General features: G+C 25.7%; 6 protein-coding genes and 1 non-coding gene across 14 annotated transcripts in view; 3 read left to right on the forward strand and 4 right to left on the reverse strand.

Annotated features, from left to right (window-relative positions):
• LOC126907592 (early endosome antigen 1) overlaps positions 1-9,340 on the reverse strand; it is a 31,762-nt gene extending 22,422 nt beyond the window's left edge. The window contains exons 1-2 of one of the 4 annotated variants that reach the window (XM_050688976.1): positions 9,199-9,340; positions 3,594-3,806 (exon numbers count right to left, since the gene is read on the reverse strand). In XM_050688976.1, the coding sequence (XP_050544933.1) occupies positions 3,594-3,788 (195 nt within the window). In that variant the 5' untranslated portion in view covers positions 3,789-3,806; positions 9,199-9,340. Of the gene's footprint in view, positions 1-802; positions 914-3,549; positions 3,807-5,568; positions 5,589-9,198 lie in introns of those variants that run through there. The other 3 variants (XM_050688977.1, XM_050688980.1, XM_050688981.1) reach the window with 3 other exon arrangements.
• A 9,919-nt stretch (positions 9,341-19,259) lies between these two features.
• On the forward strand, positions 19,260-23,409 carry LOC126907600 (alpha-ketoglutarate-dependent taurine dioxygenase-like). Its single transcript, XM_050688992.1, has 5 exons — positions 19,260-19,564; positions 20,404-20,598; positions 20,745-20,986; positions 21,054-21,209; positions 23,205-23,409. The coding sequence occupies exons 1-5, from the start codon at positions 19,492-19,494 to the stop codon at positions 23,346-23,348; spliced, it is 810 nt and encodes a 269-aa protein (XP_050544949.1). The 5' UTR covers positions 19,260-19,491; the 3' UTR covers positions 23,349-23,409.
• Positions 23,410-25,354: 1,945 nt separating this feature from the next.
• LOC126907594 (cytoplasmic polyadenylation element-binding protein 2) lies at positions 25,355-85,800 on the forward strand. Its single transcript, XM_050688983.1, has 10 exons — positions 25,355-26,011; positions 31,355-31,852; positions 45,818-45,932; positions 67,379-67,423; positions 79,924-80,118; positions 80,177-80,289; positions 80,407-80,617; positions 80,796-80,977; positions 81,070-81,180; positions 81,286-85,800. The coding sequence occupies exons 1-10, from the start codon at positions 25,598-25,600 to the stop codon at positions 81,400-81,402; spliced, it is 2,001 nt and encodes a 666-aa protein (XP_050544940.1). The 5' UTR covers positions 25,355-25,597; the 3' UTR covers positions 81,403-85,800.
• Positions 85,801-89,258: 3,458 nt separating this feature from the next.
• On the reverse strand, positions 89,259-89,330 carry Trnac-gca (transfer RNA cysteine (anticodon GCA)). The gene has a single exon. It is a non-coding gene; the product is annotated as a tRNA-Cys (tRNA).
• A 1,086-nt stretch (positions 89,331-90,416) lies between these two features.
• LOC126907591 (nuclear pore complex protein Nup155) lies at positions 90,417-103,743 on the reverse strand. Of its 3 annotated transcripts, XM_050688974.1 has the most exons (26): positions 103,522-103,739; positions 103,244-103,437; positions 103,030-103,155; positions 102,868-102,967; positions 102,631-102,800; positions 100,935-101,083; positions 99,268-99,551; positions 98,940-99,184; positions 98,618-98,874; positions 98,336-98,509; positions 98,137-98,248; positions 97,646-97,809; positions 97,269-97,544; positions 97,104-97,198; positions 96,511-96,607; positions 96,366-96,443; positions 95,906-96,105; positions 95,686-95,836; positions 95,230-95,489; positions 92,896-93,043; positions 92,743-92,829; positions 92,329-92,449; positions 92,155-92,265; positions 91,002-91,122; positions 90,799-90,921; positions 90,417-90,739 (listed from the first exon to the last, which is right to left on the reverse strand). In XM_050688974.1, the coding sequence occupies exons 2-26, from the start codon at positions 103,404-103,406 to the stop codon at positions 90,604-90,606; spliced, it is 3,948 nt and encodes a 1,315-aa protein (XP_050544931.1). In that variant the 5' UTR covers positions 103,407-103,437; positions 103,522-103,739; the 3' UTR covers positions 90,417-90,603. The 3 variants fall into 3 exon arrangements, with proteins under 3 accessions (XP_050544931.1, XP_050544930.1, XP_050544932.1); XM_050688973.1 differs by having other exon boundaries at positions 103,244-103,739; XM_050688975.1 differs by lacking the exons at positions 90,417-90,739; positions 90,799-90,921; positions 91,002-91,122 and adding an exon at positions 91,773-91,961 and having other exon boundaries at positions 103,244-103,743.
• Positions 103,744-104,106: 363 nt separating this feature from the next.
• LOC126907602 (box C/D snoRNA protein 1) lies at positions 104,107-107,758 on the forward strand. Its single transcript, XM_050688997.1, has 6 exons — positions 104,107-104,407; positions 106,184-106,365; positions 106,739-106,818; positions 106,952-107,124; positions 107,190-107,336; positions 107,532-107,758. The coding sequence occupies exons 1-6, from the start codon at positions 104,391-104,393 to the stop codon at positions 107,725-107,727; spliced, it is 795 nt and encodes a 264-aa protein (XP_050544954.1). The 5' UTR covers positions 104,107-104,390; the 3' UTR covers positions 107,728-107,758.
• A 2,336-nt stretch (positions 107,759-110,094) lies between these two features.
• On the reverse strand, positions 110,095-121,504 carry LOC126907601 (KH domain-containing, RNA-binding, signal transduction-associated protein 3-like). 3 transcript variants are annotated; one of them, XM_050688993.1, is made up of 8 exons: positions 121,398-121,504; positions 119,968-120,073; positions 118,689-118,801; positions 118,055-118,171; positions 114,786-114,932; positions 114,363-114,585; positions 111,110-111,263; positions 110,095-110,833 (listed from the first exon to the last, which is right to left on the reverse strand). In XM_050688993.1, exons 2-8 carry the CDS (start codon positions 120,011-120,013, stop codon positions 110,824-110,826), a joined length of 810 nt encoding a protein of 269 aa, XP_050544950.1. In that variant the 5' UTR covers positions 120,014-120,073; positions 121,398-121,504; the 3' UTR covers positions 110,095-110,823. The 3 variants fall into 3 exon arrangements, with proteins under 3 accessions (XP_050544950.1, XP_050544951.1, XP_050544952.1); XM_050688994.1 differs by lacking the exon at positions 121,398-121,504 and adding an exon at positions 121,149-121,256; XM_050688995.1 differs by lacking the exon at positions 114,786-114,932.
• Between the last annotated feature and the right edge of the window lie 7,250 nt (positions 121,505-128,754).

The raw sequence follows: 128,754 nt of genomic DNA on the forward strand, positions 1-128,754 counted from the left end.
AACTCGAATATTACATTCCGTTGTTTTAACACGCTCCGTTTAATCATTTAGTTTGAGGCGCTAATTTTTAAGAAAAAATAACCGTCGTATGTAACCCATCGGTACCAATTTTGAGCTAGAAAAATTAACTATTGTACATTTTTCAAAGAGTTATAATTCTCAATTAATCGTTGGAACTAAAGCTTGAATCGTGAAACGAAAATCATCCATACAAAAGCGAATTAAAAAAAACAATAGCTAAACTTCGATGTATTAGACAGATGTATTGTTTTTTTCAATCTGTAACTTTAAATCACAATGACTATCTATTGAAACAAATTTATTTACATAAGACAATAAATAATTGGGAATCCAGCCAAACACGAAGTCCACACTTTTTATTATCAACCGGTTCAAGTTATTAGAATTTAACTATTGGCAATAACACATAAGTACAGCGTTCATTCCAAGAATATAAATATCAACCCTAATCAACAATGATTTAGCCTTCTGTCTATAGGTGCAGTATACCATTCACACGATGTATAACATGTATCTGGTGAGTCATCAAAAAGCATCCCAACAACAATAAATCGAGATCCGTGATTTACTACAAGATGTGGAGTGTATATATAGTGGTCTTAGATAATCTTAAGTCTTTCAGTCCTCTTATGTTTAAAGACTGTGGTATTCGGAGTCTATTAAAAAAAAAAAATAAGTCTGATGGGCATTTGAATTATGTATACACTGAAAGAACGTAGGTAGACTATTAAGGCGTTTTGTTATACATTCATCACATTAGATTTGAAAACAATTAATTTACTAGACTTCTTTCGCGATTATTTAGTATTTTGGGTGTTCTCTTCAACTTTCCATTTCCAAATGTATAAGTTGCAATGTGTGACACGTAGACCAGTTTTTGACAAATCTCCTTTAACGGTGTCTACTAGTTAATTGTTTGAAAGTGATTATTTTTCTATTTTTTTTTTCACGCTCTACAAGAGAAATCAAATAAGCTGAATCACAATATATTAAGGTATAATGAAAATGGTATCTTTTAAACTCAACCAAAGTTTTTAACATAATAGGACATATTAAGATCAAAATTAAACTCAAATTATTTTAAAAGCAAAACTTTAAATCTTATAAATACTTTTTTATACAAAAAAGATGTTATAAAAATCGCAAGCTAATCCTGTAACATCATACTTAATAGCATGATGATACCACAGAATAAAAAAGATTATTAATAACATTCTATCAAATTTGTTATTTATATTGTTAATGAATTAATCAGACAATTTTATTCAAGTTTTCATTTTGTTTAATAATTTTTTGTTCAATTAAAATTTAATTTAAGTAATGTTTTTTTTTATTTATATGAATTCTGTTATATTTAATTATAATTTATTATCAATAAAATATTACTTTTTAAAATAAAAATGAATAAGTAATTAGATGTTTTATATTTTTACTTGACTAAGGTACTTTAAATTATTATTCAGATTCTGGTTGTGTTATTGACAGATATATAGAAACTTTGCTTTGTTATTTGTAAAAAAATTATTTGGTGTTAAAATTTAAAGTAATTGAAGAGAGCAATGACGATGAATTCTATGTTTGTCAATGTTTAAAATCATATTTTTATTAAAATATTGTGTTAATTAATGTCAGAGAAAAAGTAGAAATATACTTATTTTTATCTATACATTTTTGATTTGTAAAGTTTTTCTCCGCTAACTAAATTGATGTGTAAAATATTTATTTTGTTATTTAAACTAAACAATGTTTGATTAACTCGGATGTTTTAAATATGTCAATCCTGGTTTTTCATTAGTTGGCAGCACAAATTAGTTAACACGGTTCAAGTCATTTGAGTTTGAAATTATTTTTATGATGTTGAAACTATTTAAGGTTAAAGGTCTAAAGATAAAATATATCTTTTATATCTATTAATAAGTTACAATAAAAGAAATAAATAGTTGCTTGATAACCTTAAAATAAATTTCAAGTAAATTCTTCGACTCAAAAAATGTATCTAAGTAAATCACTTTAAGGGTGAATATATATTACCTTCATAAAATTAAAGTTATTAATTTTTCTAGAAGACGGAAAAAACTCGGAACAAAATTATTTTTACATCATAACACTTAAATTGTTTCATATAAAACAATTTAACCAAAGAAAATTAAGATACACTCTGAACGAGTTGTGTCCTCATGAAATAAGTTTAATTCAACGTTCGTTTAGAACTAGCTAAACACAATATGCGAGAAGCGTCTGATGCCAGCACGTTACACGATATTATGATTTATGAGGTTATTGTCTTTATATCATCTTGCATAACACAGCATAGTTCCCCAACACAATTCGTGTACGTTTTAAATTGCCTTGGCTATTTTAATACAAAAGAAAACTGCCGAGTGTTTGATACTTTCGATTGCAAAATTGACAAACAATATGTGTAAAAAAACTCGACTGTGATTCGTGTATCATACTAATTACAATTATTAATATAAACACAAGGGAAAAAAATCTAATTTTTAGATCAAGTATATTTAAAGTTGTTTCTTGTTCTACAGAGTACTCAGTTGTAAATCAAACAACAATCTGGGTATTGGAACCGGAAGTAAACGGAATTACGCGCACATGTCTACACATTACTGTAAGATATCTCATGATAGATCTCTCTATGTGTGTGTTTTAATAAAACCAGTCGCCATTCTACGATTTGCAACCGGTCAATAGCCACCGTCACTACTCCTCTTGTTACACCCAATTGTATGCTATAAAACGGCAATTGGTTACAGAGTAAAATTGAACATTTTAAGACGATAATCATATGTTTAAACAAAGTCTTTTTTTTTCTTTTTATTTAAATTAAATACTGATTTTTTCTTGGCAATATTTGTTTAATACGCGTTCTTTAACATTTAATTAAGAATAAAAAATCGATAAAATTGCCAAATTAAAACTATACTATAATGTTCATTGCGCAGTTAGATATAATTAGTAGAATATTAAATTTAACAATTAATTTTCATATGCTCGTAAACTTTAATCTGTCATGCTTTCCTTCGATTATAAGAGAGTGAACAATACCGTTGAGATTTGATTGAGAAATTTCAAATTACTATAGTCTTCTACGACTTTATCGTCGACATAAACTTCAGAGCGAAATAAAATAGTTTTTACAGTGATTTGTTTTTTTTTACAATTACTATACAACACTTACAGTAATAGCTATTATTGGTAGAGGATATAAATTTAATTAATATCCGCTACTTAACCGAAAAAGTCTTTGATAAAATCTCGAATTTATTGATATGAAGCCTTTAATTAATAACACTATAATTTGAAAAAGAAGCTAAAAAGAGAAAATTCTTAACCAATAATGAGAAATTATAACTTTCAGACATTTTTGATACAACTTAACACGAAGATAACTAAAAACACCAATCGTAGCATACATATATTTGTATAAAAGAACACTTTTGATTTCATAAAATTGGTAAATGGTTAGCTGTAAATTTATAAATGAAATTATTGTTAAGTGTATAGTAAGTTTACCTTATCTAATATAATTGTTTTAGTCTAAAGTATTATCTACTCACATTGTTCCTATTGATTCCGTGAATCTTTTGTACTCCGCTGTTTTTTGTCTTAACGGTACAAATTACTTTGATGGCCGTCGACGGTGTCCTAGTCACTATACCTACAACCCCAATGCCGTTTTTGACATTTTGATTGCCAGTGAACTTCATTTTGAGTTCAGCGACTTTTCCAGTTTTTCGAATGTCTTGCCGCATCCTGTTTAACTAATACATCTAAAAAATTAAAAACGTACAATTACGTTGAATATGACAATTTACGAGTGTTACTGTATACACTATTGTGTACAAGTACCCAATTACAACATAAAACAGTTTATTGAACCAGAAAAATGTACAGGTCTTTAACCGGAAATGCTCAAATAATATTAAATATAATTATTTATTAAATTTTGTTTTTTTCATAAATGTCGTGCCTAATTTGATTATAGGTAATAAACTGTGCGTATATGAATTGCAGGCACAGACGCGTTGTCTCGCGTTTGGGATATATAATTTAAAAATGATTAGTGAACCATGAAGAATACACGTTTTATTTAGTCGTTCAAAAAAAAAAAGCACGAAATCCTTCGGGCTCTGTGAAGTGCATAAAATATCAGTCGACTAAAATGGTCAAGTCGCAAAGATTCATATGAACCACTTGTACCGTTTAAGTACTGGTTTTATTCCAGCGACGCTATTGTTCATAGGTTCATTTGCAATGTTCAGTAAAGTAAGCATGGCCTCAATGTACAATAACAACGAAATTTTATTTGAATGTTTACTTATTTATCCGATTAACATAAGGTAATTCTTTATAAAATAAAGAGCTCAAGTAGTGAAAACACTCCTTATAAATAATATAATAAAAAATTGATTGAATAAAACAATAGTGAAGGTCGTTTTATTTTCTAGACACGCCTAAATCAAGCTAATATAAATTGTTTCACTTAATGCACAAAAGTTTTAAATAAGTTATCCTTACTTATTTTACAATGGTAAAAATGATTAGTACTACTGTGGTTTGTATATTTATTTTATCAAATATGCCTTTAAGGGTATGAAATTACTATTATTATCCCATATAATATGTCTTAACTCGTATAGTATATACATTTTTTAAATAGTTATTTAATAATTTAGAAAATATCATTAGTGATAATCCGACATTTGTATTACGTGTCGGAAGCAACGATCAACATAATACAATAACTGTAAAAATAGAAAGTGTTATGCTAGATCTAAATATGCAATTAAAATAATGAGTCAATGAGAAATTATTATTATGGCAATTGCATCAGGAACATTTTCAGTTATTCATACGTATTTTGAATTATATCCAAAGTAACGATATTTTTACACATTTTACGGCCTCTCGGAAAAAAACTGTACAATTCGTGTAATAGAGTAGAACAAAAAATACAAAAATTTAAGATTGAACAGTAATAGTAAATTTTAATAAATTATTCATAATTGGCTACATATTTGATCCCTCATCAGTTGTTCGTATTACCGTAATTTTTATAGTGAAATAATTAACCCATTTAATGCAACTTATTTTCCACTTAAATTACATGCAAAACCTATTCTTTTGGTAAAAATAACTGTTTCGGTCCAATTAAAAACATTTTAACATTTTCAAAGTATATCTTTTGTACTTTTATAAGCATTACGCCAAAAGTACATTGAAACATTAATTTTTTTTTCACATTTATTAGGAAAATTGATCATTTTTCTGTACTACTACAATTCGATAAGAAATTTACCACTTTATTTGTTCCAATCAATATTTTCAATGAACTTTAATATTAAAATATTAAGCGATAGGCTTTACCAAACAGTAGAGTGATTTATTTGTATTGGCTAACCACGTAATGTCCATTTCAAATAATAATTTAGTCAAATAGTCAGTTCGTCGTGTTTCATGTTTAGAAAACATAAATTCTAATGCCGATAAAGAACAGTGTGTGTGGTTTAAATTGATAAATATGTATCTTACTTAACGACTTTAGAAACGGCTCATGCAGTTTAATCGGCTTGGTCGGAGACGAGAGACATGGCCGCGAAGACATTAAGAATTGATAACTGCGACGGCGGTAGGTGAGTGTTTAATGTGTAATACGTACGTGTAGATTGTGTGCCACCACTGTCGACGAAGCTGATGATACTTGCGCGCCCGGTTACTATTATCATTACATTATTTTTTTATTACCGCAAGCCGTCCTTGTAGTCGTTTTCATAGTGTTAAATTGACCGTGTAATAGATGATCAACGGCCATGTAGAGGAAGAAGAAAACTGCTCGATGACATTAATGGTTATTTTAGAGTCCAAAATAAAATAGTCATTATAACTATATTTTTTTACTGAACCCATCAGATTTCATTCGTAAACAAAAATATTGCGCCAGGTCATAAAACGTATCGGGGCATTAACATTCTTTGGAGGTTTTTTGAATCTCTTGAGCCCTCTTGTCGATTACATTTCATTTTCGTCATCGTAAACTCCCGCGTAGGCAAAATAGAACAATGCAGTTAACTGTCTGATGTTCTTAATAACCACCACTGTTAAACTCATTCGGCCCTTATGTTCACGTAGTTTTAAATTTTACACAAGCTCAACTGATTATAAAACTTTATTTTGCGATTTAGGTATGTACATTAATTGCTTTAATCGGTAAAGAAAGCGAGTATAAGTAGATAACAGTGTCATTAAATTTAATAAAACTATCTTCTATTCTCCCTAAATATGAGGACAAACATGAAAAATTGATTATTTGTATAAAATAGGCCAAATTCAATACGATAAACATTAAATAGTCAAATAAACAAAAAATAAGAATTTATCAATACTAAAATGTATTGTTAATGATTAATCACAAAATTATTTTTCAGATTTAATTAACATTTAATACTCCATTTCTTATAATTTTTAGTCTCAAATAAAATATCACTATTCAAATTTTGTTCTTGTATATTTTTGAACCCTATTTCTAAGTATATACTATAAGCTATATTTTATGTATCTTCTTAATCCCAAATACTCGGGATCGGGACATTTCTGTAGATATTTTTTTAATTAAGTTAGACGTTAAAAATGAATAATACACATTAATTTTCAACTAACTAGTAAGGTTGTGTTTTTTTCATAATTCTTCAATTTATTTTTTTTTACAAACAATTGTAATCAAATGTAATTTTAACTACCTAACTAAATCTAAAAATAAGATATTAAACTTACCCTTTATCATGTTTTGTATTAATAAAAAAAATATTTAAAACCTAATAACTAACATGTGTTAAAATGAATCATTTATCAAGGAATCAAGATGAAAAAAATAGAATAAGAATAAATATGATTTTTATTAAACATCAAAACTATTACTAACACTAATCAAAGAAATTGTAATTTATAGTATACAATATGACGGTTCTGTAAAAAAAAACACGAGAAAAAGCTTAATTAATGAAAGTCTTGTAAATTTCTTATTACAAACCCTTCCTTGCTTTTTTAAATGCTGGGAATATACTTATGTATCTTTAATTTATAAACTTTTCCGTGATTTGCTATTTTAATTAAAGTTTTATATTAATATATATTTGAAAAATTATATTTTAGCTTGTGAAATTAATATAATAATCACAATATAACCTATTAAAATCAATATTAGAAATAATGGAAATACCCATTTTTGGTTTAATAACTTAATTATATCATTATGTATTGTAAGATTATATATTTTATATAAGATATTATAAAACAACTATTGGTTTTTTTTTAATTGAATAAAATTAATTCTTTCTAACCACATGGAACAATGACCAACTTATCCCAAAATTTCATAAAAACTATCGAATTTCCAACACATTTGTATACACTAAAAAAAGAAAAGTTGCTTAACAACTACTTTTTGCATTAAAATATACTAAAAATTGATACATTTTAAGGCAAAAAATATTTTAAGCAATTAGTAATTTAAATTGTCAATTATTATTCTTAGATGAATTATCTTTTTATTATATCGATAGATGATAAAGTGAAACTAAACTGTTTTTTCCCTTAAAATGACTTGAATCTAGAATAGAAAGGTTGATATAAAGTTAACGTGATGTATTTTAAATGTTAGATCAATTTTTTTTTACATCTTTCTTTTAAAGTTAAGTCGCATGCGTGTGTTGGCCATTTAAACACGAGCCAGATTTTGTTTGTATTATTCTATTTTTGTTAAGTGGACTAATACATTATTACATGTTTGTATATATTAAAATGAACCACATTCTACATAGTATAACTTTAACTTGTGTATATTGAAATTAAGAAAATATTACCTTATATCATATGAAAAACTCGTAATTATTTAATTTTAAAAACACATTATTTATATATGCAATTATATTTTTTATTTTAATGACATACTCATCTAATGGTATATTATTTAATGCAATTGATAAATTTTCTAGACAAACTTGCAGAATTATTTCATATAGTTTATATTCAGTTAAAATTGTATTAAAAAAAAAACTCATCCCAATAAGGTTACGGTATAGTTGGATCAAGTACAAATAAAATTTGACAGTGTTAACATCTCTATTATGAGGAATGTATTAAATTTCACAGTAATTTCTATAATTGTAATTTTAACAATAATCGTTTGCTGTTTTATTTTTATTTATATTATAGTACACTTAAACAACTTTAATTTTATATAGGTTAAATAAGGCAAATATTCCAGAACATTTTCAAAAATTAAGTTGAAAACCATTTTTTACATGCTTAGGTGGTCTTTTCAACCCCTCCTGTATATAGGGTCATTATTAAATTTTTATAAAAATCATACCAAAAAAAAGTTTATTAGCTTTAATATACTCTAGTTAAATTTCGTTTTAAAATGGGTTTGAAACTTCTTATTTTAATAAAATATCCTTAAAACGAAAAATACACTTTATAAAAAAAATGTATTAAATATCGTTTTGGTTGAATTGTAAGTAATTTCAAATTAGTGGACAATTAAAAAAATATTCACATTTAATAATAACAGTGTATAATATTAATTATTGACTATAACTTTATTGTAGTTCCATATTTTTTTTATGATTTAGTTTTTACTATGAATCATAAAATAACTTTTGACCCTAGAGGCCTTAAACAGTGTATTATTTAATATAATGCAAATTGATAAACACATTTTTGCCTGTTTATTATGCCATGCTGTTTTTCTAATTCACTATAAAAATTAGTTATTTGATTTGCTTTTAGAGCATACAAAACTGCCTAAATACTTTTATAGAGATACAGAAAAAAGTATTTTGGTTTGTAATACCGATAAAATTTTATGACCAAAATCAATAATATTTAAATTAAAAGACATATTTCCAATTTATTATTTTTAATTAAGTTATAAAGTACTTCATTAGCTTTACTTGATCATTTTCTATAATAACTCTAATAAAAAAGTTTTAGTAAAATAAAGTTAACATATTTTTATGCATAAAATTATATTGTGTCATACTTTTATTATGAATCAAGTTGTATTCGTAACACATTTTGATTTTAATTTATAAAACATATAGGGTAAAGTAATATTAAAAATTAGTTATGAATAATTAAAATTAAAAAAAATCCGCATTTTACCTGTATGTTATGATGTTTTTTACTTATTATTTACGTATAGCAGGTGGGTCAATATTTTTGATGGAAAATATTCGCGGACACCGCGACGGCACTACTACAGACTATCGTCTGGAAGCAATGAGGCATTAGTATGCTACTGATTAGTGAAAACAACAGTTGATGTATTCAGTGTCTCGATGAGCGCACTGTATTTTTCTTTATTATTTTTAACACAACATCTCTAACAAACGCTGGATTTAAATACTATCTATTTAGATGTTTATTTCCAATGGTAGCTTTAGGCTTTTAATGCCCCACGCAAACATTATTTTGACGACCAGTAAAAAATATGTAACCTTTTTTTTTTTAATTGGCGGATAAAAGAAATATTTTTAACTTAAATTAAGATACAGCCGTTGGCGTTGATAATTTTTAACTTTCCATACTCTGAAACGGATGGTAAGTCCATCATTGAAAACAGGAACGGCGACTCCAATTACTGAGCTGATCTCTCGCATAGAAAACACTCATCTGAGACCGAACTTTGAACCCATGGTAATGCGCATTAGTGCACTATTATCATTCAAATAAATGCTGATGTGATAATATAATAATCTTGCCAGCAATTAAAAGTCTAATCTTAGACTAGTAATCCATAAAAATAATATAAATGGATTCTAATGTAATATTTCTTCTTATTTAAGTCGTGCATACAACAATCAAATTAACTTAGTAACAGCATTTCAGAAATCCACAATTGAGTTCACTTGCCATTGAGAAGTGAAAAATTCTCATCAAAGAAAAGAGAACTTACTTATTCTTTTTACAAAATTTGAAGTATTGCGGATTTTAAGATAAGGAATATTATAGCGTGGACCACATTATGTAGTCAAGGTTTATGATTAATCATTAGCTACATTTACGATAGTAATTGTATTTTAAATAATACATATTTTAAACTTTATTTAAAATTGGATAATATTATCCCTATGGACTTCTAGATAAAAAATTATAAATTATTTTGTGATTGATAAGAAAAATATTTTTTTACGAAAATGAATAAAAGTAATATTTATTTTAAAGAATTAATAATTTCATAAACAAAAAATAATATAATTTGAAGACGAGGTTAGGGGGCAGTTGCCTCACAACATCCTCTCCCTTTAACATAAATACGCTACTAACATTAATATTAGCCGCTAGTATGTATTATCGAATAAAGTTTGATGAAAAAGTGCAAATAGTATTTTTTTAATTAAAGATTTATATTTTAATTGGATTTATTAAGTGAGTTATGGAAAAAATCTCACTAGGTTCAATTAGCTTAATTAGGATTTAATCTAATAGGACTTAAACAAGGCAACTAGAAATGAATCTTATTATTTGATATATAAAAACTAAGCAAGTTTTCCAGTATGAATTAATAAATGTTGTGAAAATGTTAATTGGTATAGGGGGACGCTTTAAAAAAAAAAAATTCTGGGGATCTTTTTATCTTCACCCAATATTTTTCAAATCACCCCTATCTAAATTATGCCGAAATCATTCGTGTATAATAATACAATAAGTAATATATATTTTACTTATTCATAAATGTAATTTAATAAGCATAAATAACTTTTTCTCAATAGTTTTATCTCGAGTTATTATTTTACTTAAGCAAATGATCTAGTTGAAAATTCATTATACTTTTTTGTTATCAACGATGAAACTTTGGTGCTCATTTCAAGAAAAATGTGAAAACCCATAGCTATTAATACTCGTGAAAAAATATTTCACGCAATTTTTAGAAGTGACTTTTCCAATTTATTAGTATTTAATATTATTTAGCATTTATTAGCCAACCAATAAATACCACATTTGTAAATTACTATTATTTGTAAATAATTAAAGTATAACTGAATAATATTTTTTAATTTTAATGTCAAAATTATAAAATAAAAATAAAAAATAAAACAATGAAACAATATAAAATAAAAAATTACACTAATATCCATTTATATATAAAAAACGTGAAAAAATCAATTCATTTTATTCATTAACACGTTATTTACATGATTTATTTTTACTTAAATTTAACTTCATTAAGCTCTAAAGTAAAATTAAAAGAAAAAACAAATTTTATAATAATTGAGTATATTTTTTTATAGTTGCGCTTTTTTCGGTTATTATTTATGTAAAAACAAAACAATAATATTGTTCGAACACAACCAACCATGTGCCGCGCTCTACCTGTTAAATGCCTATACTATACCATATCTATATATACTAATACCATAAGGTTAATTTACTCGTCTCGTTTGTTAACCCTTTCTCCATCTATAAATGTTAGGTTAAGTAAAAATATCATTAATCATCAAAAAGTGTCTAAGAGATCAATTCATTTTTCATCTAAGATTTTAGACAAATATTAAGTTAATTTAAGTTTAACTGCTTTATGATTTGTAAACCTCATCACTTTTAGTATAAATATAAAAAGTATTTTTATAAAAAAAAGGCGAACTAAAAATAATATATAAAACTGTTTATTTTAATTATCATAATATTATAATATTGTATTTTTTTTTAATTTTACCTTGCGTACAGGTAAAGGTGGATTATTTTATCATACTATAATATAGTATTATCATACTTTTATTTTTATCTATAAGTATTTGCATTTTATGGATAAAAATAGGTCTTATAATATGATTAAAAACTCACATCGTCTAAATTTTTTCATCCTGAATGTTTAAAATAGATGATCTAATTTATTCACTATTTTTCTTAAATTTTTTCTTGTTTCTGGACAGGGTTATCACGATGACCCTATTAATCTAAATATAACATTAATTTTTTATGGTTTCTTTCAGAACATGAATTTTTTTTAATTTATCAATTATGAAGAATTTTTTATGTTCAGTCCTTACTTATACCTCATAAAAGTGTCATTTTTATATTATATAAAATCAGTATATTTAATTTATTCGCTTACTTATTGCATAATGATTAATTAAAAACACAACTAGTTAACAACATTTTGGACTAATATTTCAGAAAACATTAACGTTATTATTCATATGTAGATGGAAGATTGACGCCGAAAACAGTCTAGTGATAAAAACTGCAATTCCCGCACTACACCTCTTTACAGTACTTTAAAAATTTATCTGCTTCTAAAATACTGGTTCAACAATTAACTGTTTTCCTAATGAAATCATTATCTAATGGATAAATTTGATTATGAATCAATAATTAAATTCTTTAATCGCATAGCACACTACCAAACGCTTTTCTCCATTTTTACCACTCGCACTTAATTCTGTGTCTTACATCCTCGTCAATACCACCGCTCTTTTGCAATTACTTGCAAAATAAATACAATATTGGGATAATAAATTTGATTTCTTACATATATTTCTTGATTCAATAGCTATTAATTACTATTAATAATGACTTTTTAAAATCTTCCCTGAAAACTTTAAGGGATGTCGACTTTATTTTTCAAATGGTAACAAACATATTTAACTAGCTTATAATATATATATACCAGTGGTAGTAATAATCTATTTCGATAGNATGGAAGATTGACGCCGAAAACAGTCTAGTGATAAAAACTGCAATTCCCGCACTACACCTCTTTACAGTACTTTAAAAATTTATCTGCTTCTAAAATACTGCTTCAACAATTAACTGTTTTCCTAATGAAATCATTATCTAATGGATAAATTTGATTATGAATCAATAATTAAATTCTTTAATCGCATAGCACACTACCAAACGCTTTTCTCCATTTTTACCACTCGCACTTAATTCTGTGTCTTACATCCTCGTCAATACCACCGCTCTTTTGCAATTACTTGCAAAATAAATACAATATTGGGATAATAAATTTGATTTCTTACATATATTTCTTGATTCAATAGCTATTAATTACTATTAATAATGACTTTTTAAAATCTTCCCTGAAAACTTTAAGGGATGTCGACTTTATTTTTCAAATGGTAACAAACATATTTAACTAGCTTATAATATATATATACCAGTGGTAGTAATAATCTATTTCGATAGCAACTATATATTATTGTTAACTTTTATTTAGATAACCAACAAGGAAAATTGTTTTTGATAACTACCACGATAAATAATTTATGGGCTATTATAGCAGACTATTAACGCCACAGTAGAAGCAATAATACCGACTACACTACCACTGGCATAATAATACCAAAATAATGATGAATTTTTACTTGACATCTAAATCTTTAAATAATGTGTAAATCACAAACGGTTGAACGGGAAAAGAAATTGTAAAAACAATGTCGTTTGTAGATTTTTTTTCTATAACATTAGTTAAGACTAGGGGTTCCTATTTAACATAATTATAAATATGGATATTCTTCCCTTAAGGACGAAAAAAAAATTATTTAACTACAAATTATTATAGAGTTTTTTGAATTAAATTATACTAGCTACGATGCGAAACTGAGAAGGTATTTATTTTACTACGATGTGTTTTTTTTCTATTACCACTTTTTCTCAGCTCTCATCGAACTGATTTCTTTCAACGATACGTAAAAGATCACAAATCGTATCTAGTCAAAAACATTACCCTCAAAAATTGAAAAAAATTCCCTCGTTCTCCATAAATGGGAAAATTTTCTAAAAATTACAATTTTAAAAATCGCTAATTTTCGACGTTTTTCAATTTTTTTTAAATAGAATTGTCATAACATTTTGAAAAATGAATGAACAGAAACAATATTTTTAATAGATAAATTAGGTATTTAACTATCATTTGGTATATTTTTTAAATCTGACCCTTCACCTGCCCACAGGGGAGGATTTAAAAGATAATTTTTTCGCAAGAAATTTTGATACTGTATCGGGAAAAATTACACTTTTATATATATCATAAATTTAAGCTTATGTAATATACTTTAATATGAATAAAAAAAATTTCGAACATTTGTTTGTCTTCATTGTGAAAATGGCTACCGTATTCAAAAATATGCTATTTTTGTATTATAATCCTCGATTTTATTAATAATTAGTAATAATATCAAAACTTAAATGCGATAGAAAATTTTCAGATTTGAAAACAGTGCGAAAAATTGATTTATATTATAATTCAAAATAGCTACTGAGATTAAGCAAAATGAAAATTTTAATTAACAATAAGTATTATACTTTAGTACACAAAAAAATTTGGAAAAGCTACAATATTTCCTATTCCTCAGTAATCTACTTAGAGTATCCTACTCTAACATGTGTAAATAATCCGTGTAAAGAAATCAATTCGGTGAGAGCTGAGAAAAAGTGGTAACAGATACAAAAAAAAAAAACACATCATAGTATAATTAATACCTTCTCAGCTTCGCATCAAAGCTAAAAAAAGCAAGATCATATCATTCATTTTAATTATTACTGGCTTCATTTCATCAAATCAAATCATAATGCTTTAACTGTTTTGAATTTATTATGCGATTAAACTAAAGTACATATTTTTGACTCTACCAATTTATTGTATATTTTACTTCGATTAAATCAAGTAGTAAGATCAACAGCTAAGTAAAAAAGCAATGTGAAAACTCGTCATTTTGCCACTGAATTAAGTGTACAAAACATAGTAGTTTCAAGTATGATGTGTTTATTTTTGATTTTATTCTTTTTTTTTTGAAATCTAACTCTTTATCTGCCTATAGGAGTAATTAAAATAGTTACTTTTACATAAAAAATATACTTTTTCTAATTAACTTTTGTAATTTTTTTGGAAATACCGAACCCCAATCTTAAAATTTATGTTAAATTAAAGTTTATTTTTTAAACAACTTGTTTTTTAGAAATTAAACAAGTTAAACAAAAAATATCATTTTGCAAACAATTACCGTTGTCCGTGTTGTTATAATTTTTTTTTTAATATATTTAAACTTATCTTTTAGGTAACTTTTGGGTATATTTACATAATAACATACGTCTAGCACGATAATGAGACGTTTCACTGCTACGGATTTCAGGTGTTTGCTGGTGCGGAGGGTTACGGTTAGTATGACTTGGTGACCCGCTCATTCTTCATTTGTCATGACGATGCGTCAGGATTCGCTATAGTCTCTGCCGTGACTGGTCTCGACAGATCGTTTGTTTATGAGCTTGGACATGGATAATGCGGGACGAGATCCCTGATGGTTACTCAAATAAGCACCATCCTACATGTCACAACAAACTTATGCAGCGGTGTAGGTGGACGTAAACGATGGCGGACGCAATGACAGATGTGAATATAAAACCGGCAACGACGTCGGATGGTGGCAGTAATGGACGACATTCGGCACAAACAGTGATGACCAGTGAACCAAGACTGCGGCGACATTAGACGTTGGTGGCACGAACAGGTGACGGCAGCAATGGTCAACAAATTGCTTAGCGATGGCAACAACTCGGCTGGACAGATACAGAATACTGAAGACGTCGTCTTTAGTATTCTGTTCAATGAATATACAAAAGCGTGTTGAATAGTTGAATGAATTAATTTCTACTTAATGCTCAGTATATTTTATGTTCACATGAGTATGCTCATAGTGATAGAATGAATTACTTTTTTTTATTTTCTTCTGTTTAGTGGGTGTTGACCAAACGGCTGTTTAATTTTCTAGAGAACACGACGGTAACATTATACTCCATTACATGATAAATTAAAATTTTAATTTCATGACTGCAATAATAAAATTAAGAAAGTTAACTTTCCTTCTTTTTCCAATAAATCTATACAACTAACTGCTTTATAACTTTTTATTACTTCCCCATCAAAATTAATAAATAATAAATTATTAAATATAAATTTTGTACTACATTTAATTGTTATAACAGGTACTTATTTATATATTATACTGATCAATCATAAAACTGTAATCAAGATAAAATTTAGGAAAAAAATATTTAATAAAAAAAAACAAATTATTGTAATGGAATGTAGTCAATAACAAATATATTAAAATTTTCAAAAGTAGCAATATAATTACATTACTTTTATTTTTTGAGGACCATTATTTTCCAAGTAGGGACATTTACCCCAGTTGACACTTCACAATATATAGTTAGGGACCCATAACAATTGCAATATATAGTTTTTGTAAATTTGTAACTTTTTTTTTAAATGTCATTTATAATCTTAATCTTTTTATTTGTAAATTAAATCAAATATTATTAAAAATAACCATTTTACAGTTGACTAAATTCTAAAAAAAATTATGATATGTAGAATATATAAATCAAATTCATTTGAACAATATGATAATGTAAATATGCAGGTGTAACTATAATGACGTAGTGAACTACGAAAATTTATTGTCTCTAGGTATATAAAACTATTAAAATTATTTTATGGGGAAACATTTAAATTAATTATATTATTTAATTTATACAAATTTTTCAAATTAAATTTAAGAACTTTAATTTTAATTTAATATTTCGTATTTTTATTTTTTATAAATAGACCAACCAATTATGATAAATTGATTAGTAAACTTTATGTCGTGAAATTTATAGAATTGGTTGAATTCCCTTAAAAAATGTTCAATAAAATTTAATTTACATTATACATGTCTTACACTTGTTTGATAAAAATTACATACATTTTGACGCTTAATAAGTTAGTAAATTGTTGGCATATAAACAAATTATAAATGCCTCAATACTAATACGGTGTTTTTAGGTATGAATAACATAATTAATAATGAAAATAATTTAGTGTTCTAATTTATTTTATTATCCTATGATTTTTGTTTTAATATAAAATGACATGAATCTTGGACTAACTGTTTTCACTATAACTATAATTCAATACAATATCATCTAAGTAGATTGTAAAAATAAAAAAACCTAGCACAGTGGGGTCGCGACACAGTGGTGTCGTAGCATAGCTGGATCAAGTATAATGATATCTGACAGTGATTAAAATCACTATCATAATAAACGCTTCGATGCAAATCTTTAGATAGTGTTTAATTTAAAAAAAATGGTGGATTATTCCAAAAGCTACATGATCTGCTATTTCATTATTGATATCCTGATTAAGATAAAGTATGACGAATGAAAGAGGGATATAAATATTATTTCTCATAAAAAAATTGTATTTACCCATACATTTTTCAATAAGTTATAGCATTATAAAGTTAAAAATGTAATAAAGGCAAAAAAAAATTCATTAGCGATGTTTTAAAGTTTATACAATGCTATAACATTTAAATTATATTGACTTAAAAAGCCTTAAACTTGACTTTTACGAGTTACAAACTAACCCGTTCACAATATTTATGAGATAAAAAAGTTCAATAGGGAACTTCAAGAAGAACTGGGCTTAACACTAGTCACTAGTTATATAAAAGGTCAAAGAATACATTGGTTGTTTCATATTATGAAGAGCGAGGACAAAAACTACTAGAGCAGTTATGGAATGAAAATATTGCTATTTAAAAAAATAAAGTTGATACCTCTTTTAAGCCTAGTAAGTAGAAACATAGTTTCGTCATACGAAATGTCGGGTTCGATCATCAGGGTGCCAACGAGATTTTTTTTGTTGAAAAATATGTTATTAAAAGATGATTATAAAAAGGCGTTCTTATCCGATAAATCAAGAAATACATGTAAGTAAAAAAAATTAAAATTTTATCTTCTCATATTGCATATCTTTGGCGAGTAATCAAAAGGTAAATGATAAAATGATCACCATGTTTAACTTATTAAAATATTGAAATAATACATATTATATAAATAAGATACTAATTATATTAGAGATAATTTGTTACAATCGAGATGTTTAAATTTATAATTTTTTTACAACTTGTAGATATAATGTGTCTGATTTTCATATTTGTAACCCTTTTATCTGTTGTATTATTTAAAAAATTAATATTTAACATTATTTCTAAATCCTTAATATACATAATTAATTAAATAGTATAATAATTAATTTTTTAGTTAAAAAATTACGTTATCTTACTTTTGTACAATATTACATTATTATTAATATTAGTAAAAGTAGTATTTTAATATGAAAAATTGGTGGTTAATTTATTTGCCGTGCAATACATACTACAAGACAAATTTTTTCAAAAATCATAAAGAAAACAAACTGATATTGCAAGTTATTTGAATTAAATTAAATATAATTTTTATGGAATACATAATATAGAGTAATATATTTAATATTTTAATACCATACAATGGTATGTTTTTTTAGTGCCTGATAATAATAAATATCAAATTTATTTGAGGAAGAAAGCCATACATATTTAATGGAGTCTATATAGAATTTATATTTGAACACAAATATTCGAATCTTGTGAATTATTTGAATAAACTTAAAAAACATTGATAAACTTAAAGATTGTATAGAAGCTAAACAATTTGGGAATAACAACCGTCTCGTATATTAATAAATTTAAAAAAAATCGTTAAAACTATTTAATAAAAATTAAATATAATGGGTAACTATAGTAACACAAAAAAATAACTATTATTACATGTTTGACGAAGGAGGTACTTGAATTAACTAAAAAATCTTATTCTTCGAATCCTTTTTTGGTGGATGATGTAATTAATTACACAAAAAATTGATATTGAACCAGTTATACGTAATTTAATTTTTACTCTAATTAGATTTATTAACGAGTTATATCTTGGTTGATAAATTACTACAGTGTAGCAGATCATACAATAGTAATGTATTACAATATATTTAATGTTAATAAGAAAATAAAATTTAGACGAATTTAATTTAAAAAAGTTTATTAGAATACTTGGCTAAATCAGTGCCCCTTAGAATAGAATATATACAACGCAACGTATATACGGTGATGTCACGTTGAGTTTATTGTTGGTTGTATATTTTGCCCTTTGGCCTATGAAGCACATTCATTTTTTAAGAGCATACTTCTTATTCATTTTATTATGTTTCTAAATATGACATTGTAGAAAATTATACAAGACTAAGAAATTTTTATCACCTGTATTATTTACAATTTTTAAATCTTACATTAATTTGATAAGCAAAAAAAAAGGATATCATTTCATTTTTAAAACATTATCTTATCTGTGATATAATTTCATTCCTGTTAAGTATTTTCCTGATTTGTATAGCCTTCCTTTACCATCTATAACCTTTTTAAGATTAATAACTTGAATAATACGTGTTAGGTATTTCCTACTATAGTTTTAATTTAAAAAATGGTTATTAACCGTTTTCTTACTAATATTGAAAAACAATAAAATGTCAGTAACATTAAAAGGTCAAATACTAATATTTTAGTAATAAGAAAATATTGTAGCAGCTTCTCAATGGATATAACTGTAAAAAAATTAGGATGTGAAGTTCGTGGTATAGATTTGAAATTTGAAAACAGGTCAGAAAGTAAGTGATATTTATATAATTCCTTAGCTCCATTAAAATCATAGGCTAGACGATTTTTTATATATTATTTTATATAAGATGATTTATGTGTATAATATAATATTTAAGTTTTAACTAGTAAATAACTAATAGTGTAAATTTATTTATTTTATTTAACTTTTTATGAAATTATAAATAAAATTCATAAATATTTTATCAATTTTTTACTTACAGTAATTTTAACTATTTAATGAAATACTTATTAAAATTATTTTACATATTATTAATACAAGTTTTACATCTACCGTATTTTGTATAAAATTATTATTGGTTAATTTTAGTTGTATGATATTTTTACATAAAAAATAAGATTTACTTGAAACTTCCTAGAAATAAATTAATTTTTTATAGTTCGTATTATCTTGGATATCATTTGCAGTATATAGGGTATAAATTTGTGTACTTTAATTTCTGTAATATTATTTTTAAAACCTTGAAATGTAAATTTTTGTGTAAATTATAATGTATATTCTGTTTTTAATATCTGATCTACCGAAATAGTCGATCGCAATATTTGTATTTATTAAGACAATCAAAATAAAATATATATATTTATGTGTTTTTTTAATTTTCAATACCGAAATCATGCCTATTTTAGTGAAAGGTTAAATTGAATTCTTTGATTTATTACTCAATATTTTAACTTTTATACTTCATTTTTAGTACAATTCATTAAATAATAAAATTTTTTACTCTTTTATTATTTAATAGCTAGAAAAGTTTTATTAAAGAATTGGATAAATAAATGTCCAATATCTTAATTTATTCTCATTTCCTAAAGTGATTAATTTTTTGTTTAGTTATTGATCAAATAAAACAAGAAGTTTTGAAACACAGAATATTGATTTTTAAAGATCAAGGTAATATCAGTGGCGAAAGGCATGTAGAAATAAGTAAATGGTTCGGTGAATTAGAGTCTACATTTTACAAGCATCCTAGGTCTCCCCATCCAGATGTATTTAGGGTATCTAATGACAGAAGTGAAGGATGTACAGGTATAATATTTTTTATGATTTATTAAAAAAAAACCCTATGAAATTCATAAGCATAATTATAAGGTTGTGTCATACATTTTATAGAAGACAAATTAATCAATTAAAAAATAATAGATAAAATAGCATTTTTGTTGTTATTTTTTTAGGTGTTGGTCGCTCAGGTTGGCACATAGATGGAACATTTCAGCCAGCCCCATTTGCTTATTCTTTATATCACATGGAATCTGTTCCTAAAGAAGGGGCAACTTTATTTGTTCCTTTAACTGAATTAATTGAAAGTTTAGATAAAAAAACTTATGAATTGTGGAATCAGGTTTGGATGATAAGTGATCGTATATCAGGATGTGTACATCCTTTAATTTATAAACACCCTCAATCTAGAAAAAGTGTAAGTTTTATTTAATAATATTTTCTTTTTTAACAAATGAAATATATACTGTAATTTTTTTTTGTAGGTATTATGTTTCCATTTAGGAATGACAACTGGTTTCATTTGGAATTACAATCAGCCATCAGAAAGAAATGTCACTGAAAAAGAATGTCAGAAGTTATTTAATTCTATATATAATAGTATTAATCAAGAAAATGGCAAATTTATTTATACTCATAAGGTATTTATTAAAAATTACTAATAACACAGCACAATAGTGATTTTGCTGTATACAACATTTAGATGATTTCTATATTTAATTTTAATGCTGATTCGGAATATGGCTACAGATTTTTTCTGATACATTATTTTTTTTTTATTATTAATAATTAAAATTAATTAGTTTGTTTGTAGTATAAGTTATCAGAAAATTTTTCTTTTTTTAATTATATATTATATTAAAGAATATTTAATTTTAAATAATTTATAATGCTTATAGACTGTACGTAATATTATAAAATAGGCTAAATTTTCTAAAAATTGTATGATTTTTGGATTAAATCTCTAAAACTCTTAGAAATCAAGATTTTTAATAGTTATTTTTTCATGTTAAAGTACATTATATTAGCTTTACATTGATGTATGCATAAAGAAAAAATTGTTGGAAGGTTTTTTTTTTTAATGGTATAGTACACCTAAGAAACTTAAAGTTTAAGTAGTTTTGAAAAATGTAGATATCCCAATAGATTCACAATAATCCATTCAGTTTTGAAAATATTGTTTCAATACAAAGTGTAAACTAAAAATATCAACATAAACGGTTTTTAACAATTGTAATTTTTTGTGATACTTCAAAGTAGTATATAATTAAAGATAAAAACAAATAAAATTTGATTAGACAACCATAATAAATAAGTCTTTTTATAATATGAATTAAAAAATAAATTTAAATACTCAAAATATTTTAAAATTAAAAAAGTAAAGGACAACCTTATGCAATTTTATTTATATCTTAAGTATGGTCATTTTTGTGGGGAAATACAAAGGGTCCGGATTTCTCCATTATTTTTTTAAAATAAACATATATATATACATTTATACATATAAATTTAACCATCTATATATGTATATTAGACTTCTCCTGATGTAATGTTCTATATATGGTACTGCCAATAAAGTATTTATTCATTTTGTCTAAAAACACAAAATGATAGCGATTTTGCTGTATACACTATTTAGGGCAACTCTATATGAAATTTTAACGCTTCCAAATGTTCGGAGTATTATCAATGAAATTTTCACAATAATCCTTCAGTCTTTGAAAAGTTATTTCAATATAAAGAGACTACCAATAAAAATATCAAAATTGACTGTTTTATTCCAAAAATTCTAATTTTTTCGCAATATTCTCTTTATTACAGAGATTGTAGACTATTATGGCACTGATAGTTCTAAATACTTATATTTTGTAATCTTTAGTCGAATTATTTGAATATTATTGTGCAAAATTGGTCTAGTATGAAGTAGATTAGTTTGAAATACAGACAATAAAATAAAATAATAATAATATAATTCTGTTTCGTATCAAAGCTAAAACTATAAAATAATTTTTTTAACTTTTCTAATATAATGTGATATGATGCAAAATTTTCTATCAAGATTAAGTGTTTTTATAAATCACGAAATTTGAGTTTGATAAGTATTTTTCAGAAAAGCTGACTTTCCACTGTAACTTTTTTTGGGTAAATATCAAATTATGATTTAATTTATGAAAAAATGTTCAACCTATTAATAATTGTATCTATAGATAAAATTGTTTTCATTTAGATTTAAGACTCTATTTAATTAATTTTTTTTACTCTAAAAAATTTTAAAAATATAGATGATATTATCATTTTGATTTTAATATATTAACTGGATGATTCTTTTAATGCTAGCCACTCAATTTGTATTAAAGTAATAAGTTTTTGGAAAAATTTAATTTTTTTTGATGCTTGTATTAAATTTTTTATTTTTATCTCATTTTATACTTTTCTGTTACTAAAAATAACTTTTTTTGAGATTAAATATTTTAGTGAAATGAAAATACAAGAATTAAAAAATAGTATGTTTAATTTCAAAAAAAATATAACATAATAATTTTGGTGTATTATAAAAGAACACTTATTTACAAACATAAATACATAATAATATGTTTAAAAAAATTTTTTGTAATTGAATTGAATTTATCTTTCAGTGGAAACCAGGCGATTTTATCATATCAGATAATTTAGCTGTTGGGCATTTTGCTCATTCTAGTACTCAATCACCCAGAAATGAAGTTGGTCTAAGAGTTTTGCACAGAACAACTGTAAAGGGATTAGTTCCACCGACAAAATAAACTAATAATTGTTATTCGTTATGTTATAATTTAATAAACTTATAAAATATTAATTTGTTAATTTGTTTGTTAATATGACTTATTACTAGAATTATATAAAAAATTAATACTCTAATTACATAATTTTTTTTAACCAAAATGTTTGAAATTTTTATACCGTAAAAACATATTTTTAAATTATTTAGCTCCCAAATTTTGGTTTTATACAGAGTGTTCAGTAAGTCAGGAAACGGGTTTGTTACAAACAATGAGAACAATAGGAACCTGTTTCCTGACTTACTGAACACTCTGTATATTCCTATGAAGAATCAGGTAATCAATTGAATTTTATATTCTTATACATTGATAATTTATAAGGTATAATTTTTTACTTTTTCAAAAAAGTGTATAATCTTATTCATTCAATAAAACATTAGTGATTAAGTTTGCCCCATTTATTAAATTTATGACATAAAATTCTCAGAGTTTTTATGTGTATATAAATGTAAATTTTATGTGTAAACAGAGAAACTAATATGGTGATATAAAAATCTAAAAATATTAGAACTTTTTGCTATTTAATATTTTTAATTAAATAATATATTTTATGCAACAGCTAATAAAATCTAATTAAAAGATTCAACCCATATAAAAATAAACACCAACCTGGATTGTTAAAAAATAAACACATAAGTATATATTTTATTTTAAAAATTAAACGATTTTATTGAATAATATTTGTAAGCTAAAATTATATCTATCATCGTTATATTTACAATAAAATCAATTAAAGTTTTAAAGGTATTTTACAATAATAATATATTTTATATAAATAATATATTTTATGCAACAGCTAATAAAATCTAATTAAAAGATTCAACCCATATAAAAATAAACACCAACCTGGATTGTTAAAAAATAAACACATAAGTATATATTTTATTTTAAAAATTAAACGATTTTATTGAATAATATTTGTAAGCTAAAATTATATCTATCATCGTTATATTTACAATAAAATCAATTAAAGTTTTAAAGGTATTTTACAATAATAATATATTTTATATAAATAATATATTTTATGCAACAGCTAATAAAATCTAATTAAAAGATTCAACCCATATAAAAATAAACACCAACCTGGATTGTTAAAAAATAAACACATAAGTATATATTTTATTTTAAAAATTAAACGATTTTATTGAATAATATTTGTAAGCTAAAATTATATCTATCATCGTTATATTTACAATAAAATCAATTAAAGTTTTAAAGGTATTTTACAATAATCAATAAAATTGGTAAGTAGCTTATCTTTGGTTAAAAATTTGTTCATCTTCATACATTGACCTTAATTAATGATAGGAATTAGACAAGGTATTTTATAAAACGCGCATTAAAAACACATTTTTTTATGTTTATAAATAATAAATTTTCAATAAAAACGCAGAGTATATATATATAAATTTATAAATTATTAAGTTATAATAAAATACTCGTTGATAATATTGTAGCTAATAATACTTAATGCAGTTAATTAATAAATATTTAAAGTTTGTACATAAGATATAATAATGCTATAAGAAGCAAAATTTTGCAGAAACTAACAAAAGAAAAGAAAAATTGTCTTGTCAATCAATTTTTAAGCTTAATATCATTCAATGATCGTTGAAGTATTTTTTATTGATAATAAAATCTTAATTTAATCCTCTATCGCTCTTGTTCAAAATGTATGTACTTTGAAATTAATAATAGTGAGTAATATTATCATATTATGATAATCTAGTAAAAAAAAAAAAATTGTTTTTATTTGGTGACGATTTCCTGATCATAGCCGTTGCCTAAACACCTACTTAAAAGAGAAACACCGTCGGCAGCGGCGCCCATAGTGGAGTGCGTCGAATCTAAAAATTGCCAATAAACATATGATTGGTGGCTTTCCGTGGGTGGTGGTGCATAGACTTAGTTGGGAGGAAAGTAGCAGAGGAGAGAAAGCTACTGACAAGCTGCTGCCGCCGCTACTATCGCGTTCCGGCTCGTGCAGTCGTGTTATCAGCGGGTGGCCAACGTGCCCGTTTGCAGCCGAGGTCTAGAATAATTTTTTTTTTAATCAAAAGAAATAGTTTGTTAAATTTTGTTTCTTATTAGTGTATTTTTTGACTGTAAATATTTCGTTTATTTATAATATTTTATACTTAATTCGGTGTGCGCGTTTTGCACTTTTCGTCGAATTTTTCATCTTATTGCGTGTAAGGCCATACTTGGATTAAATGGGGGAGTACAAATTTAGTATAAATTCTAGTTTAAGTTCAATTGAGTACCAATCTTCGGTGAATTCGTCCGGTTTGCCACCTTCTTCGTCATCAACGTCACAGTCATATTTTGTTGATGACAACCAGCAACAGGACTCTACCTTAAAACCGCAGATCTCACCATCACCAATTAATGGTGATCACCAACAGTTATCCACCAATAAGAATGTCAATAAAGAAGATTCAATATTGTCAGTTCTTGGTGGAAGTGATAAATCAAATAGTGGCCCACAAATTCAGTTACCCTCGTTTAATAATGAACCTAGTCTAAATGTGATAAATTCTTCAACCAACTCATCTACGTCCAGTTTATGGTCAACATCAGTCGATGAAAATCTTATATTGAATGCATCTGCAGCTGTTAATAACACTGTGAGTTTTTCTTAGTATTTCTATTGATTCACATAACCTCTATTTACTCAATTAAAAATATTAATATATATCTAAAAAACATTGTAATTTGTTATTCTTGATTCAAGAGATTCAATAGCTATTAAGTTGTGAATCTACTTTATGACTTTCATTAGCAATTGAACATAAAAATAATTTTTAATTTAATTATTGATTTTGAACACACTCCAGCTTTGTTACTAAACAGACTTGATAAGTATTCCAAACCACAGATCCATATATCAGTATCAAAAGTTCCTAAGAAAAGTAAATTAATTTTATATAATGTATATTTTTAAATTCCCAATAGTTACTTTATATAAATCCTATTAGTTTTAAAGTTTTATTATGAATTAAACTAATATGTTAATTAAAAGGTAAATCATAAAAAAAAGTAATTCCAAAATTTTTTATTTGTTTAATTATTTCTAAATTTATATTGTCGATTTGGTATTAATAGTTTAAAAATCTTAAAAATGTTTTTGACATCATTTTATGAATAGTATAAATAATAAATGTGATATATGTCCACCATACATTAACACCCGAAGAAACATCAATATGTGATGATGAAATATTGTAACGTTAATGTTAATATAAAAATGTAAATTTTTTTTTAATTTTAATGTGATAACCTCAATATTATTCTTTTAAATTGAATACTAAAACTGAAATATTCAGATATCTAATATAAAATATTGAACTAAAATATCTGTATAAAGTTAATCAAGTTAGATCAACAGACTAAAATCAATTCCCAATTTTTTTCTAAGCAACAAATCATGTCATGTTGTCTCTCAAGTAAGATAGTCTGTGAAGTGGGTTTAGTTACATTTACTACTGTTATATTTTAAATCTAATTATTAGAATTTATTAAATTAAAATTTTTCAATAGTGACAGAAGGTCGTTTGAAATTTGAATCTCATGAATATTACTTTACTTAAAAGCATAATTTCAAATTAAATGTTAAATATATATTTACTGGGTGATTTATTACACATTACTCTCCAAAAAATATTGTAATTTTGACAATTCTTTCTTATGTATTTTTAGTAATATATTTATAATCTATGAGTTAGACTTATCAAGTATTTGTTAAGTTCACCCTTATGACTTATAGGGTCTTAATTTTTAAACTTCAATATGTATGTATAACTAACTGATACGTTAAAAATTTATATAATTAAAAAAGTTATGATTGATGACCTTTTTAAACCATTATTTTGTAAATTTTCAATGTTTTAAAATATAAATGAAGGAGTACAGTATGGATTACAATTATTTTTTTAATTGGCATTTTTCAAACAAACTGTTCTTCCTGCTTAAATATAATATATTCTTATTTCCTAAAAAATACTTAGTAACTCAATAGTCAAAGCATATGTTACCACTATGTTAATATTATTATTTAAGATATTAAGTAATCAAAATTAAATCAGTCATCATGTATGTATTATTTTCATTCAGTTTAATCTATATTAAATTTTTATTAGGTGTTATATTTACTTTTTTCTTAAAGCAAAATCTTTAAAAATTAAAAATTTTTCTAGTTTTAAAAAAAAATTTCTAGAAATATCTCAGTAATAATCTATACTGTTTAGCTGTTAATATTTTTATATTATTGCAGATCATAATGAACTAAGCTTATTTACATCTACATATAATTATAGGTTAATATTTTACATAATTAGAACATCACATAAAACAATAAGAAATTTGGAAACGCATTAATTGTATTATTTATTTTTATAACTATTATTTTATAAAAGTATTTTTTAGAAGGAAAATTTCAAAATTATAAGTTCTTCTTTTTCCTCCCCTTATCCCAACTACTTGGGCCCACTACTCTTAAACTTTCACTTGACACAATTTTCCACATCATCTATGCATACATTAGTCGTCCTCACATTAAATTCAATAACACCACTCCAATTTTTTTTGGTTTTCCTCTAACTCTTCTTCCATCTAGTTACACTATAACTTAACTCAACCATTCCTCTCTTTCCTTTGTAAGTTCTAATACACTTATTTTAAATCCTGATAAAAACTAAAAATTTGTTTTAGGAAATCGGTGGTTTAGGTTAATCTTTAATGTATCAAAAATTTTTTCACTAATAGTGTACTTGTTATCTAGAGGTCTAAAAAGATACAGGATTAATATTGGTCTCTGCTAAAGTGTTAGATATTTAGAAATTATATTTATACTTTTTATTTTAAATTTTATGAAAATAAATTGTATTTTTTAATTTTTATTTCAAGATTAAGTAAATTAGAATAGATTATTTTGACTTTATACTCATAATTATGTAAAGGAAATTTACTTAATGATTTAATTTGATTGTTAAAGAGCATTTATTAATAAATTGCTAGTATAATAAAGATGTTGTAAAAAAAACATTAAAATAAATTGTTGCAATCAATTTATTTCTGTTATAAATAAATAAATATATATATATATTATATAATATATAACTTTCACTGGGCCAATTTTTTTTAAAAATATGTCAAAAGATCAAAAATGTTATCTAGTTGAAGAAATTACCCATAAAAATCAAACAATTATCCCTCATACCCTGTAAATGATGGAAATCCCCAAAAAATTACAATTTTTAAAATCAATGAATTTCTATATTTTTTAAACTTTTTTTTCACAAAACAATCGTGTTTAAATAGATGCTACAATTAAAATATTCAGAACTACATTCCGTATACTTATATCCTAAAATTATATTCTATAATATACTAATATTCAGAAATACTGCAGGCCTAGTTTCACCTATGATTTTGTTTACTGATGTGTTGTTGAATTTCATTTTAACGTAAATTTTTTTAGTTATTTTTATTTTATATGTAAATATTCGTATTTTACTAATTACTATTAATCTCAAAAATTAGAGGTAAAAAAAAAATCTAATAACAGATTTGAAATCAGCGCCAAAATTGGTTTAGAGAAAGTATATTTTTGTCACTGATCAAAATTCCTTATAGACCCGTTTAGACAAAATAATTTTAAATCATTTTCTTAAAATGTTTGCATCAAGCACTTTAATTTTTATTGACGTTTGCCACAGAAGTAACGAAATATATAACTAACTTTATAAGTTTTTATAATTTCTTCGTAAAATTTACAATATTAAATTGTTGAATATCAATTTCATACTAAGATTAATGACTATAACTATAAATTACTAAGTATTTATTCATATATTAAACTTTTAATCAAAAAGCTACTAATCAGTATATAATTAAGGAAATAGGAGTTGATGCTGTTTTTGGAATTCACTAGTTTCTTAAAATATACACTATGTACATATTTGCATCGAAGCGTTTTTTATGATAGTAATTATATCACTTTCTGATATTATTCATACTTGTCCTAACTATGTCACATCCTCACTGTGCCACAGTTTTTTTTTTTATTATTAAAACTGTCATAACTTTTTAAAAATAATTTTTATATGTAAACACCTTAGGTGTAATACTTTGACATTTATACATATGTTAAAATAAAGCTTATGCTACGTATTATAATTAAAAAAAAATTGTTTCGACACCTTGTCTTCTATATTTAAACTACCCCCCAACTTAGACCGAAAAAAATGTTGTACCTAATAATGGCTTATGTAAATTTTAAGTAACAAAATACAGGTGATTCTTTTAATAGCCACACTTATGTATTTGATTTCTTTTAAAATAATAATTATATTAAGAAAATTATTTTTTGGTGTTGTTTAGTTACATATATTTCTCGATTAATCAATTATAATATTTTTTTTAATTTATCCTTTATAAAAATGTCAACTTTATTTTACAATCATAAAAAACATATCTAACTAGCTTATAAAACAAACAATTATCTAATTAAGAAAATGGCTGATCGATGACAACTTTTGACTCATTTTTTCGGAAATTATTATTATTTTAAAATATAAAATGGAGGTAAAGTGTGAATTATGTTATTTTTACCAATAACCAATATTATTGCTGTGCTCTTCTTCCACTCTATATTTAAAAATGTTAACTACATGTGAATTACATTTTAAAAAATTGTTTTCGACAACTCATTTTCCTAATTAGATCACTTTCAATTTTATTTGTTAGTCCAATATGTATGTAACCATTTAAAAAAATAATTTTTCACCATTATAAAGTATATGGGAGGAATTCGAAATAATAATAATAATTAATTAATCTAGAAATATATAAAATACTTTTCTTAATATAATTGAGTGGCTAATTTTAAAAGAATCACTCTGCAATGCAGAGTCTGCATACTATAACTTTATATATTTTATTAATTTCTGTGTAAAATTTACAATACTACATTTACTTACTATAATAAGTATTTATTCGTGTATTATACTTATAAATCATAAAATTAGTAATCAGAATATAAATAAGGAAAAAGGAATTCATGTTGCTTTTGGAATAACTCAGTAACTCCTTCTAAAAATTAAACACTATTTACAAATTTGCATCGAAGCGTTTTTTATAATAGTGATTTTAAACACTATCAGATAACATCTATAATTCTTATTTATAAAAATATTAATACTAAAGGATATTTGTATGCAACCTACCGTTTGTTTTAAACTCTTCGTAAAATGAAAAATTACCATCAAAATTTCATATTCGAAAACATTTTATCTTGATAGATTTTCAATAAATTTTTAGTTGTTTTTTATTACATACAACTTAATGTCATTAAATAGTCGTGCGTATATTACAATTTTTTGACACGTAGCGACATTTTCAATCACAGAATATATTATTTTATTTTATTTTATTAAAAATGCAAAATTATATAATATTTGTAAAAAAATACAAATTTTTTTGGTGGATAAATATTAATACAGTATAATAAATTACTATAAATAATTACAACAAAAAATCAGAAGAATATGTAATGGCTCCAAAAATAAATACTTAAATAATAAAAAGTAGAATATAAGATTCAATGTATCAGTTATTCTATACTTGTTCCAACTGTATTGATTTTTTTTACGGTACTTTCTTAAATAAATAAAAGAAGGTAATGTAAAAATTTACTTTTGAAAGTCTAAATTTGTTTTTAATGAGTCATAGTGTTACAGTCGATCTTTAAAATTTGCTACTTAAGATAATTTTAATTCTGTTACAAATGCTCCATATTTCTTTTATCTCCAGTCTCCTTTATTAGTCCTTTAAATCTCTAAACTGTTCAATTTTAAACTTAGTCTGTTTTACATATAAATCTACGTTATTGTAATTATAACGTATTATATATGTTATATTAATTAATAAATTAACTTTGTACGCATTTCATTGGTTTAATTTAATTTCAGAATTTTCCAAACACTATGTATAATACTGCTATGGGACCTCATCATCAACAACAACAACAACAACATCAACAACAACAGCAACAACATCATCAACATCATAGACGCCAAGCTTCTGGTGCTACTCATAATTTCCCGCACAACTTATCCAGACAACTTCAACAATCGGCTCACCCACAAAATTTGTACATGGCGAGTAAAGGCTACTCCTGGTCCCAGTCACATCAAAATTCGTGGCTTAATTCTAGTCAAAACCAAAGCGGCATAGCCGGCTCTTCGTGGAACCGAGGCCGTTCTGTGCCTAATTTGAACCCTATGCATGCTTTATCAGGCCGCAAGCCAAACCCTAACTATAACCATCACCAACACCCGACTAACCAGACAAACTCTTCGAAGTTCCGAAGGAGCACATCTTATCCCGGTAAAGGTTTATTCAACCAAAACACAGCATCAACTTTTGATATAAACAACATTGACGAAACAGACGTAATGAACTACCAGGTAAGAAACCTAGTTTTTTTAATTATTCAAGTTTTATATTTAATCGTTTGTAACCTTAATCGAATAAGTTGACGAATTAATGGCAAATAAATCTTTATTCAATCGAATAATTAACAAATTATTGTATAAGAAGGAAAGAACAATTAGGATATCAAAATATCTGTCTTTGCCAATTTTAACGAGTACAGAAATGTTTATATGATTTCAATAATCACTGCATCACTGTCTTTTAGAAATATTAAGAAAAAAAAATTGTTGGTTTTTTGATAACAGTAGTTTTAGACTCTTCTTCCTCATTTGAGAACTATTTGATAATATCTCATTATTGTGTATCTATTAAACTAATTGATAAATCTATATTACTCAGCAAACCGTTAAATTTATAATCCCTATTCTTATTAGCTATTTCTAAATCATTAGTGTTACTTACATGAATAAGTATAAATAGTAGTGACATAAAATTATAATAAGTAGTAAATGTACACGAAGCAAATGACTACCTCATTTTGTGCCTTGGCTCTCGGTTGGCGTATAAATTTAACTAATCGTGAATTATAAATTGCACTTAATGTAAAAAAAAGTAATTGTTTTTTGTTTAATGAGCATTGAAATCATCTATGAAGAGCTGTGCTTAATTTATTAGTTCTGATCGTAGTATTTATTAATGCTCAAATAATCGATTTCTTACTAAATTATTTATATAGGTCAGAAGTAACATATGCTATTTATTACTAGCAAAAAATAAAGCTAAAGAAATATATACATTGAAAACTTTTTACTACAATTAAATATTATTGATACTAAAAGTAAATTTAAAGTTTAACAAAATCCGTACTATTCACGCAAGATAAAAATATTTATGGAAAAAATATTTTCAAAAAGTAGATAATATTTTTGTTATATAAACGCGTTGTTTCTATAACAGCTATGAAATAATTTTTAATTAGGATATTGTTTTAATTGCGTTTTGTCTTTCTTCTTATCATTGATACTACTCAAATCGTCCAAAATGTCGAAAATACCTAAGTATATACATATTTATAATAGATTTCTGTGGTTGCTTATCAAAGACCTTGGTGTTGTATATATATATATATTAGAAATTCTCACTTTATAGTTCGTACTGTATTAGTCTTATTTATGAGCTATAGTATAGTTTAATGAATTGTCATTTTTTTGTTGCACTGTTGTTTCTGTAAGCGGCTGACGCAGGCGTTAAGAAGACCCTCAACGGTCAATAAAAATAGTGGCCTGGTCGCCGACGCGCTTGGACTATGACGACGGTATTTACGACGGCGGTCGTAACAGACTCGAGAAGCTTATGTGTTACCGTCGGAACCTCCAGAGTGGTGCTCTACGTTTGGCTAGAGACTTTCGGCAAATTGCACTGGGTCAGAGTAGAGATCACGTGCAATATATTTCCTAAGAGTTCGCTGAATACAACTTCAGTTGCGCCACGTGTCACGAAATTGTTTGTGTTATGATAAAAATAAGTTTGGAGTATCGACTAGAAATTCAGCTCGTATTTCGTATTATATTCGTTTGTGACGCTGAAATTTGTATTACGTGTGCAAGTTTATTCAGCAAAGTCATTTTAATTATTTCATAGTTGATTTTGTAAATTCATATTTTACATGCCCAATGAACTTTTTAACGCGCCTGTTGTGATTAAAAAGTATTCTATGATTTTATATACCAAGTCGTTAAAAATATTAGGTGTTTTTCATATTTTCAAAAATATTTTTATACTTTTACGAGAATTTTTGTGATTTTTACGAATCACCTCACAAATGAGCTTTGTATTTAAGATTTAAAATGAAAATTATATTTATACAAAGGTAGTTTTCTATTTTATTTCTGATAAAAATATCGTATTGATTCAGTTTTTATTAAAAATTAACAGTCTTTTTAAAACGCCTGAAAAAAAAATCAAAATTTGTCAATTTTAACAATTGTATTTTTTTTTTTTTTTTTTTAGATATTTTCACTTATAAAAAAAAATTGTGTTGAAATATTTCAATTCTCGAAAATTTTCATCTAATTAAAGATATTACGTTAACAATTAAATATGATTCGGTTTCTTTCGATGTAAACTATAAAAAAACTGCACATCCTGATAAAATTAATACCTTCACTGTGACATAACGAAATTAAAAATTTGTCGATAATTCAAGCGTTCTCAAAATTTTTCTTTCTTTTTTTTTAAAGAAAAATCATTATTTATACACAGTGTAGAATGTGTAAAAATCCAAGTAGAATTATAGTGTGAGCCGAGTTGATAGTTACACAGCAAAACGATTGGCTAGGAGTAACATTTGTGTATTATATTTAACATAACAGTTAAAATTACTTCTTCTGAAAATTCTTCTTATGTTGATCTCATCTAAAAATAATTGTGAAGTTGCTCCTGTTTTCAAACGCGCACAATTCGTTGTCACTTGTACGGTGTTAAATGTTGAATCTGATTGCACTACATGCTCCTTATGACGTTTGATGATAAACCTTTTCTGAAAATTAGTGGGGAACTAGTCGAGCATCTTGAAGTTTGCTGTGCCAACTATGGAGGGATGAAATATTTCGTTTACCCGAGTTTCCCCTGACAATTGCTATTATTATACGTCTGCACGCTCTAGACACATGAACGCATTTGGCTTTCGTTCAACTAGGACAGGCCGTCGTTGAAGTAAACTACGGTCGCGTTAGAAAAACTATTGAAATGGATCTATAATTATATAAAAAGAAATTGTATTTAATTTGTGTCTAAGACACTGCCAATTTTATCTGTATTTACTGTAATATTCGCTTTAATTATAGCAACATTTTTTGAATTTGTTTAATCTTCCACAAGAGCCTTTGTTTGGTCCCTATGTCGCCATAAGTGACAATTATCTGATGTACTCTATTTGAATAAAACAAATAACTGTAACTATTAACTTCCAAAGTTTTATTGAATAAGAATTTGTTATATACAAAGTTTCAAAACTTGTCGTTATTCTTTTATATTATCCTTAGCTTACACCTGTCTTTGTAAATTTCATGGAAATGAATTATTTTATTAAAAAAAATATATATATTAATTAAAAGTTTCTTTACATATTTTCTAAACATAGAATTTAGTTAAATTTTCTACGAAAATAGTATTTCTTAAATTTAGATTGATGTGTTTTGCCCTAATGTATGAGTTTTATATTTTTTTTATCATTTCAAATATAATTTACTTGTATTATTTAATAATAAATAGCATTTTTGTTGATTAATAGCTGCATCTCATGTCATTTTCTTGAGAACTTTTTGAAATAATTAAGTGTTTTTTTAATGTTTGCATTGTTAAGCATGGTTTTACTTAAATTAAAAAACCTATTAAAATGTGTGAAACGAAAAGGAAAATAATTTCAACAATCCCTTTTATATTATCCATACCTAAATGTATAAACTAATATATTGTTATATTTAAATGATTAATTGGAGGATTAAATACTTTTTCATGTTATTTGTGTAGTATCAATCATGATGACGACATTTTACTGGTAAAGCATGCGCTGATGATAAAGGTCAACGCACGTTTCACTATAACAGAGGATTCCATAAAAATATGTCGTTCTATAAATTGGCACGATTTACTTCATTATTTTTAGCTTAAAAATTTATAAAGTTCTTTATATTAAAAACTTGTTTCAGTGTTATTTTGAACATAATATTGACTTAAATATTGGATATGATTACTTGATCAAAACACATTACACTCTACATGTTCACACTGTATTATCATAAGACCACAGTGATCTAATCGTTAATGAGAATACATTTTTTATACATTAATTTTTTCACAAAATTAAATTATGTAATGTTAAGACATTTAAAAAGAAATCAATATCAACTTAAATAATCGATTATATATTTATAATTAATAGTAATTACTTATAAAAACGGTAGCACAGTGGGGTCGCGGCATAGTGGACACATTGCATAGTAGGGTCCAGTNATTATCTATTGATTTTATGAATAGATTTATACCCTTGTAATACTACATAAAAATAAAATAAAAATAGCTTTTATATTATTTTTGAAATCAAAAGTAAACATTGACCCCAATTATAATTTCCTTAACATATTTCTTTTTGAGTATCTGATTAGTCTTATATATATATATTATATTTAACTACCTGAAGAGTTTTTTATATTTAGTTTCAATGTTGGTATTAATAAGTGTATTTGGTATCTTGGGATTTTAAAAATCATAAAAATTCGAGTGTTTGAAAAAATTTCCAAAATTAAAAAAATTTTATATATTAACTACTAAGTTACTTTATAAGTAAGAAGGCGTAAATTATGACATCTGTTTGTTCGTTACACATTTTTTTTATATGAAAATGAATATTGGCATCTCATATATAAAAGTATTTCACCTTAAAAATAATAAATATTTTATTCAGAAGTATTCCTTTTTGACTTTTGTTGCAAATATATGATTATATACACCCAAAGAAAAACCTCAATCAAAATTGAAAGAGAAATTTTATCAAGGGTTTATGATAATGTTTTATTAATACGAACAAAATAACTATTCTTATAAATAATTATTGTTCAAGACAAGAAAAAAAAATATCATATTGATAAATATATCATTGATTCAATAGTAATGATATATTTATCAAATTGAACAATGAATTTATTATATAGATCGAGGTTTTTCTCTGGGAAATAATATCACAAAATTAATTGGATACTATATATTTTAAGCATATTTTTAAAAGTACTTATTAAAAAAATAACAAATAAACGTTATTACTGTTTTAAATTATTACTAATGGAAAATATCACCACGAGTCTTATATTACTGAATTAATTAAAAAAAGATCATTGAAGTGCAAGACCTAAATTAATAAAATATTTATTTAATCAACTGTCAATGCAATAATATGTTAAATTTAGACAAGTTACGAGGATTTTTTATAGCATAAATATATTACATTTAATAATAATAAGAATTATAATGCAAACATCGTGTACAATGTATAAATTAAAAAACAGTGTAAATTTTAAATTTGAAGGCTTAATACATATTTTTATGTGCATTTTTTATACATATAAAAAAATAGAAGCATTTATAGAACGTGCAAATGCATAATAAACTATATGCAATATTGAACATATTGTAACGATTTACCAACATAATTTTTACTAAAGAAACGCCCATCATATACTTTTTCAAATCTTGACAGGTTGTGTATGAATAATTTATGTAAAAATTCATGATTATTATTTTTCATGATTACTGAAGTGCTATTTTCGACAAAGATGAAGTTTACTCAAAATTAATACTTTGGGAAGTAAAGAATGTGTTTTTTATTACACATTTAATGCAATGATAGGTTATTGTAGATAGGATATTGTCTTTAAAACAACATTATACTATCAATTTACACATTTAATTCTGATAAGTAATTTTTTAATAATATTCAATAACTAAAATAAATAATCTATTATATAATTTATTTTTATTTGTATATTAACAATCATTGCTGCATTTTTCACAATAAAATAATTTTGTAATTATTAAATAATCAGTTTATGTTATGCTCAAAAAAATGTACTACTTTGAAATTTGGTATTGAATATCCAAAATTTTTTTTTAAATTATTATGAATAATATAGTGTGCAAACTACATAATTTTGCAGTGTATGTTTTTTGAAAACTATTTAGTTTTGTATGTTTTGTTGTTGCTGAAGTATATCTAAATAATTAGATTAATCATCTTTATAATAGTCTCTCTGAATAAAAAGAATTTGTCTATAGATAATTTATGCATTTTTTATTTGTTTTTATACATATTTTATTTAATGTTTTTTACAATGTATTATTAATGTAGCATGAAAAATTTTCTGTACTTATCATCAATTTTAGAATTATTGAAAATAAAAATTCCAAATGTTATCCTTGAATTTCGTTAGTTTTGTGTCCTAATTAAACATTTAATCATATGATAGTATTGAATGAAATGTTTTGTATATACTTTACACCATGCGCTTAGTAATTTTAAATTAAATGTACTAGGTCACGTAATCCTGGAATGTTTTAAGCCTCAAACGTTAGAACTTTAATCCCGAAAGTCGAAAAAACATTTTAATTAAACGTTTTCAGTTTGAGCGTTTTTGTTTTGTCACGTTCCTGTTGCCAGCTGATACCATCCGTGTACAGGTATCTGGTTTATTACATACATTTGCGAATGTTATCTTATTATTTTTTAAATTATTACATAGATTTCAACATAAATAGAAAAAAGGGGCAAACTGATTCTTAAATCTTATATTCAGTTAAGCTATTCTGATTGATGACATTTTTATGTAAAATCGATAAAAAATAAACTAAAAATCTTGAACCTACGAATTTTGTTGGTACGAGTAAATTTAAATTTTTGTCGTGGTTCTGAAGTCCATAACAGAGTATAAAACAAAAGTGATTATCACTAATCTACCTTTCTAATCAATTCAGTTGAGTATTAATATCAGCATTAATTTTTATCAGCTAAGAATCTCAAATATAATTGGCTACATGTGATCAATTTTTATCGTATAATAATTATTGTCAGTTAAATATGCAAATTCTTCCGTAATGTATAGGTTTCATTATTATTCCATTATATTTATTATCTATACATTTTAAAATATATAATCGGATAAAAATAAATAAAATCATATTATATTTGTAATGTTTAGTATTGTATGAAACTATAATACATAACAGTTATTGTCATAATTAGCCGTTTGATATACTTAACAAATTTAATCTGTGTATGAAAATTATTAGTACTGTATTGCTACTTTTAAGTATTTATTTATAATTTCTACGCTATTTTTTTTACTCTAAAGTATTTTAATCATTAATTTTATAATAAATAAGATCAAAATACATAGCATTTATAATTTATGTTCTTTATAATGGATGTGTATATTGTCTATCTTCTAGAGACAATATGTGATAATATAGGTTGTGTAAAGTCATATTTAATTTTTCGTCATAACTACGGCTATATTATATTTTTAATAAGCCATCTTAATTTTGGTGTTTACATTGTAATGTTTTTACATTTCACTCCTATCTGTGAATCCAACTAAATGAGCAGAATATTGTCTGTGACCATAGAGTACCTATTAGGGTTTCCGGCCCTTTTCCTCTATTCACCATACAAGTATCCTTATACTCATTTTATCATGACAATCAATTTCATCCGGACTACAAATGAATTGTTACCCATAACGTTGGTATCTCTGTCACGTTGAGTATAATCCATAAGTATAATGTAAAGGTATTATTAAATAATTTACTATTTTAAAATTAGTAAATATGAGATGAATTGGAATTTTTGTAATTATTTTTAAACACGTTACTTGGACATTAAGTAAATAATTTTTGTACACATTTATAGCAATTGTTATAATGTCTTTTTCAATTAAAACTTTTATTTTCTATTCAATTATTAGCTCAAATAGTTCGATTAATTAAATCGTTCCATATAGTAGTAGGTATTTCATAATGAAAAATTGTTATTTTTGACTATGATTAAATTTTTGTTTTCTAAACTTAAAAATAAAGCGTTTTTATTTGTTCTTGACGTATTTTATGTTTGAACTGTTGTTAAATGGCTATAGATCATCGAAATAGCATTATTTTTAATGTAAGTTCTTAATAATTTTTACACAATTTTGTCTGATCTTAATGGAAGTAAAATATTTTATCTGTTAACTATTGTGAAATATTTTATTTGTAAAAAAATGTGTAATTAATTTTTTGTGTTAAATCAATCATGTATTATGATGATCCATAATTATTACGGTATGCGTTTAAAATATTTAACGGAGCACCTAAGTATACTTTTGCGGTTACCAAATGGATTCGTCTCTGCATCTCTTATGCTGTTGTCATAGTAACGTTTCGAGGGTAAATCCCCTCCACAAAATAATCAACTGGCTAAATGAAACTGTCGATTTAGGCCATTCCCTGACACGTTGACAGATTCATTATTTATGGTTTTTAGTAGATTACTCTAAAAATTATGTCATACAATAGACACAACATTTTTTTCAGACAATGATAAAAGTACACAATGTATAATGTAATCAAACCAAGTAAAATATTTTACTATAAGATCGCCAGTTAAATATTTCATAAAGATTAAATACATTTCAAGAATTTTTAGGAGATGCTCTTCTTAAATAACTAAAATATAGAAAAGAACCCTTTAGGGTAATTGATGGTAGATGTCCTTCAAACAATAATTTTCGAAATCGTGCTTCGGACGTGCGTGGGGTAGCAAAAAGGCAGAATATATTCAAAGTGGTATGATCTAAATGAACGTTTTTAACTTTTATGTTAAGGATTCAAAAATGTTGAGGTTTATTTTAGTAAAAAAAAATAAAGAAAAACCGTTGATAAGGCATTTTTATTGTAGAAATAATATAAAATCAAGTTGGATAAATAATCTACAATCGTGTTTTAATTATTGAAATAAAAAATTTTAAATTAATTTAATTACTCAAAAAATGTTTAAATAAGAAGTTAAGAGATATTTATTTAAAAGAAGTGGTTATCATTAGTTCTTAATTTTAGTATTAAAATATTGCAGTCAATTTTATTTTTAATTACCTAACTTGTTTTGATTTTTAAGTTATTTTTGATTTTTATTTTGCTTATCTATACCAAACTTATACCTACTATCAATCTCATTTATGTATCCCATATTACTTATGTAATACCTCAATGCTTAGTAAAGATATTTTTTATGTTCTATTTATGCAAGACTTAAATTTCAATCATGGCGTTATTAATAATTACCCATATATTAGCTTTATAAAAAACTGTGATTGTACTAAGACTAAAGAGATAATATGTGCAGCACAGGCGCTATTGATGTTATATAATGTAACGGGGCCAGCTATGCAACCGTCGGTACTGCGGTGCGTGTTGCCGTATTGATTTATTCATTGCAACGTTGACGGCGTTAGAAACGGTAGCGGCCCAGGCCTAGGTAATATATACATGGCCCGGTAAAAGCATCATGTGAATATGTATTGCAACCAAAATGTTCATAATGACCGTTTATATAATTGTTGTATGATGAATTTGTTACCCTATTAATAAACAAAGAACAATTAACCGATTTTAGGTATTGAACATAGAAAATTAATCAAATTATTTTTGAGGCATAACTTATTAAGCTAAAAACGACTTAATAAAATATACGCTAAAAAATGTTTTTCTTTATGAAAATCCTTAGTTTACAACTAATAAAATTTTTAATAGTACACTTTAATTACTCTAATGTATTAAAAATTCATAGTCTTATCATAAAAGGTACGATTTTCATGACAAACATATTTCTTTATATATTGATATGATTTTTGATTTTATAAATATTTATGTATTGGGAAAGAGTGAGTCTAGTTGTTACAGTCTATATATTTTCATTTGTATGAACTTTACCCCTATACTTACCTAAATTTTTATGAATTCGTTTTAATTTATAAATTATAAGCTTTTATAAAAGTATGAGTTATTCAATTAATTCATATTAAAAATTAAATTTCTAGAGCTAATAAAATGTAACAACCAACTCTACCATAGGATATGTTGTTACAGTATAGTTTTTTCTAATTTTATAAATGAAATGTAAAAATAATTTTTATTTAAAAATATTACAATTGTAACAGTTTTATAAATTATGTCCCTAGGGTTCTGTAATTTTCCAATCAAAATGAAATATATTACATTTATAACTCTAATGCAATTATCATTTTGTTGAACATTTTTTTTTAATAATTATTGCTTTAGACTACGTTTAAAGCGATTTTTTAGATTATTTATGATATATAATAAAATTGAATAATAAAGTCATTTTTTAGCTCTTTTCTTACAAAAAAAAAAAATTGATGGATATTCAAATTTAGGACAATTACTCATTATAGTGTTAATAGCATTTTTAATACATAGTGTTAGTATTATAGTAAAGTTGGGTGCAGCTTTTACTGGTGAATGTATACTCCGCCCATGTTTTATATACGATCTATGTATTAATATTCTTGTAACTCAATGAGTACTTTTCCTAAAATTGTTATCGACTCTTTAAGATTTTTTGTAATAAAAGGATTTAAAAAAGTCTATTTTAAAATTTTGGAAAAATAATACGATTTTCTTATAAGTGGTAAACAATTAAAAATATGCTTTAAATGTAGTCTAAGAAAACAACAATTATTCTTTTTTAATTTTTAACAAAATGATAATTGTATCAAAAGTTATAGCGTTATTAATTTAGTCTGAGACACTATACAGTCTCATTTAAAATTAAAATATCTCAATTGTAGCAACTACTTTTCCCTGTAATAGATAGTCCTGCTCTACACTATTACTCAAAATAAATTATAAAAAAAAACTCATAATGGAAAAATTTCACGGCAAAAATACTAAAATAAAGTCAAGTAAGTCCGCAAAAAAAGAATTTAAATGAAGCGCCAAATATCAAAAAACATTCTATAATATAGATTTAAAGTTTTTAAGAAAATTAATAAATATAGATTTATTTTTTTAAATTTCACAATATTTTAATTTTCTTATTTTATAATAAATGCGATTGGATCTTTCATTATTTATAAAGTTTAATTTTATGTGTCCTTTTTTGTACCAAAATAAAGTAAAGTATAGAATTTCAATAATATTCCTCAAGAAATTCTTTATAATAAACAAACGAATTATTTCCTTTTTATTGCTTTTAAATTACAAGCCCAGTTACAGCGATGTATCATTTTTCAACGTATCTAGTAACTTTATTTTTTATTGCTTGTTCTTTTTAAGAAGGATACACATTTATAATATGGTTATTCCACTCTAATGAATAATGTCCATTATTTGGTCCACTGATTTTCAAAAAGCAATATCATCACGTGCCATGTGCAGGCGATTTGATCATTTCGACAATTAAATTTCATTTACTTATGACCCACGTGTATCTTTATTTCCATTGCGTAAACTAAATGTTAAATGGAGACTTTATAATTAAAGATAACGTTTAAACAGAAAAATCAATAATAATTATGATTGATATATCTTAGTTGATAAGTTATAATTTATCAAATATAGTAAACACGTCCAGTTTAATTCGTTTTTAAACGATGTCGTCGCCAGCGTAACCACAGATTAAAAAATGTTTTGTAATACATTGGCAAAGTTCCCAATTCCCTACAAACACTACACTGCTCGCCTGGACATTTGTTGGCAGTATTTGAAACTTTAAATCTCTCTTGGATACCACCAAAAACGTCGTCATTTAACTGCATTCGCACATAGTACGTGTTTATAGTCTTCTGAACAATGTTTAGAGGGGTTGAGACTTTAATACCAGGAACAAGATTGACTCCTTTTACAAAAAAAAAAGGAACATCTATCGCGTTTCTAAAGTGATACATGTCAACAAAACGTTGTTTTTTAAGGTATCTGAAAAAATTCAAGATATTTTATTAATAATATTGATATTTTTAGCATTAATGATCAATTTAGATTTCGTCAACTATATGCCAATAATGAGTTAAATTAAAAACAATATAAGAATAATTTTTTTCAAATATATTAATATTAATTTAGTTATATTAATACGCGAAAACACGTATTTTAAAAAAAAAAAAAAAAAAAATTATAAAAGTATTACTATTATTTTGCTTAATCCAACGGTTTATAACTGTATTTTCTTATTGAATGTAAACATTATATTTAATATTATTGAATATTCTCTCTCATTCTGTTATATTACTAGAGTCTATTATTAATTAATTAAACTTCCTCTTGTCAACATTAATCTACCATGAAACAGATTCAGTGTAAATGTATTGTAATGATTTTATATTACGATTCATATTTATTATGTTAATTCTATTCGAGTATCATTAAATTTAGGTCAGACTTTAAGAGTATATAGCATTTGTATATTCGTCAGTGTATTAGAGTTATAAATGTTGTTGTATATTTTATGATATAAAATTTGTATTCAAATTAATATTCCCGATTTGATATCTCGTTTAATACTCTGATTGGTTGAGTAATAATGTCAGATGTGCGTTATAATCGTTGCTATACAATTATTGTGTCCTATTTGAGCATTATAAATTACAAAATAAGATTAATTTGTACCGCATAAATTTTTATTTATAATCAAATTGTTTGCTATTGTACTTAATAATACGATTGCAGCTATATATTAAAAAAATAATAATAATAATTCACTTGAGCTTTATCAATTCAAAAATTATTGTATTCTGAAAGTTGTATTCTATAGAAGTGTTTTGAAGATAAAGAAAATTGAAAAAATTATTTAGTTTTGTTCATTTCAATAAAAAATGGACTAGATAATTACTGATCTATATGAAGTTATATTAATTACTCAGAAACGTATTTTCTTTATAGGATTTACAGATATTAGTTACTTTTTGTGAATTTTTAAAAGTTTGGAATAAGAAAATATTTTGCTATTGAATATATATTCTCAAATGGCATATGTATTTCTTAACAATGATAACTTTCAATTAACATTGTATTTAATATATAAGTTAACTATTATTAACAAATTTTGAATTAGTTGAGAGACTTTCATAATTTAAAGAATCATTTTTGTAGATTTCATATTTTATAAAATAGTTTATGTATATACGAATTGTATTATATTGGATTAAGCTAAGTAAAGTGAATAAATACTGTAAAATTGAAATAAGAATAAGGTGTCTTATTTCGGTTGTCTTTTAGCACCAGTGATTTTATTTAATATTCCAAGACGCTACAAAATTTTGAAACATCATTACAAGTAGTAAAATATAAATGACAATGTTTTCAAATCAATGAACTACATTATAAACTAAATTGTTTTTATTCGTCTCGAGTTCCTCTAATATTTTACTTTTGTAAAAACAATCCTGCAACTGATATTAATAAAATGTTATATTTAATGTTCGTGAAATGTTTCATTGAAATCTTTTGTTATATTTATATAAAAATAAACGAATCTGTGAATCTGATGATATCTGTTTGTTTGTCCTTTGCACTATTCATCAAATTGCTATGAAACTGGGAAGTACACTCCCACGAATGTTTCTCGCATAGTACATGTGTTCAATGATAGTTGACAGTGCGTTGTGTAATACTCAAATGCACAATATACTAGATTTAAAAAATATAATTAAAACGACACTTAAAAATATTTTCCCGATGATAATAATCATGTTTCAATAAAAAATACACAATGCATGTTGAATTTTCTATCTTCTGAAATCACAGCAACGCACAACGGGTAAAAAATTGTTGTAATTAAAATAATTTTGATATGCCTTGATTCAGGGTTCTACTAATAACTAAATAATTAGAGTGAAATCGTCCAAAATTCAATTAGTCGGATACTTGCCAATTAAATGTAATGGTTTTTAACTTTCTAAATGGAAACGAATCCTTCTAGAAACTGAGGCAAAAAACATAGATTTAGTACTTAGTTGAAAAACTTTGTACAGGCTTTTCTGTATCAAAATTTCTGTACACTGATATAATAATAACATTGTGGAAGTTTATTCTTGGCATCGGACCACAAACTTTTCAGCTGAGACCGAAATTCAAATTTAATTAACAGACCGCAATGATACACAACTTTTATGAAATAAAAATTTCTAACAAAAAAACAATAACAATTTGTATTCATATACTGTGAGTGATGTCGTAAAAACAACAAATTATCTGTAATTTATAATTATAATATTTAATTGATATTACCATACATTATCTTAGATTGGCTGAATATAATATTGTGTTTTATGTGTGTCTTTAAAAAATATTAATTAATAACGCGTATATTTTTCTCAGATCATTAAATTTGTATAAATAATTTGTTTTATTTTATATAAATTACTCTATGTGCTAAGAACTAATGTTTTTTTTTTCAGGAACGAAACTTGACTAGTGGAAATGGCACTGGTCCTTTAGACAATATGCGAAATTTAGAACATTATTTAAATGATATAATGCGATCTGGTGCGGATAACACAGAACACCCTAAAGGTAAGTTTTCCCCATTAATTTATCTTAACAAGGTTATTGTTTGTAATTAAAAATTTTACATTAAAAATATTTAATGAAAAAAATGCATAACAAATGATAGTAAAAAAAATGTTTTCACGATCTTAAACAATTATTTACTACAAGTATCAATCAAATGACTTATTTGCGGTAAGATGTGTAACCTTATAATCAATGTTTTATTTTATGAATTTTAAAATCAATGCTACGGGTTTTAACTAAAATCGATAATAAGGCGCTAATTAAATTTTATTTTTTTAAGATATGTATATTTCTCTTTAAAAGTATAACAACGAATATTTGTTACCAGAAATTCGTAAATTATCTAACATTATCGTTGAAACCCTATTAAAGTAAATATCAAATATGTGTTGGCGTTTGTCTTTTACATTTTAAGTAAATTAAATTTTGTTTTAAAGGGTTTTCGTAAAATTTGAATTTAGCTGACGTTTTGTTAAACTGTATGAAAACCACAAATTAGTGAATATTTAAGTAAAACATATTTGTAAATAATTGAAGAATGTTTCCAGTTTAACTAGGGAAATAGTAATTTAATTAGACTTATGAAAAAAGCAAAATTTTTGTATTGATAAAAAGTAATTTGCAACTATATTTTTAATCTAAACCATTGGAATGCAAGTGTAATTATTTATATTTTATTTTTAGCAAAATTACTTGATGTGTTATTTATGTGATAAACTTGCTATGATATTTTTAGTTTATTTTTTTAACGCGAAACTAATGTTGTCAATTGCATTACTGTTGTTTCGTGTCACCGCCAGATCATCCATGTTGATGGTGTCCCACGAGACTTACACTTTCTGGTTAACGTTATTACCAACCAAATCTGATTATTATTAGTCGTTTACGCCCTAGATTGTACCGATTTATCATGAAAAATGTTGTGAACCAAGATAAAAATATTTCTTAAAAATAAAATTAGAAAAATAATTGTCTACTACTAGAACATAGCCTCTAATGTTTACCCGAAACGGCATTTTTTGTGACATTAGGTTGTTTTGTCTAAACTGTCAGTATTTTTTTCCATCTTGGAAGACATCAGTCACGAGTGATGAATTAATCCGAAGTAATATAGTCGCAGTTATTTATTTATCTTTTACAAAATAACGTAATTACAATTGAATTAGGTATTAATTACATTAAGATGTAAAATGCTGTTAAACCCCTATAAATATCGCAAATATTATTATGGGGACTAATTTGGATATTAAACTCTTCCATTGATTGAGTATTACATGTAAGGCAGCAGTTGAGTAGCTAGTCCCCCCCCCCCTTGATAGCAATATTCANAATTAGGTATTAATTACATTAAGATGTAAAATGCTGTTAAACCCCTATAAATATCGCAAATATTATTATGAGGACTAATTTGGATATTAAACTCTTCCATTGATTGAGTATTACATGTAAGGCAGCAGTTGAGTAGCTAGTCCCCCCCCCCTTGATAGCAATATTCAACTCTAAAATAAAGTAATAAGCAACAAAAAATTCCAAAATATGAAATTTTATTTATTTTTTTACTATGGCTCTTCTTATCATGAAACCTTGGCTACACTTCTGATGTAAAGCAATAGCACTTTTTTTTTTATTTTAAGTAGGTAAAAATAATTTATTTTTTTACATTTACTTTCATTTTTTCGAAAAAACATTATTCCAAATATTTTAATTAGTAGATAATAACCTTTAATAAATTCAAGTATTTAGTATCAATAATTTATTTTAAATTCAAAGTAAAAAAACATTTGGACAATTTTTTTTTTATATAAAACATACATAACATGTATAATAACATATGAACATATAATATTACCTTTGTCATCAATGATAAACTCTCATAAATTATCAAAGTAATCACATGACTATTCTGACACATGTGTTGAAATTTTAAACGTTGTAAATACTCGAACAACATAAATATTGTCTTATTCGTGATGTTCTAATTTGGGTGTAAACCAACCTTATTTAAAATATTATTTATGGCAGTAATAAATAACATTTCCTTTTTGCTTCTCGTTTAACAAAAAGTTTTTAAATTCAATTTTTTTTAGCCTATTCTATTCTCAAATTATGCTCTGTTTGTGTTCAGTTCAGTGTTTTTATACAATGCTAGTCAATTGAATAATGTTCTCCATAAAATCACGCTAGAATAATTGTAAAGAAAATTAAACGAGATCCCTAGACTTCACAATACATAAGAATCATTGCGTAACAATAAGGACAAAAAAAGTAAAAAAACTAGCTGTAGCACAAAGAATTTTTAATTGCAGATAAGAGTTGCTAGTGTTAAATTAAAAATTGAGTAAAAAGGTAACAATAGGGGTTTATTTGATTTAATGTATAAAATATTATCTCCTTAAATATTCACTTGCAAACTGAGATAGTGAATTTTTTTTATCTTCTGTGATTCGATGCTCTTTTTTATCAAATAATTTTACATATCTTCAAATGTTCTTGTTTAATGTTTGATTTTATTATTAAATTATTTTATTTTTTTCAATTACTGGTTACTTATTAATGGTTGTTCAATTTTTTAATTTTTAGTTCTCATTTTAACATTCTAATGTTTGATTATTACTTATTAAACTTATATTTTGTATAGATATCGCCGGTGGTCGCATCATAAAATATTCAAATGCTTTAATTTTAATAGTCCTTTGAACACTTGTTCAACTATTGTTAAAACTACTCTAGTTGTAGAGAAAACGTATGGTATTTTTGATGTAATAGTTTTTTAAGTTATGTCACAATTAAATGGTACAAGTGAATATTTCCACATTCAAGCACAAAAAATGTTTCGTAATTATTTTCCTTTGACCTGTCAGTAAATGGTTATTGGTATACGTTTAATATGGCAATATTTATGAACAAAAAGCAATGTTAATGTTTTATTACCATGTACGTAGTTGGTAATTTGGAAAATTCCACGTTGTAGTATCATCCAGATTTTAGTAAACTACAAAAAAAACTATCCCCCTTTTTTTTAAAAAAAAAAATTGTGAGTGTCACAAATTGTTAACTTAACTCTTGGCGGTGGTGATCTAATTTTCTTGGTTTGCTACATTTCACTGTTTTACCAGGCGTTTGTGTATAGGCAATTCTGATTCACCAGTGTGTACAAAAAATATATAGTAAACATGGTATTACACAGAAAAATGTAGTATTTACGTCAATAAACAGTGTTGAGAATATACGTTGTCAATGTTACTATTAATTTAAAAATTATTTTAGTTACTTGAACTAAATATTTGTTAGGAGAATGAGTAATTTGTCGAGTTATCATTCTGTTCCTTCTTCTATTCGGCACAATTTTCTTTGAAAAATTGACGCGAAAATCTTAGATCTAAAGAACAGGGCCATCAAAATAATCCATCTTATCACTACAGTTGGGCACTATCTCACTGCTCTGTAGAACAATAGCATAGTGTGTAAAATACCCCGTTTGTATTCTGAAAAGTAATTTTTTTCAGTGTAGCGTCATTTTATTATTTTATCTCTTATCTCTAAATTTATATCACTTAAACTTTATTTACTTAATAATTAATGTTAAAAGTAAATCATAGTGTTCACTGATGACTATTTCATTGTTTATATATAGAATAATAAAGTCAAAGTATTAAATATTTTTCAATTAAATTAGCATCAATATATCTATATAATAGATATATTGATTATATAGAGATATCAATAATATCTAACTAAACTCGTAAAATCGAAACTTAGTTTTTCATCAATATTATTAGGAATACTATTGCAATAGTTGAAATGACCACACGAATATTGTATATACATTGGTACCATAATCGTTAAACTTGGCACGTAGTGTCGGGTAGATAAAGAAAACTGACAGAATTGTATTTGAAATTACCTCTGGTACATGCAAATTATACGTTCGAGACTTGGTTTCTTCCATAAAAAAAATACAATTAAACAATTGAAAATGAGATTTGAACTGTTTTTTCAATCTTCAAGTTAATTTATTCTAAAGGCAGTAAATAAAAATTTCTTATCGTAGACCTTAGTTTATTTTTAAAGTAATAAGTTAATAATTAATCGATTATTCAAATATTTTTTTAAATACTTTCAAATTTGAGGCGATGGTTAAATTTAGGACAGTTAAATATTTATTATTTTTGTCGTATCAATTTACAGCACTAGTAAAATGTTTACTACTATTGTTACAAAACAAAAAATATTTGTTAACAAATATTAAGTTTTGTTGATTAATCCTGGTAAACCAATGCAGATTACATACATTTTTTTAGCTTTTTTGGATTAACTTGCCATCATATATTTTACCTGTGTCTCCTCTCTGTTTTTAGTTGGGTTTAAACATAATCCATTCATACCTTTTGCGCATTTAGATTTGTCTATACTATAATTATAAATTTTATGTTATTGTTTTGTATAGTTATACAAAATTTTCAGTATTATACTAAGTTTTAATATTTAGTTTAATTTATGCATTTTTTTATTAATACATTCATCCTATAATAAATTTTATCTATTTATTTATTTATTTAACATTAGTCTAATATTCAATAGTCATTCATTTACTTATTATTGTGTTATTTTATGATTAATCATCATATTTTTTATTTAATACCAAAATATTGAAGCAAAAGTTGTTAACGACCGGTCATTTCATTATTGTCTTACTTTTAAGCTAGTTAAATATATATTATTTTTATTCCTCCTCTTTTCTCTATAAAATTTCTTCAAAATTAGTTTTTTAAATGGAAATATAAATATAAATAACTATTTAATATAAAGACTGAAGGTGTAGTGGGAATTAATTTTTTTTTATTACTAGGAAATTATGAACCACCCTATTCTTTCGGCCATAGTATAAAAATTCTGATATTTTTAAAATACTAATATATAACATTATATACCAGTCATTTTGAAATAAATTATATTATGTTTTATACTTTTAAAGTTATTATGTGAGTAATACTTAAAGAAAATTCGTAAACTGTAAAATCGACATAGTTTAACCACTTATTAATACATTCTTTAATTTATATATGTAAATTTTAAAATAATTTCTCAACATTCTTAGTAGTTTATGGATTTTGATTGTGATTATAGGGTAAAATACTTTTTGTTTTATACCACTTAAATTATATTCATGTAATGATTAATGATTAAAGTAATTTTAGGAACATTGTTTAAACAAAATTTAATTTAATTAAGTAGTAAATAATTAATGGGATTTAGTTATTTTTAGAACTTTCAAATAATTGTTTTATTTATAACGCTAAGTATTAACATTTTGTACAAATTTTCTTAAGAAAAGTCACTTCATAGTTATAAATTAATTTTTTACAGCAAAATAGGAAATTGTGTAAAAGATAAAATCTGAATATTGTGATAACTAATAATCGCCGCCATACACTTGTGTATGAAACAACCTAATGAGGCCAATAAAGCTAAAATGTCTACATTATTGTAATTTCTTATACTAATAAAGACATAGTACGTTTTTACTTATTGACAATACAATATTACACTTCTCCCTACCAAGAAAATATAAAGGTTCATCCGTTTTATTTATACATTATTTTACATGAATCAACGTACTACATTACAATAACCGAAGGCGACTTTAGTTTTTTGTCTAAAGGGTACAACTTTTGTTTTAGAAGAATTGTGAATAAAAAAAATAATAAAATTTTCTTGGGTGTATTATATTACAATGAGCACTATAAGTTTTACGTGGAGACCATAGTCCCTATGTTCCTCCTAAATACGCCACTAATTATATCATTTTTTAATTAAAAGTAATATCACTATAATAAATTCATATTATTTTATTGAAGTCAATTTTTTAATTTTATCAATTACAAATTTAAGTATTATTTAATATTTTTTAAAAATAAATATAACGTTTGGCTTTAAATTTTTAGTTACATTTTAGTAACTTTTTATAATTTGTATTATTATTTTAGAAAGCATAGGTGGTACGTTTAAAGCCTTTTATTTAAAACTAATTTATTATGTGATTGGCTAAATTATGTTACAAAAGCCTATTTTTTTAAATATATTCATAGTCTAACCAAGCTAGATTAACCCCGACAAATGTATTACATTTGGGGTACTCACTGCACTAACACTCGACTCTAAAAAACTATAAATACGTGACGTTAATTACAGTGCTTAAAGCTAACAACAGTTTTAATTAACTGTAGGTAAAATATGAGAAAAGTCCCTCAAAAGGTTTTCTCATTAGCATTCATTGAAACATATTATTCTTATCGTTAGTCCCTTATAAAAGACTAATATATTAGACGGTGAAAATGTGCTAGTCAATTTAATGTTATTAAGTTAATAGAGAAACAAATGATACAAATTAGGTCACATTGATTTTAATCTGATGTTCTAGTTGTGTTGTTAAGACAGCCGAGGTAAATAGAATATGTCCGCTATTGAAATAGAAAATCCTTATGTAAAACCCATTTCAATGTATTTTACTTAAAAAAAAATTTTTTCTGTATGATTGATGCCTATTTTAGGTTCCTCATCAATCAAGTGAGATTCTTTTAGACGAATTTTCCTTGTTTTGTCACAGTATTATATTCTTTTTTTATAAAAGTATCAATACTAAGAGATATTTTTATGCACCTACCCGTTTGTTTTAAACTCTTTATGACATGAAAAATTCCATATTGGAAAACATTTTATCTTTATAGATTGTTTATTCATTTTTATGTAAATTATTTAATTATTTTTTATTACATAAAACTTAATTTTTATTAAAAATGCGAAATTATTTAATATTTGTATAAAAAAATACAAATTTTTTATAGCAGGATATTGTGTAATAAATTATAAAAAAAAATAGAAGAATAGTATAGCCCTAAAAATACTAATAAAAAAGAAGATGAATATAAGATACAATGTATCAGTAATTATACTTTTAATAATGTACAAAATATTTTTATCTTTAATTTATCTGACCTACGAATTAAATTAATCAAAGAAAACAATTTTTGGATAACATCTACTACTAATGATAAAAACAAAAACTTTAACTACTATATTGAAAACAATTTATCATGTTCATGTTATCCATATTAATTTAATGGCAAAAGATTAATGATTGTTTAGTGAATGATGAATAATATCATTATTCAACGTAAGACAAAAAATTATTGTGTACATATGTTTAAATAGCTTTACTTTATAACAGGTATAATAATCTCAATATGATCTCTTGTTTGTTATTTATCTAAAACATATAATATTCTGTACATCAAAATTTGACGCGTTATAATTTTATCATATAAATCTGTAAATTGAATTGACTTATAGCGAGTTAAGAGGGACCCATCTCGAATTTTAGTAGCTTAGTCATAATTAGTGAAAGAATAATGCTGATTTTTTTTTGCTCATCATATTTTTTTATGGTAGCTATAATTATTGTAGGTGGACCCATTTTATGGTACTGCTCCTGGGCTCATACAAGTCCTTATCCGGCACTGAGCGTAGGACTAATTTAACATAATATTTGCACTATTTTAAAGTTAATTCAGTTACTAAAAATAACTTTTAGCGAAGTTTTCAGCAGTAAGCTGAATTCATATTTTCATTGAAAACATTTATTCTTATTTTTCTGACCACTATTTGTTCGCTACACAAATCATATCATTTTACTGTAATTAGATTTCAGTAGACACTAACTCTAACAAAAGAAATCAACTACATCATAAATGTTTATAACCTAGTTAACTGTAAATTTAAAGATACAACTACAAAGTTTTAGAGTGAACAGTTTTATTGTTGTACAGATGTTCAATATATTTGAAAACACCCAATTTTTACGTTGGTTGAAATTATACTTTTATTAAATTAAGGTGCATTTTAGTTTTACCTAAAAAATAAATACAATCTTTTTGGTCTCAATAAAAATTGTTTTTGTATTCAATAATGGCTTTAAATTTTTAGTTCTTTTCAAATGATATTTTAAAATTTATTACATCATGAGATTTACTGATAATTTAATGTATAAGGGAATTTAGAATTTTGTTTATCACATTTTTTCTTAAGATATATTTATATTGTAGCTCATAGTTATAGTCTAAAATGTTTGTTATCAATTCTATATTATTTTTTCAAAAAATGCATTGAATACAATATTGTACTTTTATATAGTTATTTTTACACCATTTATTTCGGATGAAATTACTTTAACATTATTTTAAATAAGTAGGCAATTATGTAACTATTCAATTCTTACAAATGAAAATTAAACAAATGGCCTTAATTTCTAAATCATACTATTTTAGTCATATTTCAAATGCTGTCTTTATACTTATTTAAAACGTTATAGTACAAACTAATCAGCCATTATACTATTTATAGCTAAGTAAACTTTATATTATTGATGTCTCATGATTTAATATGGCCGTTTAAACAATTTTTCGTTATTTATTGGGAAAGAAACTATTAATATTAAATGCTCTCAACAATTTATATTTACACAAATAATACACATTTTATTATATTGTCTTTATATTTATGCAATTTATAAAATTAATTTTATGACTGACATGAAACTTATATATAATTGCGCTTTGGAATTTAGAGTATGATTAACTGCTTCTTGATAATTTACTAATAAACAAAAATTAATTATTAAAATTATATTATTTTTAAAATGCTAACAATACATATGAAACTATAAGTTGGGTTTTACTTGTTCAGCATAAGTTATGTGTAATTTTAGTTCATAATAAGTATATTAACCTTTCGATAGGTATTATAAGTTGTGGTATCTTATAATTTTGTAATGTTTGTTTAGGGATAATGAGTTTATCATACATTTACATTTATCGATTCATAAATTACAATAAGAAAAGTTGTTATCATTGACAGAAATTTCATTTATGTATTATCATTAACATAAACTGGCATTTTTAATTGAAATTTACATACAAATCAAATTTAATTATCAATAAAAATTATTTTTAACAATGAGTGTTAACATTTGTGTTTATTATATTTTTATTACGATTTCGTTCAATTTATGTATATTTAAATGAAGGAATAATATTATTACTATCATAATCACACATATGATTAAGCCAATTATTTTTACCTTGAAAAATTTATTTATAAAATAAACCTTAATTACAATGTAATAAGTAGGTTATGTAAATTATTATTATTAGCAAATGAAGGTAAAAATCTTTTTTTTATAGCTACGATGCGTTTGGGTTTTACTCTGTCGTATTTTATTTTTTTTCGAGATTAACTGCCGTTCCTACTTGGCCTGTTTTACTGAACAATACATCAAAATATCATTAAACGTATCTAATTAAAGCTATTAGTGCTATAATTTTAAAAAATCGACCTCAGTTTCAATAATATAGAGAAATATTCCAAAAAATTACAGTTTTTTTTATTAAAACAGTCAATAGTTTTCCCTTTGTATTGAAATAATTTTTCAAAAACTGGACAGGTTATTGTGAAATTTTTATTTTAATACTTCAAACATTTGCCTTGATCATAACATTATTTTTGTAAAATTCAATCAGCTATAGTATTGTGAGAGCTTAAAATAATGTTAACATTTTTATCTTTTAATTTTTTATAATAATTAATAATTTTTAAAATATGTGTATAAGGATAAAACAAAATAATTAAAAGTCGAAATTGTCATCGGTGGGTGGCTTCTTCATTCATTATTTCATTCTTGTTTATCTTAGCTAATACTCTTATTGTGCCGTTTGTGTATAGATTATGTATATATTAATAAAGAAAAAAAAATTTGATAATGTTTTAAAGAACCTACCTTCTTTATACTTACATCAAATTAAACCTAATATAATGCACTTTAACATGAAAAAATAACTATTAAAAATCTCGTTTTCTTGTATTTATTGAGATTTAATCCAAAATCAACTGGATATTTACATTATTCAAAACTACATAAAATTTAAGTTTTTCTGTACTATACGATTAAAAAATAAAAAAGAATTTCCAAAGAATTGTCTTTTATGAGTAATTGGCCTCTAAAATCACGTAATTTTTGGTGGGTACGATAAACAACTATAACTATTAATAATAGTTAGAATAATATTTGGATCGGAATAAAATTTCAGTTTTAATATTTAAGATTACACATTATAGCAAACTTATATTTTTTATATTTTATTATGTTATATAAGACTATGTCATTTTTTGGTAGATTAATTATTTTTTTAATAATTGTTATATTTCAAATACTAAATGATGCGTTTTATGATAGTGATTTTAATCACTCTTACCATTGAAATAAGGGTTTAAATTTCACATATAGTTTCCTTAAATAGTGTACACAGTAAAATAGCTGTTTTCTAAGGTTTTAGATATTTTTAAAAAATATTCTTATGGCATAGCTGTGTCCAGAATATTATTTTAGGAAACCAAAAAAAAAAAATATATATATATATATATATTGTTTATTTTGAAAAATTTAAGGATTTTCGTACCGCATAAATATATTTGGATTGAAATAAAATTTCATAAAGCTATATTTTAAATTTTTAATTTTTAAATATATTGCGTATAAAAATCGACTTTGAGTTTTAAATTTTATTCATATCATGTAAATTGTATATTTATATGTTTGAATAGAAGCTATATTGAAATATCAGAATTGATATTTATTATTATAATAAAACAATCATGGTAATACTTTTCTTTATTGAGGTTTTCCAATCGAATTTTATTTGTTTTTATCTTTAATTTTATATTGTTTTAAAACCATGTTAATTCAATTAAAAATTTAATTGTGTTCGTGTAAACTTGAGTTCAAAGATTTAAAATGATAAACACCTTAAATTAACTAGTCTCCAAGTATAACAATTTAATGTTATTAGTGTTTGCTTCTATCAAACTTACTTCTGTTTATAAATAATAAATTAACCAATCTATTGTTATGTCTTATTTAAATAAAGTTAGTATAACTCAGAGGCACAACCAGAAAATAATTTTGGTGAACGGAAATAGACATATTATTAATGCCTAAAAATTTTCAGCATCACTATTTGAGAAAATAAGTAATAAATAAGGTTGTCGCGACTAAATAACCTAAACATTTTTTATCATTTTAAAGGGGGTCAACCTGCTAACCACCCCCCTTATGTCATTATTGATGTGACTTCATAATAAATTTTTTTTTTTTTTTTACTCTGTCATACACTCTTTAATTTATACTTGAAATTTCTAATAAATTTTGTATAACAAATGATATATAGAGAGCAACTTGTATTTTATATAAAAATAAAGCAGACTACCCGTTTTATGGGTTGATTTTAGTGACAGTAGAGCTTAAGAAGTCTTTTCACCGAACCACATATTCAAGAAGAACATTTCACCGCACTTTGTATGATTATAAAAATCCTTATTGATCGATTTGACATTAATAGTCTGTTATTCCTAGAGAAATAGTAGTAAAGTGTTTCTTTGTATCTTTGAATTATTGTGTATTCTATTACATAAACTAATAATAAACGTACAGGCGTTAATTTTAAATAAATAAATTAAGATTATGACATTGAAAAAATTAAGTAAAAATTTGAAGACGATACTTCTAATGCCGATTTATAGACCTTGAACATCCCAATCTAAAATATCATATTTTCGTTAAAAGTATGGTATATTCAGTATGTAAATATTCCTCATTATAAAACTTATAATATTAAACGAACTTATTTAATACAATTATTATATTTTATTATTTACAAATTTAAAAGTCCATAGTTAAAGATATAAAGCTGATAGTAAAATTTTTAAGTATAACATAATAATATAAGTATATAATTATACACAGACTATTAATTAACTACGCCTTTCGCAATATCTTCAGAAATATAAAGTATAGTATAATTTTTTCTTTTTGGAAATTAGTAATAGACTATATTCACTCCCTTTACTCTCTGTTCAAATAGTATCAACTTAAGTTTTTTAAATAGAAACGTATATGTTTATCTAGCTTATAAACAAGAATCTAACTGAGAAAATTACTGGTCGATAACAACTTTTTAACTAGTATTTAAAAATATATTAACACTATTATACTATGACAGGAGGAGTAATGCTGTTCATATATGCCTAGGGATAAAAATAAACAGACCTGCGCTTCACCTCCAGTCGTTATAGTAAAGTATTAATAATTTCCAAAATTCTAGTTCATAACGACTGGTCATTTTCTTAATCAGAAAATATTTGTAGTTAATTAAACATTCCATTTAAAAAAACTTATGTTAATAGTATTTTAAGGAGATGAGAGGAAGGACAGGACCAATTTTTTTTTATTATTGAACATAAAATACTATTAACTTATAAAAAAGAAAAATTATAATAGATTTTTAATTTTTTTAAATATTGCGTGAGGAGTTTTGCTATGTATTATTTTTATTATTACTTGCTACTGTATTCATGTAATTGTTAATTAGTTACAAATTGTTATGTATCGATAATTGTTTTAAAAAGATAATTTAGTACAATGATTATATTTAGTTTGATTAATTGTGCTATAATAATCTAATTAACCTGTTATTATATGTCAATTTTTGACAGTATTTTTAAGTCGCTTTAAATGAAAGTGGTTACATTCTCAAAATGTGTAACTACTCATTGAAACGGACTACTTGAAAATTATTTATGACGTCTTATTAATAACAAATCGCTCAATATTACAATCATCAAGGTTTCTTTCACAGTATCATTTTTCATATTATAACGCACACAATTAATTCAATTGACTTGGATATTAGTCGTCAATTATTTGCTACTATTTCTTCTAGTCATCTTAAAAATTACTTGTAATATTAAAAGGTGTTTGTTGGTGTAATCCTAAAAAAATTGCATTAAAATCAAACCTGTTCTTCGTTTTGTAAGCTTAATATAATAATAACATTAGATTAGATACACTTATTTTTGGTCTCCATTTTTATAAAGCAATTATTCTGTTTTCTAAAATTCATATAGATTTTAAAGGCGGCTTTAAACAACTGCAATTATTCTATAAGTTATTTTTACATAATGGCATTTAAAATAATAAAAGGTTTGTGTCAATTTCTATGCTGAAGAGTAGTTCAATTTATGCAAATAAAACATTTATCTTAACACAAAATCAACTTTCAAACTAATAAAGTACTGTGGTACAAATATCATAGAGTAAATCCCATACCAATTGAAATGTTACATTGATGTGTTAAGCACTGAACAATAATATATTCAATCATAGATAAATTATCTTATTGGATATACAGTGAGTTTTTATTTACTGTAAATTTGAATTCGTAATATTTGAGAATGTCCTTTACATTAAATCATTTTTGAAGTTATTATACAAAAAAAAAACGTATCATTCACATAACAGAGTACATTGGTTTTTTCATTGATTATGTAAATATATATTTGTAATATTAATGAAGGCAATTTAAATTTAGACTTTTAAAAATGCATAAATTATTTATAAANCGTATCATTCACATAACAGAGTACATTGATTTTTTTATTGATTATGTAAATATATATTTGTAATATTAATGAAGGCAATTTAAATTTAGACTTTTAAAAATGCATAAATTATTTATAAATTATAATTGTACAATTTCATTTTTAAACTTATTTTGACAAAAAGTCACGTCGCATGGGTTTGTATTAGTTTATAATTCAAAATATCAGATTTGTTGAACGCTTCGATCATGACATTAAAATGTATTAATTTTGTACATTATACGCCAAGTTTTCGGTAACGATGACATCGTTCGAAACAACAACAAGTACGACCTCGAAGTAAACATAGGTGTCACTAAAAAACACGCTCGCGCTTGTTATCATTGCAACAATAATAAATTTTAATTATTTGTACTGCGATGAAAAGTACAGTGCAATATTATGGTGGTGGAAGCAATGACTAGTCCAATACTTGTACTACTAATACACAATTTCTAATGTGATGTGGCTACGTCATTTCCATTAAAAAAAAAAAAAAAAACGGTAGTGGGGTGACAGCGGTTTTTCTAATCATCGTCGACTGCACGCCGTACGCACTCGGAGCGTCCAATGTCGATTTGCATTCCGTCCGTACGCAGTCGGGTAACGTGTTTGTGTGACTTAGTGTGCGGTGTCTGCTGTCGAGTGCGCACGCGTACACGTTTTAACCTCAAAAACGTTATTAATTTATCATATATTTATTGTTAATGCTCCGACTTGGTTCAATAATATTAAGATAAATGTATAAACTTAATTCTTGAACTTATATAGATATTTTATATAAAAAAGAACTGTTTTTATACAATATTATCTTCTCCGTTCTCGGCTATCTCTCTCTTTTTTTTTTTTTATCATTATGCCGAACATATAAATTGCATTACGTTTAATTTTGTTTTCGATACCCGAATTTCGTTTATTTCGGATTAATTTGTGCTCTCCCGAAACATTCCCATGAGCATGTTCCGTGCGTCGTACCACCACGGCACCACTGCCCCACCAATCGATGGTATAATTGGTGGCGGTGCTAACCGCAATATGGTACCGGTGCCGGGTGACCTGGGGATGATTTATCCGCACGCCGCCACTTGGAACTTCAACATGTTCCACAGAGGTAATAACACCACTTTTATCATTTTACCGCTGTTTGATTATGTTACTTCATAATACCTTTAAGCGCCCGAGGTCGGTGTAAAAGATGCCCTACATTATATCCATTTGCTAAATTAAAAATATTTCACCAATGTAACCATTGTGGGGTATGCGAGTTGGGTCTTGTTGGTCATCACCTTCAGCCGCCCCGAAAATACCAATAACCGCTCTACTAGATCCCGTCGGCCGGTTTGAATATAAAAAAATATATCGTTGTTTTTCCCGGTTCTATTATTTCCAGTGGACTAAATGTAGTTCGAAATGTAATTTTGCCACGCATTGCAATATACGAAATGTTGACCAATGCGATTCCGCTGGATGTTAGTACAATCGCTGTGATAACGCAATAATATGTAATTGAAAGTAATAAATCGAAAGAGGATGTTCACATGAATTGTGCAGCGTCCACAAAATTATCGCGTGCGGCTGTCGTTCTCGGGTTGCGATAGCTTTCAGTCAGAGAGGGGAATATTTTTGACAACTGTGCAAACCTCACGTTCGTTCGTTACATTGACCTTTCCGTCCCGCTCAGCGCGTGAAATTGTCCGAAGAATATTATTTTCAAAAAACAAACTACATCTCACCCGCATTAACCCCATGCAAAACTGTAACAGTGTTTTTATTTACTGACCATATTGTACGGAATAATAGGTTTTTTTTACTTAATCTACCCACTACCAGTGTAATTGTATGTTTTCGGAACCATTAATTACCGCGCGCCGCACCCGAAAGTTTTTATCCTACTGGTTGTAAAAATATATTTCGTATTTTTTAGATCATTAACCGTAACAGTTTTTACGTGAGATAATCGTTACTCTAATAAGGGGAACGGTAGATAAGTGATTTAAAAAAAAAGCTTAGCTACTTCCTGTACACTCAAAGAAACCTCTCGCGACGATATGATAGCCATTAGTACTGTGTAGTGTAACAGTTAAATATTAAATTTAAAAATCCCTCGTAGTTTGTGAGTTAATATAGCGTAAAACGCGTTTCATTTTTTATCAATAACGCGGGACCTAGCCCGAATTCACGAAGAAGAGGTTAAAAGCCCGTCCGAAGAGAAAATATTTATGTTGTGTTATCTACATCGATAAATATTAATTATGTGGTACAGTGTGTAGTGTCATTATCTCTCATACGGCGGGAAACGGTGGAATAATAGTAGTTATCCCAAAAATAAAAATGTGGATAATATTACGTTATTTTTCGGTTAGTTATCAGTTAGTTTGTGGGTTAGTTTGATAATCTTCACTCGAGTGTTATCACTAGACGTTTTCTATTATTTTTTCTCATGACGCTTATTTCACAAATCTCATAGCCACAGTTGGATAGTGTACAATATTATTGTACATTATCTTTTGTGAAAAACCGCACGCAATCCGTCGAACCTTATAAAAATATGTTTTACTAAATTTTACGGTGTGCGTGCGACGTGTATATTATATCGAAGAAATCAATAGTATTGTACCGGAATTGGTCTTTAATAGGCCAATTCTTCGTCGAGGTTCTCTTTTGACAGCCAATTTAGTGATATTTCCTTCAGATATCGCCAAAATAAGTCCAATTTATTATTTATAAACATGTATTTGTGTTTATTCTAGAAAACTCGGTTTGAATGGCAAAAGAATTTAGTACATTTTTAGTGTGCGTTTAGATAAGTATTTTTGGGTATTCAAAAAAATATATATTATTACAACATTGTCAATAATAATTCATAAGTATGACCTAGTCAGTAAAAGTTGTTTCTTACCTAAAAAACGTCTAATTTTTACAAGTAATTAAAAATACTTAAATGTTACATTTTTTTTTTAATTTTTACATTTTCTATCAGTAAGAAAGACGCTAAAGTAAAATATTCAATTTTAATTTCTATGTGCGAAATATTTTGCAAATTTTGTTTTCACATCGAAATTTATGTAAGAGTCATCATAAAAATTTCATTCACCTAATATTTTCGTCATATCAGTTATTCAGTTTGGCTTAATTTTAATAATATTAATGACCACTTAACACTCGCGGCTAAACGACGTGTTACGTAATACAATTAATTATATTCTCATAAATATGGACTCTTCTTTAAAAATAAAATTAATTTATTATAAGTGAGACAATGTTAAATAAAATTTAAATCGTGTTTAATTGCTACATAGTTTTGTCCCCTCTTAACTATTGACTACTAAACTATTTCCTTTTTATGCCTGGAAACACAAACTTATATCAATATCAATATATTTTTTTTTTGTATAGTACTAGAAAAAAAATCACAAATAATTTCCAGTACAGAAACACTGAACAAACTTGGAAATGCAAATCATTTGACTTTGCTTATCGTGTCACATTTTTTTCACACAGAACGTACCGAACGTTGATGATTTATATATTCTGTTGTTATTTTATGATCGATACGAATAAACTGATGTAGTTCTCTCTAAATATACACACACAGACGCTACTTTTTCATATTCGATACTTACTGTTATGATGATATTGAATGATTATTATTTTTACTATGATTTCATATTTATGTATTGTACCGCTAAAAATCAAAATAGTCTTGCCCGTAACCGCCAAGGGCATGTGATGTAAGATTATTCACGCATGTTATATTATTATCCAAATATAAATTGATAGTTGGTACTTTTATTAAATATAGGATGACCATTAGAATTTCCTGTGTTAAATTTAGATTTCCTAAATTAATCATTTGTATTAACTAACTTTTTGTAAATATAAAACGAGTTCCCACGCAAATTTCTATTTTGGCACAAACATTGTAGGATTTATTTTTTAAACGTGGTTGTCTACCGCTTGCTGCAGACGATTCAAAAATATTGGTTATATTTAGAACTTTTAGTTGTGATGTAACGTTTTTCTTGTACATGCACACTGAAAATCCCTAAATTCTATTGAATTATTGACCTTGAATACATCGCCCAATATGTACGTTATGTGTACTTTTATTTATTTTAATAATTTCGTAGTACACTTTGGCCTGTAACGCGTTTCAAATTAATACCAGTGAAACATGAATATATTATCGCACAGTACCAATAATTAGTTATCATTATCCATAATTGTCACGGTGTTGACGTTCCGAGGTCTTTTATTTGTAGCCTCAAATTTAGTGTTTATTGTTTACATGCTCTTAGGTTTTAAAATACCGAAATTTTACGTCCTTAAATTTAAGATTCTCAAGGTATTAAACATTTGTAGCTTTTCAATATTTTCAAAATACACTAACACCGTGTTAATAAATGTCCGATAATTTACCATCTAGTCACGTTTCCAAAATGAATATCGTTTCAAATAAAACGAACGGCATTCTACTTAACCTTTTGGTTCATAAAATAACAGACGTACACTAAGCTGTTCAAAAGTCTTTCTAACCATATATGTGCATTTAATTATTTTTTTATCTAGTTTTATCTACACTACGCAGATCAAGTGAAAAGATTGTTCAAATAACACATCTACAGTAAAATAATATATTTTTGTTACACATTTTTTCACTTTAAGATGTTTATTCGGGTTTTCCTTAAATCCATTTAGAAGATGTTTCCAAGTCGTGTTTAAAAATTCTTTTCGTGAGAAATTCTTCCTCTCTCATAAATACAATTGAATAACAATTTCATTCTAAATGATATCTTACTTTGACGTCAACAAAAAAAAATGAAAAAATCATGAACATGCTCGCTTTTAAGGATTAGGAAAACTTTTATAAAACTAATGATGGAACTTACTAGTTTTACTTCCAGAAGTAAACCGAAGTTTATAACGTCTGAAACTTGAGTTCTCATTGAATTTGTTTAACTGTTTTATCTACAGTGAAATTTGAATAAATTAACTAGCTACAAGAATAATGTAGTTAATATCAATGAAAAATACTTTTAAACTCCCAAAACTTTCAAGAATATTACTTTTTTTATATCTAAAATATTTAGTATTTCACACGTTTAAATACCACCTAATACGTTTAAATTATAATTAGGTAAATCTTTATTTTCATTTGACGTTGGTAATATTTTATTCTTAAAACTTTTCATAACATTTTGACATATCATTTAGATGTTCAATGTTAGCTCTACTACAATAAGTCTGTTAAATAATTGTATTAATCTCTGTACAAATTGTTTTGTCAGACCATTATATCGTGCAATTATTATAAATAACTTGTTATAATGCAACGCTCCGCCGAGCCAATCGTCGTTGAACTGCTGTATTAATCACCTTCACCCAGATAAGTACAATGTGGAAAATCAACAATTATTTGTGATAATTACAACTTATTTACCAAGAACTTGGCGATCAATAGAGTTTTATTTAGTAATTTTCTTCCACGTGCAAGTGAATCCAACCAAAATGTTAAATTCTAACGTTCCTGACACTGTGTGGCGTATATAATTTTCAGTAATCCTAGAAGTGATTTTACACATTCTACAAGCCATTTTCGACAAAACTATGAGGCAATATTCTGAGTCAAATCGTGTTCAAGCAAGTCTTTTAAATAACCCTTCAAACGTAACTCGTCATCCCTCTTGAATAATAAGTCGTGATGAAATGTCTCGTGTATTATTTAGACACAAAAAAAAGAGGTTGCATAGGTCTTACATCTTAGTAGCATAATATTATTATGCTGTCAAGGCATTGCAAACGATCCGTTGAAAACGCTTTTAACAATTCTGTACAACATAAAGCGATCGGAGAGATGAAATGCCACTCGAGTTTATTTGACGTTGTATCTTTGCTATAAACTTGAAATGATAATGTTCATAGAATAAATTATGCATAACCAATAGTTACTAATATTCAACATAACAATAAACCTGACAAAAAATTTGTGCAAAATTTATGTTATTTCCTTTGTTCTAAATACATGAATACCAACTTAAAATCGACCCAAACGTGTTATGAATTATGATGTATTATGCTGGTTGAACTGCGATATCAAGTACTTCTTTTCTAGTAATAAAATAATATAATATCGCCATATTATTAACGCAATGTTGAACTGTTGATCGATGTCTTTTTTCAGATTACCTTTTTTGAATTTTACATGTCATATCTATACTGCCGGCCAAAATTATTAGATCACACAATAACTTTAAGATTTTTTTCAAATAAGATTTGATATCTTGTTGGTTTATTAAATATTATTATAATATTAACAAACATGATTGCTGTAGATTCAAAGAAAAAATAATTCACCTGCAAAAAATTATCGACAGAAATTTTAATTCGAATTTCTTTGGTGATCTAATAATTTTGGCCACCAGTATATATACAAGATGATTCCTGTAACACTAGCCCCACTCGATATCTCTTAAAATAATAATTATGTTTAAAAAATATTTTTTTGTATTTTTAGTTTCACATATTTCTTATTTATCAGTTATTAGTTACTTTTTAAATTCATTCCTTATAAGGATGTCAACTTTATTTTTTTTAATGGCAACATACAGATTTAACTATCTTATAAAATAAATAATAATCTAATTAAGAAAAATGTTGTATAAATTAAAAAAAATTAATAACAACTATTGAGCCACTATTTCGGAAGCTATTTATGTCATTTCAAAATGTAGTGTGACGGTGAAGAGCAGGTGGTTGACAATATTTATAAGTAGATATTTTTCGGTCGCACCTCTCCTCCCGCCTTGCTATAAAAATGTTAATAACTTTCGTAGTATTGATCCAAAAAGTTGTTATCGACCAATAATTTTATTTTATAAGCTAGTTAAATAAATGTTTTCATTTGAGGAAATAAAGTTGACACCCATATATGTTTTAAGGGTTGAATTTAAAAAGTAATTATTAACTGATAAATCAACACTTATATGGCACTAAAGAATTTCAAAATTAATGTTCTTAACGCAATTATTATTTTAAGAGAAATCGAGTGGCGACTAGTGTTAACACACAACACTGTATATCTAATCAAGTAAAAACATATTGTCATCTTATACAATGTTATACAGAAATGGTACTTTCTCTATGAAATAAGTATGATTTGCCTGTCTCACTCCTTTGTAATTTCATGATGATTCAGTATCAAGCTAAATCATTTTTATTTTTAACCCCAGTAATATAGCGACGCATTTAAGATTTTGGCGTCTTGGAATTAAATTTTTTCCTCCAATGACAATTAATTAATTTTTTTTTTATTTTAATTTACGAAAAAATTGTTTTCGACTATTCTGAAACAGAATAGTCTATTAAGCAAAGTATTTTATTTGTCACCCACTTCATATTGTTGAATAGTTTTTTTTTTTGTAAAATGAAATTAATAATTGTGTATAACAGAATTTTTCACTAATGGTTTAAGTAGTATTTTAATTTTTCAATTTCTATATTACTAATTATTTTTCATTGGTCATTGATCTTTTTATCTGATTGTAAATCGTGTTTTTCATTGATTGGTGCAAACAACATTACTACAGTTGACAGTTAAGTGAATAGATATAGATAAACTGTTTACTTTCAACTGATTAATACAAATTAATGATTTAAATGAATTCAATTCATTTTACGGTAGGAAGCTTTCTTTGATTTTCTTGTTATAATTAAGTATCATGAAGAAGACGTTTGCATAATATATTAACACAAACGATTGTGTAATTTATTTTGTATTACATATTTGGTAATAACTTCGTTTAACTAACTTATGATGTATTTTTACGAATTATAGCTAAACAAAAGAATATTATGTCATAAAAATAAGTTTTATTTCTTAATTTTACATATGCTTATGACCTTTATCATTTATTTTTCAGGTTTTATCAACTCGAACACTTTGCATTCTTTAGCCCATTTACATGGTAAGTAATTTATCAACATATAAAAATATATATTTAACATATGGCAAATATGTAGTGTTTTAGTAAATAATGTTATTATACATTTACATAATGTGTCAATGTGTATAATACATTAGAATTATGTTTATCGAGCCTATCAATTTTATAATTATGAATCGTATTATGAACAATATTAGGTATGTCACATAAACCCATTATCAATTAAACAATTCGATTAATAAATTAATTCTGAGATTGACATAGAAATAACTAATCAAAAATATACAACGCAGATAGATATTTAATAGGTAATTAACAATCTAATGAAAATAATAATACCATTAGAAAATCGATTAGGGTTTAGGCAGATAACTCAAAGTAATAATAAATCGTTTTCTTCTTTTATATTTTCATCCGACAATTAATACTTGTATTATTCATAATTTTTTACATCATTTTGAAGGCTATTGTATTGTATTTGTGTAAATAGTGAATCTATAAAAATTATGGTTTGAGCAAATGTTTCTACGTGGTAATTTTTAATTATATTTCTACAAATACTATAAAATATTTTTTATTTTAAGTTGGTGATATTCTGTCATCTATATACTTATAGTTCGCCTATTTTCTATTTGAGTTGCTCGAAACTAACTTACTTAAAAAAAACAACTTTAGTCAATACTTAAATATTATTACCTACCAAAGTAATATTATTAATGTGTTTTTTTCACGAGTTCCGAGAACCTATTCTTCTATCGACAAGTCGTATTTTGATAGAATAATTTTTGACTATTTTCTTTTTGATACATAAAACGTTATTATTGAGGTTTTTGCGGGCATATGTTACTACAACGTAATCCGTTAATATTTTTAACATATTTCTACCTAATTATTTCTTCGAAAGTTCACAATAAGTTTTTTATATTAAAACTAATCTTGAATAATTGCTATTTTTTGTTACATAAATAACATTTGTATACATTGTAGCGATTTCACATTTTCATTAGAAGTATAATTTGAAAGTTCTAAAATGTGTATAATCTACTTAATCAGTGACGCCCAAGAGCTAGTGTAATTATTTGCATTTTCAGCTTTTGTGTTCTGAAAATTTTTAACAAAACTGTCGTTTAAATTACTGTTCTTATTTATTTTCTCTTTGTATTTTTAATTATGGTTACTAACAACGGTAATTATATGAAATAGAGTAGCATATGTATTATTTAATTTAACTACTTTTTTAGACGAGGGGTATTACATTACACGTACGATTCGTTCAGTTTTGAATGTCGATGTCATATATGTCTATGTGTTTTACATTCACTGTTCCCGTATTACATTATATTGCAGTTTTTTATGCGAATTTCTCTAGCACACCGTCGCTGACAAAACGCGCTTTCCTCGAAAGGAAAATGTATAAACAACGTATAAATCAGAAAATTTTACCGCTATGCATTATTCATTTTCCCACTCGACGGTTTATCCTTCCTTGACCCACTGGATTTGAACGATGTGCCTGGTTCTTTAACGAACCAAGAGCATCCTTTTTTTTAATAATATGCAATCCCGTGTTCCTTTTAACAAAAATATGCTTAGCAGACTGAAATAAACTCCAGTCGGTTCCTTTACTCCATAGAATAACTCGATTGTCGTTTTATTATTTGCTGGTTACGGTCAAAGTGGTAAATCGGCCATCAGGAATTAATTGATTATGTAGGGTTTTTTTTTTATTATTTTAGTCCAATTAGAACGTGTGCAGTGGAAAACACTCGGCCGTTTTTAGCCGTTCGATTACTTCATACAATTCATGAACGTTTTATAACTATCAAATTACTTTTTATTCTGTAACGCGTTATTTACTGTTTGTTAGATGTGTTGTGTTTAATCTTAGTTACGGTATTCCTGAAAATGTCGATAAATAGTGTGATATACACTCGGCTGGTCTGTACGATTCAGCGATTTTTTATTGTAACTAATGACTTTGTGTGACTTGTGGTTAACCAGTCGTTTTCCTAAGGGATATGACATTCATAATAAATTTTCAGTATTATGTAAGGCTGGTTTGTTCATTGGATTTTGTAATTTTTTCATTCTATTAACACGAGGAAACAAGACCGAGTTTGACACTATAAATATTTATACTTTGTACTTTTGACGTGCACATTCATTTGCCATTATTAGGTATAAACAGTTACATTGTGTATACATTATACGGGCGATAAAAAAACCAATTGCATGTGGCTCTCGTCCCCAGACTATTGAATAATATTAGAATATTTCTACCGTCGGTCCCGTGTCTAGGTTACACTGTCGTGTTTTAATATGAGGTTATCTAAACACAAAAATGGAAAAAGTGTCGATTGTTTTAGAAAGAGGGCTGTGACCTCTTGGTCGTCAACATAAACGTTGCGTTATCCACCGTGTATAATTTTAATTAAGGTGCTCTGAGAAATGTGTTGGGAAACAAATGTGACAAATACAGCCGTTACAAACCTGAGCGGCTCGTCGTGTTTCTCCGTGAACTCATTGGGGTGATTTCGTTGCAAACACCCAAGTTTTTCATAAGCGCATTTCGTTTAATGGATACTATTTTTGAAAAAATAGTATACATAAAAAACGATATTACTAAGCCGTTGCCATAGTCGTTAACTAAACCGTAAACGTTTAAATCGCCAATTGATATTGCTGTACTTTTTATTTAGTTGGCCATAAACATCATCGTCCATAAATATTCCGAACGCATTGAAACTGAATTTTTTCAGCTTTTTATTAACCAAAATCGTTAGAGCGAAACGATGCCCCGAGGCCGTTTTTCTGCCAAGGTTGAAATATGTAGAACATAGAAAAATTGTGTTAAGACTCGTTTAATGTCGTCTCGAAACATTTCCAAAAAGAGTAATGTTAAATAAAAAATGATAATAGTTATGTCGTCTCGTTCTTGAACCTTTCCTAAAATATATTAACCGCATAAAAAATTACCATTCAAATGAAATTCGAATTTCAAACTACGTACCTAAGGAATATACGTCTTACCGAATAAATAAACTCAATTTGAATTGTATTTTAAAGCGAACCGCGTTATTATGCGAACGCTGTTGTTGATATTAGACCGTATTAAATTCCCGTCCCGCAGAGTAACAACAACAACAGCTCAAAGGCTGTAATAAATTCATGTATTTGAACAGCCCTAGAGCTATGTGGTGATAAAGTCTCAATGATTTGCAGTTATGCGGCGCTTAGGCTGAGGATGCGCTTCGGTCCGATTTTATTTTTTTAACCCTCGAGCCCCGATAAACGATGCCACTCTAAGACGTACGTTACTCTGGTGTGATGATATGTGTTAATAGCGTTGGATAATCCACTCGCAGAGAGTAAGCTTGGACAGATTGCAAAAAAGAAACTCCTCTCTGTGCAATAACACGGAGAGCATAAATCACAACCGTTTGATGCTATCAAATTATAACACGTATATAAAGCGGTCAATTACAAGTTTAACTACTCATAAACTGTTTTATTTTGCCGCAGTTAGAGCCATGAATTTTTATACTGTCTCATTGTTTTACTGGTACTCGTTTATTTTCCATTCTATGTGTGATTTCCCTCCGTACTGTGTATTCAATTTCCAAGATAAAACGTGAGATAATGTGATACTGTAATTCAATTTTTATTTCTGAAGAGAACTGAACTATAGTGTAAACGTGAAATTCTTCGAGCTTCTGTCGTCTCGGAAAGTACCTTTGGCAAGGTTTTGGGCGTTTCCTTTACCGGCACATCGGTATTACTTACTTCCCAATGCCAAACGCCGAGTAAAAAACAAAACACACGAATACATAAAAAAATTCATCTCACCACTACGCGTTATATTCTATTTCCCTGTGTAATTCTTTAATAAAAGTTTTTCCCGAAAACGCTTCGAGACTGTTCAATAAAAGCTAACGTTCCTGATATCCGATAGCGCGAATGTTGTAACGTTGTGTTATTATACTTGATACTGTTACGTTATGTGTCGCCTATTGCGTAGTTAAAATTCACTGTGTAATTATATTCATATTTTATCCTAATACAACAATACTGGGCACCGATGGTCACCGATTTTAGTGACAGCAAATATATGGCTCGCAACACAAGTGCACAATTATTTGTTTATTGTTGCTCGTTTACATTCGTTTGATAATTTATGCGGTTTATTCGCTGTATTGTTTATCGTAGACAAAAAACTGTGTCTGCGAAATGCACGACCTGTACGTTCGAAAATAGTCGTTTTTCTAACAAAATCAAACTTCGAGTGGAAATCCGAAATATTCTCTGCTGAGTAAAAAAATTGTCATCGACATGTATTGGGTAGTTTCTCTACAGATTCAATCAACAGTGTTTCCTATGGTTTTACCTGCCGTACGTTGAGACGCTGTAATGCACACAATATTGATATAGTTTAATTTATTGTATGTTATTTTTTTTTTTAATTTGTGTATTCGTTTCAAACGTGCCACACCCTTCCTTTATTCGTATGTAATGTAATTTTGCGATAGTTTGTATTCAAGCGGATCATTTAAAGCAGTTGGTTTATATATGTTTGCGCCGGTTTGTACAGGACAACCAGATACGTGAGCCTCATTTTATGATCATCACTGTGTTAAACGCAAAATTAAAATGTCTACTACCTAAACAAACTGAACGTTCAATTATCTCGTCGTAGTATGACGCACATCGTTTTATAAATATTTACAAATATACACAAAAGTCTTAATTGACTGTGTGTACATTTAATACTTCGTTCGCCCCGTTGCTTGTTTGTTGGTTTAAGGAGCTCGTTTTCAATGTTTTCAAGTGATTGTCGAAAATTTCGTTACATTACTTATTGACCAAAATATTGCATCTTATTGTTTTGTTTGCCTTTAAAGAGAACTGCCAATTACTGTTAACTTTTGTTTGCAATAACAACTAATACTAAAAACAAGTACGAATTTTCGGATGAAAAATACAGTATAGTTTAAAAATCCATCTCGTTGTGCAAAACAGTATTAAATGTTATAATTAATTTTTATTTTTCGATAAGTCCTTAAACAGATTCGCGAATAAGCAATATATTTTATTTTTTATTTACCAATTTATTTTTATAAACAACATTAATGTTTCGAGCGATTCCATATGACTTCTTGTTGCTGTACCGTAAATGGAAAAAATATTTTTGGATTACATGGCAAATGTCAAGTGCTGACACATATTTGTCTTTTGTGCATAGAATGATGAAAGGAAATGATAAATTGTAAGTCAAGAATCTAATTCGTTGTTTTTTCTGATTACGTCTGAATTTTTTGTTCGTCGATCTCAAAAAAAATTACTAGCTGTTACAGCTAAAGAATTTCATTTCATTTAAAGCCTTGGTATTTTATTATACTCGATAAAATTTAATGAATTTAAACGTAAAATATGTGCATTCAAATTTAATATTAAATAATTAATTGTTAATCATTATGGATTATTTTTATTTTATCGTTTTGCTCTTTTCATAATTAATTAACTTAATTATTTTAATTGGATATTATTAATGAGTTGCTTCCGTAGAATTACGTTTATCAGAATTCTGTGACTTTAGCGAATAAAAATCCGTTGCAACAAACGAGTTTTTTTTTAATGGAGAGCTGAGAAGCCTTGATTAATTACAAATACAGTTTTTCAGAATTATTCAATTTATTCGAGTCAAACTTTTATTTAAAATTTTAATTAATTTAAAATGTCAATATTTTATTCCATTTAATTTTTTCCTTTGTTTTGTTCAATTATAATACAAAACCATGCGAGTATTTTGTAAAAAAAAAGTAAATAAATCCTTCAGCATTTTGTTTTAAAAAAATTATTTTTGTTGAAAATAAATACTTTTGTTTCATTATCATAAAGCCGCCGTGTACTGAAATAAAAAATAAATGTCTACATATTCAATATCTTTTATAAATATTACTTTATTAAATACATTTATTCTCTTTTTTTATAATGAAAATTTCTTGAAATCACATAAATACAACGTTCTGTTAGTGAGTTTCATGATTTAGATAAAATCGAAGGAAGGATGAGAAATATTATTCAGTTGTTTTACAGGTAAAAAAAATCTTCGTTTTTAACAGCCGGTTATCACTATCGTTTGCAATTGAGGTACCTTAATAGTCATTGCTTCTAGAACGACATATTTTCTTTTAATTGTACCGTTTGAGAATTATCTATGATGATTTTTATATTAAATTACCAATGGTATTTGAGAAAATAATGAAACAGACGTTATCAGATATCACCTGTGTAAATTTGTCTTCATGTTGTAATAAAGCACTATGAATTATTGAGTTACTATTTTATATAAAAAAATCTTAAAACAATTAGCTATTGATGTTAAGTTTCATAAAAAGCACCCCAAAACGGAATGTTTTAGAGTACTAGTGTCTGAGGGGGCACGTGTTCCTAGTTCTTCGTCTAGTTATTATTTTAATGAGATAGAAAGATTTGGTAAGAACTTGATACTTTTTTTTAGTTTTTTACTACTATCTTAATTGGTAGCGGAAGGACGAAGAACAGCGATAAAATAAAAATCTTGAATTGTTTACGCAATTAAATACTTTGTTAATAGATACATATAATTTTTTAAGAAAACTTTGTTTGCACAAAAATGGGTACGATTATCGATGCAATGAAATTTAAACTTAATTTGTCGAAAACTTTCGGTGTAAGTTGGTGGGAAAAAATTTTAAATATTATAAAGATCGGCAGTGGTTTCACGGTACGTAGATTTTGGATGTCTAAAGCTCAACAAATGTTTCGCATGTTATAGGCGTTAAAAATTGCAAAGGTACTTTAAGAGACCATCGTAGTAAACGTCTGGCGGCAACCCCCACGGGACAGCCACTACTAGAATTTAATTATAACCGTCAAAAGCCGGAACCACACTGCGTACAAAGAAGTTGTAACTCGATTGAGGGTAAGGTTTTTTTTTCATTTCGGAATAAGTTGTTTTTATTTCGTTTCTTCTTCTTCGTGACGACACCGTGAAAATGTTTTTCTATTTTCCTTAAGTAAATGCTCGGGAAAAATATTTAAAATCATTTTCTCGATACTCGCTATAATCTGTTTTTGTCCACTGTAATCCTCTCTTTTTAGAAAATGAAAAGTACTTGGACGGTTATTACAAGTATGCGCGATCTATTATCCCAAACAATTTTATAATCGTATCGTTTGTTTCGACGAAAATGCCGCTTTTTGAAAGGTTTCTGCCGTCTGCAGACGACGGAGAGAAAAGCCTCGTGATGATGAGGAAAGTGACGTATCCGTTGACTAATGGCTTTTAGATCTAGTCGCGCCATCACATTCGCTTCTCTGTTTACGTGGTCTCGTCTGGCTGAGTAAGACAAAAGGTTTTTACTGGAACCTACGGAATTGTTTACGATTTGATAAATGATCTGAATGTGGCGACTGTGAGTATTTTCCCATAACCTTCTGTGTAGGTACCGCAGATTCTGATGCTTTCTCATAACCGCTAAATAAATTGGATATTTTCATCAAATCTGAAAATTGTTTTTCTCGCTGTGTATTTGAACAAAGTGTCCTAACAAAATGTGTTCTTGTTTAAACCTACCGAATTTTTGTTTTTAGTTCGGGTTAGTAATTTTGGTTTTTTCATCCGCCTATTCACCATTAGTTTTGGGGCGTTGCGTTCAAACACTTTGCCTGGATAATTATTTGCGTAGATTGGTAATTACGGTAAACTTGTTCGCGAATAGAGGTATTGAGAACATAAATGCAAAAGTTCATGAAAATTTTAATTTAAAAAAATATTGTTCTAAAAAACTGTAAGACTTGGTGTGTAAAAACTAAACGCTGGATGTTAAGTGTGTACATTTAGATTTCAATTATTTATATCTCACGAATCGTTTGACAAGAATGATGAAGATTAATGGAAAATAATATTAAAGGGTATCTCATGGTTTAGTTGGCGACCCATCGTTTAAGTTTTGTATCATTATGTTTCAATAAATTTGAAAATAAAATGAAAGAGTCTTATGTAAAATAACCGACAAAAAAATCATATCCCGAAAAAAACTTCTAAAAGTTTGATCATTTTTTTATTTATGTATTTTGTGATACCAAATTTAGCCTTACATATTTTTTCAAATAAATATCAATATTAATGATACCTAAAACTTAAATTGTTTCAGCAGCTTCTACAATAAAAATCGTATTTATAGAAAGTTTATTCCTGGAGGGTACAAAAGATTTATACGTTTAGGTTCTAACTTGTTTTTAAATCCCTTTATAGTAAAAGAAAATGAACTTTTACTTTTTTCTAATGATTTCAGTTATACATTCATTGTCTCTAAAACGATAATATCTCGAATAAATACATTGTGAATAATTTTTGCAAGTCAAAAATGTTAATTGAACATTTTTGTCTATGAAGCACTAAAAAAAGCATTACCTAGGTACTCATTATTTATTCGAATAAATCATATTCAAGTTAATTTAATTATCCACCAAAAATAATTTAATATTCTTTAACGAGTTATAACCTCATTATTTGCCAAATATTTTTATGTTTTAATATTTTTAATCGATTTTCGTTTTCAATGTTATTATTGTTCGCTTGAAATGGTTGTATTCTATTTATATAATTATATGAATAAAAATAATGTTAACGGGAAAAATGAAATACTGAATCATATTTTTTTATAGTACTTACATTGTATTCATATGGCTCTAAATTTTTTCAGTTCCAAAGCTAAACGTATTTAAGCGACTTCATCTTCGTTACAGGATTATAATATACATATATGTATGTATATATAATATTATAAACGTATTATTTTGCCTCTCTTTCTGTATTACCAATGTCGAATGAAATTATGTTTGAGGAAAACGTACTTCTGCTTTTTTACTTTGCAAGAATCAAGACAATAGTCCGTGTGTGTGTGTGTGTGTGTGTGTGTGTGTGTATAAATGTATATTTTTATTTTTAAACACTGTTATGAAATGATTCAGTACGGAGATGGATAATAAATGAAATCGAGACGAGCTTATGAGAAATGTTAGAATTATTATGTAAATGCCGTTTATTATATAGTAATAACAAAACACGAGTTCAACTTGTTTTAAAGGTAATCATTTTTTAAAAAACTCGCATTTTATTTCTCACCCAAACAAAATTAATTTACTGTTATTATTTTTTTTTATTATTATTTACAAATAATGACGCGTGTTAATCGCGTCAACTCTTGGCCGGCGAAAATTTCATGTGTTCACTCGTGTAAATAGCGTGTGTTAATATTTAATTGCAGAGGATGTTTTCGCATTAAGCAGGTGTTTTGCGGTATTATTTATTTTTTTAACGATATCAAATCCCAGCTGCGGGCATGTATCACGTCAACGTACATTCGACATTTTGTGCAAATACACTCAATTTTTCGGCGTAGCGTCTTGAGATTTATCTCAAGTCTTGTTAGAAACGTCACTACCCTCACATCAATCCACTAAAACAAATTAAAGGGCGTTTCCCAACGGCAAGATTAACGGCTCTTGATTTATGCGCTTAACGGTCCAATGGAGGCGACTTGGAAATCCCTTTCTTAATTTGGCATGCCCTCTAATGATTTGTATACGTTAAAAGTTTAGTGGTGGTCTGATACTTTATTATGTTGTGCATTGAGATATGAATGTGCATATTGTTGGTGAATATAATGAAGCATCCGGCAAGGACTTCAATTAAAATCGAATTATTGATCCGTACAGCACAAAACTGCCGTAACCTTCTCGCAAAATTATTATTTATTGATTAACAGCTCAACTGTTGTGTCTCGATAAAAACGAATGCTTTAAATTGAGAGGTATTCATTTAAGATTTATTATTAAATTTACATAATTTAATAAAACGGCTCTGGATATCCGTCGTGTGGTCTAAGCTAATACTAACCAATTTATTTCAGTGGAAACTCGAGTTAAATTTTCACGTTGAACACATCGTATGCTTAATTTGGAAACGTGTTTTAGCCGTCAATAAAAGCGAAACCCTATATTATTAACATTGAAGCTCTAAGGTTACAAGCATTGAATTATTTATAACTAGACATGCAAAATAAGTAGGTCTTCCGTTTGTTTAATTCACAAACATATATGTATAGATAACACTTAGGGGTGTGCGAACATCTATTTATTACACATATGTATTTGTGGTAGTACGACATAAATTTTGGACGTTTGAGAGTAAATGCTTCGCTGTAGTAAAATGTATTCGTTACATTTTTCAGCCGACCGGAAGTTTAATGGTAAATAATGGCAATGGCGGTGAATAGGTCAACTCCGTTCTTTCTTTATTGCTCGTTATGAACGCACAAATATTATATATGCTATTTAGCTAATTCAAAAATATTATATTATCATCGTACGTCGCCGCTCCAGCAGCAATAACAAATGTAGTACTCCATTGTCAGTAAAAAATAGGAGGTAATATATGTCTGAATTAATGCAATGTAAGTTTCACAGAGCGCATTCGTTTTTATCAATATCTGAAAAATGTCTATCGATTTGGAAGTATAAATGAACATTTTACCGAATTTATGTTAAGTAATTTATTGTGATTTGCATATAAATTTTACTTTTTCCTTCTTGATACGGTTTATTGAACCGAAAATGACATTTGATCGTTCTTACCTAAGATTAATGTACTGCATTTCGAAATGTAATTATTTTTAGATAAGACACGTAGCGTGTGTTGTCCGTTTTTAGTGTAATGTTTAGATTGCAACGTCGATTTAGATTTATAGTTGTTTTTTTTTTTTTTTTTTTTTTTTTTTTGAGAACCATAAATTTTTTTAAANAATCTTCTTAACGAAATTTACTTCAAACGTCATACTTCTATCACGTACTTGTTTTTATTGTGTATAAATACAATTTTTACGGAATTGCGTTTTATTTCACTCTCGCGTGATTTTTTCATTTTTAGAAAAATATATCTTGTAGCCTGTTGACTTACAATAATTAGCGTTCGAAGGGGTTGTTGTTATATTATTTTCTTCTGTTTGGATGTTTTACGGTTCAGGTATCCAACGGGGTGCTCCAGCTGCGATTGGCGGTCACGGGAAAGAAAAGTGTGGGTGTTGTACGCACGTGCTTGGTCATTGACCTCGGTAGTGGGCTGTGCGTGAGTGGGTCACACGACTATCTTGGCGGCCTTGCGCACGGGGTAGGCCAAATTCGACCAGACTTCGTCTCCCCACGTCTACCCCGACGATTTCGTGTATTGCCGCTAAGCGCTCATGTCATCTTTATCGCTTATCTCCTTTGTAGTGTCTCTGTTTTTTATTGCTATGTACCTTTGATCTCTATTGTTTTACCTTTTATTAATTATGCCAAAAACTGATGTTTGACAACTTCGAGTTGACACAGCTTTTTATTACACTGTTCGGTTTGCTTTGAATTAAAAGCCGACCAATCGCATTCGATATTTTTGTTACGCAATTTGGACAAGAGCAGACCTTAACATTAACGATAGGAGCGCTTAACATGTTTGGATTGTTCCTCCCCTGAAAATGAAAACTGCTAGCCGTTTATGAACTTGTAAAAATGTATAGTTTTATACGTTTTATATTTCTGAGTTAAAACTTGTACTTAAAAACCAATTAGCTACCTGTATTTACAATCCCATGTGTATTATACATGTATATTAACTTAAAATTTTGAAACTTTAAATGTTAATATCTAATAAGCTAATAAAGTTATATTAAAAATTCAAATGCCATTTACTATTAAATTAAAAACTCAAACATTTTATTAAATTAAAAATATGTGTTACCATTTAAAAAAACAAAGTTGACCCCTCCCCCAAGGCATAAGGGATGAACTTAAAAAGTATTACATAGTTAAAAATTCAAGAATAATGTGCAACTAAAGATAATAAAAAAAAAAAATGTTTAAATTATTATTATTCTGCAAGTAATTGAGTGGGTTATGATAAAAAAATCACCCTGTATACTAAAATACATGACGTACATTTATAATAAAATTGACATTTAATTATACATTTTGATGTTGGTGTACATTAAAAATAATGCATAGTTTTTTTTATAAAAATACTTTCAACTTTTATGGTTTAGTATGAAATGCTTGAACTATGATGTATTTATATTATAGTTTATTTCTATAATTGCATAATTTTGGAACTTATTTGTAATAGATCATCATTGCTTACGCAAACATCTAGAATTTAATAATTACTTTAGATAAAACTAATCTAATTTATTTAAATACTCTTAGTTCGTAGGAGAATAAATTATTAAGTTTAAAATTAGTAAAATAATGTAATATTATTCATATTTGTATATAATAATTCGACATTTTTATTTGAAACAGTTAGATAGACTAATAGACTTAAAATTCAAATTTAAATCGTTTACAATAATTAATTTTCAAATGTCACAAACTGTTAAAAATACTTAATGCAACATAATGACTTCTTTAGAATGTACTTATTTAATTTTAAATTCATTTTTTAGGCAAATCTCCTTTTTTTCAAAACCTTGATGACCAAACTGGCCTACTGGATGATTCTGGATCTCATCTAATTGATACATCCGTACAAGCTCTCACTTCGCCGTCACGATCATCTCCTCATAGTCAAGGATCGGAGAGCAGTGAACGCTTTTCAAGAAAAGTATTTGTCGGCGGCTTGCCACCAGATATAGATGAAGGTTTATTAAAATTCATATGTTTATTAACATTTTTATTAATTTAATTATTTTCATTTAGATGAAATAACAGCAAGTTTTCGCAGATTTGGCCAATTAGTCGTTGACTGGCCTCACAAAGCTGAAAGCAAATCATACTTTCCTCCTAAAGGATACGCATTTCTTTTGTTCCAGGTAACTTAATAAGTGCCTTTTCTTATTTTATATGATCATGATGGTAGTTACGACGTATAACCTAAAACGAATATTAAATTCGTTTATGTGATTTATATGTAAATAATTTATGTTTAGGATGAGTCGTCTGTTCAACAGTTAATTGATGCTTGTATTCAAGATGAAGATAAACTGTACTTGTGTGTGTCATCCCCAACAATCAAAGATAAACCTGTACAAATTAGACCTTGGCGATTATCCGATGCAGATTTTGTGTTAGATGCATCTATGCCATTAGATCCACGAAAAACTGTTTTCGTAGGTGGTGTACCGAGACCTTTAAAAGCAGGTGAATAAATAAATGTATTTTCTATGTGCATTTAATTTTATACTATAAAAAAGAACGATGTAGTTTTGATTTTTAGCAATTTTTTTTATATATAGTAAATGTTTAAATTGTTTACAATTTTTGGGGTACATGAAAGTTTATTATATTTCTTTACTTATGTTTTATTCTTCTTTATTAGTGGAATTGGCTATGATTATGGATAGACTCTATGGTGGTGTATGTTATGCCGGAATCGACACAGACCCAGAGCTGAAGTATCCAAAAGGAGCTGGTAGAGTGGCATTTAGTAACCAACAAAGTTACATTGCTGCTATTAGCGCACGTTTTGTCCAACTTCAACATGGAGACATTGACAAAAGAGTAAGCTTTTAGTTAAAAACTATTTTTGGAATAAAAGCTATTTTAATTTATTATTAGTAAAAATATATTTTAATTAACTATTTTCATTAAAGGTCGAAGTAAAACCATATGTGCTTGATGATCAGATGTGCGATGAGTGTCAAGGACAGAGATGTGGAGGAAAATTTGCTCCATTCTTTTGTGCTAATGTCACTTGTTTACAAGTAAGTAAATTACAATTTCTACGAATATAGTTAAAACCACTTATATTATTTATGCTATTATAACAAATTAAAAATTATTAAAATAAAAATTATATACACTTTTAGTATTATTGCGAACTATGTTGGGCGACAATCCATTCAAGACCTGGCCGTGAATTCCATAAACCACTAGTTAAAGAAGGTGCAGAACGTCCAAGAACTGTACCATTTCGTTGGTCATAACGTAAGGTTCCAAAACGAGTAGTCACATTTTATTAATCCACTAAATTTGTTTTGTTTTGTTTTATTATTCTTACGCATGTTTATACAAATGATATGAAAAATTTAATTTTTTAAGTAGTCTTTTTAAAACCTGTCGTTTTTTAATGCGAAAACTATTTTATAAAATTTTTAAATCTACCTTTATTATGCAAAGATGCCTCTGACTTAGGAAAATTGACTTCTTTAGGACTATTTTTAAATATTCAGGGTAAACACAATGAAAGGGCTCTTTTCATCGAGCAAAAACGAATTGTAATAGTACTACAAATGATTTGTATAAGTACTGTTTTAACCTTCCAAAGAACTTGGATTTTGTTTGTTATGGAAATTTTCATTTTATTTTATTGTTTTTCTCTATTAGACTTAGTAATAATGTAACTTCCAAAAAAGATTTTTATTATTCATATTTTTTTTATGACCTAGGTAACTTAAGAGTTTTGTTTTTATTTTATTTGAAGTTTATTGTTTTTAGATAATTTGTTTAATTACTGCCACCTTTTTATCATACATTTTTTATAGTTATTGTTTTCATTTTCTTAAAAGTTTTTAATATATACAAATTTATATATAAAAATTAAAAAATAATATTAGCATTTCATTTTAATTAAATTGTTATATTATCATTTTTATGATGTAAACACTCATTTCCTCAAACTTTTTTCATGAAATGATTATTATCTTTATCTACTTCTATTTTTGTGGGCAATAGTGTATGGAATTACCAAAATATCTATTTGATATTGCGGACATGGACCACAGATGTTACCTATAGCAATCGAAATTCTTAAAATTTAATTATCATTGTGCAATGTTTTTAAAATTATTATAAGCATATTTCATTACAAATTAATTTTTAGGTATATCCTTTTCCTAGTTTTTTTGTTTAAAATAAAAATATACAATAGCAAATTGAACTAATACAATGTTAAATATATTTTTCTACTTCTTTTTATATTATTTAGGCAGCTTCGTTACGTCTTTAGCCTAGTTACCAATTCTAAAAAGTTAAATTTAACAACACTAATGGAAACTGATGTTTTATCATCAAAATTTGTATTACCTTTTTTAAATAAAAATAAATAACGTTTGTTGAATGTTATTTAGTTTTCAGAAGTTTTTAATGTTTTGTTATTTGTTTTTTTATATGAATAGTATTTAGTTTTTAATAACCTACCTTTATTTTTTATAACAATTCTATATATTTTTAATATATTATTATACTCTTTACCCTTATTAGTCTGGTAATTTTTATTTCTATTTGATGTCTGATCTTATCTATGTCATGAATTAAGATTATGATGTTGTTGATATTTAAATACTTAATATGCAATATAAAATTAATTCCTATTGATTAACTTCAGAATTTTATCCTGAGAACATTTTTATTAGTATTTTTAAAATCAATTTTAACTGTTTTTCTAACCAAATACAACAAAATAAGACTGGCAAAGAATAAAAGCTTTTTAGAATTTTCTAATGTAGATAATATACTTCTCTAAAATTATTAATACTAGTCATAATTTTTACTTATTTCATTAATGAAATAAATCATAAAACTTGTTTTTTATTGCTATTACATCTACCTTTAAAAATAATTTCAACTCCATTCTCCATATTGTTCTTAAAAAGTAGCTAAATTTTGTTCTTTGCCAATTTTTAATTTTGAAATATTTTTTTTATATATATTTTCAATGTCCTTCTTATGGTATTTTACAAAAATTATGAACTAGAAAATTTTAAAAATAATTGTGAATCTTTTAATTCATACAATTTTTAAAAAGTGACTCAATAAACTTGTTTTTTTTATACTTAAAATATTATTGCAGACAATTAAAATTATTACATATTACATGTGTAGGTTTGTTTCATAATTTGAATTTGTGACATCAAACAAATTAATCAAAATAATTTATAAGTGCTAATTTCATATTGTACTTAAACTTATCAACATGTTAATAGATTTTTTAAAAATTGAGAAAATAAATGACTTTATTAATAAATAAATTTAAACTGCACACATAGTATTAAAAATTACATTTCACATTTTACATTGTACATAAAAAATATGGTCTAGGAAATTATTGTTATTTTCTAATTATTTTTTTCATTTATTCGGAGAGAAAATTTTAGTGTAATTTTTATTATGAATTGAAATATTTTTTATTGCACTTAATAAAATAGTGAATTTTTCATTATATTTATATTATATTAGTTTAATAGAGGTAATATTTAAAATAAATATTTATCACATACATATATCTTTGTGTAGATATATATTTGATTTTTGGAAATAGAATTAATATTTTGGCAGTCACATGTTCTAGTTTCTAGTCAAATTATCATTAGCCCTTAATGTTCCTAAACAGAGGAGCCATATTTATTTAATTATATTTTCATGTAGGCAATAACTATACTTTTTTCTTAATCAGTTTTCAATAAAGAAAAATTAATTGTTGATTTTTTAAACAATTTTAAAGGTTTATGTAACTTTTCAACATTATTACTTTACTTTTTTATGTCGACAAAAATATATTTTATTAATTATTATATTATACAAAAAATAAAAGTAGAAAAAATAGTTGAATTTCATACCTAATAAATGCATAATTTGAAGTGTTCAATGGTGTTTTTTAATATCTGTTTGTTAAATTAGTGTTTTGGCTTGTGTGGGTTTGCCGTAGGGAAATGTAACATTTTTTTAACTGAGATAAAAAATTAATATATAATCATATTACATCATATAAAATACTTGATATTAAATTATACAAACATTTCTTAATATAATTTCACTGGTCATTCAGACAAACATGTAATTGGCTGTGACGCAGTATTTTATACATCATCTATTTTTAAATTTTATAGCGCTCGTTTAAATAAATCTTATTGTTAACTAATTTTCTTTTAATTTAAATTACTTTTATTTTTGAGGGATTGATGTGCATATTAGCTCTGTACCCGTTAAATATTTCAAAGTCAATTTTCAAAATAATTTTAGTATGATTATGTCCGATTTTTTGTAAGGGTTTGGTTACCACTTATTCTTCTCAAATAGTTCAATTTTCCTCAGTGTAAATAAATATATTTCGGATTTTATTATTTCTTATGATAATAGAACATTAACAAATTATATCCAGTTGGATTTTTTTAAATAATTGTTATTTTATAGTTGGTTTATATTTTTATTTTATATTTTTTTATAAGCTCAATTTAACCTTCCATGTAATAAATTAAACAAATATATTGCTATAAACACATTCAATAATAATAAATTTCAAGAACTAAATATTATTCACAATACTAATATTAAACTCTTAGTATTAAAAGTTTCTTAAGGTTTTTTTTAATGATACATGTTCAAAAATATGTGTATTATTTTGTTACACGTTTCTTTTCTATTAAAAAAAGACTAATAATTATAACTTTTGTATTAAATCACAGACAAGTTGATGATTTTAAAAATGTTTAATTGATTATTGTTTTGTAATTTTTTTTTTTTACACAACATTTAAAAATTATCTTAACTGTGATATCATTATTGAGAATGATTAAAAGCAGGCATGGTTTTATAATTAATTTATAATCATTTTTACTATTTATGTATAACAATGTCAACCGTACAATGATCTCTTGTTCAAATAAAAAGATACATAGTAGTTAAAATGTTTTATATAAACTTTTTTTTAGTTAGATCTTATTTATAAACCATGTTCTTTTTTAAAATATAACAAATTTTAATGATAACTATACATTATATTTTTTATAATTTGTATCTCATTTTCATGTTTTTTATGTCTGTGTTATTTCTTTTGAATCATTAACCATTTTATTAATTACCAGCATAGAGGAAACGTGAAACCTGAGTCAACCATTTTACTTTTTATTTACATTACATTTAATCATTTATTAAAATAGGAATTAAAGGATTATACTGTAGTAAAATGTCAAAAAGAAAATTAAACTCTTAATTAGTAAAGTTTAGATAAATGCTAACATAGCCTATGCTAAATTATATTATTTGTGTGCATTTTTTCATCACTCCTATTTTTTATGAATTTTGTACGTTTTTTCTAATCATTTTTTTGTATACTATGTATTTTTAATGCAGTAATGTTGGATAGAACTTTTAAAACTATTTAATTTTTTTCGATGTATTGTTCATGAATTAAGAATATTTTATTTCTTCAATGATTTTATGTACTGATGAGTTGTACTTTTTAATTGTAATACTGTCCAACTTGCTTTTCCCGGTAACTTACCCTAATATCTCATAGGGTCTTTTTATGGTTTTTTGTTTTGTTTTGTTTTATAAAGTCATTGTAATAATTTATATCCATATTAAAAAAATTATGATAAATTAAATGTGTTTTTTTTTTCATACAACAATTTAACAGTTTTTGTTTTTTTGTTAATATGGAATCTTAATTTTATAACTATCATAAAATATGATACTATGGTAAATTGTAAATGGGAAAAAAATTTTTTTTTCATTTAATAGTAGCATTTTGTTCTTATTACATATTCTAAAAAGAGCCGAAATGAACTTTTTCCAAGATAAAATTCTAATAAGAAAATTTATTAAAAATCTAGTCAAAATAATAAAAAATGAAATTAGCCCCGAACCTTAAATTGTGTCAATCCATTCCAAGAAAGTATCACCTTAATTTTCCTAGATAAAAAAAATCTTGATTTTAATTTTTTTTAATTATTACAACTAGATTCCTAATAAATTGACACGACTTACGCCGCAATAACGTAGTCGACACTTGTTTTGAGGGTAGAGACCCGTAGGCCGTTTATTATTCAACAACAACAGATTTAAAAAAACGAAAAGACAAACACAATTCACAGTCGCATGATATCGCGGCACTTTTGCTGTTGTCGGAGACGCGGTGTCCGCCTATGATACTCGAACGTCAAAAAGTTAGCAGCGTTGTTGGCGATGGTGTGCGAGTGTGGATCAGTTTGTCGAGTCCGGTAGTGTGGCACATCCGGAGCCGGTGGCGTCACATTGACAACGGGAAGAAGACTCAACGTGTCATTTGCGCCGGGTCGTCGTCGGCCGTGCGGCACTGCACCGTGGCGTATGGCACGCGGTGTTGATCAGTCAAATAATCATAGTAGGGCGACGGCTGATAAAGGTGGCACGAGTCGCGGGGCCGTGTCAAAATCTACCCTTTATCTTAGATGCATGATCAAATTACACAATGATGACGAAAATAAATAAAAAATGTAAAACACATTTTTTTCGCTTAAAGAAGGTACCTAGTGAAATGAAATTTTACTTAGTACATCCTCCTGGAAAAAATTTTAGTGACGCCTTTTGTAATTATAATAAATATTTTACACAATTTGTTATAGGATAAAGTATACATTATTTGCAGCGGTATAGATATTGGAATATTTTTAACTACTTTTGCCCAAATTAAATTTTTTCTAGGCTGTGAATGGTACTATAATAAATTTAAAGAGAGCCAATAATTGGCTGATCTGAATAACATTAGTTCTTATGGAAATTTCCAGTAACTATATATTTAAAAAAATCTATTATTAAAAAAAAGTTATTGAACTTACACGAATTCTGAAAGCATAATTCGAATTCTAATAACATTCTTGATTTATAAAAACCGATACGAAAAATTCAAAATTTGTGACTAAATAAATATACTGATTAAAACCTAGGTAATTTCCTCTGAGGTGTCAATTATAATACATTACCCTAGTAGATTATAAATAAATGTCTTATTTGTAATATATGTATGTAGTTAAATTATGAACATGGTTTGAATACTTTATCTTTGTGGCTATAGTCCTATTCTTTGTTAATAATTCTGAATAATAGAACTGTTAGGGTTTTCTCATTAGTGGAAATGAGGGGAAGGCTTCGCTCTCCTCCAAAAAATTGTTTAGAAAATCATATGTATTTTTATATTAAAACATTTTAGAGTGGAAGAAAATATTAATAGAAGATATATATGATGGCACTTGTAGAAAGCGTAAGAGTAACAGAAGGTTTTCGGGTAAGAGTAAGAGTGCATCAGGGTTCTGCTTTAAGCCCTTACTTATTTTCTATAGTGATGGATGAAATTACTAGAGAAATACAAGGAGAGGTGCCGTGGTGCATGTTGTTTGCTGACGATATAATGTTAATAGGAGAAAATAGGGAGGAAATTAATCAAAGGCGTGGAGGTGAGCTCTTGAAGAAAAGGGTTTAAGAATAAGTAGAAGTAAGACAGAGTATATAGAGTACGAGTTTGACAAAGGAAAACACGAGGTAGGTGAAATGAGGAGATCAGTGACAATAGACGAGGACGTGATTGGAGAGGTGGAATGTTTTAAGTATTTAAGGTCAATTGTGGAAAAGAGCAGTGGTATTGACGAGGATGTAAGACACAGGTTTAAGTGCGGGTGGTTGAAGTGAAGAGAAGCGTCTGACGTCTTATGCGATATATGAATTTCAATGCGATTGAAAGGTAAATTCTACAAGACTATTGTGAGGCCAGCTATGATGTATGGTTCAGAGTGTTGGGCGGTTGATAAGATAGTAGAGCAGAGATGAGAATGCTTAGATGGATGAATGGAGTGACTAGAGAAGATAGGATAAGGAACGAGTATATAAGAGGGAGTATAGACTTAGATGGTTTGGTCATGTTATGAGGAAAAAAGAATCGAAAGCTGTAAGAGCAGTTATAGAAATGAATGTTGAAGGAAGAGAGGTAGAGGAAGACCAAAAAAGAGATGGGGGCATGCTTTTTAATGCGATATGAGGACAGCTGATATGGGAGATGGTGTCAAGTGGAAGTTTAGGATAAGGGTGGTCGACCCAAAGTAGTTAGAATTAAGGCGAGGAAGAAGAAGAAAATATTAAAATATATCATTCATTTTCCCAAAATATTTATTATATTTCTCCTCATGGAATTTCTTTATTACATTGATTTGTTTTCTCTTTGTTTCTTTTTTTCTTCCCCAATAAAAATCAACTTTTAAATCTATTTTACTAGCAAACTAAGTGAATAAGTTTAATATTTGAAATATTTTATATTTCTATGGCAGAAATAGCGTAAAGGATGTTTAAAGTGTTCCATTATACAAAAGCTCTCATCATAGTCGTCTGGTGAGGCGGAGCTAGGGGACCCCATTTTATAATTTAGTTCCCATCCAGAAATATGGCAAAATTAAATGAATTGTTATATAAACATAAATAAAATCAAATTTAGTCTCCAAAAAAATTTATCACTTGCACCTATGCCGCTCATTTTAAAAAGCATGGACTCCTATTTGAGTCATCAGCTATGATGACTCAAATAGTCATATGCTGGACATATGATATAAAGAGTGAAAAAATAAAAAAATATTGAAACTATTTTATAAGTAATTCATATTTTGTAACTTTTTTTTTCTCCAAACTTTATTTTAGTGATAAATATTACAATCAAAAGGGTATGACAACTGTGACCCCTTAGCTACACAACTAATGTCCTATTATATAAACATAAAATTTAACATATTATTATAAATACATTAAATATATATAATAATATTTTCATAAATATATATTTATGAAAATGTTTACACAAATCTCTATAATTTTAATTATGTTTTTTTTTTTAATTCTATTTTGACACCTACTCTTGACGTATAATAAATAATTGTCATACCTATTTACCAATTAATCGTTGAAAAAAAATTTTATAAATCTGAATTACTTATATCTTATTTGCATTAACAAATAATGAATATTATCAAAAAATATATAATTGTAATTATACTTTAAAGATTAAAAAAATAACCTCAATATTTTTAATAGTGACAAAAAGTCAAGGGGGCACCCGGGTTTGAACCGGGGACCTCTCGATCTGCAGTCGAATGCTCTACCACTGAGCTATACCCCCAACGTGATGAAATCGTTCATTTTTAATGCTTATAGGCTAAATAGTTGTTTTTTTTTAATATTTTCCTAATTTTAGTAGTTATAATTTTATTATTAAACTTTATTTTCTATAGAAAAACAAATAATTCATACCATTACATAACTAGCTAAATATCTTTTAGTAGTATGATTTACAATATTATAGTATATAAAATACAGTTGTATAATGAAAATTGATTGAGAAATTTAGTAGAAATATAAATAAATTTAATTTGGAATTAAAGTTTTATTAACACTGTATATTAATTATTCTAATTGAATAAATAACTATAATTATGTTAAAATAAGTTTTAATTTTAATTCTTAATAATCATTAGAAAACATTTATATTCAGGAATCATGGACGTCCACAGAGGAGATAAAGGCATCTTTTGGGCTTTACTTGGTTAATTTTTTTAATAATTGTATATTATTAAAATTTTTTTATTAAAAGATAAAAATTTAATTTCAATTAAATAATATTGAATAATAATATTAAGAACATTGTTTCATTATAAATTAATAACAAATAGATTAGAATTTTATTTATTAAATTTATAGACATTTAGTCATATAAGAAACGTATAAAACCACTCAAAAATCTTTTATTTAAACATTTCTTTCTGCAAAGCTCATAAGTGCCTTATAGAAGAACACTATTGAAGTTGCTAAATGTATTTTCTCCCAACCTTAACAAACATTATGTATATGAAAACATATTACTTTTTATTTTTTTGGGAGCTAATTCGTTATTTGAGAGAGGAGGCTAAGCTCTTCCTTGTTGTGCCTATAGCAAGACCTCTAAAAATGCTTGGTTAACTGGCTGTGGACCCTTGATACCAACTTTCTACACATGTTTGTTGAGCGTACACTAAAAGCATATATTCAGAAAAATATTTTGTCGTCCATAAAATATGTCTGCAAATGCCCTTGTAAAGGATGTTTATTGTTTACATTTAAAATTCTAAAAGTAAAAAAGAAACAATAAAAGTATAATTGTTTTAAATTAGTTATGATATTTTAATTTTGTTTTAAATAACCAAGATATTACAAATAAATACAACACAAAATTTAAAAATTTCTTTCTATTTAAAAATATGTAGAACATTATGGTAAATATAACAATTTACTTTAATTTAAACAACATTATAATTCTAGGCTTACTAACCAAAAAATTAAAAAAGTATCAAAAAAATGAAATTGTTATAAGTACACGAATAGTACAAAGAATTAAGAAAAATATATATTTAGGAATATCAGTTCTTTATGATGCTATCCAATTCATTTTTAATTGCTATGACACCTTCAATTAATGGACTTTGAGCAAAGCGACTGTATAACATATTTTGGCAAATAACTAACAAATCAAACAAATTAACTGCTATTGATCTTCTGCAATGAAAAATTAATTAGTACAAATTTCTAAGAAGTTAAAACTAAATTGTAACTACCTTTGCATTCCTGAAGGCCATAAATCAACATTTTGTAGGTAGTAACGAGCTAAGCTCATAATAACTTCTAAAACATGTAATTCACTAGTTTTTTGCCAGCGTGGATCATTAGTTGAATAGATTCTATTAAAAACAAGAAGTAAAATTCATTACCTATTTTTCTTAACGATTATCTATGATTTTAAGTGTAAAATTTGACTAACTTTTTGTAAATTGATACTAGAGATTCAATTGGGGCCCCAACAGACAACATTGTTGTGTAGACATATTCTAAGTCACCGCCCAAGTTACAGTTCAAATATTCTAACATGGTAGTTACATATTCTAAAAATTAAAAAATAAATAAAATTATATTATACAACAATTAACAAACTCTAAACTAACAAGGGGAGGTCACAGTGATGGGATCACTGATTTTCATAAAATTTATATAAATCTAAACTATATTGAATACAAAATAAGAGGTATTTTGAATTTTTTGCTAATGCCCCCCCTAAGTCGATAAAATTGACTTTGAAAATTTTTAATTAGCTTAAATAGGGTCATTTTTCTATCATAGACAATAATGTGTTGTGGTCGAATTGAGATTACGTAATTTTATGACCCGTACGGATTCGGGATCAAGTCAAGTCTCATCAGGTTGAGTTTTTTTGCATTTTTTTTCTAAATTTTTTCAATGTGTTTTCTTTGAATTATTAATTTTACATGATATTTGTAATTTTTTTTTTTACATTTTATGCATCTACAGGTTGTTTAGTAAGTTAGGAAACAGGTAAATTGTTAAAATCAATGAGAACAATGTAAACCCATTTCCTTACTTACTGAACATTCTGTATATAGTTAAACCTTTCAAAAATTTCTCTCATTTAAAAATGTATATACTTTTACCAGGTTAATATTAAATTAAGTTATATATATGTGCATAAAATATTATTTTATTTTATTCATATTTTATCACTGAAAAATCGATAATTTGTACCATCAAATATGTTTTGAATGTAAATAGAACTATATCGTATTATGTAAAATTAATAATTCAAAGAGAAAACCATGGAAAAAATTAAGAAAAAATCTACTACCTGACGGGAATTGATTCGTATCCGTGTGCATCATAGAATCACATATCCTCAATTCGACCATAACAGGTTTCTGTGTATTATTATCTGTGGAAGAAAAATGACCCTATTTTAGCTAATTAAAAATTTTCAAAGTCAATTTTCTCGACTTAGGGGGCATTGGCAAAAAATTCAAAATACCTCTTATTTTGTATTCAATATAGTTTAGATTTATATAAATTTTATGAAAATCGGTGACCCCATTACCGTGACCTCCCCTTGTAAGTATAAAATAACATACCTAAATCAAAAGTAGAAGAATTAATAGGATGAGAACTGGCTAATGATTTGACTTTTTCTAAAGCAATAGTCATCTTGTTATGTTCTCCAATATCACCACAATCTTCAACAACTAAAATTTATTGCAATATGTAAATGAAACACAAATAATAATAGTAAAAAAAAATCAGAGTACCTTTAAGTAATATATTTTCCCATATTTGATTTATTAACTCACGATCATCATGATTAGATAGTTGGAATATTGCTAGTTGTGCTTCCCATATTTTATATGGCTCAGCAAATTGACTATAGAGCTGGAAATATAAAAATTTAAATAACTGAAGAGCATACTACATATAAATATTATGTAGTAGCCAAATAATAAAAACAAATTTTAAGAAAATGAAGTGTAGAGCTTTTATCAATATTCACTTATACTAGGAAATATATAATCTAAAATTTGGAAAAAAAATTTAAATATTAATATTTTGTTGACAATTTTAGAAGGGAAACTAAATAAATAATTACAATGTTCACTAAATAAAAATTTTGTTATAAATAATCTAAAACTAAACCAAATTATTCAAATAATATGAAAAATACTAACATCACCTAATGTATACAGTCTGCAATTCAGTTTTTCAATAATATCAATTTTTCCATCAATTTGGCAAGATGATATCAAATCTAATATCTATTATAAAATAATGTAATATGTTATTACCATTATTATTTCATTCAAAAATAATGCAAGAATTACCATTTTTTGAATTTCTGCTACTTGTAATAAATCTTCAACTTCTCTAAGACTTGTAGCACTTAAAGCTGGTGTACTCAATTTTTTACTTCTTAAACATGCCATTGCTCTTCCCAAATACATCAAACGATCATTTAGATTTAAACCACCTCTACAAATATAAATTAAAATGAGTACAATACTTAAAAAATCCAATTTATTTTAATTCATTATTTTAATTATTGTATGATTATATAGTGTCCTATAAGTTTTTTGTCCAATCATATAACTGTTAATTTTTATAATTTTATTCTAATTTAATATTTGTTAATAATTGATATTTTAAGCAAAAACATCTACTCGGTCAGTTGTTCGGCGTAGTCTAGCATAGCATCAACATTAAGTCACATGAGCAATGGAGAGCAACATCGCACTACTATTCTACTGAACAGATCTTTATTAATTTATATGCATTTTGTTTTAATGAGGCAATTGACAGATCTAGTTAATATCTAGTTAGGCTTTATAGAATTATAACTTAAGCATATTTTATTTTATGAAAATAAAAATTTAAGGTAGCCAAATTTAACTCCATTCTTACAGAAAAAAATATTGATAGGGGTTGATATTAAAAACCAATATTAAAATAATTTTAATACTTAAAAAAAAATAAGTTTTTTATGCTAAATGTTAATTATAATTTGTATGTTAAATAAATAATCAAAAATATTTAAATATAATAATAATAATAAACTGTTTTAGACTAATGTTGAGGTCAGCTAAATAAACATAAACAGCTAAATGTTATGGAATCAACTGCTGATATACAGATAATGGTCGTCGTTGTACTTTTAAAAATTATTCTATGATGATAAAAATTATTATTAATATTAATATTTTAATAATTAAAATATTTTTTTCGTTTATTTCTTCATAATTAATCTTTATTTCACGAGGAAAAATTTAGTCAAATAAATTAGAAAATTATAGTGATTAAAAACTGTTCAATGTTCCAAAGAAACAATTTAAGAGAATATTATATATTTAAAATAGCAAAAATATGATATAGTAAAAAACAAAAAAAAAAAAAAACAGTAAGAATCCAGTAATGAAAAAATGAACCATTATTTAGATTAGTGTTGATTAAAATCAGACAGTGATTATTAAAATTACTCTCGTATAACACTTACTGTATTAACTCTTACTGTATTTTTATTTTTGGTTTTTACTATATCATATTTTTGCTATTTTAAATGTTTATTTGAAAAAATGTTTATTATATCTGCCAAACATTACACATTCTATGATATTAGTGTTTGATTAATCATAAAAGATAAATCATCATCTTTTTTTGTTTTTAATTATGTATTAAATTAAACAAGCTTAAATTTAAAATAATTTAGAATGATGTAAGTATTCTGTTGCTATGCAAAATACTACTAAATTGGCTAGTTTTATCAAAAATTAAATGATTTTTGGCTTTAATGCCCAATAGTTTCTATATATCGGGATATTATAAAATTTATTTTTCATATTAGAGAAAATTGTATTAGCTTCAATTTAATATAGGTTTTGAAAAATTTATGAAAATAAAAGAATTATATATGATGATTATGATTATTATTTTGACTATGATTATTATTTTATTTTTATATATATAATTATTTTGATTTATGATAGGGTTTTCAAAAAAAATATGTCGAAAGTAAGGTATTTATCTTAATTATTACACAAAATATTTTATTTTGATCCATACATTATTCAAGTAGTTTGAGCAATTTAAATATAACTATTAAATCCAACAAAAATTACATAATTATCATTTTTAGAGGCTGATTACTCATATGTTGACATGAGTAATTGGCAAGAAATATCGTTGAAATATTTTTCTTTTTTTTAATTGTATAGTACATAAATAAACTTTAAATTTGAATTGTGTAGATATTCTGTTGCTAAACAAAAAAACTCACAAAAGCTCTCACAATACTATAATTAATGACTGTATTTTCAAACAAAAAAATGTCATGAAGGCAAATATTTGAAATGTTATCAATAAAAATTTCACAATAACCCATCTTGTTTTTGAAAAGTTATTTAAATTTATTAGGAAAACTAAAATATCAAGATTGACTGTTTTATGACAACTGTAATTTTTTGGGACATTTCTTTATTACTGGGACTAAGGGGAATTATTTAAAATTAGGATGCTGATAGCATCAACTAAATAAGTTTTGTGATCTTTTGACAACATATCATTGAGCAAAATCGGTCAAGTAGGAGATGAGGTATTGGCATGCCAAGAACAAAATAAAACTAATAGCTTTTCATCAAAGATAAAAAAAATAAAGTAATATTTACTCTGGTTTTTTTGCAAGTGATGCTAAAACTTCAGCAGCCTCATTATAGTTACCATTATACTCATAATATCTACAAAGTACATCTTTGATATAATTATTAGAATCGTCACTTCTAGACTGAGACAACAAGAATTTTTCTAAACTATGATTTCCCATTTCAATTGTTTCTCTGATCAATTTTTTATCAATTAACCACCTATACACAACAGTGTGCATAATTTCATCTTCACATGTAATACATAATTTAATTAACTCTGATATCTGAAAAATAATTATAAGTTAATATATTTCAATGAATAATTTAATATCAAAATCAAATAAGAATAAACCATTTGATAAGCTAACATTTTTTTTAATAGAGGCAATGGATAATTTATTTAAAAAATATCAATCATTTAATCTATTTAAAAAACAAATTGTTATATACATCAATTAAATAAATAAATGTTTATTTTACCAAATTAGATGCTTGTTCTGGAGTTAGTGCAGAATTTTCCAATATTCCAGAAACTATATTAGGTCTAGTAGGAATGACCACAGAAGGATTTTTAATCATAATTGAGTAAAGGTAATCTAAGCTGGCACTAATTTCTTTATAAATATCTAATCTATAAATAATAGTAATTTTATTTTTATAAAATCAATAAAACAAATGATTAGTATAAATAAAAATATACCTTAACATGTATGCACCATATCCAGGACTATCTCTATCTAAAACCATACTGTTAATAAAATAATGACCTCCTAGATTTTTTGGATCAGTTTTTCTAGCACATTCTCTACACATCTGATATACACCTTCCATATAAGCACAATTTGTGTATTGAAGACACACAGATGTTAAATTTAATTTAGGTGCAACTTCTTTTAAAACCTAAAATATAAGTTTACATATTTTTTTTTTATTCATTAACATAACTAACTAGTTTTAAATATTTTAATTTATTAGAGACGAATCAAAGATTAAATTCTATTTAAAATATAGATGAATATTAATGAACAAATATATATTAATTCACTGAATATTTCTCAAAAGTTATTTCAATTTTTTTTAATTCTCTAAAACACTTATTTTCCTCATATCACTCTCCTTAAAAATAATACATATAAATAATATATAATTATGATAAATACCACAAGTGATTGGTATAAAATTCGTTTACGTTCATCTTCATTAATTGTGGACTGCGCCAACTTAATCATTTCTGAAGCCTGTAATATAAGTGTTTTAACAGTTCTAGAACAAAGTTAATAACAATAAAACGTAAATAAATTTTACTTTAGCACATGCAGCATCTTCAGATTGATATATAGATGGACAAACTTGACGTAATTTAGTACTAATTGATTCCACAGATGAACTTTCATTTAAATACCTGAGTATAAAAAATATTTCATAGGTATAAATATTATAATATACAATAATATTAGTACATAAAAATAGTTTATGAGTATATAATAATTTTTTAATTTATGCTGAAGTATAGATAAATTCAAGTTTTCAAAAATTAAATTACTAAACTAATATCCAGAAGTTGAAAAAAAGAAAACAATAATAAATTCTAAAATATTAAGTCTCAACTAAATTACTAATATTTAACTAATAAACTATATTCTTGAAAAAGAACTTGGTATTTAGACAATGGTATCTCTACAATAAATTTTAATAAAACACAAAGATCAAATTTCGTATGAAAAATTACATGAGTTCAGAGAATGGAAAGACAAGAAAATACGGATGGACTAAGATTTAGTTTTTATAGTCACTATCATCCGAAAAAACATTATTTTTTCCTTAATATTTAACAAAAAAATCTTTATATTTTTCATATCAAATAATAATTAATATTTATATTTAGGAATAACACTTACATATCCAAAAGTTTTTGTACTAATATCTGGCACATTTCTTGATGAACAAGTACTAAATCTTTGAAAATCACATTTTCAAGAATAACTTTTTCTTGCTGAAATTTATTAAATAAAATAAATATTAGAACTCTGATAACAACTTATTGTTTATAGAAAAATACTTACATCATTTAGTTTGTTAGCAATTATATAAAATTGATGTTCACTTAACAATTTCCATAAATTAAATACTTCAGCACTACGTGTAACCAATTGCTTTAAGCATTCAATTGATTTTGACTCTGACTGATAAGCATCTTGTGTTGCTGGTCGTCTGGATATATCATTTGAAATTTTCGAATAGCTAGCTAACATTTTTGAATAATTGTTCATGAAAGAATGTAAAGTTTGCAAGTGACTTGCCACAAATGAACAGTCATCAGGAGACACGGTATTAACAATCTAAAAAACATTTTTAGAAATCGAAATTATAATTTATCATGTTTAGTTTCAAAATAATAATATTAATTGAAAATGTTTAATTATTATTTATAAGAACTTACATAAGTTTTTCCATCAGTTGTTTCCATATTCACAGCTCTTATGTTCCATAAAGGTCTTAGTAATCGACTAACAAATAAGTATAATCCATTATGTTTAGATGAGTATTGGACTGATGTTGTTTCAAAAGGTAGATTTGTTATATTTGTTTGATTAATCATTGATGCTGAAAGGATGCTCGAATTAATAACTACATATGGATCAACAGTTTTTTGATAGAAGATATATAGTGTTCAGTAAGTAAAGAAATGGGTTTTTATTGATCTAATTGTTTGCAATAACTGTCTAGTTTCTTTACTTATTGAACACCTGTACATAAATTATTTCACAATGTTATTCAGTCTAACAAAAATTTGGTTTTAGAATATTTCTGGGTAAAATTATAAACAAATAATTTAAATATCTAATAATTAACTTAGAAATTAGTCAAATGATTATTACTTTTTTTTTTTAAGATTTAATATATTCATTTATTTCTATAGAGTCAACTTACAATTGTTTTGTATAAACCTTTTTGAATCATTTAATGTATCTTGAAGATTTTCGGTGACTAATTTTGGTTCACCACCATGATTAAAAAATGCACGAGTAGCATACTCTTTTATCTATAAACATAAACAAAGTTGTCATTTTTTTTGTATCTACACAGGAAAAATTTATATTTGAGAACATAAAACATTAAATTATATTACTTTAATATTTTTTAATGATTGATCACAAATAATTGTAAGACAAGCTACACAAGCTTGATCATCAGAAAATGTTTTAAAATAACTCTTGATAGCATCAGTTTCGGATCCCTGACTAGCTGCTAATAACTCACAAAGTGTATCATAAGGACGCAACATTTCAAATATCTCTAGTCCCTAGATTAAAATAAAGAGTAATCAAATGTTAATAAATTAAGTAAATACATTTTAAATCAATTTAATTATTCAATTGTTATATAAATGATTGTTTATGTATTATATTACCTGAGGTGCCAGAGTTATGTATTCTTGGCGATTTTCAAACTGTTGACGAACTATAAGCGGAGGTTGTGGTACACCTGGATCATTATATATTAATAAATTTGGTCCAATATTATCCAAAGATAAAGGACAAACATCTAAATCCGAAATGAAATATCTTTCACTAAAGTTAGGACTAAAAGCATATTCATCTGGTGAAATGCACCATAACATTGGTCTATAATTAGTAATATCAGTTTCACATGCCATTAATACAGTACCTATTAAAATTTTTTTTATAAATTTTTTTATATTTCTTAATAATGAATAAAAAAGTTTATTTAACCTCTATTATATAATACATGTTGAACACTACTTGGTTTTGGTTCTCCAATGGATCTATTATAGCCTGGTGGTAAACGAATGTGTAAAAGCTGCAAAGTAAATGGTCTGGTTGAACTGGTTATTCCAGTTGAAAAGTATAGCCTAAATCCAAATTTAGAAACTGCCATAAGATGAATATTAGATGATTCAGTCTCTTCAATAACTTTAATGCTGCTAAGAGTTGTCACTTGAGCTACTTCCAGAGTTCTAAATTTGTAATTGTTTAATTAATTATTTAATTTTGTAAAGTTATATGTCTATAATATCATAGTAAAATATATTATACTTGCCTAAGCATTTTAGATACTTGATGTTCAAGATTAGAATATGATAAAGAAACCACACGACTGGTAGATTTTCCATCATATCCTAAATCATATAATTCTATTGTACTATTTTCAGATAATGTATAAATAATATGTCTAATATTATCAACAGCTATTTCAATAATAGCAGAAGGTTCAGTTATAGCATAAGACAAAAATGATGGTATAATATATGATAAAGTTCCAGCTGAATGACAAACTTTTTTACAGCGTCTCCCATTTCCAATAGAAAACCAACCTAAATCTTTCTAAATAAAAAATTAATAAATTTTTATAAGTGAATTATAAAATTAAAAAAAATTCAATCATTTTTAAGTTCAGTTAAAATATTGGTTAGATATATGCTACTAAAAACTAAGAGCATCAATTTTCCATTGTCTATACATTAGAAATATAATTTAAAAATCCTAACAAAAAGCTATATTATATATTTAAATATACCTCACCAATCTAAATACTAAAGTATAATATTTTATATTATTTATTATAAAAAATAGATTTTTTACTTAGTGCTATGCTAGATAATTAAAATAATTTATTTATTAAGAAATATTAAAACATATGAATGAAAATTAGAATAAATATAGAACCACCTGTAATACAAAGACCATACCCAATTTCTATATCTCGCTAACCAACCAGAGACAGAAATACAATATATATTGCAATATGATATTCATATAATAAGTGTATCTACTTTTCAGATATTTTGTTATTTATATTGGTCTACAATTTATTTGTGTGTATTTTATTTTATCAGTTTTAATCAAAACTTTATATTTTAATATTTGTATTACTAAAAATAATGTTTTATTATTTAAGTTATATGAAAATATAATTTTCTGTATTCTTAATTGTCAACTCAATATTTAGTTTTAAAGTTTAGAAGAAACAACGTTAATATTATAATTTTTTTTTTAACTTAAAAAAGTGGCAGTTTTTATTTAAGGCTTAGTACTACAGATATATTTTTTAGTTGATAATTGTCTGAAGATTAACAAAAGATGATACAATAAGGGTGCGTTATCAGTTTTAAGGAATATAAAAAAAATTATTTGGCCACACTAGTGATGATGGGGGTAGGAGTGTTTTTTTATTATATCGGTAAAACAATGTAAATCATAAAATGACTATAACATTATGTGATATAGCCCTTTTATGACTTACTATTGTTAGTAAGTATTATTTATTATTGTATATTGTTTCACCAATACAGACATAAATTTTAATAATTTGTGACATAACACACATTTTTTTTTATTTTAAATTTATAATATTTTTTTAAGTATCACTGAATTATAGGAAAACCCAATTCAAAAAAAGTAAGTTCTGTATCATATGTAGGCCTAATCTAAAGGCACTACATAACAATTTAAACAGGCAAAACATCAACTCACAGAGCTACTTTTGTAAATATTATAAAACAAGTTTTAAAAGTAAACAGTAAACTGAGTATGACAACTTACCAGGAGATAATAAAACATGTTCAGTCACAATTAATAATTTATTAATATTAGCTTATTAAAAAATTAAAAACAATTATTGTCTTAATATATTTTTAAGACAAAATAATTGGTTTTAGTTGAGAAATTTTTATTAATATAAATATAATGGTAAATCATGAGTGTTACCCAGTATTCAATTTCAAAGAGATTTCCATCTTCACTTCCAAGAAATATACGACCACTGTTTGTCCCAACAATTGTGGAAGTTATCATTCCTTCAGTGGGAACCTCATAAATAGTATCCGTAGTAAGTTCTAATTGTTCAATTGTTCTGCCTATAAATCAACAAGTCTTAAACAACTTTTTCAAAAAATTGAATTGTTAAGATATAAAATTTAATTTTATAAGATTGTTTGTATAATCTTAGTTTACCATTAGTTACTGAAATGAACAAGATTCCCAGCAATTCATGACATAAGTATGTCTACTAATTTTCATATATAATTTTATTTGATTATGCAATCTCAGAATGAGATTGCAATTAAATCAGAATGAGTGGAAATACAGTTAAAACCCTATTTATCATAGAGGCATAAGAAATAGCAAACTAGTTATAATGAAATATTTGATGAAGAAATTATGAAAATTGTAATTTTTCAGGAGATTAATATAAAATTTTTTTATGATAGTAAATGAAACTTTTAAATTCAAATCATAATAAAAATATAACTTAACTACCAATGGAACCAAAGAGTTATACAACTTAACACATTGAACATTTTTTGATAAAATTAATAAATATTCTAAAAATGACAAAATTAGATTCTGTGACTTTTATACAATAACCGTCTCACTATACAGAGTAAAGTTTTTATTATAATCCAGTCAATTACTCACAGAATAAAAAATAATTTAAACATTTTTTTTTATTATTATCTTTAGTTACACATTATTCTTGAATTATTAACTATGTAATACTTTTTAAGTTTATCCCACTGTCTTGTAAGGGAGTCAACTTTGTTCTTTTAAAGGAGAATACATAGTTTGAATTTAATAAAATGTTTGAGTTTTTAACTTAATAGCTAAACACATACTGTGCATTGATAATCGTAACATTGTTACCAAAATACATATCCGCGACTTTACAGTAATTTTTTGTGGCTTTTGAGTTTAATATTTTTTAGTTTTTAAATTAATAATATTTTTAATATAGTTTTAATTTTATTTAATTAATTAGTCACCAGTGATCAATTTTTATTATACTGACTATTATAATTTATTAATAAAAGTTTATAAAGATAATATTTATTTTTATTTTTCTCTTATAATAAAATAAAACATTGAAAAATTAGCCAATGCTGGAAAAATTACTTAACAGTATTTGATTTTCTCTATAATAAAATAGCTAGATGACGTTATTCTAGAAAAATTATTTAGGAAGATGAAAAATTTTTTCGAACAATACCATATTAAGCGTATACCAAATAGAATAGTAGAATCTGACCTTTCCAGCTAAACGTTACAGCTGAATGTCTTGCGCAATAATAATTTTATTTTTTGGACCCTTTACAAAGAAGTTTCATTTCAAAAACAATTCCAATCTTATATTTTTAATATTAATTTAGCCAGACAAATTGTTCAATTAAGTTCAAATAGTTAAATAAATTGATTTCATGAATTTTTTTATCACAAGTTATAATTGTTGTAAAACAGTAAAAAAAATGATGATGTGATACTATGTCGATAAAAAAATATATACTTTTTAATAAAACTTTATACTTCAATTTTTATTTTTAATAATATCATTGAGTAATGTCCTTTCAATGATAGGTAATCAAATATTAAATTAATAAGATATCATATAAATAAAATTAAATATTACCTTCAAGATTAGCAATTTTTTTAAAAGTTACACCCAATATTGCAATTTTCAATCCAGTAGCTAAAACTAATAAATGTTTTATATGAGCTTGAAAAACATTGGTTTTAGGTAGAACAAGTGCTACAGCAAATATAGTTGAACTCATTCCATCAAAATAAGATAAATCTGTCCTGAATTTTTTTAAATACATAAAAATATAAATTTAAAACATCAAATAAGATTAAAATAAATCATTACCCTTCATCATAGTCCCATAAGAAAAACTCTTGATCAATAGTTACCCAAACTCTGTTAATTTCAGGAAATATCCCTAATTTGCGATGGAAATTTTGAGCATCTATAAAGCAGTTGTAAATTACAATTTTATAAAAAATCATAAAAGAGTAAAAATTGTATTACCATTCCATTGCTCCAGTAGAGTGCCAGGTAATGGTATTTTGTGCCGTAATTTTAAAGGTGTAATTGAAGGGAACCCTAAAGAGTCTTTTGGGTAATCATATTCAGTTGAACCACTAACGCTTTGGCCTGCACAATAGATTAAAATCAATTAATTTATACCTTGTAAAAAATAAAATATGCCACCTCTACTTTATTACTTTTTAATCATACTTACAGTTATTAACTATATGCATTTTGTCAAATAATGTTGGAAATGAATCATCCACTAAAAAAAATTTATCCAGCATTTTCCCCGAAAGCTCTAAGCTTTCTTTCGTTGCAATAGACTGATTAGCAATAGATACAGAAGAGTTATCCAGACTTCTTGATATATTCATTTTTTGATGTCTTAGTAATACAATTTATAAACTATAAATTCAAAATACCAAACTTCTTAATTATCTAATAATAAAGTACTATGATTAAAATTCACTGTAATTTAATACTCATTACTCGATTAACTGCCTGAAATAATAATTAAAAAAGAAATAACACATACTTTATTAATACTTATTTATGAAATAATAAAGTAAAAAATAACTGAAGTAGTAAAATTAAAACAAAGAATGAAAAATTTAACTTTATGGAATTCTAAGTATTGTTTTCCGTTAAACCTTTTTCGGCTTAATCTATGATTAGAGATATAAATATAAAGTCAACCTGTAAAGGTTTAGTGGTACTAAAGAAAAAGCGGTTAACCTTAAACTTCAGAATGTTACATTATTGCATAGGGCTTACATATAATAATGATAACAACATAGATAATAAGTAATTAATATTATTTTTTTAATATCTCTAGTTAACAGGCCTTTTTATAATAATTATAAAAACTTCTGTTTTGTTAGTAGATAATAGAAATAATTAATGATATTAAACAATAGAATAATTATTATTCTACTTAAATATTATAATGTAATGGTAAAAATAGTAATGATAACCTATCACTGTATTCGTATTATCAATACTGATTTTTCACGTGGTTTTATTTACATATGAGTTAGAAAGTCGATTTCTGTCTATAATTTGCAATATAATTGCTAGGAGTGTATTTGGATTTTTTTTATAGAAAAGTTTTTTTTTAAGTTTTCTTAATACTTTTGTTAATTAAGATGATTTTTACATTTATAAATTAAATTTTTTATTTTTAATCGATAAATTATAGTACATTATAATTTTTAGGCAATATCAACTTCAAAATCTTTTTTTTTTATTTAAATTCGATCTATGTTTAATTAAATTTGTAAAAAAAGTAATTATAATAATTAATAAGTGAAAAACGTTTTTATTTATTTATTAGTATTTTCGTCTTGTTCATTTACAGTATGGATGTAAAACATCGGTTAGTAAACAATTTTTTTATGTGATAGATATACAATATCAATTGGTACTATATTTTCTAATATCATTTGAGCATGGGAATGTTCTCAAAGTGGGATAAAACTGCTACAATGACAAATGAATATATAATGAAGTTGTATTATAAAGGAGGAAATAAAAAATTTCTTGTGCTTCTACACTTAGACAAAACCCTGAGAATGCCTTTGCATTCCGAAAAGTTTTATCTTAGTATTGTTACGTCGCTATTTAGGGGTTTAGCCTAAATGCCCTAAATGCCCTAGTGCTGGACACCTAGAGATGATATAATCCAACAGGGAGCTGACGGCGACACACACACACACTATAATATACGGGGTAGCAAGTTAAGTTAATTATTAGACAAGTAGTGATCGCGAAGATGGTAAAAGGTCAACTGTCGATAGGGATATCTTATTATGGCACATTGGCCGTGAATTGCAAAAAGTGTTTATGTGTGCAGTCCGCCCTCCTGTTAGTATTGCTGTATGTCACTGTGTTAATTATATATATATATATATATATATATATATCTATTAAACGGTACAACGATGTTATGGGAGACAGAGATATGGGCACATGCAAATGTGATCGTATCAGCTGCTCCCCCTACACTTAAGGTCTGACCCTAGACCTTATAACAAAATAACTTTGGCAAAATAATTCTACGTAGGAAAAGAAAAAATATTTAAAATAAAAAAAAATTTGGAGGGACATTAGTGTCGTAGTAAGAACCTCTGGGTCTTCGATGTCCACACTCCTTAATTCACAAGCTTTTGAGCGTTGGAGGAGCTTCCTTCGTGTGGGCTCTCAATAGTCGGCTACCAAGCGGTTCCTATGAAAAGCCCGGCCCTGTCGTCGACTTCTTGAATAGTCTCGGGGCCCCAAAGAGTATTCTCCGTGTTCTCGAGGACTGTTCAGAACACTAACGCTTATTATTAAAAAAANTAAATATTTATTAAACAATTAAAATATTAAATAGATAATACAACCTGCTGGACACCTAGAGATGATATAATCCAACAGGGAGCTGACGGCGACACACACACACACTATAATATACGGGGTAGCAAGTTAAGTTAATTATTAGACAAGTAGTGATCGCGAAGATGGTAAAAGGTCAACTGTCGATAGGGATATCTTATTATGGCACATTGGCCGTGAATTGCAAAAAGTGTTTATGTGTGCAGTCCGCCCTCCTGTTAGTATTGCTGTATGTCACTGTGTTAATTATATATATATATATATATATATGTCTATTAAACGGTACAACGATGTTATGGGAGACAGAGATATGGGCACATGCAAATGTGATCGTATCAGTATTCTATATAAATTTATATAATTTAATTTATACCACTAATTATACAAAAACATAACACAATTTTTCTCAAATTAAAATCTTATACTATTTTATTTTAATAACATTTTAATGAATATTTATAACCTATTATAACAGTCATTCAGGAATTAGTTAAATTAAATAATGAAATTAATATAACTCTTTGCATGACGGTTGGTAATATATTGTTACAAAAATCATTACAAAGGATTAGAGGGATAAAAAATAAAAGCATTATCTTGATGACAGTTGATAACATAAAGTTATAAGCACCGTTGAAAGAGTAATGTATTAAATCTATAAGAATAGGAATAAAAACTTAGTATCAAACTAGTTGGCAATGCGAATACTAAATGACCAATATATATATATAGCTATTTTGTAAAAAAAATTTATATTTATAAAAATATATGTGTGCAGTTTAGGTAATTGTGAAGTTTGTGATGATGCTCCAGCAAAATATTGTTGTCCTAGGTGTGAATTAAAAACATGTAGTTTAGTGTGTGTCAATATCCATAAAAAAGAATTAGAATGCGATGGAAAAAGATATAAAACAGGATTTAAACATTTGGATAAGTTTACTGATAATGATATGAGCCAAGGTAAAATTTTAAAATTTTAAATATCATTATATCTGATATATAATTAAAAGGAGTGTATATTGCAGTAACTGATTTATCATTTGTCAAGACAACTATTTTATTTGTTTTTTTTTTCTTACAGACTATCAAGCATTTAATCATTTTAAATGTAGAATTTCTCTTTTTTTTTTTTATTTAAAGACTTATACAATTAGGTAATCCTGTATAATTGGTCCAGGGTAAACAGCTAATTTTTCTGCTTGTCATTATAAACTCTAATATTAGGTAAAGGGTTACTGCTATCTACATTGTGTCTCTTAAAATTTTTAATGGTTTTTTATTTGTAAATTTTGATAATTTACAAATAAATATTTTCAACATTTTACATTTATAGACTACAGACTTATCAATGAATTTATTGAAGCCATTGGAGAGTTTAAAATAAAAACACAACAAATTTCAAATTTATTACCAGTAAGTTGTTTTTTTTTTTTCAATTATTTTCTAACAAAAATCTTTTGTATACATTTATAATAATTAATATTTTGTGTTTTCCACATTCATACAAAATATTGCCAAAAACATTTTACTATTTTTTTAATTTTAGGGATTTCGAAAATTACGCTATCAATGCTTACGACGAAATATACGATTACACATAATACCCAATTCAACTATGAATAAAAACAATACATCATATGTCAATGGTAAAAACAATAAAATATTTTGGCGAGTTGATTGGATATTTCATGATACTAATATAAAATTTTCAGATCATAAGTAATCTTAAAATAACTTTTAAATTGTGTTATTTTTGTTAAAAAATTGATCATTTTTTACTTTAGAGTACCTGAATATCAAAGACTAAATATTTTAGCTAGAAATTATTTTACACCAGAATTTCATGATGAAAAAAATAAAGAAAAACTTCAGTTTTATTTATCAGCTGGCATTAAAGATGTTATGTTATTAATGAAAACTCCTTATGGAAAGTAAGATGTTATTTTTCTTCTTAGAATTTTTTTCATTATTAATTAAATTTTAACTTGTTATTCTATACATTCTTTTTTATTTATAGGGGTTGGCTTAGCCTTATAAATAGAAATAGAAGGGTGTAAAACTGATCATTTATTTATTCATCTAAAATAAAATATTTTAATTTTAAATGAAATGTTATTGGTTTATAGGTATTATGAACTTGATTCAGAAGAATCCCTTTTATATAATTTGAGAAATAAATCAATATTGGAATATCCTGAGATATTAGTTGTGTTATCAGTTCATAAAGATACATTTAGTGAACTTCTCCATTTTGAAAAGCCAATGTTTCATAGAAAACCAATGAATAAAAATTGTAATCTTACTTCAAAATGTAATGACTGACACAATATATAATGTCACAATACTATTATAATATTTCTTCATTATAATTATCGTTCAATAAATTTTCTAAATCAAGTTACTGACATAGATAAATTAAACTAACAATTTTTTTTGTAATATAATATTTTAAAATGTAATATATGTATATATATTAAATTACAATTCATTTTAAATATTTGTAAATGTTTACAAAATATTGTGTAAATAAATATTCTCAGTAAATAAAATACAAATAATTATATGTTAAAAGCTAGTAAATAAATGATTTTAATTTAAACAACATTAAAATCCTACAATGTTTGCTGGACAGTGTGTGTTGTCATTTTTTTAGCATATAATATAAAGAAAATCATGCAAATGTAATGTGTCTTGTTCAAATATTTTTAATTAAAATTTTTTTAGTGTTTCATCAAATTTTTTACAGTAGAAAATGATCTATTTTAGAAATTTACTAGTCGATAATAATTTTTGGACCAGTAGTTTGGATGTTATTCTCATTTTTATACTTATGCAGGACGAAGAGTACCACCGGTAAATGACTAGTGATAATAATAACAGCACCCACTCTCACATTCAGACATTACTTTAGTATTAAGATATAAAATCAAGTGGTATTGAAACAGAAGCCATTGATTTTATTATTTAAAAATACTTCGTTTTTCTTTTTCTTTTTTTTTATCGTTTTTGGCAATGTGGAGATACAAGTCTAATTTAATGATGAACCTGCATAAAAATAGTATATTCCTATGGGACCACCCAATTCACGTGGCATAATTTTAGCGATAAGACGTGTTTTTTATCGATACCGATATCAGACGTTTTAAAAATATTAACTTATTCATTAAGGATTCTTACGATTTTTACGATTTCTTTTAATGATTTAATTTCCACTTTTAAAATACTCATATAAGTTAATAACTAAATGTTATATATAACATGAATGGTAATATTTTCATGACATGCTAATAGTTACATATCTTTGCCCAATTGATACGTCTATAAAGAAAAAAGTCCTTTAAGGACAATTAAAATTTTACTTGAATATTATTTATTTATTGTTAACTTAAAAATTACATTTTTTTTTAAATTTCAATTCTTTTTGTCTATTATTTAAATTTTAAGTGCAGTTGCTAATATCAGGAAAGAATCCAAGAGTTATACACTGAAAAAACTCCTAGGTAAAATAAAATAAAATTTTTATCAATATATGTCCCAAATGATATTTCGTTAAATAAATAATACTTTTTCCATTATTTGAACCATTTTTTCTGTTAATTCAACATAATATTTGTTAATTTGATTAATTTTTTGTTTGTTTGACAAAAAATTGGTCACATTAAGAAAAAATTGTAATTTATTGAACTAAATATAAAATGAGTTGGATGTATTTCGATAATGTATTTGATGATTATATCAGAAGATTATTTCCAGTGTGCCTTTAAACTAATAATAACTCTGCAATTTAAAATTATGAGCAAAAAAAAAAAATATCCAATGCATTTAGGTAGTGTTTTTATAAGCGGCCCATACACGATAAATAATATTCATCAATATATTGTTCAGTTTCGGTCAAGCTGTCTAGCAGAGAAAACGTAATTATCGCTCTTGCCTTATAAAATAGGAAACAATCTAATTAAGAAAATAACTGGTCGAAAACAACTTTTGGACCAATATTTCAGAAGCTATTAACAGTTAAAAACGATGACTGAAGGCGAGTGGTAGGTACTGCTATTTTTATCACTAGTCATTTCTCGGCTGTACTCTTCGTCCCATCGAAGTATAAAAATGAAAATAACATCCGAAGTACTAGTCCATAATAGATGTTATAGACCAGTCATTTTTTGAATCAAATAATTTTCTATTTTATAAGTTAATTAAATATGTATGCTACCATTAAAAAAAAATTATGTTGACATCTCTATACATAATAATGGATTATCTTAAAAAGTAATTATTAACTGATAAATCAATTGGTAGTGTCTGGTATCTGTTGTAAACCCGCGATAATATCCGTCCGTCTATCATTTGCCTAGCCAAGAACCGTCTTCGACTCCCTGACTTGTAAAAGAGGAAGAACACCCTCTGTAGCATATTAGTTCGGGAAATAGAAGGATGTAAAACTGATTTTTTTTTCATTTATATAAATAAATGTAATACCTATAATTTTAATTATTTATATACAGAATGTTCAGTAAGTAATGAAATAGGTTAATTGTTACAAACAATGAGAACAATAGAAACCCGTTTCCTTATTTACTGAACATTCTATATAACATTATATACAGGGTGTTCAGTAAGTCAGGAAACGGGTTTCTATTGTTCTCATTGTTTGTAACAATGAGAACAATAGAAACCTGTTTCCTGACTTACTGAACACTCTGTATATTTTTTATGCCTTTGTTGCAATTATAGTACTATTATTTACTGTCTTAAACATTTAAATAAATTTTTTTCATGAAATGTTTAATTTCATCCAAAATAAATGACACAAATATTAAATAATATATAAATGATTTTTTAGATTAACTATTGTTTAAAGTATAGATGAATACATTTAAAATAACTAAATATTAAACAATTAATGTTTTGAATTAAATTATCTAAATGGTGTCGTTTATAGGGATATTAATGATATTTCCTAATTTCGAAGTAATCAAATTCAAAGTTTTCGTTTTTCATATAACAGCACGTAAAAAAGAATTATGTTCTTATATATATATAATGTTTATATACTATTATTTTGCACAATTTTATTGTTAGGTAAAACATTGTTACATTCTAAGCGATTCAAATAGAAACAGCTTGTATTTCACTACCAAAATTCAAACTACTCTACAAATTACTACAAGTACATAAAATATTAAATGTCTATAATCTTAATTAATTGTTCACAGTAATTTTGTACAGTTTAACTTCAGAAAAAAATTATTAAAATTATACCATACTCCATCAGTGCATTAATTCACTGATGGGTTTAATGCACTTATTATTTCTATTTAAAATATTAAATAGAAATAACCTACTTGAATTCAAACGCTCTAATTATTTTATATGATGAATGATTTTTCCCTGTTTGTATAGTAATTTCACACTCATTCAAACTACCCTGAAAGAAATAATAAAAAGCTATATTATTAAAAAACATTTTGCTTATTCATAGATAAAGCAAAAATATGTGGCTTTATAAAAAATAATGTGTGTACGTATCAAAAGTTATAAGTATTAAATTCCTCGCATTCCGATTAAAATAAATAACTGAACATTAATCTAAATGATTTTTTTTTCCATATAAAATATGAAATCAATTTTGATCCAAATACTTTTTATGATGCATATTAGTTTTTATTTTAATAATTTTACGCTTAAACACTAATTACCATACCCATTAAAATGAGGTGAAAAGGCAACAATTTCTTTACGGTGTAGTTGAGTAGCTCTCGCTCTTGCTAGTATTGCCATTACAGATCTTTTTGACGGATTTGTTGTTATTTTGGTACATTCTCCAACAATTAAAGGCCGTTTTCGTCCTGCAGTTTCTGTTAAAATAAATTAGTATATTAAATTATTAAAAATACTTTTAAAAATTGCAAGCTTTTAATTAAATTATTATACTATGTACCCTATACTTATTTTGTGTATATAAGTTAGTTATTGTAGGCGCTCCAATTATCTTATTAAAAATGTCTTTTTAAAACATATTTTGCTTTAAAATATTATAGATAAGAGGACTTTTTAAGTAACATCAAATGATATATTTTATAAAATACTTTTATTATTTAAGTACACTCAGTATTATCTATAGTTTACCTTATAATTTTTAATAAATTTTTATAGAATATTTATAACTATTTTATTTATTTAAGAAAAAATAGTTTAATTAATTTACAAATAAAAGCTAAGTTCCACAAATATGTTTTGCATTGTATATTTATGATAATAACACAATAAATAGCAAGTATGATACCTGTTTATAACTAAATTAGTAAAAAACGATTTATAATCTGAAATTTATAACAAAAATTTATCGATTTGTACATCGATTTAGTTTTAGTCGAGATATTTTTATTACAAGCATAGATAACCAAGTTTTTTAAAAATACATTTAACATAATAATAATGTAACTTTATTCCCCTCATAAATAACTGTTTTTTGTAATTTTTTAGCTATTATGAACTTATAGTATTCCTTAATTAAACATTAAAAGAATCAAAATAATGTATATTTGTTTTATATTATTATGGTTTTAGAAAAATATTTATTCAAGATTTATAAAGGGCCAAATTTTTGCTAATAGAATTATTTTTATGTCTTTGATTAACTATTTTATGGGAATAATCAAATTGAAATATATAGAGTGTGATTGATTTGTCATAGACCACTAAATTTTTCCTCAAATAATAATAATTTTGAGAATTTTTTTAATTTATTTTCTTTATTATTTATTTTATGGTTTATAAGTGATTAAATATTTTTAGGTCTATCTCTTATCGCTTACAAGGTTACCAATCTAATATATTAACTATCTTACACGCAAAAAAATGACTGATCGATAACAACTTTTGCTCATGCAGTTTAGGAGTTGTGCATATTTTTATACCTCGATGGAGATGTAGCACTTTAGAGAAATACATGATGACACAATTAACTTGCCCCGCACCTAGCAATCAGTCTATATAAAATATTTCATTTCTTATACATCGAGAAATCAATAACACTAAACAAAATTTTTTTGGAGTTATTATTTCAGGAGAAATTTAGTGGTCAACGATAAATCAGTCATTCTTTATAGCTATTAAAGAATACAATGAATAAAAATGTATTCAATTTTTATTATAATTAGAACATAACGAGTTACATTAGGTACTTTATTTGCAGACTATAATCTTCTTAACGCATTATACACATAATTTGAGAAAACTAATTTGGGTGAAGGTGTAATAACGTTAAATTTTAATTGTCATTTGAGAGAGCTGTCCCTATCTATAGCCAAATTACTTTTATTTATAGTAATTCAGTGTATAACCTGATTAATTATATATGAAGTGGTACCAGATAGTATCTTTAAAAAATTAGTATCACTAAACTTCACAATACGAAACAACATAAACCATATATAATGTGTCGTTAATATTAAATATATATTTAATAGATAATAAAAGTGTAAATAACTAGTTTTTCTTATCTTTATCATTATTGACAATAATTTTCTATATCAACACTAGTCATTTATCAATGTTTATAAATGTAAAAAAATAAAGATATCATTGACTTGTTAGACACCATAAAGATCAAAAGAACTATATGACTAGTGTTATACAAAAAAAAATAAGTGACTGTTGTTTACAACTTTTGAATCAGTATTTTAAAAGGTATTAGTATTTATACAGACATACGTTTTTCACATAAAATTTTTGTTTTTTTTATAAGAAACATTCTCATAAGATAGAGGAATATTTTCTGCTCCAGGGAATGTCCTTTGGGAAATTTTTTTAGTGGCACATTCACTAATCGGGTCTATTTTACAGAAAAATTAATTAAGGAAAAAATGCAAAAATTTCATTGCCTTAGGCGGATATGAACCTAGTTTCCTCAAGCGTGAAAGACACAAGTGTTAACGATTCGGCAACCATTCGTCACATTCATTGTTAGAAAAAATTGGCAATTTAAGCAAATTCAAACTTTAAAGTCACTTTTTGTGACTTAAAAGAAGCAAAAATATTTTAATAAGTTTAAAAATTTATATTCTATATTTTAATTAATAAATATTAATTAATATCAATTAAACTTATATAATATTCATGAAAATCAGTGTAGCCTCCTTATAAGGTATATTTATATAAATTAAAATACAATACCAAGAATTTCAACACAAAAATAGCATATTTTTGAATATGGTAGCCATTTTCACTATGAAGACAATCTATATTTCGATTTTTTTTTTTTCATTCTATAGTACATTACATTAGTTTTAATTTGATATATGTTTAAAGGACGTAGTATTTTCGGAACGTTTTCAAAAATTAAGTTGAAAAAGTTGAGTTTTGTAAAAAAGTTGCTATTTTAAATATCCTCTGTGAGATGTTTAAGTGTTAGATTTTTCAAAAAAATGATATCAAAGGAAAGGAAAATATCTAAAGTTTCAATATAAAAAATATTTATGTTGATTTGTTCATTTTTGAAAAAGTTATGGTAGTTTTAAGAAAAAAAAGCGAAAAAAATGTCAAAAATTACTGATTTATAAAATTGTAATTTTTTTGGAGATTTCCTCCATTTACAGGGAACGAGGGAAAGTTTTTCAATTTTTAAGGGTAATATCTTCAACTAGATACGTTTTGTGATCTTTTGACATATCGCTGAGAAAAATCGGTTTAGTGAGAGCTGATAAAAAGTAGTGACAGACACAAAAAAATAAGCACATCATGATAAAATTAATACCTTCTGGCTTCTCATCGAAGCTAAAAAGTTGAAAAGAATATTCTCGATCTTTGAAAATATATATTTTTTTAATTTTTACGGTAAGTTTACATCACTAAACACGACATACATATTTTGTCGGCATAATATAAATTGTTTTATATAGACCTAATAACGTTGATATTGTTTATAATATCAAAGCAAAATAAATTAATTATACCTGAACATTTGATAATTGTTTGGTCAGTATTACGTTTAGTATGTACAGGCGAGTAATCACTAATCGAATGAGAGGTACAGAAATTAAGCCCATTATCATCTACAGAATGTAATGATAATCCACTTTCTCCAGTATCTGAATCTGTCGCATCGCATGAATTACCATTTGTCTGCATTACTTGCATTTCCCACATTTGCTCTTGACGAATTTCATCATTATAATCCTGTAAATAATCCAGATTCATTTTTTACACTAATTTGAATTTATTAAAACATTATTAAAACTAAATTATTTAAATATTTTCAAAAATGAGTGTATTAATTATTTTGAACATTTTTCAAAAATATACTTTTTAAAAATGTTGACCAATTTTAAGTTACAATAAGACTGCTTTGAGTAAGAATATTTATGCATTGTAACTACCGGTACTAAAAATCGTCGAACTTCTGTCAGTGCAAATGCTATACGAGCATGTGCTTCTGCAGCTGGTGCAAAAGCAGTTATTTCTATGTGTAAATCATCTTTAAGATGTGAAAATTTTGAATCACCAGAATTGCGTAACTTTTCTTCCTAAACAAAAAATTACAATTTTTTTGTACACAATCGAGCTTTAAGGAAATAATTTTTACATTATCATGTAAAATAAGTCTACAATAAATAGAATTTTGCGTACTTCATATAGGTTAATCTTTACAAATTATAAGATAATAATTCTAAAAGTAGCTAATTGTAATTATCTGTTTATATATATTTGTTATATTATTAACCAATATAAGTTAATCCATTAAAAAAGATCGGCTAAATTGATTACATCACTTTTTAAGTTGCTTTTTTTAAACTGAAACTTTTAAGGACATAACAATATTTTTAAAATATTGAATTTTTTGTATTTCTCTTGTTAAAATTTAGCGTATCTAATTTATTACCACTAAAATGGAAAACTAACGTCAAACGTATGATAAGGATAAGTTAATAAAGAGATACAAACAATTGTAATTTATGTTAGAAATCTAAATATTATCAGCAAAATAATTAGATTTATTTTGAGGTTCGAGTTGTTTGAGTTACATGTTTTATATTTAAAAATGGAGTAAGAATCTACATTGTATCTAGTGATGAGCAAAACAAGAACAAGACCAAGACTGTCAAAGTCTTGGTCATAATCTTGTTCTTGATAGCTCAGTCTTGGTCTTGGTCTTGCTTTGCTAACTCAGTCTTGGTCTTGGTCTTGCAAATCTAGTCTTGTTCTTGTTCTTGGTCTTGCTTATTTAGTCTTGTTCTTGTTCTTGGTCTTGCCCATAAAATCTTGTTCTTGTTGTGAGTCTTGTCACAATACTCTTGCAAAATCTTGCATTCATTTATATTTGTAAAAATTTTCTACTTAAAAGGTTTAAATAACGAAGTTATCTACTTCAGTTTGTAAATTCAAATTTAATTTCTATGCCATAGGATTTTTAAGTTAGAACTTAATATTAGCATAAACAATATGGATGATTTTTTTATGAATAGTTTGGGGTATTAAAAAAAAATAAACAAATAAATTAAATTATAAAAAAATAAGACGTTATTTAAACAAAGTATTTTTTCACTTAAAACTGATGGCGTGATATTGTCCGAATGGTAATGCAGCGGATGTGCGGTCGGGGGGGACGCGATTTTGATTCTCCTAGTCGGATAATTTTTTTGCATTTTAATTAATTTTTTTCATTGAATAATGAACATGAATATATTTATTTTATGAGTTTACCAGTCGCCGGTTTTATGTATCGATTTTTAAAACCGGTTTTAAATAATAATCGCTTTCTGTTCATAGACACAGTTTTTAAAAATTATTGGTTTTGATTAACAAAACCGAAAAAAACTGTTATAACCAGTTTTTATAAAACCAGTTTCAGTCTCCGCTTTAGAAGTAAACAAAAATTTTATCTAATTTTATCATAATGTTTGAAGCACGGAATATTTATTTTTAATATTCTTTAATTATTTAAAATTAATTAATTACAATTGAATGACAATAAATTTTGAAACATGATTGTAAAATTTTAAGTTAATCGGTAACGTCAGCTCATAGGTAATATTTAATTTGAACAATACGCGTAATCAATAAAAATCAAAGTAAAATTTAATATTGTCGAATCTGTCATTAATAATCTTAACGATTTTAACCAACAACAATTTTTTTTTTTTTTTTGCAAGAGTGCAATACTCTTGCAGTTTTATTCTTGTTGTTGCAAGATTCTTGCATTTTGAGTCTTGGTCTTGTTCTTGCAAGTCTAGTCTTGTTCTTGTTCTTGGTCTTGCTAAAAAAGTCTTGGTCTTGTTCTTGTCAATTGAGTACAGTCTTGATGTTGGCCTTGCTGATATTATTAAAGTCTTGGTCTTGTTCTTGGTCTTGTAGAAATGCAAGACCAAGCCAAGACCGCAAGAACAAGAGTAATTCTGCTCATCACTAATTGTATCTGATTATGATTATGAATAGCGGAGAGAGGAATCGTTAAAATCGGGTTTATAAAGTATTTTAAATAACTATATATTAAATATAAAGTGTCTTTTTTTATCAAATCAACATTCATTGTTGCTATATTTCTTAGATTATTGTAAATTATTTTTAACTAGGAACGCGCTTGAACAAGGTATGGCCCGGCCATCAATAGGTAGAAATGCCCAAGTTGATATACCCTAAATAACGTCCTTGGAATAAAAAATTATAATTTAACTAATTTAGAATAATATTTCCAAAACATGAGTTATTAGAAATACAACTTGATGCTAAATAAAAAAGTACAGCTATATTTAAGTTGATTACAATCTCGTTCTCAAAATTATTGCTATTTTGGAGTAAAACTAACAACGATTATGTTGTTTAAAACATAAATAGCAATGTTTAATTTGAATTCCTTTGTCATTAGATAAAATATTTTTGTGGCAATCAATTTCACTACTATTAAAATATACTATTCTCAAAACGACATAATACCTAGTTATAGGTTCAAAGAAGTATCATTTCAGCCTCGAAAATATTATTGGTATCAATAGTCTATATGTCTATATACTAGTCCTATGTGAAATTCTATATGAAATTATGTATGATTACAACTACAACTAGGATTAAAACAACTTTAAATTTTTCTGGTGTATGATTTAGCGCTTACAGAAAAATGTACAATAGATATTTTTAATAAAATATTTTCTAAAAAAAAATGTTATAGTGTAATTGTATATCAACGAAATTAATTGAAATATTGTTAAAACTTAGTAGAACAATTATAATGCTGTATAAAATTTGTTGCTATAAAATTTAATAGAATATAAGATAAGGTTATAAAAAAATCTATACATTGATAATAAATAGAATTGATATATATATATATATAATATGAAAAAGTTCAATACAAAAGCTACGAAGTTTATTTATGTTCAATGTATATAATAGCTACAATACTTGGTTTTGAATCAAGAGCTTGGATTTAATTCACTATCAGAAGTATAGAACATACCAGTCTGCCGTACACCACATTATTTTATAAAGCAAACCTATTATACACGCACAAGTATGCATGATTAGATATTGAATAATAGAGTAAATAATTTGTAGTAGTGCACATGAAGTGAGATCGATAATTGCTTGTCATTGTAAGAAGAGTTATTAAAGATGTGAAGAATCCAATATATTGAACAAAGGCTTTTTTTACCTTGCTTCTGTCTCGCATAGATCCTCTCCCAAGAATTGCCATTTTTGTGATTGTTTCTTCTTGTAATCTTTTTAATGAATTTCCTTTTGGGCCCAATAATTTTCCAACAAAATTGAACTGTTATTAGACAGAATAAAATGTATTAAAATAGAGTGAATGTATTGAATTATAAGTCATTGGTACAGTTGCGTCTACAAACTACTTTTATAATGGAAAACTGTAAAAAATAAATATTTAGAAATTCTAATATTTTTGGATTGCTTAGTCTTTTTTATCCATCAGAAGTTAAACTTATTAAATTACCCCAAAACATACATTTTGGTACTATTATACAATTATTGATCTTAAGTTTTTCATATCATATACAATATAAAGAACTTGACTTTTATTAAGAGTAATCGTCTATTATCATATGCGTGTTTAGATTTAATTATTAAATTTAATAATTTCTGTGTTTATAAACTTGCGATGGAAATCATTAAAACTGCAAAACGATGATATGAATGAATGTTCTTGAAGAAGGATAAATATTTAAACACGGTAATCATATATGTGTTTTCTGAATATACACTTATCAAATTTTAAGTATGTACTTTCTATGTCTAATTATAAATAATGTCTCCCTCGTGCATACCTTTGGATGGTCTCTAGCAGGTACTGCAACTTTAATAGAAACCTTAATTGGTTTGTCACGTGTTATATCAATGATCCGTCGAACATTTTCTGTTTTACTTTCATTTTTTATGTCTAAATCAATCAAAACAGTAGTTATTTAACATAACAAGATTTTTTAAATTAATGGTTTAAATCAAGAATCTAGTTTCGAAAAAGAATCTCTTAAGCATTTTAATTTTATAGATAGACTTTCTTAAACTTGGACCGTATTACAGTTGACGTTGTTTAAAACTAAGAAACTTAATAGAATGTGAATAGATATCAAAAATAGTCTGAAAAATGAAAGTCGACTTAAAAGTAAAAATACTAATTATAAAAAATAAAATAAAATGTTTTATGACTTAAATTCGTTAAATATCTCTTTACAAATTATAGCGTTTTAAAATTAATTATTGTCGTCGGGTTTTCAAAAGAATATAAGATTTTTTTAAGATAATAGTATGAATATTAAATTTTAAGTGTTCTAAACAAAACGTGTTATACTAGGTGCGAGGGTTTTACGGCTTAAAGAATGGTGGATAGATAGCAAAAATGTTTTGGAAGTTATGCTGTACCAGGCACAGAACTCTGTTGAAAACTTATATACATTTTATTTGAACACGCTAACCTGACGCTATGGTAAATACTTAATGGTAATCGAAAATTGAGATCTGGTAGTAATTCTTGTCATTATTGCTAATATGAATTAAATTAAATATGTTACGGAAAACAAATATATTAAAAATGGACATAATTTCATAGTATTATCTAATACTCATGTATACAGAAGCTTAAACTTAAATTTGAATAGGTTAAATGTACATTTCAAGTTGATAACATAATAAATTTGAAAATATACTTATGAGTGTAAATTTTATTTTTGAAATCATAAAAAACAAAATAATGAAAATTTTTTATGTTATTAGTTAAAACTTGCAACATATAGCTATTACACGATAATTTTTGTTTATTTTACTGTTCAATTTGATAATTAATTAAAATGTAAAATTTTATATTATTAAAAGTATTAGCAATAATACTTTTCAAGTATCTTAAAATCTTAATAATTAAATTGTCTTTTATTATTTTTGTTGTTGGGTTGTTATTTTTTTTTTTACTATTTAGCATAAATAGAATTAGGATTTAAATAATTTGACTAATAACAATTGAGATTATTTTAATTTTCTAACCATATACACGCACATTGGTATAACTAATGATCATTGGTTAATTATTTATTTCCAACTTTTATTGAGTACCTGATTGAGTCAATGAATTTAGTTTTTGAATTCCTAAATTCTCCATGTCTGGTGTTATACTTCGTTATTAGACCAAAGAAATGTAATAATTTTCCAGTAAGATTATCTGAAAAAAAGTCACACAGAATTTCTTTGTACAGATAAATTTTATTTTATTGAAATGAATTATATTTGGACAATACTATATCTAAAATGTATGAAGTGCTTAAAACTGATTAAATGGCCGCCCCAAATAATTGGGATTAAGGCGAGGAAGATGAAGAAGAGAAGAAGCTTAAAGCTGATTAAAATATAATGTTAATATTTTTTTAAGAAAAAATTTGTTTGTTTTTTAGTTCAATATTAAACAAATACATTATAATTAATATATAATCCAAAATTTTGATCGCTACTATTACTAGAATAGTAAGTTTAATTTAAAAATGAAAATTATATTTAACGTTAAGAAGAAGAATCATTACAGAGTTCTATATATGTGCAGTATACGTATAAAAATAAATTTTGTCATGTAAGTCGTACACAACAAAATTTTATATATTATCGTTACAAGGAGACATATAACTAACATGAAAAATGTTCATATTTAATATAGATTTATGAAAACACAATAGGTATTAAATAAAGTATTCTTATAAACGATTCCAGCTTAATTTAATGACTTTAGTACACTTGTATTATAGAAACGAGGTACAGTAGGCTAGCCAGTCCCAATAATACCCAAAAACTTTTAATTTGTCAGTTAAAAGAACACTCTATCTTGAATTGCAAAACATATTCTTTGCTCATTTCAAATAAAACTATTCTTACATTTTAAATTACAGGCTATTTAACTAATGAGGGTCTATTCTAACACAAATGGAACATTAATGAATAACTGTTAACAAACCCATATCTAAAGCTTATTTTTAAAGTAAACTAATAATTTTCACTGGTAGTTTTTTACTTTTCATAGGTTTAATGAAATGACTAGTGTGTACTATTCACTAAAAAAATCAGATATTTCAAATATCTTCTATAAATTAACATACTTTCATTAAACACTAACGTTAAAGAGATGACTAGTCACATCACCAATTATTTTTGCTCATTGTCCATCATTATCTCTCTAGGAATATTTAGATATGAGTAGTTTTAAGAAAATAACTACGATAACCAACTAATAATTAAAGAATCACTCTCACCATTTTTTCACTTATTCTTGATTATCACATGTCTATAACACTTGTAGTTTATATATGTATTTAAATTAAGATATCTAATTTAAATAAGGTATCTGAAATACAACTTAAACTACATTAATATCCGATCTAGAAAAATTGACTATATATAATATATGTATATATATATATATATATAATTTTCTATATATTTTTTTTACTTTAAATAACTATGCAACTATTAATTTATTGTAAACTTCTACATTTACTTACAGCTAATGGAAAATCGCAAATAAAGAACGTCACTAACTGTTCATAATGTTAAATAACATAACTAAAATATTTTTTTAATTTTTACATCACTCTGGTTAGAAGTAAAACTTGCACTGAACTTCCAAGAAGGATTGCATTCGTACCTTCCCCTCGGGTAACGATTATTACGCTATCTCGTAGTTATTCTCTTAAAACCTTTTTTTATAAAATGCATGTTTAAATTATTTAAGTTACATCATTTTTTGGTCCTCTTAATATTTTTAATTTTTAAGCATTCCAGGTAAAAATAAACTCTGAAGGTAATATTTTATAAAATAATGCAAAATGTGAATTTTAACCATTAAAAATACAATTTTTGGTCTTACCAAAGATAAATTATGCCGAGAGGGGAACAAACAAATTATGTTTGCAAAATGAATATTTTTTTTTTAAAATTATGTGACCTTAAATTTGTTTTTTTTTCTGTAACATAGTAATATATTCAAAAATAATATTGGTATACACTCACATTCGCACTCCTTAAAATGGTTTTAATTTTATTGTGTCAGCATTAAAAATAAATAAGTAATACCACATTATTGACAAATGTTTTTTTAAACAAACTTAACAAAAAAATCATTGCTAAGAGTTAAAAAAAATTAATTGTTGAAATTAATTTTGAAATCCAAATTTATTTTTTAATTAACCAGATTTTCTATAATTTTGGTTGAATCGATCAAATAAATCACTAGCTAGACTTTAAAGACATTCATTTTAGCCACATCAATGCATTAAATTTTAGTATTTTTTATTAATATTATTATTATTATTTTTAAATACATACATAATAGCTTTTTTAATCAAAAGGATTTGTGTGTAGTTAAAAAATATAAAATCATGAAAAGATAGCGTTTTCTTTTGTCCTTTTCTCAATACGTATTTTAATGTTTAATACCGTAAAATAATACATGAAAATTCAAATTTTCACAAACTTCAAAACGCTACAGAATATTTACTACTGAATATTAATAAGATATTTTTTTACTAAAATTTTTCTTAAATTCTACTCTACAAAATAGCTATCTTAGATTTTTTTTTTATATTTTATTTAAAATTTAAAAATAATTAATATTTTTAATAAAATGTAAAAAAATTAATTATTGAGATATAGCTATAGACCTAACGTATTATTTAAAAAAAAAATCAGCTAAAATTATTAACTGGATCAAAAGTTATTTAAGTTGTCAGTGAGTGGTAGGCCACTCTTTATAAAAGTATCAGTATTTCCGGAACACTTTCAAAAGTTAAGTTGAAAAAGTTGTCATTTTGAATCCTCCCCTGTGGGCAGGTAAAGATTCAGATTTATAAAAAAAATATACCAAATGATAGTTAAAGACATCATGCATCCATAAAAAAAAAGAATTATGTTGATCCATACATCTTTCAAAAAGTTATAGCATTATAAAGTTAAAAATATAAAAAAGAATTTTTTTACAAAAATCGTAATTTTTTTATTAACTTTGATGTCTGTTTTTACCATGAAAATGAAATAAAGTCCGAAATTTTTTTTTCCCTAATAAAGTATATTATATTAGCTTTAATTTAAGATATATATAAAAGTGTCAGACTTTCCGGAACATTTTCAAAAGTCAAGTTAAAAAAGTTAATTTTTGTGAAAAAGTTGTAATTTTANAAAAAAGTTAATTTTTGTGAAAAAGTTGTAATTTTAAATCCCCCCTCTGTGGGCAAGTAAAGAATCAGATTTATAAAAAAATATACCAAATTAAAGGTAATGATATCATGCATTTATTTAAAAAAAATATATATTGATTATTATTAATAAAAAAAAAAAACACATCATAGTAAAATTAATACCTTCTCCGCTTCGCATCGAAGCTAATAATAATATTTATCACTCATTTTATGAAGTAAAATAATTGTGGCGAGTTGTTTATATTTAAATTATTTATAGTGTAATTATTAATTACAGCATTATAATGCTCCGAATAACTGTTAAATAATAAATCATTCCAAATTTCTCTTTAATATCTAGATAATAATTTTTTACTACAATTAAACTGCAAAAAATATATATTTATTTATTAATTATATAAAACTGTGTAGCGCGTATTGTATTGTAACTTACAATACAGTTTTGTACAGTTGTAGTCCAATTTAACGAATTTCATTGTTCACATCTTATGTACTTTGTTTTTACTTTGTGCATCCATTAATATATTATATGTTTACGCTGTTATATATTAGCTCTATCTTAATGAGATGAAAAGAGTACTGCAATATAATGACTTGTTTCAAATAAATAATTTATTAAGTATCATCTTCATAAATATTCAAGAAAAATAAACAATTTTCTATTTAGTACGACTTTTAAAGATATTCTCCAATTAAAAAAGTGTGTTCTTTTTATAGTACTGATTAACAGTCAAAAAATTATTATCATAGTATGTAAAATCTAAAAAGTCTAAAAGGTTGCTGATTTTTAATACTTATTTTGTTTTTTGATATTTTTAAGAAAAATCAACTAGATTTTTAGTAATATAAATAAACCCAAGTAAGTTTCCTATTTAATTATTCTAACCTTGAGCACCAACAAATATACATACTCACGCATGAGAGATGAAAGCTTTTAAGCAAAATTTTTTTATAGTATACAAGATGATTCCTTTAACCCTAACCACACAATTTCATTTATAATATTAAGTTTTTTTTAACAATTATTTTCGGTTTTTGATAGCTACATATGTATTTTCATTTATCTGTTATAAAATAATTTTTTATTCAGTCCTTATATATTAAAGGAGCGTGAAAATTATATGGTAATTAAGAAAATGACTGGTGGATAACAACTTTTGGACCGGTATTTTAGAAGTTATTAACAATTTAAAGTAATGACTGGGTTCTGCCACTTTTATCACTAGTCATTTTCATAACGTACTCTTCTTCCCGCCTAGGTATGAAAATGAGAATAACTCTTAAACTACTGGTTCAAAAATTATTATCGACGAGTCAATTTCTTAAATAGATCATTTACTATTTTATAAGCTAGTTTAATATGTATGCTGCCAATTTAAAAAAAATAAATTTCACACCCCTATAATATATAAGGGATGAACCTAAAATTTTTTTTATAACATATAAATGGAAATATATGTGTAATTAAAAAACACCGAAAATAAATGTTTATTAATACTTAATATTTTAAGAGAAATTGAGTGGTTAGTATTAAAATAATCACTCTGTGTAGATGGTATTTATTCATTAATTTTCTACTTAAAATTTGTAGGATTAATATTATATTTGATTAAATCATCACGAAAAATTCATAGAACTTTTACTGAAATGAAAAGTTAACTATGTAATTTCTTTTGTCTTAGGGGATGTTACATTCTTATCCCCTGTCATGTCACCAGTGGTTTTATGAGAGAAAAAACAAAAATTTATCTTTAGAAGATTTTAATGCTTATTTAATACATAAAATCGACTAAACATTTGATGTTAAAAATAAAATATTTTTTCTTTTATACATAAATATCTATACATCTTTATACATAAATTCTGAGCAGTTTTTGTTTCTATGTTAATAAAAGTATATTATTCTTTATATAAATATTTATTGTAATATATTAATATTTTTTGTAATAAGTATCTCTTATAAAGAATTTTTGAATTAGTTATAATAATTTTAGAATGCATCCTTAAAGATTTAATTTTCAGGGAAAGACGACAGGGGACACTTTTCATTTAGTTAGATGGATATGTAAATTTATGTATTGTCCCAAAATATATATTTTTCAAAGTCAATGTAATTTTATTCAATTTAAACTCCAATTACTAAAAATACATTTCAAAAAATACGGTTAGAACAATCATATAAAAGGTTAATAATATAATGACAACTGCAATTATGATAGTTGGAATAACTGATTTATTTATATAATCAAACTATTTTTGTTAGAGTTGTTACTATATCAACTGTTCATTTTTTCCATGTAATTAATATGTTATTTCATTGTAAAATGTCAAATTATTCCTATAAAAGCCCCAAAAATTATTTATTATTGTTTAAAACTCTTGAAAAGTACAAATAGGAAAATTAAGTATAATTTTAGCTTCGATGCGAAGCTGAGAAGGTATTGGTTTTACCATGATGTGTTTATTTTTTTTTTTTTTTGTGTCTGTCACTACTTTTTCTCAGCTCTCACTGGACCGATTTCTTTTAACAATACGTCAAAAGATCACAAATTGTATCTAGTTGAAGACATTACCCTTAAAAATTTAAAAATTTTCCCTCGTTCCCCGCAAATGGGGGAAATATCCAAAAAAATTACAAATTTAAAAATCGACAAATTTTGTCATTTTTTTCACTTTTTTTTCTTAAAACTTCCATAACTTTTTCAAAAATCAACAAATCAACATAATTTTTTTTTAAACTAAAACCTTAGATATTTTCCTTTCATTTGATATAATTTTTTTGAAAATTTAACACTTAACCTGCTCATGGGGGGGGATTTAAAATTGCAACTTTTTTACAAAAACTAACTTTTTCAACTTAATTTTTGAAAATGTTCCGGAAATACTGCGTCCTTTAAACATATATCAAATTAAAGCTTATTTTATGTACTATAAAATGAAAAAAAAAAATTTGTCCCGACACCCTATCTTCTATGCGCAAAAGGCTACCGTATTTAAAAATATGCTATTTTTTATTAAAATTCTAGGTTTTGTATTTTATTTTATTTTAAAATATTTTATTAGGGGAATAAACTGACTTTCATGAATATTATATAATTTCATTGACATAGAATAAAGTTCATAAGACATATGATATTATACTTATTAACATTTTTTACTTTTTTAAAGTCGAAAAAGTAATTTTTAAATTTGAGTTAGCTTAAATAGCCAATTTTATCATGCAACAAAAATCAACGAATAGTTGCCGAATGGGTAACATTTAATCTTTAACGCCTAGGTACGAGGTTCAAATCCGTTTGTAGCTTCTAAAATTTTGCATTTTTTTTTTTTGAGTTAGAATAGAATTTTCAAATCATTTGATATTTATCTCATTTAGATTCAATAATTTCAATAAATATAAAGGATCTTATCACTATAGTCTCCCCTCGTGAGAAGAAATTGATATTCATGTTAATATTATTTTACTATGTGGTTCTTTTTCTGGCTACGATTTATTTTGCCAACCCTCACTAGACCTACTTTTTTCAACGATACGTCAAATGATTCATTTAAGTTTATGATATTTAAGTTAATGATTAGTTTAAGTTATTACTCTTAAAAATCAAAAAAATATTCCTTATTCAAATAAAAAGTAGCTTAACTAGATTTGTCCATACAAACAATTAAAATCATTAATTTTTAATATTCTTAAATTATTTATTGTCGAATTAAATTTGATATGATAAAAGTATTCAACTACAAAAGTAAATAATTTTACTTTATAATTTATTAATTTTTTAACTCTATTTCTGTGTGCTACTACCAGTCTATAATATGCCAAATTTTTTAGTAATATGTTGCTATATAAATCATAAATTTAAAAAAAAAATGATTTTTNAGCTTCGATGTGAAGCGGAGAAGGTATTAATTTTTTTTTATGTCTGTTGCCACTTTTTCTCAGCTCTCACTGGACCGATTTCTTTCAAAAATACGTCAAAAGATCACAAATCGTATCTAGTTGAAGACATTACCCTTAAAAATTGAAAAAAATTCCCTCGTTCCCCGTAAATGGGGGAAATATCCAAAANTTACCCTCGTTCCCCGCAAATGGGGGAAATATCCGAATTTTCGAAATTTTTTCACTTTTTTTTCTTAAAACTTCCATAACTTTTTGAAAAATAAACAAATCAACATAATTTTTTTTTATACTAAAACCTTAGATATTTACCTTTCATTTGATATCATTTTTTTGAAAATCTATCACTTAACCTGCTCATTGGGGGGGATTTAAAATGGCAACTTTTTTACAAAAATTAATTTTTTCAACTTAATTTTTGAAAATGTTCCGGAAATACTGCGTCCTTTAAACATATATCAAATTAAAGCTTATTTTATGTACTACAAAATGAAAAAAAAAAATTTGTCCCGACACTTTTTTTTCTACATTTAAACGGCTGCCGTAGTTAAAAAAACACTATTTTTGTGTTAAAATTTTCGATTTTCGATTTTAAATTTTCAACTTAAAAATGCTATAACTTTTTGAAAAATGTGTATATCAACACAAATTTTTTTTTCTAAATACATTATAAGTACATCTTTCATTTGACATACTTTTTATTAAAATTGGACAATTTCCCCTTATATAGGGGGCGTTCAAAACTTAAAATATTGTAAAAAACATAGATCTTTTTCAACTGAACTTTTGAAAATGTTCCGGAAATACTGCGTCCTTTAAACATATATCAAATCAAAGGTTATGTTATATACTATCAAATGAAAAAAAAAAATTTGTCCCGACATCTTATCTTCTATGTGCAAATGGCTGTCGAAAATTTAAAAAAAAATGTAATGTTTGCGATAAAAATTACATTTTATCGGGATGTTTTTTGTACTTAAAACTGCCATAACTTTTTCAAAAATGAACAAATAAAAATAATATTTTTTTGTATTGAAACCTTAGATATTTCCCTTTCATTTGATATAATTTTTTTTGAAAATCTAACACTTATTCTGCTCACTGGGAGGATTTAAAATAGTAACTTTTTTACAAAAAATAACTTTTTCAACTTAATTTTTGAAAATGTTCCGGAAATACTGCGTCCTTTAAACATATATCAAATTAAAGCTTATTTTATGTACTACAAAATGAAAAAAAAAAATTTGTCCCGACACTTTTTTTTCTACATTTAAACGGCTGCCGTAGTTAAAAAAACACTATTTTTGTGTTAAAATTTTCGATTTTCGATTTTAAATTTTCAACTTAAAAATGCTATAACTTTTTGAAAAATGTATATATCAGCACAAATTTTTTTTTTCTAAATACATTATAAGTACATCTTTCATTTGACATACTTTTTATTAAAATTGGACAATTTCCCCTTATATAGGGGGCGTTCAAAACTTAAAATATTGTATAAAACATAGAACTTTTTCAACTGAACTTTTGAAAATGTTCCGGAAATACTGCGTCCTTTAAACATATATCAAATCAAAGGTTATGTTATATACTATCAAATAAAAAAAAAAAATTTGTCCCGACATCTTATCTTCTATGTGCAAATGGCTGTCGAAAATTCTAAAAAAAATGTAATTTATACGATAAAAATTACATTTTATCGGGATGTTTTTTGTACTTATAACTGCCATAACTTTTTCAAAAATGAACAAATAAAAATAATATTTTTTT

This window comes from Daktulosphaira vitifoliae, unplaced genomic scaffold (genome assembly GCF_025091365.1).
Source record: "Daktulosphaira vitifoliae isolate Bord-2020 unplaced genomic scaffold, ASM2509136v1 Scaffold_5, whole genome shotgun sequence".
NCBI classification, from domain to species: Eukaryota; Metazoa; Arthropoda; class Insecta; order Hemiptera; family Phylloxeridae; genus Daktulosphaira; species Daktulosphaira vitifoliae.

Coding starts and splice junctions, on each gene's coding strand:
- LOC126907600 (XM_050688992.1), top strand. CDS start 19,492: ATGGATATAACTGTAAAAAAATTAGGATGTGAAGTTCGTGGTATAGAT. Junction 20,987..21,053: donor ACCCTCAATCTAGAAAAAGT/GTAAGTTTTATT, acceptor TTTTTTTTGTAG/GTATTATGTTTCCATTTAGG. Junction 21,210..23,204: donor AATTTATTTATACTCATAAG/GTATTTATTAAA, acceptor TTTATCTTTCAG/TGGAAACCAGGCGATTTTAT.
- LOC126907594 (XM_050688983.1), top strand. CDS start 25,598: ATGGGGGAGTACAAATTTAGTATAAATTCTAGTTTAAGTTCAATTGAG. Junction 67,424..79,923: donor TTCTTTAGCCCATTTACATG/GTAAGTAATTTA, acceptor TTCATTTTTTAG/GCAAATCTCCTTTTTTTCAA. Junction 80,290..80,406: donor ACGCATTTCTTTTGTTCCAG/GTAACTTAATAA, acceptor ATTTATGTTTAG/GATGAGTCGTCTGTTCAACA.
- LOC126907591 (XM_050688974.1), bottom strand. CDS start 103,406: ATGAATATATCAAGAAGTCTGGATAACTCTTCTGTATCTATTGCTAAT. Junction 102,801..102,867: donor TTATGGGACTATGATGAAGG/GTAATGATTTAT, acceptor AAAAAAATTCAG/GACAGATTTATCTTATTTTG. Junction 93,044..95,229: donor TCACTTGCAAAAAAACCAGA/GTAAATATTACT, acceptor TTATATTTGTAG/AGGTGGTTTAAATCTAAATG.
- LOC126907602 (XM_050688997.1), top strand. Junction 106,366..106,738: donor TGATAATGATATGAGCCAAG/GTAAAATTTTAA, acceptor TTACATTTATAG/ACTACAGACTTATCAATGAA. Junction 107,125..107,189: donor ATAAAATTTTCAGATCATAA/GTAATCTTAAAA, acceptor TTTTTACTTTAG/AGTACCTGAATATCAAAGAC.
- LOC126907601 (XM_050688993.1), bottom strand. CDS start 120,013: ATGGAGAATTTAGGAATTCAAAAACTAAATTCATTGACTCAATCAG. Junction 114,933..118,054: donor CTATGCGAGACAGAAGCAAG/GTAAAAAAAGCC, acceptor TTTTTTGTTTAG/GAAGAAAAGTTACGCAATTC. Junction 111,264..114,362: donor AACAATTATCAAATGTTCAG/GTATAATTAATT, acceptor TTATTTTAACAG/AAACTGCAGGACGAAAACGG.